Source organism: Ammospiza nelsoni, chromosome 7, assembly GCF_027579445.1.
Source record: "Ammospiza nelsoni isolate bAmmNel1 chromosome 7, bAmmNel1.pri, whole genome shotgun sequence".
NCBI classification, from domain to species: Eukaryota; Metazoa; Chordata; class Aves; order Passeriformes; family Passerellidae; genus Ammospiza; species Ammospiza nelsoni.
In genome coordinates this window covers 14,055,397-14,197,945 of record NC_080639.1, presented here as the reverse complement: position 1 = coordinate 14,197,945, position 142,549 = coordinate 14,055,397, and the positions used below count along the sequence as shown (strand labels likewise).

Below are 142,549 nucleotides of genomic sequence, written 5' to 3'. Positions count from 1 at the left end.
GTGCCAGACACCTGCTTACCATTTTTTGCAGACTTGTTCCTAACACGCATTTGCTGCTTCAGCCTAGGTCGGGTGTCTCCCACAGATGCACAGCAGAAACCTCCACTCCTGGCCTTGATTTTCCCTCTGCATAGGTTCTCATCTCCCTGGGAAAGAGATGGTGTCTTTCACATCTCTACAGATCAGGACCAGCATATGATTAATAATGGAAAACAACACCATGACCATTCCTTGGATGTCACTTACCCTGACATGGGAAGAACATGAGGGCTGCGAATCAGCAGCACTTGCTGTGGAGAGTGCTCCTTCAATACATTGATTTCGTGTTGCACAGCTCCCTAAAGAGTGTGTGGGGTTTGCTCACAAAGCTTTGATTTGGCTAATCAACAGGATTATCTGCTGTGGCGTGTCTCGGGGCTCTTGGAAATTAAAGGAATTATAAAAGTATATTAATATATATTACAACCTCTACTTGCCAGTGGCTCTTGCCCAGCACAGGCCCTGGCACCCGCCACAGGGGAAGCTGGCAGAGCTCCCAGCACTTCCAGCATCTCCCTCCTTCCCTGAAAAGTCCCTGTCCACACTCTGCCCTGGGGTGAGACTGCTGCTGTAATTCCATTTATTGTCATTCTAAGTGCTACCTGCAGTGTTTCTCTTCCCAGCTATAGGAGGAAGGAATGTCCCTTCCTTGAAGGGCCTGGTGTCAATGCCAGCAAACAATAGGATAATCCAGGTAATGAGAAGGAATATCCAGAATTCTGGTTCTGTTGTTTTGGTTTTGGTTTTTTTTATGTGACTTGAACTTCTGCAGCACCCCAATAGGGCACATCAGAATGCCACCATCCCAGTTTGCATGACACTGACATCAATGTGTTTTCCCTGTCCAGCTGATAATCACTATCAGCCAGTGTTCTTTTTAAAGGAAGCTCCAGTCTGGGCTCCAGCACATGGTTTAATGCATTTTAAATTGTCTGGTACTTGCAGCTGGTGTCTGTGTCCTCCAGCCAGAAGGTTTCCAGAGCACATGTCACCCACTGAAGCAACGTGTCTTTTCTACCCCAATGTGTGGCTCTGGTGTTGTGGAGTAACTAATCCCTTCCCCAAGGAGTCAAATGGCTCTTGAGGCAAAGCACACATGACATGGTTTCTGTATGATTTTTAAAACCTGCTTGTGGAAACCTTGAATTTCTACTAGACCAAGATGCTCTGGAGGGGAGCTGCATGGCAATTAAAATGCTACCGTTGTTCTGTTTCAATTAGAGGTCCTATTAATTGCCAAGTCTTCAAGGTTTTTCAAGTAGCCTCTGGTGAAAGGCTGCAGCAGCGTGTGGAGATAGATTGTGCTCACATGTCATCTCACGCCAGCAGCCATCACAACAGCTACTCCACTGCAACCACACTGGGCTATCACGGCTTGCTTCTTTATTTCTTTTGTCACTGCTGTTCATTACCAAAGAGCTCGGCTGCTGTTCAACAAAGCACTTAAGGCCTTGCTTCATTTGCAGTGAAGTCAATTCCCTTTTGCGGTGCTGCAGCATGTCCACATTGAGGGTTAGTGTGGAAAGAACACCAGATTGCTGCTCTGTCACTGCTGCCAGTCTGGGAGTGATGCCTCACCTCACAGACAGTGGGACTGCCTAAGAAAAAGTGTGTGTATTCCACACATATTCTCCAAAATACACCTGTTTATTTGAATTTGTTCCTATTCAGAATTAAGATGAAGGTTTCCATACAGATTCTCCTGTTAAATTGACTCGGTAAGGAACAGTATTGTAGTCTCTTCCCAAAACTGTTGTCCTTCCTTTTTGGGCCATTCCCACTGCCCTCAGCATACCATTTCTAAAGGGACATGCATCTTCAAGGGATGCACTGTGGGATGAAAAGGAGCTGGACTGCCATGTCTGATTAGAGGAAAATTGTTTCCATGTGCACAGAGGTTACTGCTTGCCTGGGAAGGGGATATGGAAAGGAATCAGCGCAGAGATCCTTAAAGCTTACGGCACGCAGAGGGAAACAGTGTGGGAGGAAGAGGAAGGAAGTTTGCAGAGATGAATTTGGGGAGGCTGATTTAAATAAATCCCACAGAAGGGTTTTCTCACAGGAAATATATTTATTGGATCAAGAAGGCAATAAACCAAGCAGATGATCCTTACTGAGGCTTCTGTGCTGGGGGAGCGGGGCCAAAGGCAGCCATGACGATAACAGGGATGACCTCAGTGACGATTTGCTGTGAGTGACACGCTGAAGTTTTACACGCTTCTCAGAAGCCCTGTCATTCAGCCACTCTCCTTGCTATAAAAAAGGTTAATTGATGCAAACCACATTTTTTCCACCAGCATGTGCCAAAGCAGCCAGTGAATTGTACACACACAAAACAACAACCAGGCTTTCACATGGCTTGAATTAGATGGATGACAAGAGCTACCAGGGGGAGTCAATTAAGCCGCAACCTTGGAGTCAAACTTGCAGATTTTATAACAGTGCCTAGTAAATAATGGGTACTTGCACATCTCCTTTCACTAAGAGGCACTAGCATATGTCTTTGAATATGTTCTCCTGGTAATTGCACAGGGAGCATACACATTTGGTCCTGTTGTCTACCATGAATAATGCATAGCAAAGAGGGGGGAGCCGAAAGTGCCGAGCTGCTCGGTTTTAGATAGACTTTTTTATCATTGTTATTTAGATGTCACAGCCGTTCTCCTAAAAAATTGCTTGCCTCCTTTGTCACTGCAAAAGTGGGCTTATTTAGGGGAGAAACAAAAAAATGAACCACGGACTAAAGCTAATCTGAGATTATCCATGCAAATTGGCAGCTGAGATTCAGATGTGAAAATCTACTCCTGATAAAAATGACTAAGAGGATTTCTGCTGAATTTTGTTTTTCTCCTGACTCACTAATCCATGCTGGGGGGAAATCCTCCTGACCAGTCTTGTTTAGGTTAAATCATATTAATAATGTTGAGCTGAGGACGGCAGGTATCGGGATCCATTTTAAGTGCATGCTGCACTGCTGTTGTGCTGCTCACAAAGCACAGGCTTTGCTTCTCCCCTCAGTATTCCCCACATTTGCCTTAAATCAAAAAGGTTAGTCAGCACAGCCAGCTCCTTTGCTTTCAACCTGCTGGGGTTTTTTTTTCTTAAAACTCCCACTCAAAAGGCAGAGTCAATTCAAAACCCAGGAAGCCTAAGGGCTAAGCAAGCTGCCCGGGGAAAATAGAAAGAGTGTGTGTTTGCAGGCTGAGGTTTGAATATCTTGTAGGAGCCAGAGCTCCAGCTGTGTCTGGGTTGTACCTTCGCAGTGTTAGCACACATCGGGAGCATCTTTTGGAGACGTTGCCATGCTGGCTCTGCCTGGCGCCGGTAGCCACGGCAGCGAGGAAGCAGCAATGCTCCCAGCCATGCAGGCAGCTTGGGTTGCCATTTCCAAGGAAAATTTGTTTAAAATCCAGCTTGCCAGTGAGGTATTTACTGCACAGCAGTTTTCATCGTTCACAATGCAGTGTGAGAGCTGCCTCCTGCAGCGGTGGCCAAACCTGTGCGAGCGCATTTCCAGCAGCCAAGGTGGCGGCTGCACGTGCTGACACTGCTGCCTGCAGCCTGGGATTGCTCGTCCTTTGTAAGCACCTTTAGCTGCTTTGTTACAGCACATGCCGTACAAATTGCTTGCTTCACTTCAGTTAAGCCAGACTGTTACTTATTAATATCAAGAGCTGTGTTTTTTCCCTGTGACAAACATGCCTGAAGCCCTCTGGGGATCCTGAGCAGCGTGCACTGAGGTGCAGCTCCCGCTGGGGTTTCACTCAGGGCTTAGGATAAATACACACCAGCAGCTGCAACTCCTGAAATGTTGCTTAAGCCAGCTCAGCACACAGGGGTGCTGGACATTCTCTTGGAACACAATTGAGGATGCCATGCAGTTCTTGGTGTGGGCAGGACTGTCACATAAATCTAGTACAGTCCTTATCCCAGGACCTGGTGGCAGAGCATGGAGGGAGGGGAAGATGCTCTCACCAAACACCACAATATCACCCAGGTAGGGTGGCCATGCAATGCCATGGCTCCAGAATAGCTTGGGGCTGTGAACAAGGGCCAGGGCAGCTTCCCTAGATCACCACCAAACCTCCCTGGATATCCATCCCAGCCTTATGGTATGGGGGCTGGAGAGGAAGGAAACAGAAATTTGTGTACAGTTTGTTGCATTTTTGAAGGGATTTTGGGTCCGCTTGCTTTTAATTTCATTAAAATCCCAGATATTTGGACGCGTTCCATGGCTGACTGAAAAATGAGGGGGCTGGAAAGGATTATGTGAAAAAGTTGTCAACATATTCCTCTTCCCACACTCTACGCTTCCCCAAAGTGCCCCAAAAACTCCAGAAATGTCAATCAATAATAATTAGCCCATCAGACACGAGTGAGAAATGCAGGCCTGTGCGCCGGCACGTCCCCTCCCCGCGAGCGGGTACCGTGCCAGCCTCGCAGCCTCGCCGGGGGCGTGGGAGGATTTGGACGCGGCTGCAGCCTTCGTGCCAGCTCCGGGCACCAGCAGCTCTGGCAGTGACAGCCATTGCTTCAGATTCAGGGATGCGGAGGCTGCAGGGCACACAGAGCCGGCCCCAGGGACCCTCTCCGGGGGACAGACAGGAGTGGCCTTGAGGCTGGAGCGGGTGACAGCTCCCCAGCCCGCAGCTCGTCCCCGGCGTGCCTGGGGGATGCGGGGATGCGGCCGGGCAGGCAGCGTTAGCATCCCGGCAAACCTCCAGTCAGGAACTGTCCTGCCTGGATAACCTGGAAATGTCACTGCTGTGTCTCACCTGCTCCCGTGAGCAGAGCTAGTGATGCAGCAGCATTGCTTGATCCCACAAGTGAGCTACATTTCAGGAAAAGCTTAGAAAGAGCTGCTGAGGCTTGTGCCAAAGACATTTGGGGAGATTTCTATCCCCCATGCTCGCCTGCTCAGCTGACGAGCACAGACCCCACCCCTTGCTATTAATCACACGTTGGTAGCACCTGGCTCCAGTACAGGGCTTTTTAGTCTAAAGAAATTCCTCTGAGCTAATGAATGCCATTTAGCTAGAGCGTGTCAGAGGCCTGAATTCGCCCAGGGTTCAGGGTTCAAAGTGTGCTTGATGTGTTTTAACCCTTAGATGCCTGGAAAAGGTCTGTGTCTTCTGTAGGGAAACTGCCATCACTAGCTTTATGAACACATAAAAATAGACCCATGTTACAAGTTCAGCTCTTAGAATGGTCACTTTTAACCTGGCAGTAAAATGCCTTCAGCCTTCCTCTGTCATGGGGGGATTTCACTTTGTGCTCCCACAGTGACTCTGTTCAGGTCGGGTGGGGGCTTTACTTGGCTGCACTTGCTTTACTTGGGGACCCAGAGCTTGCAGTTTCTGGTGGATGTTAGCAGCTAAAACCGCCCTGTTTGCCATCCAAAAGCTGGCATGCCACACACATGAGCACATCCCCACACTGCACGCAGCCACGCTGCAAATGATGCAACCATGGCTGGAAATGCATCAGGGCCCAGGAGGGAGCCACTGGTGCTCCTGGAGGCTGTCAGCTCCTGCTCTCCACAGCAGCGAGAAACTGTGGTCAGATCACCATGTGTGGGGGATGTCACAAAATCAGGACAAGCAGCGTAGCTAGTGGAAAACCGATATATTTCACTTTGAAGACTCAGAGAAGGTTTTTATGAGATTTTAATTACCCCGTGTTTTAATTATTGATTGATTGGTCCCCCAGTGAAGTGAGATTGCCAAAAAGGAGGCTTCAGGACAGAGCAAAGCCCATCTGTGTCTCTCTGGGTGTTAGTTGCTCGAGGCACATTAGCAGGGCTGTTCTCTGTGCGCTAAAATACAGGCAGAATGGAAGGAGCCTGGCTCTCCACTAAATACACTGCAGGCATCAGTCCCTCAGGAGTGGTGCCTTTAGCGTTCAGCCCGTTTTCCATCACGACAGAGGCTGCTGCTGCTGACCCACGGCCGGCAGTGCCCTCCCCTTGGAGAGCTCGCCCTGAGCCCCAGCGCACACGGACGCACAGGAACAGCATCCCAAAATCTGTGTCCTGCAGCCGTAGATGCAGCGGGAGGGCTTGTGCTCTGGCAAGGGAAAGAGTGTTCCTATAACAGCCCTTTTTGGCCATCTTGTGGAAAGGTGGGAGGCGCTGGTTAATTTATTCGCAATGCCCTCCCACAGCCCCAGCCCTCCCTGCCCTGGGGGCAGCAGTGCCCAGCAGAGTCTGTGCCAGGCTGTGCCCGTGCCCTGAGGGTGCTGGGCCACCCCCTGCCCTGCAGCTCCCCCCTGCACACAGGGAGGCATGTGCTTCATTTTAGTGGCATCAGGAGTCCCACAGGGGCTAATTATAACTCCTAGGATTTTATCAACAATTAGCTCAGCACGGATGGTCACATATCTGCACAGTGCCAGCTGTTATTATCGGCTGGGCTGGTAGTAATGCTGGCTCCTCATTTTCCCAAGTATTCCCCATCTTGAAGCCTTGCTTTTGGTTACTCACAAGGCTGCTGAACTCTTAACCATTTAGACAGACATTCTCCATCCCAAGAATCTGCCTACAAGGAGGTTTTATTTATGTCTGGAAAGATTCAGGCTAAGACAAAGAAATGGCTTTGCTCATGGAAAGCACTTTCTAGTTTTAGGTAGCTCTGGGCTTTCCCTGCTTTGGCAATTGGATACTTTGCAAATGTGATTTTTGGAGTACATAGCCCATGTAACTCACTGCTGAGCAATCTCAGGAGTCAGAGGAACTTTGTGACAGGGCAGGAGGTAGTCACAGCATCGTGGCTTGCTGCTTCTCTGTGAAGCCACCAGCACTGGAGGTTTGCTGCCATTAATCTCTAATGTCTGGCTGCTTTTTTACCCAGCCCAGTCTATACTGAGAGAAACCCAGCCCGGCAGTTCAGTGTTCATCTCTGGGGGGTCTCATGCAGGAGGAAATGCTGGCAAGGAGGCAGTGGCATGGGTACCACAGGAGATGTGCTGCAAAGCCCAGTGCTGCTGGGGCAGAGTGGCTCCAACTGAGGGTCTGCAGTGATCCCTGGGTGATGGGACTGGACAGACCGTGAGGATGAGGGGAGCTTGAGCAGGGATGGCAGATTGAGTATCCCTAGGGAAACTGCCTCCCCTGAAAGGTGTCAGGAGTATTTGGACTGAGCAGAGATGAAGGGCAGCACATTTCTTGGCACTACATCACTACAAGCACCTCCAGGGAGCAAAGGGGTGAAGATGCAGAGAAAATTGGGAAAGAAAGGGGAAGAACTGGTGGGGAGGGCTAGCAAGGAATGAAAGGACAGGGTGGAGACATAGGGCTGGCAGGATGATTAGCACCAGATGGCAGGTATCAATTATTTACCATTTATGTACAATAAAAAAATACAATTTGACGATGGGAAGAGCATGAAACAAGCTCAATAGCAATTCAAAAGCATATGGAAATAAAATGCAGCAAATTAAGGGGTTGTAATAAATGTGCATCGCTGTTTGTAATGCCCCTGAAAGAATTATAAATGTGAAGCCGTTGTGAATAACACTTAAAAATAAATGTAACATAAAAAAGAAATTAGGTACACAAATAACTTTACATTCAGGCATTTATAAAATAAAATCTGTTTGCAGCAGCTAATTAAGAAAAGGGCTCTAATGAGCCTCACTATTCTTTACCTTAGAGACAAGGCTGAAATGTTAAAAGTGGATATAGGTATGGTGGGTGCCATTAAAAACTCAACTTCCCTAACTTTCCAGCCATTTCAGAGATGAGATATTTCCTTTCCAAAGACAGGAGCTGGAATTGCAGTGCCGTTAAGCCTCCGCCGTGCCTGGAGATGCCATCTGCACCTCCCTGCAGATGCCCCGATGCTGGCACCGCCCTCCTTCCCTATTGCCACTATTACTCAGTTGCTGGATCAATAAATTAACATTGACTAGTGGGAAAAGACATGACTACGCTGAGCTTGAAATGTGCAACTCCCAGAGAAGATGCTGTGTTGCTGTGATTGGTATTTTCTTGTTTAGCACAGGATGGTACTGCTGGAGCTGGCAGAATAATCTTAGCACAGTGAGCAGGGCCAGTGCCACCTGAGCCACACACCTTGTGTAAAACACTATGTCACACACAAAACAAGGTCAAAGCAGATTACTTCTTTCTAGTAGATTAGAAATCTTCCATCAAAATATCATTAAGCTGATCACTTCCCACAGAGCATTTGCTTTGTACCAGTAAGTGCTTTCCAACAGCTGTACAATGAAGGAAAATCAGCAGTGTTCTTTGCTTTTGCTCCCCTCCCACCCCAAATTATTGGCAACCACTTTAAAGTTCTCCAAATAATGTTTCACTGGGCAGAAGCCTGGAGAAGGTTTGTTCAGCACTTAAATTGCATTTTTCATCTTTCTTTTCTAAAGAGCACTGGTAGCAAAGGAAGCAGCTGCCAAAAGGGGCCGGCTGCATGTCCTGAAGTGTTTGGTGTGGAAAATCATTTGGAGAGAGGGGTTGTCCCACAGAGGCTGTGGGCAGCGATGCTGATGGGCAGGATGAGGGGCAGAGTGGCTGCTCCCAGCCTGGAGAAGCCTTGCCAGGTGAGATGGCAGCAGCTGGGCTGCAGGACAATGGCACGGGCCGCGACCCATCCACGTGGATGGAACAGAGAGATACCACTTGCCCTGAAGTTCTTGCATTCGCCTCACACAACAGCATCGCTTCCATATTTTTAAATATTTAATCTATGCAGCCTGGTTGCCATGGGAACCCTCATGTAGAAATCTGGACTTTGGGTTAATCAGAAGGATCCTTCCCATGGCTGGGCAGGAGCTGGGCTTCCCCGCCGTGCAGTGCCAGCACCGTTCCCTTCAAAGGGGTTTGCTCTGTCCTGCCAGAGGGTGTTTTAGTGTCTGACTCTAATACACTGCCACCTAAGCTTTGGGAAATCCTCTCCCCAGCACTCAGGCGATTCCTACTGGAAGTCCTGGGCTGCCCCAGAGTATGCCTTGTGGAGAAAGCTCTTTTCCACAAGCAATCTAGGAAATGTCTGTGCCACCTGGTCAGACACCACAGGGCGCCTCTGGTTCCCACTGCACACAGTGCCAAGCAAGAGAACAGAGACCATGAGCAGCCTGCTGGGAGAAAAGGGCTCTGAATTCTCATGATGGGCTGAAGACAATCATTCCCTTGCTCATTTCAACACCTCTGTAAGAAGCAGGGACTTGGGCTGAGGACACAGAGTAAAGCACACAGGTTATCAGCAGAGCTCAGCCTCTCCAATTTGGCCAATATACACCAGTGTGTGTAAAGGACAAGCCCACTTAGGAATTTCATAATCCTTTCACAGACCACCTTTTTGTCTTTATGTTCTGGTTTGTGAAGTGCTCAGCGTGCTGCACAGCACAAGCAGCACAATGGCAATGAGATGCTTCCCTCAACTTGGCCCCCTCCAAGCAGCAGACTCCTGCTCCCACATGACTCCCACAGTTCATCCTCCAGCCGAGCTACTGGGAACCACAGTCTGACCGAAGTACAGACTTCTCATCCCATGCCATTGTCCCAGCTACCCCCCAAAAGGTCCATCAGTCACAGGAGGTGTCCAAGAGTAGGAGATGCTGGTGGAAGCCCAGCACTGACCATGGCCACAGTGCCTGGGCACAGAGTTTCACAGAACAGAAACCAGTGGTACACAGTGCTTTACTGCTCATGATGACCGGGATGTGTTAGCCAGCTCATCCTTACGACCTCATCCAAAGCTTTTCATCTGGCATGGAGGATTTTACATTACTAACCTTTAAGTGGGAGCAAACTGGTGGGTCTTGGTCTGTTTTCCTGGCCACTTTTCCCTTGTGTCACCCAGGGAAGACAAGGTGTGACTGGTCACCCCTGTGCCCAACCCCTGACAGAGGTGAGGAGGAGAGGGGTCCCTCTGCACAACCAGCACTTCTCTTCCTTCCTTTTCATTTTTAGATGTCTCCTCCCACTCTTGTTTAAATATATCACCTAGATCCCTAATATTTGCCAGCTGGGGGTAGTAACACTGGCTCCCAAGGTGCCTGCGGCATTTACATGAAATTAGGCAATGGAAGAAAACTGTCTCAGCAATTACGTGAGAGATGATGGTGAGCCAAAAAGAAAAATGTATGCAAAAGGTGTGTTCTCCTGCCAACAAATTAGGGTTAAATTACAGACCTCAAGAGCCTTCAAATAACTTAAACATTGTATTACAAATTTAGTTTCAATTAACGAATTGAATGGGAAAACGAGATTATTGCCTAGCAGCTACCATAGGAGGTAAACAGCAATGACCTTCTCTGCTGTCACCAAATGACTCAGTTAATAAAACACCCAAATTAAGACAATTTCCTCCGTGCTTGCCCTCTGCAGCCCTCCTCCCCTCCGAATCCGCCCGGGGGCTGGGGCCGGCCAGGTGGGTGGGTGCGCACCAGCCTCTCCCGGCTCCTCTGCAGCCCTGCCTGAGCTTGGCACAGGCTGTGGTTATTCTGTAACCTCTGTGCCCCCCGAGCAGGGCCCAGACCCGGCCGTGCTCAGCTCTGCTGCGGCCGCTTGCCAGCCCCGTGGGTGTAGGGGCCCAGAGCATCCCCCAGCGTGGGTGCTGTGAGCAGCGGGAGCAGGTCTGCCCCACCGCATCCCCTACGACAGTGTCTCAGCAAACAACTCGCTGCCGACTGCCCTTTTTTATTACATTACAGCACAGTTTTTCCTCAAATTTTATGGCATTTCATTAGAGCCGCCAGAAGGTGATACTGCCCCCTTTCCAGAAGTGAAATAAATTCAAGTTTTATCGCTTCTGGAAATGCTGGAACAGCTGTCAGGACGTTTGATGGATTTTCTCAATTACAGGACTTGTGGAGCATTTTATACTTACATCCGCACCCAAGTCTAATATACTGTACTAGATGTTTGCTCCCCCCGTTATCTCTTTGCATCTCCCTCCCTAATAATGGTCAACTTATTATTTTCCCTTAATTATTTTTTTACTGTAACCTTTTTTTTCTCCACAGTAATCATTGAGGTTGTCCTTCTCTACTTCCCATAACGTGTAAGTGCTCCATGCAAGCAGGCAGTGACCCCGCAGCTGGCGAGTGTCCCTGTGGCAGCTGAATCCAAGAGCACTTCCCCCGTCCCGGCAGCTTTTGGGCTGGATGTCATGGGGACAGACTGAGCAAGGAGGACTGACTCCTCTGTGCTGCCCTGTGCCTTCTGGGCACAATTTCCTTGGAAATAAAGCCCCTCTACCTCCTCACTGATTTTGGAGCTTCCCAGTGCAGGCAACGCCCCACACGCAGGGACCCATCACCATTCCCGTGCCTGGGCCAGGGAGCACAGGAGGAGGCCCAGAGCCATCTCCACCTCCTGAAGACATCCCTGACAGATGAACACTCATTTCCCAGTGCTCCCAAGGGAGCCCTTCTCATCTGGGCTGCTCCAGGGACTGTTTTCCAAGTGATCTATAAGAAATAATTTCTCAGGCTCTTCTCCACCCTGTCATGTACCTGACAGGCTGTATCAGCTCACACGCCACCATGATCAGATCCCGTACTGATGGAGGCATTATCTCCTTGTTGCATCTTTCAGTGAGGATACCTCACCTAGGTCTAGGGATTGATGGAGATATGTTTTTTTGTCAGGGTAAAATTAGCTCACCAATGAAATGCACAAGGATGCCAGGTTACACGTTTCCCTTTTTTCTATCTGTGATCCAAAGGGGAGCGACAGCTCAAGGTCTGCAGGTTCCCGAGGCAATGAGCAGCACAGGGTTTGGACAGGAACATCCCCTAGGAGCATCCTTACTCCAAAATGAGGAGAGCGTTGGGGGCAACAGAGCTAAGCACTGTTGAAAAGGCCACTACTGCTTGTGTCACTTTATAAGCACTTTATATCCATGCCTTCCTCTGAGGCACAGAGAGAGGAAATCCTGCAGAAACGAGTGCCCCAGCACTGCACATACTGCTGGAAGAAACTGCAACAGTAAAAAAGCCCGTGTATTTTGAGGTTTGCCTAATTTAACCCAAAACTTCATCTCTTTGAGAAGATGGGGGCGGCCAGGGAGCAGGATGAGGTCTCACTCGCTGTAGGAGCAGGAGTGAAATAGGGTTGAGATGAAGATGTAGCCCAGCCTAGAGGAGCACTTGTACCCTCTCATTGCCAAGATCAGGCATCACCTGAGTTCTCCACCTTCCCTCCATCCTCAAGAGAACTGACAGAGAAGTATGAAGGAGTGGCTCCATACAGAACACTGTAGATCTGCAGCAAATTTCCACAAGCCAAGGTGTGATCCCAGATTTATTCAAATTAGAACAATTAAGGCAATTAAAGGCAAAGAAGTGCTTGGGGAAGGGGGGAATCTACTACCAAACAGACTTGCTATTACAGTCTATCAAATTGACACAAAAAGATTAAAAAGCTGATTTACATTAAAAAAAAAGGAATAACAAAAAGACTAACATTCCCTAAAATAGATAACACATCCTGCTGAGAAAATCACTCCACACATAAAAGAGAAGCAAAGGTGATTACATATAACAAAACTAATCTTCTCTATTGCTTTAATCACCTCAGACCATTTCACCTGCTTATTTGGAAACTGTTAACCCAAGGAAAAAATTATTGTGAGGACGTCCTCATTTCCAGAGCTATGCTCGAATGGGCTTGTTTTCCTAGACATCCATCCCCAGTGTCTTTAACAACAGCCTTTGCTCCGCAAGATAAACGTTTGCCTAAGACTATTCTGTAGTTAATACATATATTCATGACTCAAGCATAATGCAGCAAGGAGAGAGGGTACCAGGAAGCTGTGAATGACCCAGCAGGGTCATGGCAGGAGTCTGTCTGTCCTACTACTGCACGGCCAGCAGTAAATTTTGCCCAAATTTGATGGATGTGTAGTGTGGGGGCCTGAAGAGTGGCCTGGGCAAAGGGTGCACAACAGTAGCTTTGTGTGTTTTCTTCCTAAAATCCTGAGTGGCAAGGTCAGGACAGAGCTTACCTGAGGCTGTTCACAGAGCTAGTGACATGAGTGTCTGTGGGATGAGCAAGGTGAGGGATAATCACCTCTCCTTCCATGGGGTGCCTTCCACCCCAGCAGCTCCAGGGCCTCCTTGCGTGCCAAAATCATCATTGCTGGGACCCACAGCTGTCAGCAGCTCATCCTCACACCTGTCACAGCACAAGAGAGGGAGAGCACTGCATGTGGTGAGCAGGAAGAGAGGTTTTCCATTGGCAGTGTGCATTTACTGTGCCAGTGCTGCCAGCTGTGGTCAGTTTGGAGCAGCAGTGCTTGTGTGCACCCGTGGGCACACGTGTAGGGGTGTGGGGCACACAGCAGTGCCCAGGTGAGTGCAGAGCCCATGGTTGGCCCCTGCCCTGCACACCACACCAGCCCACAGCCTGCAAGCAGCTGTGGCACAGCTGGTGCTGACCTGGTGGCTGGGAGCCAGGGGCTCGCTGCTGCTCTCCAGGGGCAGGAAATTGCAGTGGCCAGCAGGGGCACAGGGCAAGAGGTGATGTCAAAGCAAATGGATTTCATACAGTGATGCTCTGGACTCTAGTTGGGGTGAGCTGCAAAGAGCCCCAGCTTTCAGATGCATGTGGTGTTTCACAGCTTTGATCCCACTGAAGCCCATGGAAACTCACCAGTGTGGCAGGATTTGTGTCAGAGCTCAGAGAGTAAATAAACACGCAGAGGAGGCTCCCAGCAGCAGTGGCCTGGCGTGGCTCTGGGTGCTGCTGCTGTCACTGGCAGCTCCGTGCTGTGGCAGTAAATTCTTGCAGGTCTCCATAACTCACCCCAAACACCTCATTCATTTTTCTTACAAATGCAGTTTCGCCATAATCTCCAAATTCAGGACTGGCATGAGTGATACGTGTTATCCTGGGATGTCAGCGAGGACAGGTAAAAAAATTCTCTCTCCCAGTTTCTGCTTTAACAATCAGTTCAGGCTGGACGCACATGCACTGCCCTTTCAGACACTCATTACCTCCAAAAGCCAGGATATTCAGAAGAGGAGAAGGCATCAAGCCTGGGTGCATGGAGGGAATGGGGGAACAGAAACATCCTCCTCCCAGCCATAAATCACAGAAATCGAATAAAATCATGTCAAATTGAGGGACAAAAAGCCAGTTATAGATCCATTTTGCTATGCCAGCCGACATGGCTTCCATTTGTGACTCGTTGAGTGACATTACTTATCCTGAGTGCTCCTCTGACAATATAAGCTCTTAATGTGAAGACATCTGTAAAATTACAGTAAAATGAATGAAACCCAGAAAATTATGTAAAGTTTACAGAGTTGCTATTTTTTTCTTTTTTTCTTTTCTTTTTTTTCCCTTCCTTTTCTGAGGCCTCCTCTCAATTTCTGCCTTCTAAATGAGGATTTGGGCAATGCTTCAGCTGACAGTGCCTGCCTGGAGCAACGGACTCTTCTGCTTTTGATGCATCTGAGCAACCTGAAACTAATACCAGCATGCACTGTACAGTGAATAGACCTTCATGTTGATGAGGCAAATCCTGCAGCACTTAAAAGCAATCTGTGCTGAAGTGTCCCATGTATCTTCGTCTTCAAAGTGCAACACACTTATGAAAATTGCAGATGCTGCAGTGCTATTTGTCTGGAAGGAGACATTACAGGTGACATATGAACCTGATTTCTCAAACAGATGAGGTCTGTGAGAGGATTAAGGAAACATCAATAAATTAAGATGTAGAATAAAGCTCCTGCTGTTTTCCTTGGCCTCTCTCTTGCTGGCTTGACAGTCAAGTGCTCACGACTGCAAACTTGGCAGAGCACCAGGCATCCCTTCTCTGCCTACTGCTGGAATATAAGCAGATCTTATGCTGTGATTGCCCCTTGGCAGAGAAGGCAAAGCCCCAGTCCCCAGTTCCCCTGGCAGTGCCCCCTCCCCAGGCACCTGCCTCCAGCCCCTCGGCCAGCAGCCCTGTGGGCATGCAAGGCACCCAGCAGGCACATGCAGATTTGTCTGGATTTTCTTTTCTTCTTTTTCTAGCTGTGCACTGCAAACCCACGTGGTGCTCTCAGTGACCCCAGGAACAATGTCATTAAACCCATATCACAGCCCCATTTGCAGCAGGTCTGCGCTGCGCTTCCCAAGGAGACAAAATACAGGAAGAGAAACCAAATTCCTGCTGCCATCTTCAGCTCTGCCCTGATAATGCACTGCAGCAGGGCTGTGCAGGGGCAGCACACTGGGCAACCCACAGCCCCCCAGGCTCCCACAGGCAGACAGATCCCTGTCCTGGCTGCTCATGGGAAGAGCACTTGGTGCTGCCAGGAGTGGGTGCTGGCTGCACTGCATGGACACCACCCCAAAATCAACGCTCCATAGATAAATCATCTGAAATCCCAAGAAGTGTATCCTTCATAAAGCATTCACAGTGACAGAGCAAGGCATCAAAATATTTTGCTTTTTCTTTAAAACAGATTTTTTTTTTTTGCTGTTGCATTGGATAGAAATGGATTTTTTTAGAAAGGGTGAAATAACGCCATGAGAGTCTGTACCAGCTAAACAATCTAGACTGATCTGAACTACATCTTTTTCCTGATTTGGTTAGAAATTGTGTGACTCCCCAGACTGCATGGAAAAAAAACACACAGTGAGAAATTACTGTTTTCTTTATGAGCACAAATCCAGGTGGAGAAGGTCAAAGATAGGAAGGCAGATAAAGGGAACAGATATGACCTTGTCTGACCAAGGTTACAGCAGATGCCTTCACCAGCACCCACATTCGGTTGAAGCAGCTGGCCAGTGTTATCCCCTTGGGACAGGATTGTTCACACAAGGAATTAGGAAGGACCAAGGGGTGAAGGAGCTTGGCTCTGTCTTTCCCACCTGCAATGGGAGCAGGGCAGCAGAATGCAGGCCCCAGAGAGCAGTCGGGGAACGTGCAGGCTGCACTAGCAGCAGGACTCCCACACTGAAGACGGCTGCCAGCCATTCTCCTTTTTGTCAGCACAGTCTGCTTCACGGGAACAAGGGAAATCTCCAAACCTGGGACATAAAAAAGGCATCAAGCAAAGACACAGAAGTCTTTCCATTGTTTCATTGCAGATAATGGGTGGCAGCTACCACTCTGAGATCAAGTCTTCCACTGCTGAAGACCTCCAGCTGAAACATCACCAGTCATTTACAACCTGCCATTAAACATATATGGTTATTATATCTCCTTTCTCTGCTATTTGCAGCCTCCGGACTTTTTGCTCAGGCTGCACATAAGTTCTTGTGCAGAAAGATTTAAAAGGAGAAAAAAAAATAACAATCTTGATCTCCCAGAAGCTGTCTCAGGCTGGGGAGAGAAATCATGCTGTTGTCCCAGCAGGGTGGCACACTCAAAGAGAATTATCAGAGTAACTCAAGGTACACATATAGCTTCTCATGGTGTGTTCCAAACCCCAGATACTTATATTATCCTACATACTTCTGGGCATGGCACTCCAATATTTCTTGCATTAAGCCCATCTTAAACAGGACTCCAAGAGTTTGATTTTAGTTGCAGGTAGTCACAGGAAAATCTAATGATTAACCAAACCTTTTTCTTCCCTGTAGCAGTAACACCTGTGTCTCTGTAGCTATTAAATGTGTAATCCCAGAGGCACTACCAGCCTTTGCTGATGGGTTCAGCTTTGGGCAGAGGCACAGCCATCATAAAACCAGCTGGTATTGTCTCCATCAGACCCAAGGGAAGCTTCTGGCAGCTTCCCAGAGAAGTCACCCTTGTATCCCCTTGCTACCAAGACTTTGCCACACAAACCCTGTCTTCCATCCCCAAAGCAAGACCAGATCTGCAGGGAAAGGTGATATCCTCTGTTAAACCCTCTGCTGTGGCAAAAGCTGATGGAGGAGTTTTGGAACCGCTGGTATCCCACAGACCACTTGGCAGCCACCCCTGCACAGCAGCATGGAGGAAAGCCTCACCAAAATCTGCCCAAGAATTCTTTGTTCAGATCAGAAAGACCACCTCTTCCTACAAACCTTCCATCACCTGAGATACCTCCCCAAAGAGATGACATGAGAGAAATGATGGGAAAAGGAATGATCAAAGAACACTCTTATCAGGATTTTTGGCAGCTTGCTATCATTCCAAATGTAGGCATGGCAGGTACTGCTCTGGAGCACTGATGGACCCATGGCTGCACAGCTGTCCATACTAAGGGAGATGTCCTTAACAAGCAGGAATCCTGCACAAAGAAATCAGTGCTGGGAAAAACCAGACTTCCTCCCCAGAGGTGTCTGACCTGGGGTAGTTCACGTGAGCATGCCTAACAGAGCAGACACCATCACCCAAATTTAACTTGTTCAAGTAACTGGCACCCAGCCCACTGCTCTCTGCAATGAAGCCAACCCCAGGTTATCTGGCCTGTGCAGCTGTTCAACCTGAGGTTATTCCTCATGGACTGTGGTTGGCACTCTCTAATGCAGCTTTGGCATTGTGCTTACAGAAACAGCTTGTTTCTGTTCACTAGGAGTCAGTGCTGTAGTTTGATGCTTTCTCTTGCATTTTCAGGTTCCCATGGCTCCCACATTCTGCCTTGCTGTGATGTTTGTGTCAGCCAGCTCATGGAAATTTGGCACTGAAATGGTGCAGAGTTGCATTGTTTTCTCACTCTGCAGTTCATGATCCCTCCCGTTCCTCTCAAATCACAGTTACAATGAGGGTGGCCAAGCCTCAAAGACAAAAGCATCTCTGGGATGTTTATCCCACCTTCCTCTTGGACACATAGTTCATGTAGACATGACCAAAGTGACAGTGACGGCAAGCCCAGAGAATGAGAGGAGGGTGAAATTCAGAGCTTAGAAACACAAAAACTGCTGTAACTCAGGGCAGGTCTCATGTCCACCACGGGAATCAGTGGTGGGAGACATCAGGAGCAAGAGCAGACCTGACTACAGCTTTGCAAACTACAAAGCTCTTACTGCATTTCCCTTTTGCAGAAATCAAGACTCATCCAGATGAGGTTCAGCAGAAACTCCAAACTGAAACCTGGACAGGTAGCATCCAGTTTGTTCCTCCTCTGCTAAAAGCATCCATAAATTAAAACGAACTGGATCTTTCAATTGGTTTTGCTTGTGTATTTATGTTCCAAAAAGAGCTAAATGTGTTTGGCAGATTGAGACAGGTATGATGGGCATAGGGCTAGAGATCACCCATGCCCCAGAGCTAAATAAAAGTGAGGAAATATTCTCTGCTAAGGAACATCAGCTCTCCATGTGCTGCATCCAGATACAGCAGCATCTTTCCCACTTTTCTTTTTACTCTCTTCCTACTGGTAGAAATGGTCAGGAGAGCTCCTCTCCCAGAATGACTTACTCTTCATTCAGAGCAGAATCTTTCCAAGGTGAAGCTATTCAAATTAAACCACAAATCTTCTCACCTAGAGATAACACTGCTGCCTTCCCAAACCTGTTCTCATTTTCTTTTGCCATTTTGACACCATTAGCCCTCCACAAGCACTAGCACACACAGAGATAATTCTGTTAATTTTATCATGCTTGGAAAGGCACAGAACAGCTTAAACTCAGCCAAATGCTTGGCTCTGCCTTTTCCCCACCGTATAATATCCTTTTGTATATAGCTCTGCATGGCAACTCATTTATATCAAACCTTACCAGTTAAGGGAGGAGGAAAGGGGGGCAATCAATAGTTATCTTGCCAAGGGGATCTGCAGTCAGTAGCCTCCACTTTTCCTGCAGGCAGAGCCAGCTCCCACTCGCTGCTCCCCAGCCAGGCTGGTGCTGTGAATCCCATGGCTGCACACCCACAGCTGGGCAGCAGGTACCAGCCATGGCTGGCCACCCATGGAGCTCATCACAGCCAGCCATTGGCTGTGGCTGGGGGCTTGGGAACACAAAACCTTTCTACCCTTGGGCTTTGGGGGAACTGCAGGACGTGAGGGAAACAAGCATTAACAAGAATTTCCACAGCTGTATGGTATGAACAGGGCCTGTCAAAAAAAAAAAAAAAAAAAACATGCTCTGCATATAAATTGAGGTGAGGAGCTGCTTTTGGGGTGCTGATTTCTGGTGCAGATTTTCAGGCAGACAGCCCAGGGCCGTCTCCCCGGCTCTCTCTGGGGCTGCCAGGGAGCAGCAGACAAGGCAGGTGCAGCATCAGGAACCCTGGGCAGAGCTGGAAATGCTGCTGAGTGTGCTCCCAGCAGTGGCATGTGAGGGTCACTTCAGTGGCACTGAGGGTCATCGTCTCAAAGAGGGGACACCAGGGCAGACAGGGTCTGGGGGAGGGCTAGAGCCCTCCACTTCCCAGCACAGCCCTCACCTACACCCAGGGAGATCACCCCCAGAGGGACAGACAGAGGGAGAAAGCAAACATTTGTACCCCAATTAACTGACTAAGATTTTCTAAATTAGTATATTCCTCTCTACACAGTTTTTGCTTCAAGCACAGAGTAGAAAAAAATCGATTTGCTTCTCTCAGCCCAATTCCCTTTTGTCTAATGGGGCTGTTGTAAATGCCAATTTTACTGTCATTTACACTGTGCCCATCTGAGCTATTTTATCAATACTTAAATAAGAATACTTTAAAGTAATGTGTATTTTTATTTGAATTCCAATTTATGTTCAGATGCTTTGACACAAATCTAGTAAGAAAGGCTCACTATTTTCATAGAACAAATTAAATTGTATGTTATATAGCCACACAAGTAAATATGTTATATCATTGGATAAATAAATACTTGTGATTAGATACAGTATCTCATTCTTACCTACACATAATAGGGAGGCTAATGGAAGTATTGTACAAATCACTGTGCTTTAATAGTTAGCAGTCCATAAAAATCAACCTGAAAGACAATAGGCAAGAATAAGCACACACACAAAAAAAGGCTAAACCCAGTTTTCTGGGCCAAGACTTCCTGCTTGCCTGTTTCTGACTCAAAGCAGCTTAGACTCATTTTCACTTAAGCCAGTGCCTCTGGGCGGAGAGGCAGAAGCGTAATTAGTTCTGCAGAAGATGTGGGAGGTGGATGAAAGGTGATGATGGACCCTGCTGGTGGGATGGATGATAGGGACGGACAATGGTGATGGGCTGCCAGAAACGGGGCAGAGTTAAAGCTGCAGAGCCAGAATCAGTATCTGGATAAACCAATAGCCCAAACTGCCCATTTGCAGGGAGTTTGGGGAGAGCATTGGTCTTGGTTCATGTTGTCAGACAACACTTTCCTTCTGACTATGGAAGAGAAAATCAGTTCTTTTTAAGCTGATAAACACATCCCAGATGGGACCCAATTTGTTGTTTGGATATTACAGGCTGAGAGACAGACTGGAGTCCTGGCACGTTTTAAAGAAATTGTGGCTCTCTCGTCAGCTAAATTAGTAATAGATAGCACACGCCTGTTATGGAAACCAAAGAGGGCTAATGGTAATCATTATTTTCTTCCACCCACCCTCTTTTTTGCCTGCATTTTGTTTCAGATCAACCTGCACTACTTTTTCAATGTTTCCACTATATTTTTCCTTTTTAAACAACCTCTCCCTCCTTTCTCTAAATCCTGCAACCCGAGTTTAAACTAATTGGACATGCTAAGAAATGGAGCTGCTGAATGTACATGGAATTTTGTGTAACCAAGACTGTGAGATAGTGATACTGAAACCAAACACTACACACCAGCTCTTTTCTTTCTTCCAGAACCACAATTATTCACCAAATTAGTGTTTGCTAGCTTCTTGAGGGGCACGATTTATTTTTTTCAAATTGTGCAGTCAGTCTAAGCAATATTTTCTATATGGTAGGAACAGGCTCAAAACCAGCAGGCTGTGCAGATGGAAATGGGGTATTTAACATCAGAGTGATATAGAATATACCAGTCTCAACATCCATCTCTGAGTTAAAATGTAGGCCAAAGCTGGGGGCAGCGTTTCCAGGAATTATTCCCTAATTTCCCCTTCTCTTCCTTTTTCACCCTGACAGAATTTACTGTGTTTGGTTTGGTTCTCATTTTGGCTTTCACTTCCACTGTGTCTCATCCAGCAGCTTTTTCTCCATGTGCAGTACATGAAATCCCATTCTTCTTTGAAAGGAAAAGCTTCCCATCTCCAACTGGTGTGTTACTGAGAAGCCCCAACTCCTTCTCCCTCGTGTGTAGGGCCAATGTGGCCTCATGACAGCAATTGCTTCATGGCATGCAGGGTCCCAGGCACACTGCAGTGCCAGGTCAGTAACCCATTCATGTTATATTTGCCATGCCTGGTACCTTATTGAGTGCTAATTATACCAACCATAGCTTTTTCCAGCTCTTGAAGCAATATAAAGTTTTTGAGCACACCCAGGCTCACCAGCCATGAAGTATGTGATAAAAGGGCTAAATAGACAAGAAAACAGTCACCATTGTTTGGAGAGGTACCAGGTATTTCCAGCATGTCTAAGCCCCTCCCTGGTCACCAATTCATTGCAGTTCTCCCTTCTGTGTGACAATCTGTCACAGGAAAACACAAGATGCTCTTTAAAGCTTATGTGACCTTTAGAGGTTGAGCCCAAAGCAGTTTTGCTGACATCTGGCACACGAGGGACTTGCCATAAGATGGGATAACAACAACAACCACGGCTCTGCAGGGCCAGCATCTGTCGGTCCCAAGGCACAGGGAAAGCAGCACAGAAGAGGGAGGCCAACAGTACCTGAGCTGGCCCTGCAGTGCTGAGCCTAAGTCACATCTTCCCTAAGTCAGAGGGGACAGAGATACCAGCAAAGGAGGCAGCCTGGTGACAAGGGGGTTTAGTGAGAGCACACATCATCATTTATCTTTGGATAAGGAGAGGGGGTCCTCAGAAGCCTGGGTCATATAAGCTAGCATGTCTCTGCAATAAGAAGACTGTGTGAAGAATCTGGTCTAAATTATCAGAACAAAGTAACCAAAATGAGAAATCGTTAAACAGGCCTCAAGCAAAGTGAGAAGAAATTCAGCTTAATGAGGAAGACAGAGAGAAGTGAATCTATAAGGGGAATAAAATATTCAGGTGGCATTTTTCATGGATTGAAGGGAGAGTCTAGACTTTTTCCTAATCTGCATGGAGTTCTGACAGTGGGTTGGGCTGGGCTTTCTGCAGTGTGCTCAAAAAGCCAGATTTATTTTTCTGGCTACCCTTAGAAACCACAGCACACTGTCAAAGTGTCAAAAAGCTGCTTGTGCTTATCTGTTCCCACACTCCTGCCCTTGAAACATTGCCTCTGCTTCTGGGAGCGGTGATATTTGATAATTCAGAAATGGGCTGTTATTTAGCACAAAATGTAACCAAAGCACTCAGAGCTCCCTAAGTAATGGCTGTGCTGGCCCTGCTGCAGCAGCCTAAGAGCTGGGCAGGTCCTCTGCTCCACACAAGGAGATGTGGTGGGGAACAGCTGAATCGCCCACTCAGAGCAGAGGATTTCCCCTCCCCAGCTGCTCCATCAGTGGAAGAGATGTGATGCTGCTCCAGCAGGATGGTGAAGCACGGGGACTCCATATTTCAAACAGCAGAGGTTAAGCAAAGTGACCAATTTCCTTGGGCTAATTGAGCATGCAATCTGCCTGCTTGTAAAGCCTGTATTTGGCCAGGAAGATTTATTACTATTAGTAATGATGAATGTCCTGGAGCAGTAAGGGCAGGCCTGAGCTGCAGATCGTTAACTTTAAGTGGTATGATGTTGACGAACCATTTCTATTATCGGTTACTTTGTTCTGAGTTAACTGTGAATTTAGACCTAGTTCTGTAATAAAGTGCTCAGGGAGTCCAGTGAGTCTTGTTCTCTGTGGCAGATACTAAACCTGTAGGGTTTTGTCCATATCCTGATGAGCAAGCAGTTCTAGCTCATCCTGAGAGGCTGTGAAATGATAGAAGACTGCTCTGTATGAGAGTTTGGAGTCAAGCCTCCATCTATCAGAAGCAGAGGCTGAAATGGAGGATTGGCATGCCTTTGTCATTGGATTTCAGAATAACACCTCTTTATTATCTTCATTGTCCTCAGAAAGTCAGCACCAGTTCAGAAGTTTTGTCTGTGCTACAGAATGGTCATGTCCATCACAGGGGTGTGGATGTAGCCCTGCCTTCTCTTACATCTGCTTTAAAATCAGTTGGTCAGTTTGTATAGGCTGGAAATTGCAATGTAATGGTCTCTGCAGTGAAAAGTGCTGGATGTTTTACTGCCTAGTGTAATATCTGTCACCCTCCACATTCATTTTTTGCAAATACTCTCCATTTCCTTGGGTGAATATCCATTAGTGTATACAGCTGCAAAGCCCCAGAGCACATCTCACCTTCTCTGCCTTCTTTCCTCCCCAGCACTACTTGTGCTTAATGTCATATTTGTACAAAACACTCTCTGTTTCTGCACTGGCAGAGCACAGTGGTCCTCTAGAAATTGTCAGTGAGTGCTTGATACCAAGAGCTTATTTTGTTATAAATCACTCTCAAAGATCCCTGTGACCTGCAAAAAATACTTTTGTGTTGCTGTCTTTACAGCTGTATGTAGACTAAAACCAGATGTGCTTCTGTGTTTCCACAGTAATTATTGTCTTTCGTGCTGCCAGTGCAGCAGCACTGACTGCTCCAGACGACATCGTGTGCATTGTGACTGGCACACCACAGAGCCAAGCACAAACCTTTCTGGATCTCCATGTCACTCGTTGGCCTCTGTGGACCCTGGGCCATGGGCCCTCAATTGCAATGCTGCAAGGAGTGCAAGGAGTCTGCTGCCCAGGGTAACCAACCTGGAAGCTGAAAACTAATGAATTTGCCTCTGAGGCCTAATTGTAAGAAAAGTAATTAATCTTGCTGGGTTTCACTCATCGTCGAGCAAACTTTTGCTGATGAAGAAGAAAACTGCTGAGCATTCCAATTCACTCTCCAAGTCAGCCTCTCCCTGTTGGACTCTGTAGGTAATTGGCACATCGTTCCTATCCTATTTTCTGCACATTCCCCAGGAGGCATCCCTGAAAGGAAGGCGTCAATGTCAGTGAGAGAGGGGCTTTTGCAACTCAGACTTTTGTTCCCTCTCCCAAAGAAGTTCCAAGTTTGCTTAGTGCCCCGATTTTGCTCAGAAGGAAAGGAGGAATGTGCAAAACAGCTGTGAGAAGGCTCCACAGCAGCTGTGTGTGAGATCACACAGCCCTGCCACTGAGCCAGTATGAAGCAAGCATGAATCCAGCTCACATCCATCCATGGTTTAAGCCTCTGTGACGGTGCAAGAGATGGAGATACAAAACACTGGGTGTAACCCTAACACCCTTCAGGCATCCGGCCTATCGGAGGCATTTGTTTTAGTTAGACTCAACTGCTCTGTCGAGCTGTTCTATGGGGAGCCTACACTGGCTGGCAGAGACGTAGCCACTGCTCAAGATGCCCTGTGCAAACTCCTCCGTGAGCTGGCAGACTCTCAGGAGAGTGCAGAGGAGCTGCCAGGGGGCTGTGAGAGCAGGACTGGCAGAGTCAGCAGGGTGTCAAAGGGGCAGCAGGATCAGGGGCACTCAAGGAGCTGTGCAGCTGCACAAAGGCAGCCCTGCCTGGTCTGGAGGAACACCAGCAGCACTCCCATCGCTCAGGCTGGAAGTGTTGCCCAGGTTTTATGGGAGCCTTACGCTGAGATCTGGTTATTTCACTTTATTCGCCTTTATACACTTTATTCTGACCTTTCAAGGACCAGAATTTATTCACTTAAATTCCGATCACTGTGATTCTTTAGGCTTGCTGCACAGGGGCAAGCAATTCAGTTTCTGGGGAACATGTATGGGTGGTACATGTACATGATTTTTGCCAATCGTGTGAGAAAAAAAACCTGATAAAATACAAACATTAACATAAAGGGCAAAGAGAAGGATGAGAAAACAGAGAAATCCATGAGTCAAACAAGAGACACTCAGATGGCTACATTTGTTCTGCTCATAATAAATATTTTCTCACACAAAGTACTTTATTACTAAAAAGAACACAAAGGCTGAATCCTTATGCTTTGATCTTGGAACCACTTCTGGAAATGCAGAAGTTCTAGCAACATGTAAAAATGTTCATGTTTTAGACAAATTAAAACAGATTTTTAATTACCTAGTTTAATTTACATGTGTACATGATAACAAAATGCAGAGAAGATACTTTATTAAACACATTAAAATACTAAAACTGAACAATGGGGCTAGAGTTCAAATGTCAAAACACTCAAAAAGAACCCTCTGCCTCGGTATCCTGTGAAATGAGAAGGATGTGATGGTAAGACAAGCCTTTTTCACCTCTACTGGTGCTTCGGAGCATTTCCATTCACTGCCAATGAATGGACCAAATCAAGACCATTGAGATTAGATTTCTTGCTTGTCTCAAAAGCTTTAAGTGGAAGAAACATTCTGCTCCCAAAAGGAGTTGTAAAAGACCTATTTAGTGCATGGAGATTTTCATATCTTAGCAGACTCTAAAAAGGAAAAATAATTTTCAAAAGTTATGTCAGCCATACACTGCAGACAGGAACGGGTATGAGCCAAAGGCACGGCAGAGATTCACAACAACTGGAGCAAAAACTGGTGACAGCCAAGGCTACACTGTCCTGCAACCTTGGAGCTGCTGTCCGCAGGCAGGGCAGAGGGAAAAAGTGCAGCAGAAACAGAAAATGACCTGTGGCCCAAGCCATGGTACGTGTTTGCAATGAAACAATGTTTTAGCGGTTTAACCTGAGATGCCTTTTTTTGTTTTTAAATATCAACGGTTTATTTTAGAGTAACTGTAATCAACAAAATCTAAGGCAAAGTACAGCTGTTATCGCTACTTGCACCATCTCTTGCAATTTTAGGGGGAATTAGATGGAACTCAGCATAAGTAAAATCAGTTCAACCTTTTAGAGAAAACAAGACTGGAGATGAGCTGAACTAAATGGCACAGCAATGCCATGTCACACGGTGCACCTGGCAGCGGTGTCGTGCTGGGCCAGCTGCAAAAATGAACCGGCTTTGGAGCTTCAAATCTTGTTATGTAGTGCCATCTTGAGGTCTCGGGAAAGGAAAAGCAGCTTTTCTGAGTACAGACAGTTTTTATCTGGTTGTAGTTGGAGCAGTCCATTCTTCAGGGTGTATGATTGAGCACATTCAGATGGATTTGTGAACAGAAGACAGGAACTCACCTGGCTGGAGCACCACTGGCTCTTTCCCTGCTCCCTGGTGGCAGCAGCTCTTTGAAACACCTTTCCCAGAAACATTTCACCTATCCAGTATTTAAAACCCCCAGTGACAGACATCACACTGTGACTGCAGGTGTGATTGAGGACCACAGCACATGGCTGCTCCTCTTTGGCAAGGCACAAACACGCAGCTGCTCCTCTGCCGTGTGCAGCCAACTTCTGTCCCTCCTGGGAGAGAGCTGGCAATGCAGGGAGCTGGAGCCATGTGTGCAAACCCCACTTGCCCCCAGTTACTGTAAACATAGTGGTTTGACAGCTTGGGTGCCTGGTGGCCACACCTCAGCCACTTCCAGCACCAGTGGCTCAGGGCTGGGGTTTTCCATGGGGATATTGTGTCATGGTGGAGCGGCAGTCACCCTGTGCCTGGCTTTGGGTGCAAGGGCTGGCCACAGGGCCAGAGGGCAGCAGGATGGGAGTCACAGGCTGGAGTAAGAACAAGGCAGCAGAGGAAAGTTTAGAGGAATAACCTGAAGGGCCACACGGGGAGGGCACAGTAGGGACATCAGGAAGCCAAGGTGCATTGAAGGGCAGCATAGCTTGGCTATGGCACCTCACCTGCCAGATGGTGCCTGAAAAGGGAGGGGGTGGTTGGGTCTTGGGGTGGCACTGTTGGAAAAGAAATGAAATTTAGCAAAATGTTTAATTATAGTGAGTTGTGTGTGAACTGGTTTGTTAAAAGGTAGTTTTGTAGCTGTTGAAAGTATGTTGGGTTTTGTGTGTAACTTAGCAGGTGGTCTTAGGGATTTAATAAATATTTAAACTAGTGCAAGAAAGTAAGAATGCTAAACTGTCTGGAGGCAGCATACAATGCTCTTAGAATAAGATAAGCAGAAGATTAATGATCTTGTTTGTGAACCAAGGAATGTATCACAAGGGGTCTGTGACTAGGCAAGGGGAAGGGGGAACTGTTTCTTGGAGACTTTGTTGTGAATCGCATGTATAAGAGGGAAGCACCCATACGTGAATTTGGGGGCTCAGGTTTTTGGGACGTGAGTCCCCCAACTCCCCGGGCCCTTAATAAAGCACCCACAAAACTTATCCGAGTTTTGTGTCATTTATCAATCGGGCAACAGCACTGGGGGCTGAAGAAGGGGGTCTGGGCAGTGGCCCCAGCAGTGGGGCACAAAGGGAGGGGGTGCCCATGGAGGGATACAGTCCTACAGAGCTGGGGGTAGCATTCCCCCCATGGCACCAATGTGTGTGTGGGGACATGCCTGGTCCTTTGACACCATCTCCCATGGCATACTCCTGGAAGAGGTGGCAGCCCATGATGGGGACAGGTGCATTCCTCTCTGGGCTAACAACTGGCTGGATGGGTGGGCCCAGAGTGGTGGTGAACGGTGCTGCATGCTCCTGGGATCCAGTCACCAGTGGTGTCCCCCAAGGATAGAATAGGCCCCAGTTCAATTCAGTATCCCTACTGATGATCTGAGTGAGGGCTTGAGTCTACCATCAGCAAATTAGCAGACAACACCAAGCTGGGTGAGAGTGCTGATCTGCTGAAGTGCTGGAAGGCTTTGCAGAGTGATCTGGGCAGGGTGAAACAGTGGTGACAAGTGGCATGAGGTTCAACAAGACCAAGTGCCAGGTCCTACACTTGGGTCACAACAAAGCCATGCAGCTCTACGCGCTGGGGCAGAGTGGCCGGAAAGCAGCTCAGCACAAAAGTACCCGGGACACTGGTTGACAGCAGCTGAGCATGAGCCAGAGTGTCCCCAGGTGACCAGAGAGGCCAGTGGCATCCTGGCCTGTATCTGGAATTGTGTGCCCAGCAGGACCAGGACAGAATGTCCCCCTGTACTTGGCACAGATAAGGCCACTCCTTGAAAGCTGTGTCCGGTTCTGGGCCCTTCTGCTCGGGAAAGGCTTTGAGGTGCTGGAGTGTCCAGAGAAGGGCAATGGAGCTGGTGGAGAGGCTGGAGCACCATTCCTGTGAAGAGGGGCTGAGGGAGGGGGGTCTAGCCTGGAGAGAAGGAGGCTCGGGGGGACCTTCCCGCTCTCAGCACAGCCTGAACGGAGCGTGTAGCCACAGGAGGGTCAGTTTCTTTCCCAGGAAAGCAACCAGCAACAGGACAAGGGGACACAGTCTTAAGCTGAGCCCGGGGAGGTTTAGGCTGGACATCAGGGAGTAGTTTCTCAGAGAGAGATTAGATACTGAAATGGGCTGCCCAGGGGGGTGGTGGAGCCGCCGTTCCGGGAGGTGTTCAAGAACTTAAACATTCAGTGCCATGATCTAGTTGGCACGGTGCTGTTCAGTCACAGGCGAGACCCGACGATCTCGCAGGTCCGTTCCAGCCCGATGGATTCGGTGACTCCGCGCTGAGGCTGAGGCCTCCGCCGCCCTCGGCGGCTTCCGTGAGCGCTCGCGAGTTTCCGGCCGCCTCGGCCGCGCGCACGGCGGGGCGGGGGTAGCGGGGGGGTGAGCGCGCGCTCCCCCTCCCCCCCGGCAGCCCCGCTCGGTGCTTCCCGCGCGGGCCGCCCCGGGGCGGAAACGCCGCTCGCGCCTTCCCGCCGCCCGCTCGGCTCTTTCCGCCTCCCCCTCCGGGGCGCTTCGTTCGTTTCCGCGGTCGCTCGGCTCTTTCCGCGGGGGCCGGCGGCGCGCTCGGCCGTTCCCGCCGCCTGGCGGGCGCTCGGCGCTTTCCGTGAGTGCTCGGCGGTTTCCGTGCGGGGCCGGGCGCGCTCGGCGCTTGCTCCCTGGCTGGCGCTCCTCAGTCGGCCGCTGCCTGCCTGTCGCCGGGCTGGGAGCGCCTGTGTGTGTGAGTGACGCGGCGGAGGTGTAGTTTGACGCGGTGTGTTACGTGGGGGAGAGAATAAAACTGCGGCGAGATCCCAGGCGCGAACGAAAGCAGTGACGGAGCAGCCTGGTAACCGGTAAGAGGAGGACGGCGCCCAGCAAACAGGGGCGGGGGGGAGGGAAGGAAATGGAGCCCGGCGGGGACCAGGGGAGCCGCCGGGCGGCAGGACGCGGGCGCCCGGCCGCGCACCGCCCGCGGGAGGGGCGCCCGCCTTAAAGATGGAGCCGAGCCCTGCAACATCCCCGCCGCCGCCGCGCCGCGAACAAAGGATAATGGCGGATGGGAGCCGGCCCGGCGGCGGCCGCCACGGCCGGGCGGCGGCGGCTCTGTCGGCAGCCAGCGGCGGCGCTCAGCGCGGCGGGGAAGGGGCGCCGCGCCCCCCGGCCCCGGGAGGAGGCGGCGGAGGACGACGACGAGGGGGAGCGGCGGCGGCGGGGGGCGGCCGCGCTCCCGCCCGCGCCCCCTCCCCGCCGTGTGCGCTCCGGCTCTCGCTCCCCCGCTGCCGCCCCCGGCCCCGCCGGGCTCCCGGGTCCCTCCCGCGGGGCCGCCGCGGCCCCCGCGCCCGCCGGAGTTCCGCTTCCCCGGCGCCCCGAGCGCGCCGCACGGATAAACAAACAGACTCCCGCCGTGATGGACACGAGTGCGTGGGGCGCTCCCCGGCTCTGTAACGAGAAGCTTTTAATAAAATCTGTGCTCGGAAGCCGGGGCAGCGCTCGGTCCGGCGGCTCGCTGTTACTCCGTCTCCGGGAGGCCGCGCCGGGCAGAGGTGCCGGTCACCCAACACCGCGCTCCGGGCGGCACCGCGGGCGCAGCCCGAGCCGGCGCGCAGGTCACGTAACAGGGATACGGTTCCCTCCTGCCGCGCTGCTGCTCCCCGGTAGTATTTTTAACCCAAAGTGAACTTGAGCCAGGCTGCGGCTGGTAAATCTCGGTTTGGGATTTGCTTTTGCCAGTTTTCCACAGACCTGGGTGCTGCACAGCGAACAGGATTTGACCTCTCTCCCAGCTTTAGTAGCAAATGTCAGCTCAAATGCCTTTTTCCACTTTACACCAGCCTTGCCTTGCTGCAGCTGGGGGGCTTTTTTCTCTCTTTTTTTGCTAGAATAGAAGACAGTGTTTTGACTTTTTTCTACTTTCAAATCCTGGATATCTGCAGTTTTTTTGTTTTACAGTATTAAGCAAAAACAACCTGGCAGACTTTTTAAGCAAAGGTTGTTACACCTCTTAAATGTATACAGGGATAAAAAGTTTTAAATGGTCATATGATTTTTTTTTTCCATGAAACATTTTTAAAATTTTTGTTTCTTTCTCTTGAATATTGGAATGCTGGCTCACAGTCTGCTTCTGGAATAACACCTGTCTTTTTCTTTTCTTTTTTTTTTTCTTTTTTCCCCCCTGGGGTTAGAAACATGTTTCCTATTTCTTAAATAAAAGACCAGAGACTTCTTAGAAATATCATGTATCCCTGTTTAGTCCCATGCTGACCACCACTAAACACGATTTTAGAATACAGGAATTTTGAGACTCTGCTTGCATCCTTTCTTGCTTGTATCAACAAATGTGGATTTATACAGTAAAATATGAAGTCACTGAAATAGGTTTTGTTCAAAATGAATTTTTGTAATTCTCACGTATACTTCCTTGTATGTGAATTTCTGTTTTCTCTCACTTCCACCACCTCTTTTGAAATGAAGGCCAAAGATGCTCTACATCACTTCACTGTGTAATACCAACATGAGAAGAGAGTTTATAAACTTTAAAGTGGTTAATAGACGTCTGAGGACTTCAGTAAGCAATGTAGCTGTCGATAGTGATTAAAGAGAGTGTAATTGTTGGTGTATTTCATTCATTCTTGGTTTGATGGAATACGCACTACATTGTAAATACAGAAATGGGACAGAAAATCCTTGCTTGTTGTTTTTTGTAGTTTTAGAAAAACATTTAATTTTATTCTATTTCATAATAGAGTGGAGGACTCTCAGATCCATGTTTTCAAACACAGATCTCTCACCAGCTTTGTCCCCTCACAGGTCAGGGAGGAAAGGGAACAGGGAGGTGGTTGTGTATTTGCTAAGCATCACTTACATGTGACCTAAAATGAAATTGTTGCATGTAGTAAAGAAGAGTGTAATCATTTTTAATGCTTTAATTGAGAGAACACCAGTATTCAGATTGGTGCTCTCAATATGGTCTTTGGATCTGCACTGAACAGTCTGCATCTAATTTATTTTTTTCTCATAGGTTTGGTGATATGTGTGTCTACTACTCTGGGTAAAAATAGTAAAAAACCAGTCAAACAAAAAGTCCAACACAAAAAACACTCCAAAGGTCTGAAAAGGGTAGACGGGTTTGCTGATACAGAACATTTAGAAACATCTCATTTAGACTGTCACATCATTTCCCTGTCTGTTTCTTGGAAACCTGCACCAGCACAGCGCTTGCTGTACAAACTGTCCTGTAGATGTTACTCTGCAGAGCAGCTGTTCTGCTGCAGTGAGAAGCAGCCTCTTCTTGCCTAAGTGCAGCTACAGCTCTGTAGGTGCATATTTTGATAGGAGACAAGGCCCCAACTGGGAATTTCTGTTGGCACCGTTTTGTAACAAATGGGATATTCACACTTCACCTCTATTTTTGGATCTCTGGAAGCAAGGGGAGATCAGTTACTCATGTCACACCTCTCAAGGCTTTTGTGCAGTGAGAAGGCCGTGTTAGCTTTCTGCCACTAATCTGACTAAAGTTAGTTTTATGGGACGTGACAGCAATCCTCATCTACAGAAACAACCCTGCCCAATTTCCTTTGAGCTCTCTCTGCTTCCTACCTGCATACAGCTGAAGTTCGTGAAAAAGCAGTGATTTTTATTTTACTGAACCAAAAATTGTGTTGCCTCATCTGCAGTCTGAGGTCATATTTCATAGTGATTGTGAAAACCTGAGCAGCCTGCCATTAATCATCTATGTACATCTCCCAGATTGAAGGCATTGATACCTATTTTGTTCTTCAAAGCTTTTAGATCACTGCAATTAAAAGAGGTGAGTGAGAACAAATACAACACCTTCCAGCTTTCCGTATTTTTGAAACAGCCTTGTCAGCTGCACAGGAGGTGAAAATGTGCCAAGCTCTAGTTGGCTTTCAGGTAAAAGGAGCACTCAAAAACAGCCAAGAATTCTCTGCTGGTGTTTTTGTCTGGCAGTGATGGATTTATAGTATTAGGTGTCAAGTGGAAAGAATAGAAAACTCAGTGTTGGAAGAGCCACTTTAAAGTGACAGGATAAAGAATTTAGAGGATGCATCCAAACATCCTGTTCCTGTTTGGATGCATGTATGTGTTTACCTACCATGTACATACACACAAGTTTAAAGCAGCACTGATACTTGTTAGTTACTTGCAGTGATTCTTGAGTACAGTGCAGAGAGGTACAGGATATTATCCTAAGATAATAAGCAATCCTATTTTTGTCCTAAGAATATTGTGAGAGTTGATATTTTGTTAAAAAAAAAGACCATTAGGTGAAAGATGGAAAAATAGTTCTGAAGATAGGAGTGTCCTGCCAATTGCTTTTCTAGATTTTGTTACATTTCAGTTGTTCTCTGACAGACTACACTGGCTACTTGGGACACAGTTGCAGGAAGCCTTACAGTGAACTATTTTGAATTCACCTTGGTTCAGGAAACTAGAATAAAAATCTCTGGTTTTGATGCTTTCACACTTTTTGGAGGGCAGAGTTAAAGTGATTTGTAAAAATCTCTGATCTTCTAAGTGTTCAGTGATAGCCTGTTAGTCAGTGAGGTTATCATGAAAACTCCTTTTCCCTGCACATGGCAGAACTAAAGCTGGGTTGTATTTTCCTCTTTAGGCAGAAACTTTTTCAGATAGATTCCGAAACTTACAAAAGAGCAGATAGCCTAAGAAATGTGGGAATTCTTGGAGCTTATCTCCTGGCTGATGAACTGAAACCATAGTTCCTCATAGCATTTTTTGGTAATGATACTGGCCAAAGCATCTTCCATGTCTTTTCCATTGCACTCTCACAAATCCTTGGGCTACTGCGTGGGGAAATGGTTCAGCTGTTTGAGAGGTGTGGATCCATTTTCACCTGGATCATCCCTTCCCCTGGCTGCTGCATGGCTGCACAGGAGCGGTACCAGCATAATCAGGGGAAGGGATGGGGCTGGAATGAGCAGGGAGATAAGGGCAGCTCAGTCAGCTCTGCTGCTAAAGGAGAAAATGCAGCCTTTGTAAAAATTTTTAAATTATCGCTGTGTTTATAACTAAGCTGGATGACACAGATCCTGCTGGGGTTCTTGCCACAGAGCTAGATCATTCAGCTAAGTTATTACATGTGCTAACCATGAGCAAATGAACGTGGGCAACAGCTGTTCCCAAACTTCAATATCATGTATTAAACTCATTTGTTCTGCTGCTTATTTACTTGTCTGAAACACCTTTTGTGTGTGTGTTTTTTAGCAAGTTCTCTGTGCACTTCCTTTACTTCCTTTTTTATTCTTCACATTATAAGTTCACCTGTTGCTGTTCACTGCAGCTTTTTGCTGCAATATTTTAATCATCTCTTCAGAAACTTCACAACCTCCTGTGACATTTTGGGCCCAGTATTACATGCACTTTTTCTCATAGGTGCTACCCTAAATTTCTCATTCTCTATGCCATTCCAGTGTCAATTGGATTTTACTTCCCCTTGCACCTTTTCTTGGGCTTGAATGTTAAAATCTCTTCTCATCTGTAAAATCTCTCTCATCATCTTTTACACCCCATTAAATAATGGATGGGAAGCATTGTTTTCTTGCCTTTTTTTCCCTGATGACACAGCATCTGGCTGTGTGTAGCTGGCCTGGTCGCAAAATCCACTGCTGCCTGTCCATTTCTGCAAGTAGCATACAGTATGAGCAGGCTTTGTAAATTTACACCTTTCTGAATTGTAGAGAGCTTTTCTTCTCTTGAAAAAAAAAAAAGCCCAGTGCGTTACTGTAGGTGTAGGACGCCTGCCCTCTTTGTGAAACTCATCCAGTTTTTCCCTTTGCACTGATAGGAAAATTCTGGGAGATAAAAGACAGGGAAGGTGTGAGAAAGGGTACTAATGCCACAGTATAACCAACAAAAGTAATGTGTTGCTGTGGTGTTGTCTGAGCTGATACAACTTTATGTGGCTCTCAGGAGACCGTCCTGCTCTTCCTCCTGCTCCTGGCTGTGTGGTGTTGGACCATCCCTTTACATTGTCCGTAGCGTTGATTGTATACAAAACCTAATAACCCAGTTCAGATCACTAACCCAGGAGAGAACTGTGCTTTCTTAGTAGGTAATTTTCTCCTGCATGAGTGAGCTGAATTGGTTTGTGATTGAGATCTGTTTGTGCTGGTAGCACAAACACCAGTGCAGGTTTGCAGTGGCGGTAGGGGAAAGAAGGAAGGAAGGAAGGGTACACAGCAGCTGAAAGCTGTGCCAGCAGACCCATCTTGGGGAATGGCAGCATATCCATGACTTGGAGAAAAGAAGGAAGAGTTGCACTCTGTCCTCAGTGATCAGAGCCGCATGAGTTTGTCTTTGCAGCTAGGAAAACTAAGAACACAGTAAGCTGAAAAATAAACAGCAACAACAAAAAGAACCAAAGGAGGAAAGTTTCCTTGTTTTAAAAGCTTGGTGATACCTGTGTGATTGAATTAACTGCTCCTTATCAGAGGCAGATTTCAGTCTTCTCAAGAGGTTAGATCAGTGTACCTCTTAGGTACTTCTCATTATGAGAAGCCCATTCAGCAGGGGAGAATTATGTGTAACGCCTCTGTAGTGAAGCCTAAGTTGAGATGCAAAGCTCCAGAAGGGTCCAGGTCCAGCCCTTGGGTGCACATCCTGTCAGTGGGCCCAAGGCACTTGGCAGAGAGCTCTCTGTAGTGCCACTGCTGCTACAAACTGATAACTGCCTTGGCCTGTCTTCCAGATTGTAAAACAATTCATGGTGACTGAAACTACTGGCCTGGAAGTTGTAGTGTAAAGTTAATGTGGATGTGTAACCAGTGCACATTACCCTGGACTGGGGAGAGGAAGAAGTGTGTTACCTGCTGCAAATAGCTGCTTTGTCAGCAGCATGGCTGTTTGAAAAATGCATCTCTGCCCAATCCTCACAAAGCTAATGTTGATTATATAAAAAATACTGATCCTGTTTCCAGCCTCCCACTCCTAACCAGAGTCATCACAACAGTAATCAAGTTATAGAATAGAGGTATTTTTTTCAGCATCTTTGTTGGCTTCCCACAATCTTGTGACACCTATACCCATGACTTGATTTCCTTTGCTTTCATGGACAGGCCTGGTAGCAGCAGGGTAGAGTTGGCTCCACCTTCCCCGTTCCTGCTTCTGTTCCCAGTATGACTGCCTGTGAACTGGATCAGAGAACTGGTCCAGACTAGGAATTAGTTGTGTTTCCTTGTCTGTAGTGCAAATTGGTTGCCTTGTCCCATTTACTAGACAGCTTCACAGACAAGTGTAAAGGTGTAAATAAGAAAGAATTTAGAGGAAACCAGAGCCTGAGCTGGCCGTGCTGCCAGCAGAAGTGCTTGCAAAACTGGAGTTGCAGAAAGCAAAATGGAGATTTTCTTTTGTGTGCAACACATTGATGTGAAACATGGATTATCTTTCTTTCTCTTGTCTTTTCTGGTTCATCAGTGGCTCCCATTGCTTATCAGGGTCATTGCAGACCTTCAGCATTACCAGCAAATCACACCCCTGTTCTGTGGGGACAGTCATGTTGCTCACAGGTAATGGAGGTCTTAAACTCCAGTAAAGTATTTCAAAAACATTATTCTTTCTTTGGAGATGGTGCTTTTGCAGAGTAGATCTGCCTGGCAGGCATGTGAGTGATCTTTCTCCTTTGAAAGGCTCTCCTGCACTGCCCAGGCAAATTTTAGAGATACATGAAAAATAAACTAGAATCCACTTGCTTGATAATGTTAGTCAGAATTATTTTACTACAGAGTTTGATCACTGTTGCATTTCAGTTGGATTTTAGGGAGAGGCTGGGTCATAGATTTAATTTTGGTGCATTAAGCAACATAGTCTGATGATCCTTCAAGCAACAATGTTTTCAATAAAACTAGTAAAGCCAGAGCAATTTTAGGATTTAAAAGCATTTCCAAGTCTAAGCTGTGGTTTAAGATGTAGATGTTTTGTTTTAATGTTGCAGTTAATTTTGTGACTAGGATGCATTCAGAAATTTGACAAGGGCAAGGTTTGTAAGGAAGTGCTGTTTTTCTTGTATATACTGGGGCATACTGTAATCTAGCACTCCAACCTCAGAAAGAATGCAAGGGTTTTCACTTCCTGGAGGGCATTAAAGCAAAAAACATTCTATACTGCCTGTTAAAAATTAAACAAAGGTATTTAATAATAATAATAATGATAATAAAAAACAAATAACGTTGCTTTGCAGGGTTTTTTGTTGTTTTTTTTTTTCAGAGACTTGATATTTGGTAATTATCAGTGTTGTGTGAATAACTCAGTCTTACTTTCAGGTGACCGATTCTAAAGATACTTATTAATAAAACTGTTAAAGCATTGGTCTGAAACATCCATTTTGTTGTGTTTTCTTTCTGAACTCATAAGAAGCGTTCTTTTTTTTTAAACAAGACTTTCCAATATTTACCAAGTTATAAAATTTCATGGTTTTATACTATAGGTTGAACTCTAGAAATACTACATACATTCCAAGCATCAATCAGAATGAGTACTGTTTGTTTATATAGTTCATGTCTGTCAAGCTTGCAGTGTAAATATCTCAGGTGATATTTTTTATGAATTGATGCTTTAGCCACTGACATTCAGGAGTGGGTTAGAAACATTAGCCATGGAGCTGTCCCTTCTCACCAGCAGACAAAATCTCAACGGACACAACAAATTCTACCTGAAATCCTCATGTCGAGTTTAAGTGTGCAGCTTATAAATACCTGAAACTCCATGCTTGCCCTAAGTTCCCCAACTGATTTGATAGTCCTCTGCAACAGAAGAATGATGTGAAAGGAAGTGTGATATGTGTCACTTTGGGATTCCGGTGTCTGACCCTTTTCAGTGTACAGTATTTTGCTGAAGTGACCTATGCTATTTGTACCTCAGGCTTATTGTTATTATCATTACTAGATTATTGCAAATGGATGATAGAATTCAGGTCACTAATTTAACATTTGAGATGATAAAAAAATCTTTAAATACTGAGAGTTGCTCTCCTTCATTATAGGGTGGAAAAGGAAACATTTACTTTATTCATGGGAAAGTCCCCTGAATGTCTGGGACTTCCCAGAAGATTTGGTTTCAGAATATACATTTACATTCATATTACTTTAGCATGTCATATTTATTCAGTGTAATCTTTTAAGAGATTTTTAATCAGTGTAATCTCTTAAGAACCTTCGGACCAGTCTTACAGTACTCTATTCTGATAAATTACATGTGTCTATTAATATTTTCACACTGTAAAAGTAACAGAGATTCTGAAAACATGTATTTGGAATAGAAAGATTTCAGGTAATAATAAACATGTTTATTGGTTCTCTGGCTCTATCACATTACTCCATTAAATCATACCTGATATGTAATTTAAATTAATAGAATTAAGGAAAGACTTATATAGATGTGATTCCTTTTTCTGTTACAGGTCTGAGATTACTACATGTTGTGTTTTTGTCCCTTGGGCTTGGAGCACTCAGGTTAACCATGGGTGTATGCCTTTGTAATGCTCTGGTTTTTATTTGTATCTTTCTATAAGTTGTTCCTGATCTGCTCTGAGCACCAGAAGAGAGCTGGGTCATCTGTATGGATTCAAAGTAGCTTTAGCTTTGCTCACATAAGCATTTGTCACAGACCCAGGGACTGAGCCTGTGGATTTCCCTAGCACCTCTACGGAGTGCAGCCTGTGCAGGAGGCAGTCATATATTAAATATCCTTGTCCTAACAACATTTAGTTCTTCACTTCAGGAGGGTGACTCTGCTGAGCAGTCACTCCTCGCTCCTGTAGTTGTTGGCTGAGAAGTTTCAGTAGCTCCCTCACCTCAGAGATAACCCTTTATTTGATAAAAATTTTTAGAGGCTCTCCCTACAGAGTTTCAGGCTGCCCCAGGCTTGGAATTGCAACAGTTCTTCCAGCCAGTGCCTCAGACCTGGAATGCGTAATGGTTGCTTGGCAAGTGGACAAAGATCCTTACAACATATCACAAGGTTGTCAAAATATGTCATGCAGCATTTAGGTGGTTCTTACTCTGCCAGAATGAATGGCGAGGCAGTAAAAGACCATAAAACATAGAAGTGCATATGGAGGAGAACAAATGTAATATTCATCTGAATTACTCTGGCAGGTCAGGTGGAAATCTCAAGTTCTGACAGCTCTACTCAGTGGAAGAAAGGAACACATGCACCTTCTTTTAGATGCATCTTAGCCTTGCTAACTTGGCATCATTTTCTGCTCTGAATACTCCTTTAATTATTGTAGTGACAGTCCTCTTTTCTCCCTTTCAGTGGGAAAGGAGACGGTCTCTGACCCTTGCAGAATTGTCTCTCCTTTCTGTCACTGGGCTGCCTTGGCTCTTCTGCTGGAACACCTCCACGTGTCAGTGTTTGAGGGGAAAGGAAGTGGCTCAAAATGTTCTGCTGGTTGACCAGTACAGCAGGGTGAATGATTTATTTGGCATATCTAGATATCTGGCTGGTAGGAGAGAACTGTTTCTGAACTCTCACTCCAGGAAGAGCCTGCCTGCTCACGAGGGCTGGTGGAGCTGCTCCGGTGGGCGCTGAGCCCAGGCCAGCTGAGAGCAGGGTGTTCCACCCGGGCACAGGGCCTCCTTAGCAGAAAGGGGTTACTTTATTGTACCCATCTCTACTCGCCTTGCCTGGGGTCAGGCTGCATTGACAGGCTCTTAGATGGCTGCTGTTTGCATCCAGCAAGCTTTCCCCCTGGCTGGGCAGAACTCCCTCGCTTGTCGTGGTACAGATGTAATCATGTTATCCTTTTAACATTGCCTGATGTGCTGTCACAGTTCAACTCTGCAGTGAGAAGAGCAAATAAGAGAAGTGGCTGTCTTCAGGTAGCTGCCCCCATCTGGGCTGAGGTCAGCTTCAATCCCATGGAATCATGGATCCCTCACTTCCCTACCCACAGTTGTTTCAGTCAAAGGTAAAATGAGAATTTGATTAGGCCAGAAATTAAAGCTCACCACAAGTGGCTGTGCTGATTATTGACTTGCTGGGCCTGTACCAATTGCAGAGCCTGTTCCTGGAGTTGAGGTGTATTCAGCAGGAGCCTTAGCTCTCCAACAGCATGATAAAAAATCATTTGGTGCCTATGTTTTATATTGCACTAAAGATACCTGCCAACAAAGGATACCATTCAGATACAATGTTGTGATGGATTTTATTAAGTAGCCAGCAGCTACATGTGGTGAGGTGAGCCACAGTACTTTCAGCAGTCCCAGGGAGAAAAGAGGCATGTATTTTGGCAATTTCATATGGTTTCATTTTTGAGAAAAGAAAGTTTCTACACTTGGTAACAATTGCAAGAAATCTGCCTAGATTGAAAATTAGGTGAGTTTTATGCCCTAAAAATAATGTCAGAGAACAGATGGTAAACTGTAGTAAAGTGCAGTCAGTAACTGAAATGCATAAATATGATATTGGCAATGAATGTGTTAAGAACGACAAAATGGGCAGAGTTCTTAGAAGTGTCTCTGAATAGATTGGATATGTTGGCCAGAACATTCTTGAAAATGTCTTGGTTCTCTAAAATTAAGTTTGCAGATCTCTTCTGGTGGGTTTTGGTTATTTTTACTGTGCTAATAAAGGTGTTTAGAAATAGTTACCACAGTTCTGTTCTGCATGTTGAGGACCACAGACTTAAAGCATGTGAATTAGTATTTTAATACCCTAAGTGTCTTCAATAGGAGCACAGAGCATTTATAAATAGAACATATTTATGGATTATGTTTTCAATAATAATGTTACCTAATGCCTTTGTAACCTTCCTGGAATTTGTTTTGACATTTTGTTTCGTCTGAGTGAACTCTGGCAGTATTTTGGGGGCATTTTGGAAAGGGGAGGGAATAAGACAGTGGAGAGTCATTTGTTTGCTTTTCACTGTTAATGCCTTGGGAAATGCTTGCTCTGGTGTCTCCCCTTGGCTGCTTTACTGGGCTCTGCTCATGTATTCACATAAGGCCTAGCCCAGCTATTAGATAAGATTGGTAAAAAGAGGTGGCTGGTTTGTTTATTTCTTATTTATTTATATTGAACAAAAAAAGGCAGTATAGGTTAAACTTGAATTAAATTTTGTGTACCAAATACTTGCTGTATGCTTTTGTATTTATTAGTGTAATTTGTGGTACAGGAACTAATTGCAGTTAATAGCTGTCAGAGCCTTTTTTCCTTTGAAAAAGCTTGAAGGCAGAAATACTAGATACTAGTACAATGCCAGGAGTATGGAGTCAGATCAGGAGGACAGAGCAGTGGAGAGGGTTCAAGCAACTTTCACTCATACACCTTAACTGTGCCTACTGATTCACCATCTGCCTGGTAAATATCAGCTTGCTTGAGCTATGCCAACAGAGAACAAAATCTAGAGGAGATTGCTGGTGTGGGTGCTCACCACTGTAGCTCTGAGATTACATTTTTGGTCTTCTGCCCTTGTTTTAAAATCTGCCATGGCATTTTCTTTAGTAAAACAGAAGTTGAGTGTGCAACACAAATAATTTCCAATGCTTTCATCGCTCATATATTTAAATCTGGTGTGAGAAATTTTCACTGACTGTAGTAGTGTAAGTTTTGTTGAAAAAGTCATGATCCAGAAAAGTTGGTTAATTTTAATTAAGGGTCCTGGTTGCATTTCTTCTGTGTCCCGTATGAATATATTACCTTGTTCCCATCTCTTACAGTGGCTGTTACAGGCTGCATTCAGTCAGCAGAGAGTTTTTAGACACTGCTCTCAATGTCACATTGATGGAGACAGAGGGTGGAACTACAGATATCACATTCTGGTGATGGAATGATTCTGCTTTGTGTGAGATATTTTTACAGTGAGATTAAATTTTTCTTGTATGTTCAAGATGAAATATTTTAACTTCAGTGACAAGAAGAATTTTTCCAGCTTTTTATTCTTCAGTTTGCCTGGCAGATCGCTTTATTGCAGATTATTTGCAGAACACAATCTGAAGACTGTTCTTCATTTCTGGCGTTTTTAGTGGCATTGGTTGTTGCACCCATTCTTTTATTTGCACTTCCTCTTGGTTTTCCTGACCTCTGGGCTTCCCTCACCCAGAAGCTGATGTGATCATTGAATGGCTTTGTGGAGAACCCATTCTGTGGAGTGCTAAAAGGTGGATTTCAGATGAAGCAGCAAACATAGGTTGTGTTCACAGTGTGACACACAGACTGCTCACCCAAGGCAGAGGACACAAGGAGCAAATACCCAGGAGCAATGGCAGTGCCAGCTTGGGATGACAAAGAAGCTGTGGTATAAATTGCAATTCTTGTGCCAAGCCACTTTGTCATTAGTGACAAAGAGAGATAATTATGGGCCCATCTTGTCCTGTTAAGCATTTATTACTGGTTATTTGAAGTCCCATGTGTTAGCTGTAAATAAAATTATTTTTCTCTGAACATTTTCAGTCTGGCAGCCACTGAATGGAGTTCATAAAGTGGCTGTTGAGCTGTGGCTAAAAGAGCTGCTGCTCTGCAAGGTGACAGTGGAAATGTTTGCAGATTGCAGGTCAGGGTTCTCAGTGCTTTGTGCTGGAACCATGAAAACAGTTGTGTACCAGAGTGGTGTTTGATGGTCTTCTCAGTGCTTTCATGGTGGATCTGTGGCTTTATAAAGCCACATGCATTAAATACAGAATGAGTCAAATTCCTCAGCTTTGGGTACCGGAGCTGTGCTTGCTTCTTGAACAACTGTGCTGGCACACCTGCTGTGAATACAGGGCTTGAGAAACGGGCATTGCCTCAATTCCCTTCCCTCAGCTGCTCTGGTCCTTCACTGCCAGGAGCAGCTGGGTGAGTGGATATTGCCCTGGATCGGGAGCCTCATGTGGCGGTAGAGTGACCTGAAGGTGATGGGTGAGCAGATGAGAGGGTGTGGTACAAGTCAGGCTCAGAATGGGCATGAGTCTCTTGGGTCTCTGCTCTGCACTGTTTCTGGAGACTTGTTTTTCTTCCTAATCTGTGTGTATACTTGAATAAAATAAATGTAGAAGTCAGAGCAGGACTCTTCCCAGCGTGTCCCTTGGTGAAGCTGTGCTCGCTGGGCAGCAGGTGGGACAGTGCCTCCCAGTGTTTCCTGGAGGTGCAGTAATGTCAGCTGGGCACTAACTTCAGTGTAAGCTTGAGCTTCTGGCAGTGAATTGCCACCACAGTGCTAATAAAGAGAGAAAATAAAGGCTTGCAGGGAAAAATGCTCTGTTTTACTGTGCCAGCTGTCCACTGAAAAACATAGAAAGCTTTGGGGTATTAAGGACTTTTGCTTATGAAAGTGGATGGGAAGTTTTATCTGCGCTAACAGCCACAATGTGGTTTGATTCTTGGATTTGATGGTGTTTGGGAAAGGATCTCCACCTTTCTTTTCTCCAGTCTGCCTTGGGAGGTGAAAAGCAGCCTGTCTGCAGAGCAGGAAAGCTCCACGGCTTGTGTGAGCAAGGGGAAACCAAGGAGCAGAGCCTGATCTTTAGGACACATGCTAAAATTCATGGGGGTAAATCAGACAGGAGATAAAAGACGATGTAGGGAAGCAAAATAGAGCAGACAGACCAGACATCCCAAGAGAAGGATACTGAAGAGTGAAGAAGATGAGATGAGAGCTGTTGGAAGACAATTGTATTTTATCCTGACTCGAGGCAGGTAGGAGAGGAGGTAACTAACAGCTCATGCTCTGGATGCACAGCATTGATGGTCACTTTAATTAACTGGGATTACAGGAGTTAGCATTACCTGTAGCACCCTGGTCAGCATCCTGTCTCCAAGATAGTGAAGATCAGTAGGTACCTCAAAAGACTACTACAACCTGCAAAAATTACTTGGGATGTAATCTTCCCCACTCGTAAAAGCATTTATTTGAATTTTTAAAGATTAGAAATCAATTTAAATCCTGACTCATTAGGTTTTTATCTTCCTTTTGGTTCAGCACTTTTTTTGGCATGAAAAAAAGTACTAATTCAACATATTCTTGATTATTCTTTTTACCCAAGTGCCTAACTCATGTTTAAGCCTTAATAAATTTCTTATCAGTAGCTTCATTGCTCCATTTATGCAGTACATGAAGTATCCATTTTCATAATTTTAATAAGTTTTTTATTTCTCATTTTTATACATTAAAATTTGGCATCTTTAAGCTTTGCTGGTTTTATAATCAGGCAATGCATGTTTCTAATTTACTTACTCTGTTAATAGTTTAAATATATATATTTTCTGGATGATTCTGAAACATTTTTCTCCTTTCTGGGATAAATAGTAAAAATCCATCTAGTCTCTTCACAAAACAGGTTTTCATTGCCTTGTTTTCTCTGAATACCCAAATTTCACAGAACCCATTTTTGATACAGGCTCCCAGTCTCTGCATTGTAATCCAGGTGATGTGTAGGGTCCAGCTACACAAATATAGTAGTTCAAGATTACCCTGTTTTTTATTATTGGTGCAGTCTGACTGTATCTTTTCTCATAAATGCACATCAAGGGGAAATCTGAAGTGATCTCTCTGCAGCAGTCCTTAGCTAAGTGCCCCTTCCAGCCTTGTGCAACTAAGGAGACAGGTTTATTTGGATTTTTCTGCAGTGTGTGTAGTTCAGTTGCATTCTGCAACTGTTTGTTTTAGTAAAATCTGTCTTCTTTGGTCATGGTGTAAATTCAGCTGGGACAGTTAGTTCTGCTCTGCTGAACTCCTTTCTCCCAGTCTTGGTTTAGCTAAAATAAATCCCCATCTTCAGCTGAATGTTTCACTGTTTGGCTCTTTGCTTCCAGAGTTTGAGATCATTAGTAAGTAAGTTATTAGGAAAAAACATTAGTAAATATAATACTGCTGCCACTTTTAAACTAAAGAAGAAAGCTGTGCACTGCAAAAGTCATGAGTTAACCATCTCTAACCAGGTAGTCTCCTCAGCTTTCTGGTGTTCAGAATTCATACCCAAGATGTTTTAGGCAGGCAGTCTCTGTTTTTCCAACTCTGGTTGTTAATAGCTATTATTTTCAGTTAGTTTCATTTAGAATACTTGGTGCAATACTGCAGTTACTAATGTTTCCTCAAAGTATGTGCATGTGGGTGTCTTCTCCTGACAATCTGGAAAGTAGCCTGGAAGCAAGGAAAAATGAGAAGTGTACTCCCTTGGCTCCCGTATCTGTCCCTGCCTGGAGATTTGTCCCCACTAGGACACTTTTCAGATCCCTCTCTTCATTTGAGAAGTGCTGGTGTGCCTGCCAGGGAAATCAGTGCCAGGGAGCAGGGTGGGCCTCTGTGAACAGAGGAATAAAAGGAGGAGGTGGCACCCATAAGAACAGAAAGATGCTGGGATACATGTCAGCAAAGCTTGTCTAGACTAGGGGTTTGAAAGCTCAGAAAGATGTACAGATTGGCATTCATTTATATGTGTTGGGAGGTTAAGTTTTCAAACCAAGCATATTTTCACTGTAAATTGCAAGAATAGGAATTGGCAACCTTAATTTCTGCTGTCCTGACCTTACCCATACATGCAACTTAGTAAGTGTTTGTGTTCTGTGTGCATGGTCCTAGTCGTCTGGGCAATCTGGATCATACCCAAACATGGAGCAATGCAGTGGCCAGTATCTCTGGAATATGATGCCTTAATGCTCAAAAATCTGATTCCTCTTTTTTCCCACAAATTAATGTAAAAGATAGTAGTAAAGCTGTTAGAATTCAAATACTGTGATGTATAAGTACAAGTTAAATTGAACCAGAGTCCTTAGAATCTGTAAACAACATGAGACTGAGAGCTTGTCAAATGCTGCAGGTTGTTGGAAACTCACTTCAGCTGCATGTGTCAATATGTAAATCTTGCAGCTAGCTTCCTGCACTGCTTGGTTCTTACATTGCAAAATGAGGAAGTTCCTCTTAGGTGTTTGCAATTCGTGTTAATAATTTGATTTCTGAAATGTTGGTGTTGCAGAACAGGGAGTATCTCAAACAGTTAATCCTTTTGCTGATTACATATGCAAAAGATGATGCAAGTGGAAGCCAAGCCTGTAAAGACAGAGGACCTTTGCTGAATGGTGTATGAGAGGATTGGAAATTCTTCCTAGGAAAACATTGCATTTATCAGCAGGAATTTGGCAACACATTTACCTCTGTGATCATTGCTAAACACCTGATACTTGCACATTTCATCCATTTCTAATCCAAATTCACTCCATGCTGGAGTCACAATTTCTGTCAGCAAACAAAAGCATTATTAGTTTTGCAATATACTTGGATTTGTAGCTGGAAAGTTGTGTTCAAAAGTTCTTTGGAGAGACTTGGCTGGGAGATGTTGCTGATGTGAAAGATCTGCTTCTGAAATGGTTCCAGTGAGGTAGTCCTTTGACTGGAGTCACCATGATACATGCATGGAATTGGGGAAGAGTTGTTGATTTGCTTACTTGGAGAAATATTTAAAATAATGGTAAAAATCAAAGGGAAACCTATGGTAATCTGTTTTGTAGTTTTCAAAATACAGAATACTCAAAAGAAAAATGGGCACATAGCATGGAGGTCTAAGTGTTAAAATGTGACTTGTGTGTTAAAGTTGGGATAGAAAACCATGTAAACTGTTGTAATTAAGTCTTTAAAAGCTGTTTGGATAAATGTGTTGCAGATACTAATAGTGCATGGGTTTTCTTGTGTGCTTTTTGAAATATGAAATGCAACGTGGGAAAGACTTGGTTTGTCGTACAGAAATCTTGGCTAGAGAGAGAGGCATAACAAAATTCCACTGCTTAGAATAGTTTAATTTGCTTTTTAAAAAAAATTCTATATTTTCTTTTATTGTTAATTTTCAAGGAAAATCAGGTTTAATTCTTTTTCTCCTTTACTGATGTTAGAACTAAATATTGGATACTTTACATTTCAGTGTTGACACACACACAAGCTCATTTGAATGGTCACTTTCAATAGTAAATATACAGATTTTGATTTATATACACTGACTTGGTTTCTTTCGATGTAGGATGCAGTTACTATTGTGAAAAGCTGGTTTATCTTTCTTGATGATCAATTGCTTACTGTAAGACATTGCATATTCAGGGTTGAAGTGTGACTCTGCTATTTTAGGCAGCATAAAAGGTATTCTCTTTCCTGTAACACTGAGGTATAGTTTGCATTGAAATGGAAGCTTCCCTGACTTTGTGTTTAAAATGGAATGTCTGGAGTGTGGATGTGGTACCACCACCTGTCTTAATGCTTCTAAATCTTTTCCTCAGGGGGCCAGGGAAGGAGAGGGGCTGTTTTGCATCTTTCCACCTTTCTTCTGCTCTGAGCATCCTCTGCCTCCAGGCCCCTTCCCAAAGCAGAAATGCTCTAATGGTTGTTTTGGACCAGCTCTGAAGAGAGGTGTGGTGCCCTGGGGTAGCCAGAGGCCAGAATAGATTGGGCAGCACGAGGTGGTACACAGAATAAGTGTTGTAGCTATGGAGGTAATATCCATTCTTAATATTAATTCTTAATATTTGGTATTTGGAGTTCTGTATAATACAGTAGCATTGCTATATAATTTCCTTGTATTTTGAAGTTCTTTTTAATATCAAGTATTTTCATATCAGTACTTAGAGAAGAACTGAAAAGTGATTTTCTCAGATTGGTGCAGAATTTAACAGGCATTGCACTCTGCCTACGTGCATGGGTTTGGAAGTTATGCAACCTCTTTTTATAGAGTTGTATGTTCTGGTGATCTAGGTTTGCTCAGTTAGTGTTTAGAAATATTAGTGTATTAGGAGCTGTATATCATAAAATCTTAAGTTATGGCAAACTAATGTGTACCTCTAAATATAAAAACATTTGTGGTAAGGTTCAAGTAGAAATGGCTTCCATCATTTTGTATACTGGCTTTAAACTCACTGGGTGGAAGAGGCCAAGTTGCTGTGATGTAGAGCCACACCCAGCATGGGGATGGAAAGAACTTGCATGGAGATGTTGCATATTTAGTTGAGGCAGAGACAACTGAGAACTGAGTGCCCAGCACAGGAACAACTGCTGTTGGATATCTGCAGCTGGGGGGAGAGGGAGGGGTGTAACAGGGCATGTTGTCACCTTGGCACTGAGGGAGTGCCCTTCCTGACATACTGACAGGTCTTTATTCCAAATTGCAGAGGTACTAGGTAATCAGAGTGCAATTGCTCAGGTTTTTTAGGATGAGCAAAATGCATTTTTTCCTGTTCTCATTGTTGGAGGAGACTGGACTTGTTTTTCAGAAACATTACATGCAGAAAAATCAACCTGAGGCAAACACCTGGCATGAAGAGAATTTGCCTGAATACTAATAATTTGGCAACATTTAATAAGCAAATTAAAACAGTATGTAGTAATGGGAATGCAGCTGCAGTGATTACTGCCAGATTCGCCAAGAGTAATGGACTTGCATACCAACCCAGACTTACAACAAATATTGTGATTGTAGGTAACTAAATGACCATGGAATCTGGAGCAGAGAACCAGCAGAGTGGAGATGCAGCCGGTACAGAGGCAGAAACCCAACAGATGACAGTACAGGCACAACCACAGATTGCAACGTTAGCCCAGGTATAAAAATCATATGGTGTAATAGTTTTACTTATGGTTAATATTTTTAAGAGGGATAATGTCTGCTCACGGGGCTGAGAGAAGATTTTGTTGATAACATTCTGAAACACGTGATGTATAGTTCTTATCATATTTGTCTTCACATTTTTAAAGCAGTACAGTAGAGTAGTAGGCTGTGTTAGTTCTGGAGAACTGTATGTGTGTAAATTGTGTAATGTTAACACAGTAATGAATAAAAATATTTCTAGCATTCTTTACCACAACCATACCACTGAAAGGTATTCATTTCAATACGTGTAATCTACTGTCTTGCTGTTGTGTTTTCTGTTAAAAACTTGTCTGTAGTAGTCAGTTTAATTCTGAAGAAAGCAAACCTAATATGCAGATAAATAATGCTGCAAATAAAATATTTTATCATATGGGATTAATGTTATGAGCATTACAATCAAGTGGAACAATCTGGCACTTGACAGCTCGTTACCCTGTTGTCTCCAGAGTTTCACAGAATTTTTGGCAAGTTAGAGAGACAGAAGTAGATAATTTGTTTTCCCCAAATTATTTTGGAGAGACAAGAAACACAATCCCAGCTCTATCTCTGATTTTGGGATTGGGTTTCATTTTTTAATACACTGATGGTTGGCAGAAGCAACTCCATTGTATGAATATGTTTAGCTCTCTTCTGTAACCATTTAATTTGAAAACTAATTGTAGTCTGCAAAGACCAAACAGGTGATTTTGATCTCATAGTTTATGGAATTGAGTGTCTTTTAAGTGGCACAGTTAAATCACTTAGTTTCTATAAATGATTAGTGTCTTTTTAAAGTCATTGCACCTTTTGGTACTCCAGAGACTACCAAACAAGGACAAACATGTCCTGCCTTCTGTAGTTGGTACATTTCCATTCAGTGATAGTGTAGGGATTGTAGCTGTTTAAATGCATGGGATGATTTTGTTGGGTGAAGCTCTAGTGTGAATTTACAAGCCACCAGCTGCCCTGCACCAGCTTGCCTCTTTGGGCAGTTTTCTCACTGTCTAACTTAGGCACAGGATGTAGGTGGTGTGAATAACACTTCAATGTGAACTGAGTGGAAGTAGTTTATTTCTCCTGCAAAACCAGCTAACTGCTGCTCACTTGATCTGCTTTGAGGTTTAGTCCAGAGAATCAAGAGTGTTTTACATTTATGTGTTAACATACTAACCTCCAGGGAGCTGAACTTAAAAGTATGTAGTGGGTAGCATGCACTTTACTTGGACATAATTGCCCCAGTGCTTGAATGAGACTTATTTTCCAAGTAAGAAAACACTATACAAGTATGGTTAAAATCCACATGAACCACCATGTTGTCATTCACTATATTATCTGCACCTTGGCTTTTCCCCAGCCTGTGCAGAGTTTGTGGAGTTGATAAAACAGTCTAAACATAATTCCTTGTGTTGTTCACATCAGTGTGATGTTACTATGATATTTTTAATAAGTGAAGTGGCAGTAATTGGCATTAGGGAGTGCCCTCAGAGGCCTAGCCAAATCTAAATAACTAATTATACCAATTTAATTCTTCCATTATCTCTTGTAAGGTCACCCCTCTTGCAAGCTTAGTTTAATTGCTGATTTTTTAGTGAGTTCAGGGTAGCTTTCAGAGGCAAAAGGAAACTCGTCCCAGTTCCACAAGGTATGAGTCAGAGACATGTGCGGAAGTTACACTCTGCTGTGGGCTTAATCCAGCCACAGTGGCCTCCAGTTGATCAGCTTTGCTGTCATTGCCAAGGACTGTTTAGTCAGACATGCATTATTGAGAAAGGTCACTTGGCAAAGGAATATAATTTGTCAGAGGAAAGGGCTCTCATGTTAATCTCAGCCCAGTTTCTCTCAGATGCAAGTTAAGTAGCACCATGTAATGCTGCATCTGCTTTCCTGAAAAAGGAAGGTAAAAGCAAATGCAGATTGGTGGATTAGGGAGAGACAGCTGTGGAGGAGAGAGGTCTGCATGTAATTCCCTTTAATTTTGTTGTTAAACAAGATTTCATTGTAAGTGATGGATGTTTATGAAAATTCAGAGATGAGCTATTGCAGCTTTTTGAGAATCACGTGTTCACAGGGACAGCAGAGGATTTCTTTCTGCATCCTGTGCATAGCAGGAAACTTTGAGATGAGGTGGGACAGCAGTGCAGCCCTTTCTTGCACTGCAGCTATGTGGATTGAATATTTTTTAAATGCTCTTGAACCCTGGAGCATTGTTAGGTTTTCCAGACTTGGGTGACCAGAAGAGAGCTGGCGAGTCAGCGAGCCATGGCCTGGCTGAGGTCTGCCAGAGCAGCTCAGGCTTGCCTGCAGTCCTTCCCTGAGGCCAGGGGGTGTGGGAGGGACACTCGCTGGGGCAGGGTGTGCTGCACCCTGCAGCCCCTCAGGAGCCCCCAGCCCCTAAGCCAGGCATCCTGTCAGCAGACAGCTGGAAGTTCTGGGTGTGCTGGGTGTGTGCCCAGCCATGGAGCAGCCTTGGTGCATGGCATTCAGCTACCCAGAGTAGTTCCTGTGGCCTGCCAGGGTGAGACTGTGGCCTGAGCAGCTGTGTGTGGCTACTGCTGTCCCCAGAGCCCGAGCCACAATGTGCCATGCTGAGCTCATCAGCGTATCCCTGCTGGCATGGCCGTGCCTGCAGGTCTGCCTGGGGAAACAGTTGGGTTTAAAACATGGGCAATTGTTCCTCATAGAAATAACTCTTGAAAGTAGAGTTTGTGTTGACCTGTTACACAATAATCACAGTGACTGCCTGCAAAATACTTATTTCCGCTGCAAACTCATGGGGTTTTTCTGTGTGAACACATGGTCAGTTTTCCTCATTTACATGCACTTTGCCAGCTACTCATATGGCTTTATCTGTAGAAAGTGAAAGGTATGATTCCCTAAAAATGTTAAGTTCTTACATCTGGCAAATTCTTTGCATTTTCCTGAGTGAGAACAAAAATAGCTCCACTGCCATATGTTTCTGCCTCTGACTCAGCAGTGTCTGTAGGAGTACACCCGAGTCTGAGCAGTATCCAAGTGAAGTAAGTGAAAGGTAATGATGTATTTGTATCAGGTTACCTCAAAATAGAGGCAGTTGTGTTTTTCTTCTTCTTGTCAGTGATTTTACAAATTATGTTTGAGCCTGCAGAAATTCTGCATTAGATTATTTTGTGAAGTAGGTCAGGTGTTGGGCTCAGGCAGTTCAGGGGGTTTTATATGATGCTGAAACATTTGGGTCATCTGACTGGGGTCTAGAAAAGGCATAGTTCTTTCACAAAAACAAACACTGAACTAAGGAGATTTTGCAATAACCTAATTTATGCTCACTGTCTCTTCTTTGCAGGTATCTATGCCAGCAGCTCATGCAACATCTTCTGCCCCCACGGTGACCTTAGTTCAGCTGCCCAATGGGCAGACGGTTCAAGTGCATGGAGTGATTCAGGCTGCCCAGCCATCAGTTATTCAGTCTCCACAGGTCCAGACAGTTCAGGTACTGACTGAAGAAATTCCTAAAATGTAAATTGGGCCTTTGAAATAGGCCTGTTGTTGCACTGTATTTGTGTCCTGGGTTGTGTTTTTGCAAATTTGTACAGTATTTGCTACTCTGACTTTTTTTCTTTTCTGGCTTAACCACTTTTCATTTTCAAACATTGCTGAGTTTCATTTCCCTCTAGAATTTGTTTGGTGAGTTTAGCAGCTTTATGGTTTTTCCTACAGTATTACTCTGCTTTTTCTCTATCCTGTATTTCCATATATTTTTATTGAGTAAGAGTTCATACTATTCTCAAGTGAACAAAAAGATGATTTTTTTTTAATACTGTAATTTTCATAATTAACAAGACCACTATCCTAGAATGAGAGCCTTTGCTCAGTAAGAAATATTTGCATTGGTTTACAATAAAGGTCTCTGTATGTTACTGGTTCTTTTAAATAAAACTAACAGTCCTTACATAGAAATAGTTTTAAAATGTGCAGGTTGAGTGTTGTGTGCTTTGTGAAGCCTTAGCATTTTCTCTTCTCTGAAGCAAGACAGGTAATGCAATATGGTGAGGTAGCCTGAAGATAGGAGACAAGTAGTCTGAAATCTGTACAACTTCTAACTTGCTTTTTATCCACTTGAAGTTCGGTGTTACTGAATGCAGAAATTCTTTGGTGTACAGCAGCTACACCACAGGACAAGGACTGCACATTATTCATTTGCTGTTAGAACAATTAGCTCAAAAATGTTTCATTTCAAAAAGTAGGTAATGTGACTTTTTGATAGAGATATTCAGCTGGGCATTATTTTTAAAAATAAGGCATGTGTAAATTAAAACTAGACCATTGTGATAATAATCATTATTTTTTCCTTCTCAGCTTCAGTGCTGAGTTTGTGGCTGGCTCTACCATCCTCAGCCATTGCAGTCAAAAGTTCAGAGTTTTAATCTATCAGAGGTGAGCAGTTTTGAGATGAGTGCACAAGTTGCTACCCTGGAGGTAGAAGATAAGGGACTGACAATGAAGCCATTCTTGGAATTCACCTGGTTCAGTGCAGATCCATCATGTTTTGATATTCAGAGCCCAGTAGTTCACAGTCAGCCTTGGACTTATTCAGGCCCTCTATCTGACAGTTATGAGATGTGGGTGCCAGAAAGATTTTTGAGCCTTTAAGAATCTTCTCTACGGTGCATAAATTATCAGGATATGAGCTCTGTTTCTCACATAAACATAATTAGCTTTTATATATTTTGTCATGCACATTTTGAATTTAAAATAATATTAAAATAATTTCAATCATTTTATTTTAGCTTTCCTGCATAAACATTCTGCTTTTTTAGCACAGATACCCAGAATTACAGCACTGCATTATTTTTTAATATCTTCATGTATGACATTTTCCTGGCAATTTCCCCCATAAAAGACAATGTCTCTTTAACAAATCTACCTCATTATTTATAAATTGATGTTTTTTCACTATTATATTGTTTGTTTCCAAATGTTTCTGCTACCTTAATTTCGTTTACTTATTCTCTCCCTAAATTTTACTAAAAAAATCTTTATTTCCTTGCAATGGATGAGAACAAAACATCACAGAAGGCAAAAACTGTATGATATTAATGTTTAGGTTTTCTTACTGGAGTATTGAAATTGTAAAGATCATTCTGATGGGTAGATCACTGACTGTGGTCATTCTTTGTGGATCTATTACTAGGCAGTAACTTTCTGTTCATTATCTAGATAGAGCACTTGCATTGTAGTGTTTTTCACAGGATATCAACATTTCCTTAAAATGAAGGCATTGGAAGTGTCTTGTTAAATTTGACTGCTGTTCTTATTTACAGATCTCCACTATAGCAGAAAGTGAAGATTCACAGGAATCAGTAGACAGTGTCACAGACTCACAGAAACGAAGAGAAATCCTGTCCAGACGACCCTCCTACAGGTATGGAGCTTAAAGCAGAAGCATTTCTTGATGGATGGGTGTGTTGACATGGAGATACAAGCAGTGGGATTGTATTTTTATTATTTTTAGATTTACCATTTAACTGAAATCTCTCTTCTATCGTGTCTTGCAATTTTAGTATAGAAAATATCTGTGGAATAGGATGCAAAGAGATAAGCAGGAGAAGGAAGAAAATTCAGCAGTTACACTCAATTGAAGTGTAACTGAGAAGTGAGCTGAGAATATGCTAATTTCCACATTTCAGAAAATTGAGATATCATTGTGATAGATGCCTTAGAAATAGCTTTAATGAATACTTAATATACAAAATACACTGAATCTTTGCAAAAAGGGACTTCTGTGTAATCTGTAGTCTACAAAAAATCAACTCTACTGGTTTTCATTATTGCTGAAATGCTAGCAGCAATCAAACTTAATTCCTTTCTCCCATGAGACTTAAGGAAGCTGTGATGTTCCATAGCTCAGAGAAAATTTCTGCTTGAGCAAAATAGTTTGTGTTTAAAGTTAAGTCAGTATATGAGTAGAATATAGTGAAAGGTATCTAGTGTCTCTTTCTCATGGCAAAACCAGCTGAGGTTCTCCTTCACGTGGTGTGTCATGTTACTTTATTCATTAAGCTTTTGTACAGCTTTTTGTGTCTGTAATAAATCCCACTTTCTTTCTTAAAATACGCTAAATAGCATTAAGGAACAGCTCTGGAGTTCAGTAGGTTTTAAATGACCTGTGAGTTGCTGGTGCTTTAGAAAATTCAGATGCTCCTTTTTTCTTTTCTTGGAAATAGAAGTTGGGCTGTGGGCCTGAGCATATCTCAACCATGGTACTTTTTTAGCACTTGGGAGATTGTCTGCCTTGTCCAGCAGCCTTCAAGGCTGTTCTGCCAAAGATAGTGAAAATCATTGCTGAAGATTTCTAGCCATAATAGATCTGGAAAAATATTTTTATTTGTGAGTAGCAGTGTTAACTCCAAGGCTGCCACAGATTCCCTTCAGTCTGCTTCTGCAGCAAGACACTTGATTTTACTATATATGGAAGAGTGGCTGTATATGGTGAGAAAACAGAGCTAAGTAAACAAGCAGCAGAACTGAGAAGAGGGTGCTTGTGCATGCTGACTTCTCATTGAGATGGACTCTCTTGCATGCACTGGTGCCACAGCACAGCCTCTGTCTTCAAACCAGATCCTGGTGACACAGCAACATTTGTTAGCTGCAGAACTTGTATATGCAGCTCAGACTCCAGGCTGGTGGTGGTTAGTTCAGAAAGGCTGAGCCAGACCACTGCTGTCTTTAGAGACTTCCCATCTGGCATTACTCAACCTGCTGTAACTGGCCCAAAACAAGATAGGGGCAGAAATGTCCACAGCATTGAAAGCCATACCTCTTCCACAAAAACTCCTCTGTGATTCTGCCACTCAAGTACATCATGTATTCCATCAGTTCATAGCTCCTGTATTTGTAAAGCTGCCACCTTATCCTTTACCTTAAATCCATTTTTATGATGGCAAAGGTAGGTTTTAACCATGATTTAATAATGACATGAGGTTAAAAGTGATTTTTTTTAATCTCCTTGGATTTTGTTGTTCATCATCCCAGCTGTCTCCATATTTTTTCATCTGTTTCATTCACTAGTTTCTGATCTAACACCTAGACTGCAAACTCTTTGGATGGAAATTTTTTATTTGTGCAAGTGGTTATTCATACAGTGTTGCCCAGTGCTGGGGTTTCTTGCATGCACACAAAGTCAAAACAGCAACAGCAAAGCTCTGTTTGTCAGGTGCTGAGCAGAATGAGTGCTCTTCCCCCCACATAGCTTCATACAGTTGTTCTGGCCCACACAGCATTAGGAGGCTTGTCTGAGTTATGTTGTCTTGGAACTTGGGGTCTACAGCTGTGTTTGCTTTGCCACCGAGTTCCTTTGCCAGTCCACTGGAAAACATAGGAGGAGAGTTACAAAAAATATTGCCCTTTACCTAAGGGCATTTACTGCATTTTGCTGTGACATAATAGAATATGCCAGCAGTGAAAGGAGCCTGACAGTCCTCTGAGGAAGGACATGTTTGATCTCAGTGATGCAAATTGCAGTGACTGCTGTGGTCAGTCTACAGTCATGTTCAGTAGGACCTGTAGCAGTGATGTTTTAAAAGTTTTGACTTTGGATAATTAGCTCATGGAAATAATGAAACAGTCTGTTCTTTCCTTTACCCATGAACTTTCTCAGGCAGAGCACCTGTGAACATAACTGTGAGACTGTTCTCAAGCACTGGGTATTGTCTCCCAGGCAGGTGTTAAATTATGAACTGCTGGCTGTCTGCAAGTATTCCTGCTAACTCCTTTGGTACTCAGCTCTCTGGCTGAGGTGTTTATAGTCTTTGAAATGGAGCAGTTCACCCAGTGTAAGTGAGGAGACAGGTTCTGACTTATTTTTTCCAAATATTTATATATCTGAAAGCAGGAAACAAATAAAAATGGATGAGAGAAACATGCTCTGAAGAGAAAGGAAGGGTTGTAATAGCTGTATCATGGGTTTTGACAAGCACAGCTGTTCTGTGCTGGCTCCCTTGCTCATCAGTGCTTGGCATTTTGAGCAATCCTCTCCAATAAGAGTTTGGAGATAGTCTGTGGTTTTCATTCTCCACTCATATTTTCCTTGCTGGCTTGCTGCACTTCACAGTTTTCCCCAGCCTTGTGTATCAGATAGACTATTTTTCTCCCCCAATTTTTATTAAAATCTCTACAACACACTGTCTTTGCCAGAAAAATTTTGAATGACTTGTCCTCAGACGCCCCAGGAGTGCCAAGGATCGAAGAAGAAAAGTCAGAAGAGGAAACAGCAGCACCTGCCATCGCCACTGTCACGGTGCCAACTCCCATTTACCAAACCAGCAGTGGGCAGTACAGTATGTAGTCTGCATTTCTCAGTGGTGCTAGTAAGCGGGGATGAGAAGATGAAGAGCTATTATTTCTGTAACTGTTGTTTGGACTAGGACAAAGCAGGAGGTGAAAAAAAGATCACTTTATTTTGACTGTTAACCAGGCCTTTTGAACACATTTCTATTGTAAGTGTTTGAAAGGCTCCATTAACATTCTGGGACTGCTTGCCCCTTGGTGCAGCTCATGCATCCTGAGGGAAAACAGGAACTAACTATAATGCTATTATAAACTTCTTCACTTCCGGAACTAGATGGGGGAATTCAGAAGTTTCTTTTTTTTTCTTGGTGGATCATTAACACTTGTTCACAAAGCTGTAACCTCATCCTTAGAAAAAAACATTATGGTCTGCAGTTACATTTTTAGAAAAAAACAATCTTAATATATGTCATAAGTATATATTTCTGTGTTTTCTGTGTTAGATACAGTGTTTTGACTTGAAGAATGATTGAGAATATGGCCTTAGAGATAAGACACATGCTGTCTCACACTAACCATAGAGCAGGAGACATACAACACAGACAAAAGGGAAAAAGAACTACTTGTTTATATCTGTCTCTTAAAATCTCCGTAAAATTTTGTATCTCTGTTTACTCCTTAACCCCTTTGCTTTGTACCCTGCTTAATTTTATTGAAATGGATGTGGTTAATTCTGATTCCTGTTATAACTGTACAGTAACTGTGTGTGCAGACACTTGAGGTTTTGGTGTGTCTGTATATAGGAACATAGTGGAACTCTGTGACTCAAAAGGGGTGATGTCCCAGTATACCTGCATGACAGGACTGGGGGAAAGAAACGAAAAAAACCAGCAAAGTTAAGACTGCCTGCACCAAACTGTACCTTTATGAATGATAAAACAGCTAGTAAGGGTCTGAAGAAGTTGTGGAGAAGGGGGGACACAATCAGAAGGGAAAAAAAAGCCAAATTAAAAAAGAAAGTGAAGCACAAGATGGATAGCACTAGCAGCAGAGGAGACTGAAGGGCATAAAGTGCAGAAGATGAGAGGAATTTCAGATGACAAGAAAAACTAAGGACTGAGAAAAATACCTAAACCAACCAAGAAGAAAATCTTAAATTAAAAAGTATTCCCTGGGGGTGGGTTGTAGCTCTTCCATGTAATTCTGTTTTATTAGAGAAACTAATCTGTATTTTAGCTGTGGGTTTTGGCCCTCACAAACATTTGAAAACTTACCTTTCAAAGGATGATTTCTTTCACGTACATTGAAGCCATGTGTCTGATTTGGGGGTGTGTAAGGGTTCAAAGGATTTAGCTTAGATCAGTATTCTTCCATACCTAGGTTTAATACTATAAGTTAATGAGTGAATTAGTGTCTTAAATGCTGGGTTGATTTTTTTGGTCTGCAGTTGCCATCACCCAAGGAGGAGCAATCCAGTTGTCTAACAATGGCACAGATGGAGTACAAGGTCTCCAGACATTGACAATGACCAATGCAGCTGCAACCCAGCCTGGCACCACCATTTTACAATATGCACAGACCACAGACGGACAGCAGATACTTGTACCCAGCAACCAAGTTGTTGTACAAGGTGAGAAACCTCACAGCCACTCATTCTGTGTAACATTTTCTCTGTGCAGGTATAAGTTGCCAGCCTGACTCCTTCAAATGTGTCTGGAAACAGAATTAACAGCTTTGGCATAGATAAATCCATAAAATTACTGAAATTCTGGACAAAGCTGTTTGTCATATATTTTTGAGCCTTTCCCTTTAGATTGGTAAAACTGTGGATATTTGAGGTTTAATATATTTATTTTTGCTTTTCCATGCCTGCATTTTGTCCATGCATTTTTTTTTATTTTCTTTTTATTTATATTTATATATATATATATATATATATATTTATATAATTTATTTATTTTCTGCAAAAACTAATACCACTTTAGAGTTCTGAGTTCTCCCATATGCGTAACAATAGGAAATCTCAAGCAAACATTAAAGACAGGAGAGAAGGATGTTTGATTGTTTCTAAAGGGACACTTTAATTTATTAGTAATTTTCCCCTTTTTTCATAATTTCTTCCTACTGTGACTTTTGTAAGTAGTCATTGAGTGAGTGACTCAATCAGTGAGTCTTGGAATCGCAGAACAATTTAGGAGAGTGCCTTAAGTGATCGTTTGGTCTAGCCCGCAACTTGGCAGAGCTACTTGCACTTAGAGTAAGTTATGGGGACCTGTTGTATCAAAATACATACTTTGGTTTATTAAAAATTGAGGATTATTACAAAATTTTCATTGAAAATAGCAAAAGTGCACCCCTGCTTCTGTGACTGTGAAGTAGTTGATTTGAAAGCTATCCAGTGAAGAGTTTACCAGGCATCAGTAAAAATGCATAGCAGAGAAGGGTACTGTTGTTGAATTGATCTTTGGGTTTTTGTGGTCTTAAGGACATATGATTTCTTTAGGTGGTATTGTGGTTTTTTGTGAGCTCAGGCAAAATTAACACATTCCTAAGATTAAAATTAATAAAGTAAAAAAAAAGCCAAGGCCTTGCTCATTCTAGAGAAGCAACAGAGTGCACTGTTCATCGCTTGTGGGAGTACATGCTGCATTTTTACACCTTTTTTTTATGTTAGATACTTACACCTGCAGTTCTTCCTTTTCCAGGCAGATGTTTGGAGCATAGCTAGAAATAGTGACCCCCATCCTTCTCTAGAAAAATGCTAGAATTGCCCAAAAACCAGGGCAGTACAAAAAATGTAATAAGGGAGAAAGAAGCACAGCTAAACTGCAAGACTAATCAAGTTACCAAGCACAAGTGAAGACTTCTCCAGCAGGAATGCCCAAAACCTTGCATATATGAATAAAGGGAGCCTGAGGTGGCAGTGGTGACCCAGATGATGGCTGTCCCTGCTGAGCTGTGGCCTAGGCTGCATGCTTAGAGAGATGGCTGGGTCGCAGAGGGATGGCTGTGTCAGGGAGAGGACAGGCTAGAGAGGTGAGTAGATGCTCTCCACAGCATGCGTGACAGTGCTGTCACCACACTGATGTCCCATTCCTGTGTGTCCCTGCAGCTGCCTCAGGAGACGTGCAGACCTACCAGATCCGCACGGCCCCGACCAGCACCATCGCTCCAGGAGTGGTCATGGCGTCCTCGCCCGCGCTGCCCACCCAGCCGGCAGAGGAGGCCGCGCGCAAGAGGGAAGTGCGTCTGATGAAGAACAGGCACGTACCTTCACAGCTCTGCGCTGGCCTAGAGTGTCGAGTGCTGGTCTTTCTTAGCCATGCTATGAAATGCTTTATGAAGAATTTGCCTTTTTTAAAAAATGCAAAGCAGAAATGCACATCTACTAATGCTGTGTGTTGCGACTGTGAAACCTTGAGTGAAGTGTCAGACTCGTTCTGTGAGGTGTGTGAATTTGGTTGTTGCGGTAAGGAGAAAAGCACTCAGTGAGATACTTGTATGACTGCAGATATATTCTTACAAACGCTAAGATGAGTTGCTTTTTTTGAGTTACTACATTCATGTGGTTACTTTGCTGGATTCTCTCCCTTAGCCTTGCTGCTGGCCCACGTGTGCTCCTTGTGAGTACTTTCTTGATTGTCTCACTTGTTCTTTTAGCCGCTTTGAGTTTTCTCCTCCAGGGGCTGAAAGGCTCAAGCAAAGGCTAAATGAGCAGCTATTCCCTTTGATTGAAGTCCTGTGGAGCCAGTAGTGGCAGCAGAGGGGCTAAAAGAAAGGTAAAGACTTGGTCCTGTAGGATCCAGTGTAAGCTTAGAGGTGGGAGTGGGTGAAGGCAGCAAAGGAAGGGAGCTGTAGGGAGAAGTTGAGCTCCTGAAGTCTGTTGCTGTGGGAATGGGAAGGGGTGTGCCTGAACTGGCCCATCACACCAAGCTTGAACTCTTACATGGGCCACAGATTGCAGCCTGTGTGTTCCATTGTGACACTGAGAACCCAGTGCTTCCCGCCCTTCTGAGCAGGGGAAGCCCCCTGAAAACCTTATTAACTTCATCTGTCAGTCTGAAAAAACTGATGTTGTGCAGGTTCATTCCTCTTCTGTAGGTTGCTGTGCTGTGAACATAATGAAAACCTATTTGAGCAGACGCAGTGCTTATACAAGGGGTTTTAATGAAATAAATAATGCTGAACAGCAGAGGTCACTTTTTTAAAAGGTTTTTGTACAGAATGTCACCCATCTCCCTTTTTATATCGTTTTCTCATACCAGTGAATAGTGGATATCACTCTTTCAGGCTCTGCATTTGAAAAAAAAATTAATTAGAATCACAGAATACCCTCATTTAGTCATCAGTCTTATTTCAGTAAAAGAAAGCTTTTGTGTTTGTGAAAGCCAAGAAAAACAATGGGGAATTACCCCACTTGAGTTAAATTGACAGCTTTTGCAACAGTATCATGTTGCATGTGGTGCTTTTAGCCTGTCTGCTTAATAGATATTTGCAAATCTAAGCTCCATAGCAAAGTGGGGAAAAAAGGATAGCGAGGCAGATGGTAAGGTGGTACTTACTGGAGGATTATAGTGTAAATATTCATAGATATTATTGTGCAAATTTTCTGTATAAATTTTACATTTTTAAAGCTGTGTTGTAATTCAGTAAAATTCTGGCTGTTCATAATAAACAACTAGCACACACAGACTTGAGGTGGCTTAATATGCACAGCCTAAAGGGGAAAAAAATCACAGAAAGAAAATGTTGTCACTCAAGGAGACTTGTTAGTAGTTTGCACTGGGAGGCACTTCCTGATCCCCTAGTACTTAATCTTTTGCTAACAGCCCAAAATTACTTAAATTCTAAATGTTACGCATGGTTTACTGAAGCACTGCAGGCATGTGAAATTGTATTTGTGGGAGTGACAAATGGATACCTGAGTCCTTCCAGGGCTTACAGGCTATGTTTTCTTCATCCTGTCTCATTTGTGGAGCTGAATTTCAGAAGTTACTTTTAGAGGCTTCTTATCAGTTAGGTCCTGGAATGCATTCTGTTTTTACAGCTCCTATTTATCTAATAAGGGAGGGAACTGGGTTCTGATTTGTCCTCTCATTTCCCAGAACACTGACTGTCTCACCAGTCTGTGCAGTATTTGCAATGAAGGGGCACACAGACTCTTCTTTTTGGAGCTGTTGTGCTTTGCACCTAAAGGTTCAGGGCAAATAAGTGTTTATTTCCCTATGTCTGCAGAGTGCTGCTTGGACAAGGGGCACTGCAGGAGCAGAGCCCTCTGCCTGGGCTCCCATCTGCCCATGGCATTTAGCCTTGTGCTTGCTTTGCACATTGGTGCCATTATATTTCTGTGTAGGGTAGTTCCTGCCTTGCTGTTCCTGCTTCAGGATGCTCAGCAGCACATTAATACCTTCTGGTATTTTTCACTGGTGGTCTTGGTATGTTACCAAGTTACCTACAGGCAGCTCACTCTTTACAAGCAAGACTTAGAAGTTTGACTGTCTTGAGGTCTGTTTTTGGCATAGCTGACAGGGACTAAAGAATGATTTTTTTTTTTTTGTTTTTTATTTGAGTCATTAATAGTATCATTGCAGTGATGCAGACATAATTATTAAAATAAAAGCATTGCTCAAGAGAAAATACATGAATGCTCTAAATACAGCACTTTTTTACACGAGTTGATCCATCTTGTTGGACTGCTCACAGGGAAAAGTTAAAGACTGTAAAAGAATAATAGATTATAATAAAGTCAAATTATTGCAGCAGCATTTTACTCAGCCTAAAAGTTCCAATATGAATCCTGCATGCAAAAGTTTATCCCTGATTAGGATCCTATGCTAATAATAATAATAGTTATTAATATTATTATTATCTTACTGGTGCTGTCTTACTGGGATCTGTGTGTTGAAATGATGTGTGGATCTTGTGTGTGTGTGATTTGTGAGGAGAAGTTCCTATGAACTCAGTGTTTTTTCCTCACTTGCATTTCTTAGCAATACCTCCATATTCTGAAAATGGCAGTACTAGTAAAGGTTTGCCTGAAAGCAGTTAGGTAGCCCATGTGTGCAGTTGATTGTTCTGGATTTGAATGGACTTTTTTGCTTTGCAGAGAGGCAGCACGTGAATGTCGCAGGAAGAAAAAGGAGTATGTGAAATGTCTAGAAAATCGAGTGGCTGTGCTTGAAAACCAAAACAAGACACTGATTGAGGAGTTGAAAGCACTTAAGGACCTTTACTGCCACAAATCAGATTAATTTTGGATTCTCATTTTCACTTGTCCAGGTGGGATAGAGACTGGTTCTGGTTATACCCAGAAGGACAAAGTAAACTTTTTATTTTCTAAACATTTCTTTTTTTCTATGCGCAAAACTGCCTGAAGCAACTACAGGATATACTTCATCTGTGCTTTGCATCAAACTGTGAATGTTCAAGTACTTGCCTCCACTTCTCCCCTTACAAGATGAATTTCATCATCAGTCTCAGCATGAAGAAGAACAGGCTTCTCTCTCGTCTCCCAGTCCTCTTCAAGGAATAACAATGGTCACTTGGGAAGTTACTGTGGGGAGGGTCCTTTTGTAAAATGTCAAGGATTTGTGCTGAGCTCTTTCCATTGCCTTAGAGACAGAGCCACCCCAGCCTCTTGGTCCAGAGAGCAGTGGCCACACAGGTGGAGCATGCCTGGTGCAATGAAGAAGCAGTGGTTGCCACACTGGTTTGACACGTTCCTGCTGAGCTGTACCAATACACGGCTGAGCAGCACGCCAGACCAAGGGCACCTCACTGCCACGTTCTTGGTGTGGAGAGAACACACCTTCTTCAGACTAGCCCAGGAGGGGCTTTGATCTGCAATTATTATCTGTATTAAGCCCTCCTGGACTAGTAAAACATTCTCCATACTTGAGAAACAAATGCATTGAGAAATGAGCTTCACTGGTCAGTTGTTGATTCTCATAGCTTATGTGTGCAAGTGCGTTCAGCATTCTGAATGCACGGAAAACAGACACCAACTTCATAGGATATGGGTTGGGGAATTATATTTGGATGGGAAAGAAAATTTTAAAAAAGATGCAGTTGTGATGTTCTGTAAACAGGGGTAGCACATTACAGCACTACCTATTTGTATGCACAACAACTAAGCAGTTGAAGCATAGCCAACTCCACTTAAGTACTCCCTGAAGACAGTATGGTCTGTGTCCCAAGTCCTCTCAAGCAATGAGGTTGTCTTTATTTCCCTACCACTGTCTTATGCAATGGAAATTATTGTGCTCAATAGAAATATCAGCCTGGTTTGCTAAATTCTTTTTTGAACTTTGAGGCTGCCTTCTATACATAAATTAAATTTCAGTATAACTACTAGGACAACCTCAAATATTCAAGAGGACTTCAAACACGAATATTCCAACTCCTGCTTTGAAAGGGAAAATACTGATTATTTGAACCTGGCCAGATTAGCTAAACTTTTAATTTGTTTGGGATATTTTTTCATGGAAAGGGTCAGATTTACTGAGTAATCTATTCCTGCCACTGAAATTACTTACATGCCTCAGATGTTTGCAAGATCAGGTTTTTTTTCTGTGCACTGAGGAACTGTGGTCTTTCCCACATTTATGGTGTTAAAAAAGGTAGTTCATATTTAAAAAAACCTCTGTACTAAGCATTAGGACTTCAAAAGAATCATGCTCAAAAAGAACCAAAAAAGATCATCAAGAAGTTGTCAAAAAGAATGTGTCCGAAAGAATCATGTGCTGTTTGTGTACTGGCCCTCTGAAGCCAGTCTCTCACTGTGTTAACTCGGGTCATTTGATGGAGTAAGTTTACTTTGTGCTTCTGGTCAAACTTCTATGTATAGAAACGTATGGATGAGGCTCTGGTCTATACCAATGCCTTGCCTAGCAGAGTATTAGCTAATATTTTTTCCCACTCACTCTATATCTATTTAAGATAAATTTCATACACAGGCTTCTAAAAGGTTGTACAATCAGTGTGACGTTATAAGGAAAATACTTGGAAGACTCTGGGCAGTTGAGTCTCAAACACCTAAGCAGTATTAAAAGTTCTAGATTTCTCATTTGAGGGGCATTCAGTTTCCAAGAGACTTAATTTAAAAGGGGCAGGGTTAAACTTACAGCATTATTGTTACATCTAGAGTTATCAAGAATTTCAAATTACACTTGCATTTCAAGAAAAAAATGTAAGCATCAGAAATATGAAATATTCACTTTCACAAGTTTTGTGGGTGTTTATAAATGGTCTATTTTTATCTGGCATAGAGAGTTGATTTTTTTTGTTTTTATTTAATGGGAGATGAATCTGTTAGTTTAGCAGTGCAAATTTAAAGAAGACCCTAAGTTCTCAGCAGTGCTTTTATAAAAAACTGTTTCTTAAAATCAGTGAATACAAATACATAAAACAGTTACATTTTCCACAGCGAGTACTGAAGTAGAAATGGTTGTAATACAGGAGTCATTCTTGTAAAGCATGAAGCTCATGGTGGCCTCATTTGCAGTTACATGGAATGGTTCCTGCAGCTTTGAGGAACACAGAAAAAGCTGTATATGCCCACATTAAGGCTGTTCTGTTTGCAAAAACTGTGAGGTTTTGCTCTGAGAGCTGTGTCTAGTGGGTAATGAACGCTGTTCAGAGCTTGCTGGTAATCACTGGGCACAAAGCCTGGGGGCTGGATGGGCATGGGAGCCTAAAACAGTGCCCAGGTGGGGTTCTCCTAACACACAGTTTGTGCAAACGTGTGTGTCAGCGAGAGGAGAACTGTGTTACCCGTTTGTCTGTGTGTGGTCTGCAAGTGGCCTGTCGTGGTTTTAGCCTAGACTTCATTAGCAAGTAAAGTTCCACTGAGAAAAGGAATGTAATTCAAAGTAAATAGGGGTCTGCAAGAATCTTTATTTTTATTTATGCTGCACTGAGGATTATGGGACACAAATTTATTTAATGAAAATTATAGATTACAATAATAAAAAATGTATTAGACCAGTACAGGGCTGGCTAGGCTACCCATACATGCTTTACTATTCATATTGACCCAAAAAGGGAAAGAATATGACACAGGAATCAGTTCCTATGTTATTTACCAAGTAGTGAGGTTGGGGTGATAAGCTTCTATAGACTAAGGCTGTTTGGAAGTAGGATGGAAATGATGCTGACAAGGGGGAGGGAGGATTAGTTTTATATCTCACGGTTGTGAGTTTTCAAGAACTGATAGACTCTTTTACCTGAAGAGAGGGTTAGAAAGGGCTAGATCCGTTACGTTCATAATAAACTAGAATTGGTTTGAAATATAATTTTTGTAATGTCATTATTTTGCAAAACAACAGCACCAATCAGGCAGTTAAGATATTGTCAAAGGTGCTCTTTTAATTTAGATATTCTTGGAAAATACATATGTATAATATATGTACATATATATATATACACACAGTATATAATCTACAGCTCTGAGAGCTTTTAAGTCAGGAATGCTGAGTATTATAGTATATGGAGGTCAGAAAAAGAATTTTTACTTTTCTGTGTGTCTGGGTGTGTGTGGATGTGCGTGTGTGTGTGAAAGCTTCCCCTCACCCCAGTAGCTCTGGGCTGCGTTATTCTAGCTCTTAATTACTGATTTGTTTTGTGCTGTCTCTCAGTTACCCATTTTCAATAATTTTATTTCATCTTTTGTGGCTTTTGTGAAGTTTGTTTTTTATTGATGAAGATTTTTGAAATTATGTAAACAGTTTGTTTTACAACCACCACCACCCAGAGTAATTCACTTCTGTGCTTTTTTTCTCTTTGGCAGCTATATATCAAAGGCAAAACATTTGGAAAGGTTGTTAAGGTGTTATTTTCTAAAGGAACCACTGGTAAGACTTCTGTTTTCCTCCTGAGGTAGTGGTGATGCATTCTTCCTTAGGCAGCAATTTCACCAGCACTGGGTAGTTGCCGGCACCGTTGCTTGTATTTGAAAGCACAATTTTTGCCTGTTGTGCTCGTCAGGACTGCTCAGACACCTGTAGTTCTGGCTAGCCTGGAGCTGGCATTTGCATTGGAGATCACTGTCTTCTCTGGTACTTGTACATTGGTCAGAAAATTGGTGGGGTGTTTGGAATCATTAAGAGGCTCAGGAAAAAAAAAAGATTTAATAAGGAAAAACAGCCCTGATAGTTTCTGACCTAAATTTGTACCACAGGTTGCTTTTTTTAAATCTGGGCTTCCAGTAAACTGCAGCAGCAACTAGTCATCTGTTAGTGAAAACTGGCACCTGCTTTTTTATTTTGTTTTTTCATTTATGGCAGACAGTGCTTTTTGTGGTTTAAAGACAAATCCACCCATCAAAGCAAGTTCGATATCAGTGGTTGCAAATCTATGATAGTTCATAGAGGATTTAATTGATTTTCTAAGACCTTGTTTTTATTGTAATTTTTTTACCCTGAAGCCTAGTTAGTGATGTAACATTTGCCAATGATCCAACCAAAAGGTCATGTATTTATTTTTGTTACACTATGTTCTTTGTAAATGTTTAATTAAAATGTGCACTTTTAAAGAAAAAAAAAAAAAAAAAAACAACAAACAAAACACAGAGAAAGAAAAATTAGGGTAAATTTGGTTTGCCTGAGAAGATTTCTGGCATAATTGTTGTGATCCTGCTGCCTGCACACAATTCACTCCTCCACAGCAGTTGGCTCCTTGGCTAATTGAAGTTGCAGATCAGCACCTGGTGCCCAGCAGGCATTGCTGCTGAAGGGCAGGAGAGCAGAGGGGCAGGAATCAGGCGTGTGGTGTCTGGAGCAGTATGTAGAGGATGGATGTGAAATTATTTTTAGAGTAGAACTAGTTCAGTGATCCCATATGGGAAAGGGAGGTTAATTTGGAAGGAAAGCTGAATTATTTTTCAGCCACTTTATTCCCCTTTTCTTAATTTGAGATTTGTCTGCGGATTTTACAAGCTGCATTCCAAGAAAATAAATCGAAAGGCTTTCCAGTAATTTAACACCAGGAAGTAAAGGTACATTGACAATGTGTCACCTTGCTTGAAAAGAAAAGCACAGCACAACCAGCTTTCTTTAGCAGGAATGATCATAATTTAACCCTGAAGTCTGTCATTGTGAGCAGGTTTTAAAAAGCATACAGTACATCGATGGTTCTCTGTTGTCTGCTGGGAACTCTTTTGTCTGAGCTAATTTGCAAGCTGATTTTACAAAAGCCTGAATGTATCCTGAAGCTCAGTTGGTCTGGAAGGAGCCAGACCGGTAAAGAGAGGGTGCTGAAATCCACCTTCTGTGTGCTTGTGGCAGGTTCAGGTCTGTGGACAGATAGACTTAAGTGTGTGAATCTTTGGGGAAAAGGGACCAGATCCAGGTGGTGTAAAGAGGGTTTGCACTTCAAGTGTTTTGCCTTGGAATGTGTTTTTAAAATGTATTTAAGCTGTGGCCTGCAGAGAGATGTGCTTGGGCTAGCTGGCATAGCACAAATTGAAGGGAGTGACCTGTTTGCTTTCTGGCCCTGCAGTGTAGGTTTGTGGCTTGCTCTGTGCTGAGTTCAGCAGGAGGAGCAGGAGCAGGCAGCTGTCCTCGGGAGCTGTGTGCTGGCAGGGAAAGGGCCAGGGGCAGGCTGGAATGACCCATGGCTGGCACAGTCCATAAGTTGAGCATTCACTGCACTCAGGACTCGAGCAGTTCACTCAGCCTCAGCTGCATATTCCTCTAAATTAGGGGATAGCTGAGAGAGAGCATGGGGATGGCAGGCCTTGAGCCAGTTGCTTATCTGGAAATGGCCACTCTTAACAACTAAGGATGTTTGGGTGCTCTCCACAAGTTGTGTTTTATCCAGGTGCCACTCCATTTTTTGTGTGTTGAATTACATTTATTTATATTAAAACTTTTATTTTAAAATGTTCTACAACTTCAAGTTTAAATGAGATTTGAAACTGTGCTGCTTATAATGGACTTCTTGGGATGGGAACAGGACAAGAAGAGGTGCTAGTTGGCAGCCAGCCCCTCCACAGACTTTTTTCCACAGATTGGTTGTTCACTTCAGAAATTAGTTGTTTCTACTCTGGATTTATAATTTGAAATTGTTTTGAAACAATGTTTTTCAGGGAAGCTTCCAGAGCGAGGGTATTATTCTCCCTTTGTAGTGTAAGCTGGAAAGAGTATGTTCACCTCATCTGCATTTCTGATTCTTTACCCAAACCATGTCAGCACAGAACAGGGTATTTGAGCTTGACTCCCACATACTTGTGGAAGTTAAAAAGACTAAATGAAAATCCATCACTGGGGGAAAATAAAGGCTTTTTTACATCTCCCCAAAAATCTAGAAACATCCCTGTTGTGTTTTTTTTTTTGGTTTTTTGTTTGTTTTTTTTTTTGGTTTTTTTTTTTTTTTGCTTTATCTGTGTTTAAAAGGAATTGTACTGGGTTATAATGCATTTTATTAACACTATGTACATATTAGCTGCTTTGTGTTTCAGAATGGTAGTAATTGCTTTGTATATTAAAGTGATTCTTGTGAATTTGTGAATTATTGTCATAAAGAAGTGCTTTTTCTTACTGTAACCTTTGTGGTATAAACTGTCATAACTCCCTTTTTACACAAACATTTATGTGCAGTCACATAAACATGCTTTAAAAAACTCTACAAAGTCTCTTTTTTGAGCAGGGTGTTCCATTTACACTAATTTAATTTAGTGTAATGCAGCTAGAAGAATATGGGAAAAGGTATTTTGAGCAGTCTGTGGTATCATCTCAATCTGTGCTCTGCCCTAAGTATTCATAAAGTATTCTCCCCAAAGAGAAGGCTGTTTTTAATCTTAATTGAATTAGATTAGTTAGAGGTTAAGTCCTGAAAAACAAAGTTTCTCTTCCTCCTGATATTTTTAAACCTGTTTTCCAGTACCCATTCTGGTGGCAGTTCTGTTGTTTAACAATGTTTGAAAAGCTTATGCCTTTCACAGTTTAAATATGCTGCATGTCTCACTTTTAGGCATTCCTGTAAACCATGTACTACTGGTCTTCAGAACAGAACAGAAACAGAAGGCAGCAAACACTGCAAGGATCACAGCCCCATTATGTAATTGCTAGGCTGGATCCAAACACTGGGATGGAAGCCAGGAGAACAAATTCAGCACTGAGGTAAACACACCTCCAGTGAAGTCAAGGGGAAGCAGTAAGGTCAGCTCATTACAGCTGGGATTTCTAGTTTTTATAATGCCATTCACATTCTTGCTCAGAAAAACCTACAGTAATGAGAGAATCCCAAACAGGGTTAGTCCCTGAGATAAAAATGCTCTTTGGCTTGAATTTTGCACTGAAAAGAACTGGGTAACACAGATCCCTGTGTAGTCAGCTATGTATCTTAATATCAGTCAAACATTACCTTGGCTACAATGGCATTTCAGAAAAGCTTGTTCTCTTGCACATGTTTCAGGGATGGTTTCTCAGTGTCACAGCATGGTTGTGTCTTACTTGGTCACTCCCCTGTGGCTTGGACCCACTCCCTAGAGCGAGTGAATTTCTCAGGAGACTATTAGTGCATTGCCCCACTCCTCAGGGATGCATGCCAAACACATCCTTCTACAGATGAGCTCAGATCACCTGTTACAGAACAGGATCAGTGCAATGGAGCCACCCAAAGGAGTGGGATTCTCTAGTGCTGGGATGAACAGGGTGACCGAAAGTGCTTGGGCAGGGTGTTGGTATCATTGCCAAACAGCTGCTGGCAACAGCTGTGGTCACACATCATCTCATAGTAGAGCAGGAGCTCCCTGGGACCCGTGGGCTGGGAGTTTGCAGGTGTCACTGCCGCGGGCTGCTCCCTGTGCTCCTCACCAGCACTCACACTCTGCTGCTCGTCCTGCACGCCTGGCAACATTCACTTGCAGCCTGACTCACTGCTGACCTCTCCCTGAAGGTAAGTGGGTGGGAACACACAGCACTTGTGAAGCCAGCCTGGGACAACAGAAGGCAGCACTCCCTGCCTGGTGCACGTGGGTGTCAGCACTGCCCAGGAGGATGGACTGGGCTTTCAGCTGAGCTACATTCTCACTGCTGATGCCTGCCCCTAAACACTGTAGCTTTAAATGCAGCCACAACTGACATGTACGTGGCTGTGGCCTAACCGCAGTATTCCTGGCTCTGGTCTCCTAAGTCTAATAGGACGTGTGCCCCAGTGGCAGTCAGAGGAGAAGGTGTCCCCTTGAGGGATGTCACTTGCTGGGCTGGGGAGGGGTCACCAAGAGCTCTGCAGGTCAGGGGCAAGGTACTCACCTCAGCTGCCAGTGCCATCTCGTGCTTTTCCCCAGTTATTAATGGGCAGTAGCATCACTGCAGCCTTCAGACACCCTCCCTTGGGTGTGCATGCAGCCGCTGTGTAACAGCAGCACAGAGAAAGGAGCCAAGCCCAGTCTCCACTGGCACGTCCCTGCTCTGGCAGGATGGCTTTGGGCTGTAACACCACCAATGGGGTATCTGACACTGAAAACTTAACAATTACATTGAATTAATCTGCATTGGTTTAAAAGTACAAAACTGTTTCCATCGCCAAAGCAAGGCCTGGGGCAAAACCCCCTTCTTAGAAGTGTGCAGATTGCTGCACCAGCCTTTATTCTGTGCTTTATTCTGTGCTATTTAAGCAGAATTTTTAGCATGTTCCTGCTATGGCAACAGTGCAAGCTGCTATGGCTGTCAGTGCTGCAAGCTCCAGCCTCTTGCAAGGGCCCAGCACTGCCAGGCTCTTCCCACAGGAAAGTTCCCCCGGGCACTCACGAGCCCAGGCACCAGCACGCTGCTTTCTGCCAGCTCCAGCCCAAGGGGAGCCTGAGCCACACATGAGCCTAATGGCTACTCCCAGGTGAGTCTGGAGACAAGGCTACACCAGTGGGGAGGAAAAAGAAAAGGAGAGGTCAGAACTTGCAGCCACACTTCCAAAACTAGAGCCGGAGAGAGGGAGGAGAGCTCATAATTCTTTTCAATCACTGCTCACCCAGCTGAGAGGACAGAAGGAGCTACACCTGAGAGTGAGAGCTCATCTCATGACCTCTTTTCAATTAAAGGTGCTGTCTTCCTTCCCCCAAACTGATTCCAACTCCAGTTTCAGGCTGCGAATTCCCAGCCAGCTGCCTAAGCACTGTTTTAGTGACACCATGTGGCTTCTGAGGATACTGTTACAGCAAGTGTTCAGAACAGCAACTCCAGACGGGTCTGAAGCCAAGCAAGGAACTTCGCTGAAAACATGCAAGAGACGTGCCAGAGATAAAACTCAAACCTTAACGACAAATGTGTCATTTCCACATTACAGTCAGCACAGCACTTCTGGACCACCGACCAGGAAGTATGGTGGAAGCAAAAGTGACAAAAACTTCCAAAATGCCCATGGTCCAAAGCTGCTTTGCTCTGCTGAGCCGTTTGCTGTTGCCAGTGTCAAATACCTACACATGCTCAAAGTCTGAGCCTGAACTGAGGCTTTTTGAGTTTAAGTTTAAAGCAAAAAAAGTTCCACATCCACACCCACAAAAAAGGGTACTAAAGCAATTCCTGCATTTAGAGCTGTAGCTGTTTTCTGTTAGCCATTGTTTTCATCAATTTCATTCTTCCACCACTAGAAAGAGAAGGAAGTCTGCTGCTGGTGCAAGATGCATTCCCAGATCTTGTGGGATAAACACACAGATGTGTTTTACAAGCTCAAGGTATGAAATCTGTTACTTGGAGCAGTGTCTTAACTACCACTGTGCACTGAAAGCACTCTGAAACCTAGACACTGCCCCAAGGTCCCAAGTAATTCAAGAGTAAGTACTTCCCCTGCTGCAAAGACTTTACAGAGCACCCTCCTGCCCTAAGTAACAGCCCTCAGAAACAGAGGGAGCACAAACAAAGGCACAAAGTAGAACATTACCTAGTGGTACTTTGAGAGTCAAGGGCTGATTTGATATTTTAAGAACAGCTTCAGTTTCCTCGTTGCACTTTCCCAGCAGCACACGTGCACATGTATATCCTCCAAGGAGCCTTGATCTGTATGAGGCAGACTTGTTATGGACAACTCAGAAACCACAACTGCTTCAGTACTGCAGGTGTAGCCCACTCACTTGCAAATCAGGTAAAAATAACACTGATTTTTAAGCTGGCTTACTTGGCAACCCCTGTTCCCGGTGCCCCTCCGGATTTTGTTCTTTGTTTCACTGTGCCTCCTCAACGCAGTAGTGACAGCAATAAAACAACTTTATAGCATCTGCCTTTGGTTCTTTTCTGCCTTTTAAGTGGTTTCTTTTACCACAACTTCTAAGATGCACAAGTCCTGAAGAGTTAAAGCATTTAGAGCTGGAGCATTAGCTTTTATTTCATACTACTTTTATTTCATCCTACTCTCCTACTTTTCTAGAGTTAAGGCAGCAATCAGGGAAAAAACCCCATTGTAATCTCTTTAAGTTTCCCCCAGAAGTTAAATGTGGTTTGGTTTCAGACAACATACCTTTTGATATAACAATTTTGATGTTGGATATGACTCTATTCAGATATGAAGCAGAGGTTCAATATGCAGAACAGAAGTACAATCCTTGCTGTATCAGACCCAGTGATCAGACAAGATCATCAGAACAAGAAGCCAGTGAAATAACACAACTGCAATTTCATGCTCAGGAACAAGTGTATTGAGTAGAAACAAAGGGGAGAATTGAACAGCATCAGTGGCTTATTAACAAAGCAGAGAGTCACAAGTCATCCTTGCGACTACCCCGCTGTGCTTTGTAGATATGAACATCCTTGCTGGAGTCATAGTGGACCTCAGACACAGAGAAACGCTCTCTCAGCATCCTCAAGAACTTGAGGTCGCGCTCGTAGCGGATGCGGCAGGAGAGGAGAATCACTGTCCGCTCTGAGCACAGGTGCTCCAGCGTCTGCAGCAGTTCTGCAAATGTTTCTTCCAGATAAACGATGTCTGCACCCAGGATTAAGTCAAATGCTCCTGGAGAGAAGTTATCCAGGTCTTTTCCCCACGTCAGCTCCTTCACCACTGCTCTGGGATGGAGTTCAGGGGGTAAGTTCGCCTGCACGTTTGACTCCAGGAGCTCCAGTGCAGCTGCTCTGTCTGTGATGGTAGCTCGGGCACCTAAGGGGACAGGAGGGCATGGCTCACACTCACAATCCACATCCCTCAATGCAGCATGTGGAATACAATGCTTAACTCCAGCAGACTCCTTAGGTCCTGTTAAACATTAACAGCTCCTCTGAGCTGCCTGATTGAAAACAAACAAATAGAAGAACAAAATAAGCAAAAACCCCCTGTCTAGAGACATCCTACCCTCCATCAGTCACTTAAGAATATTAAGTGTATGAAGATTAAGCTGGGTAGGGAAAAAACCAAATTTTCTGGTGCTTTTTCTTAATGCATGAAAGTCAAGGAGTTACTTTTGGCCTTTCTATATGTGACAAAAGAATAAATTACAGGGGATGTTACAATTAACCTGCTCCAATTCCATATTTTTCCATAGGAGAGAGGCAGCTACAGAGCGTCTTTCACAGGTCAGACAAAAGTTATGCTTGTATGATTTTTCATGGCTTGACTGTATTTTGTCAAACTGTTTTGTTCCTATGATTTCAATAGGCACCTTTCACAGCCACTAGAACATTGAATTACAAAGTTAACCTGGGAAAGATTGCACAAATTTAACATAGTACCCAGTTCCTGCTTCATCCACAGACAGATCAGCAGCAAATCACTTCATTTCTCCATGCCCTCTGTGCAAGCCAGGCTAATGAAAGGCTTTTGCAAGCTCAGAGAGTGGTTTCTGTCTGTAGCTTTATCTGCATGGGAGGACAAGGGGAAGAGGGGAAGCACAGCTCTTGTCCCTGGGGGGAATAGCTGCAGAGCTGAATGCTGCTGAGCTGCCTGCCATGGCAACAGGCAGCAGCCTCAACAGGGTCCTGCCACAGAGTAAACTGCAGGGGCACCATGGCTGCAACAAATACCCAGCGGGCTCTGAGTCTACCCAGGAAGGAAGATGACCCACAGAACCATCACAGCTCACACGCGCAGCTTTGGTGCTCACTTCTACACCAGGCATGTACACGTTAAAGAGCGAGTTTTACTACACTTGTGATTTGCTTTAAACCAGACAACAAAAAAGCCCTTACCTAGTAATGTGACCACTATTCCCAGCAATCCAGTTCCAGCTCCCAGCTCAATCACAGACCGATCCCTGAGATCAATGCCTTCCATCTCCAGATAAGCACACAGAACAACAGCCTAAGCCAAGAGAGAAGGACGATTAGGCACAGGGTTTCAGTCATACTGAACACAGGCTTTCTGGTTTAACCTGAGGGAGAAGGTTATAGGAAGGGTCAGGTGCTTCAGGTCTGCAGCAAACTTTGTTCAGCACTTCTCCACCTCCTGTGTGCACCTGTAGTCTTTTTATGCTTTATGGAAATTTTTATAGAGTTTTATGGAAGACTCCTACTGGCAAAAGGAAAAAAGAACCACAGAGGTTACAACTTAGATGTGGTAACTGCTCCATGAATCCCCAAACATTAGCAGGAGGTAGAAAGAGTTGTATTTGGAAAGGAAAAGTTGTATTGGAAAGGAAATACAATAATTGTACCTGGAAAAAATTTCCTCAAAGGAAGTTTGAGGGGTTGTCAAATACTAGCAAATGAACCCAGTACTGCAAAAGTCCAGAATAAGGTTTCATAGTATCTTGTATGATATTTCAAAAGGTTTCTGCACAACACTGGTATGCCCTCAGGAAGGACACAGGGAAAGTAAGCTAATGACACTTCTAGCTGGTTGTATATAGCATGTTATATGTTATATAGATCTTGAGAAGGACCTCTCCCGCAGCAAGTTCTGTCAAAGCTGATGTCCAGAAAGATCGGCAACCCTGTACACCAATTCATTTGGGAAGTTTGCTGAAAATGCTATACTTCTTCTTTTAAAAAGGTAAAAGTGCAATCTGTGTGTGGACTGAAATCCACCCCGATGGGAAGCCCTTGGATTCCTGCAGTGATGCTGTGAGCAACTGCGCTGTGGCCTTGGACCCATCGCAAACCTCTCTGTTTTGGACTGTTCCTATCCCCAAGATAAAGGCTATCGGCAGTCCTGCTTGGATCTGTGCTGTGCTCTGAAAGGTGCCAAGCTAACATCACCAGCCACTGTAAAGAAAGAGGTGAGAGTTATCCGGGATATTTTCTGTATTGGGCACTGGCTATGCAGGGTTTGGATGGTGCATCTCTCTTGCATTCCTGCAGGATCTCTTATGGGGGAAGAGGGAAAAGTAAAGCATAGTTTAACATATTCTTTCCTAACATGAAAAAAAAAATTAAAAGCCTTCCCTTTACAATTCTACGGTAATTAATTTCCTACGGTGAATCTGAAAGCTCGGCAAGAGCCACGGGAAGCCACCGAGTGCGGAAAGGCTGCGCTTGCCATGAACACCTACCGCGTCCCAGACCACGGCCGCCACCCCCAGGCGCCGCCAGTCCTGCTGGAGGCGGATGGTGCGGCTGGCGAAGTGGAAGGTGGCCCAAGGGCTGTGCAGCTGCCGCGCTGTCCAGCCGCCTCCCTCCTCGTAGGGCACCAAGGCCATCCCGCCGCCGGCTCAGCACGGCCCGGGCCGCCGGGCAGGCCCTGCCCGAGCCCCGCGCAGGAGATCTCCGGGGCCGCCGCGGGGACAGGCCCGGCCCCGCCCGCCTGCTCCGCCCGCGCCGCGGCCCCGCTACCGCCTCTGCGCAGCGCCCGAGCGGGAGCGGCAGCGCTCAGCCGCCGAGGCAGGGCGGTCACTGCTCGGGTACGCGGGGCTGGGCTGGGCTGGAAGCGCCCCGGAGCGGTGCTGCCCCCGGCCGCGGCGGGAGCGGGGGCCAAGGCGGCGGGGAGGCTGTGCCGGGGCCCGCGGCGCGGGGAGGCCCCGGGGCGGCCCGAGGGGAGCAGCGCCGCGCTGCCTGCAGAGGGAGGCTGGGCCCGCAGGGGCTCCTCGCCTGCTCACGGCCGCTGCCACGCGGAAAGGTCCGGGGGAAAGGCCCCATGGCCGTGGGACATTATCAGCTGTCCCCACTGCCTCCCTGCCGTTCCAGCCTTGGGCTTTTGCTTCGGGGGTTGGAAGGCAGTGCCCGGGAAAGGCATTTGTGCATCGCAGCAAGCCCCGTCCTCCATTGCCGGCACGGTATCTCGGCAGGGACTCGTCCCAGCCTGGGAGCGCTCCCTCAGGCGCTGGGTACCCAGCCCAGGCACAGCAGTGCTGATCTCAGTCGAGCTCCGACCAAGGCAGCACAGCCAGGGCTGCTCTCGGCTGGCCGTGTGGCTTAAGCGCTCCCCGGCGCTGTTTGTGCAGCTGTGTTTCTTCACCTTTGGCTCCATTTAATCTCTTGTTTGGCAAAACAACACAGTGCTCCTCTCTTGTGTTACTTGAACTAGCTCCAAAGACCGCTAAAGGCCCTGGGAGAGCCGGGGAAGTGTCCTGGCAGCTCTCATGCTCCGGCTGCCTGGAGGCACAGCCCCACAAAAAGGCGCAGTGCCTGCAGCCGCCTCCTGAGCCCCGAGAGGAGCACAGGGCGGCAGAGGCAGGGGACAAAGCTTCCCTGCCCCATCTCCAGTGGCTCTGTGCCCTGACAGCTCCCGGTAACAGCACCCATGAGGCAAGGCCGGCCCCTCAAAGGTGGGGACTGTAACCAGCTCCAGAAAACATCTCCTCTTTCCCACAGGGACCAGCAAATCTGTCTAGGAGTCAAAGGCAAATGTGGTTACATCTAAAAACTGTCGAGTGGCTCATGAAAACCTCTGTGGAGAATCATTGCAGGTAGCACAGGGGTAACAGTGAGTAAAGCCTGTTTTAGGGTTCTGCTCCTGTAGGAGAATGGAACCCAAAATTTCACTTGCCCCAAACCAGTCCATACTTGTCTTACGGCAACTCAGACTTCTCCCTATAAACATGCCAGAACAGGTGTGATGATTCAGTTTTCTGTGGTTTTATGTCCTAAAGTGCTGGTCCCTTTCCACTATTCCTGCTTTTGAGAGTTTGAAATTGCTTGTGCTATTATCTTGATTATTTTTTTAAATTATTTATATAGGCAGTGTGGGAAAAAAAGCAACGAGAGTCATTACATTTGAAACAAGAACTCTGAATGACTTTTTGTGTCACCTACATTCTGCCTAAACTACATCAGCAGGCAAATAGAAGGAAACTCCCAAATGGCACAAAGCTTCCACCTCCTGCACCATATGCCAGCCCTGGGATCTCCAACCAGAATATGAGGAGTGAGGCAGGGCTCCAGTGCTCCCACTGCCTCCTTTCTGTCCCCAGATGAGTTTTCTTCACCTGCAGTATTTCATAAGAGCAAGTGTCTAGCTGAATAGCAACTAGAGTAAAAAAAGGCTGCATGTGAAAATGTATTGTTCCCAAAGATGACAATGCAGTGAGTGCTTTTATCCCAATAATGTGATTTTATCAGTCAGATATCCCTGAATATCTCAGGAGCGCAGCAGGTTCTCTACCAATCCTGCCCTGCTTCCCAGAAATATTTCCCCTTCTTCCCTACAATGTTGCTCTGCCACTGACTTCCATGAGCCTTAGACAGAAGATCAGAAATTACTTTCCAGATCATAACTGAGTAGTGAAGCTATTAAGAGTCCACTAGAAGTTCGGTAAGGGCCCTGATTTCCCATATTCATTCTGAGCCTATGTTTACCTTCTCTTCATTTTACCACATCCATTTTCTAATAAAATGGAGTACTGGGTGTTATGGTGACAGAGAGACACACTTGGTTTCTTCTACCTTTCCTGACAGTAAAAGGATAAGAAGAACACAGCAACACAGAATTGTGGCTAAAACAGATATCCAGAGCTGGAATGGCTTTCTCCCAGCAGGGCTAAAGCTCAGCACAGCAGTGCAGTGGTGAGAACGTAGCCTGGTTTGGCTTTTGAGCACTGCAGAGGGCTGTAAGGACACCTAAGCTGCAGGTAATCTTGTGAAGTAGGAAACAGCTGATTTTAAGGTAAGCAAGAATGATTTAAAGTATGAAGAAACACCGATTCAAGTCCATTCTCACCTCATTCAACCACTTGATAAAGCAGGCATAATGTAGCCAATTATGAGTAAATCCCACCACCTCGGATTTGGGTAAGCTGCTTGGGGTGATTAAGAAAAAGTGTTTAAGCGCAGTGGTCCTTGAAATACTTAAAAGATCAAAGAACATAGTAAGTAAGATAGAAATGAGTACAAATTATTTAGAATCTATACTAATATAACTCTTACTGCAATCTTCTCTTTGCTGCTTAGTATGTAAAATCCTCTCTGAGAAAAGAATGTGCCAGTTCTTGTGGTAGCTCTGCAGACACTGGGTGCACTGCATGTCTGCGCATGGATTTTGGAGACATCCATGATGGGAAAATACTGCATCCCTCACACAGTCTCTGGTTACCAAGGCAAAGGCAGATATAAATAGAAACAATCTGATTTTTTTTAAACTCTAAGTAGAAACCTGTGTTGTTGATAACCCTGTGACAGCAACGCTTTATTCCAAATGGTTCTGTTCTGCATTTGTGTGGAAACTTCTGGCTTAATCCTTTCCTCCCGAAATAAACAGCAGCTACTTCTGGTTGTCATTCCACTGAAATATGAAAATTGTCTTGGAAGTAAAGTTTGTGAAAATATCTGTTTTGCTAAGAGCTTTCATCAACCAAGTGAACAAGAGCTAGCACAAAGCATGGAGAACCCAGAAAAGAAAGCTGTCTTTCTCTTTCTTCTATGTATCACTGTAAGGAGCCATTCAAATGACTAGCACTGAAATGGTTTAACAAGTTTTACATTTTCATCTTCACCAGTAGAAGAATCTTCCAGATTCTCCACATCAGTAAAATAGATGGGGTGGTGAATCACTTGCTGTTAAATACAAAGGGAATAAAGCAGAGATTAATTTGGTTGATGACAGCTTGCGGTTGCAGAATCGAGACAGCCTCAGCTTGAAGTGATTTGGACCATCTTTGAAACTGATGGGGTGAATTAAAAATGAAAACTTTTTTTTTCTGCAGAAACTGGTGGGTTATCAGTAGACCTTAGAACCCGATGCTTCTGCAAGATCCTTGCAAAAAAAGTGAAATCTTGAAATAAATGTACAATCCAATCTAGCATTTAATTTCCTTTACACACAGAATTTATTTAAACAGTGGAAGTAATGATCAAAAATATGAAGATATGTAATTTCATAAGTGCTTGAGCTGAAACACAGGAAGTTTCTGGAACCTCTGAAGAGGGAATTGTTCCTATCAGTAATAGTACATTTATGCCTTCAACCTTGCCTCTTGATAAACTGCCATATATAATCACCACGTTTATTTAAATGTCTTGTTGCAGAAGGATCACTTAGCTTTTATTAGAATTATGTGAGTGAGCTCTCGAAGGTCTTGCAGGTCTGAAAGCAGACATTGTTCTGAAGTTTCAGTTAAGGAACAAAAAGCAAACTGAGAAAGCTCTTCTTCATGACTAACCACTGGATTTCCAATTGCACTTCATTTGCTGGAAACCTCCCCCCACTTTCAGATGTTCACAGACCTACAGCCTTACCCACATCTCCAGCTGCTGAACCTCCAGGCCACGAGATGCCAGTGCTGGGTCTTGGGACAGGAGAGTCCATAACCATGGAGCAAGACTGACACGTGAGCAGACATGGGAAAGGCTGCTCCAGCAGCACTCCAGGGGCACAGGGCTGTGGTGGGGAAATGGAACAGACATGGAGCAGGGAAAATGCTACAAAAACCTTCCTTTTGTGGAGTCTGAGAATGGATCTAGAAGCTTAACATTAGGTGGAGAAATTTATAATATATTCTATAGGTGCAGTGTTTTGCAATTTGAGATGAAATTATAGTGCAAGCAATGCACTGTATTAATTTAAAACTAGTTAACAACTAATTTTAAACAATTTTAAAACAATTATACGAACACACAGACAACAGCTATAGCATTCATATAGATGCAAAAGCATTTCCCTCAGTGCAGCTGTTACCCTTTTAAAAGAAGGAAGAATCCAAGTATATGAAAGATGTGGGGGATTTAGTGTCATTTCTAATGGTATTGTCAGTGTTTCTCTTCTTGAGTCCTTAGAAAGAAAATCCATCAGACGATAAAGAAGATGGAAGAGTTGAGTCTAAACAATTTCAGGTACCTTAAAACTAACAAGGAGGGTCCCTTAGCACCGCTGTCCAGGCTTTGGTGGCCCAGAGTTGGAATTAGAACTGCAGAATGTTACCCTAAATAAGCTTGCTGCAGGACTTACACAAGCACAGTTAGACTTTTCTGAGAAAAGCTATTCATGTTAAAGTTTGTGTTAAAATACTGAAAAGCATTTTCCTTTTCCACAGAAGAAATCTGTCTCCCTGACCTGCAGCAACAGCTATTTCTAATACTTGATAAATCAGAGTGGTGGTTCTGCCAGCCCAAAGTACAGCTTTGCAGGCCTCCATCTTGCCTCCAGCTCATCTCAAATTTTCTTCTCAGGTTCTAAGCCTCCATTATCATGAACTTAGTCTTTGGTAACTGTCAAGCTGGTTTTATTTTACCTGAAGACAAAACAAAGGCAGGAGCAGAAGAGAGAAGCTAAGATAAAGACAGGTTTACTCCCACATGCCTGTGCTGTTGGTATCCCTGCAGCGATCCAGATGCTCGCATGCCAGCCAAGCAGCTTCTGCATTGCCTGTAATGACATCTTAGATTGCAGCAAAGGCAAAAGGAGGGATTTAATCAATGACAGCAGCACTGCAGTCTGTCCTTATGCTATCAAACATAGCTCCCCATCCCTGGTTTGCTTGTATTCACTGCAAGCCAAGGTAGTACAGGAGATTTAATAGTGCGTGAAACATTAGGGCTACTAAAAATCCACCTTGGGTGTTCTGAATAACCTCCCTGGTTACTTTTTTCCCCCAAACATTGGAATATTCTATTTCCCTATCTACTGTTTTGCTCAGGGATTTTTCCCTTAAGTGGCTGTAGTCTTAGGTTACTTGTCAGCTTCAAAAGACATCACATGTGCAACATTTTTGTCCTGTCAGCTGGTAGTGGTTTTCAAAACAGGATGCCTATTTTTCCCCCGATTATTTCCAAGTGAGACACAGAAGTCTGAGCTTTTGTTTTCAGTTGGTTATACAGGTTCAACCTGGTGATTCATTCTTCCTGCAGTTACATTTCCAGGAAAAGACAAAGCCCTGGCTCTTCTCCAAGTTATCCAAGTAAGATCAGAAAGCTCTCCTCCTCCAGCTGTGACACTTTCTAAGAAGGGAGAAATTGAACAAAACCCATCCCAGAGTTGGTGTCATCACCCTGCAGACAGGCAAGGAGGTGCATGACCTTGGAAAGGCATGTGCAGTACCAAGTCAGGGTGAAGATAACAACAGAGTTTACTGGATTTAAGATTCTCGGCCCTGTGAAGCACAACCAAGTGTGTGCAACGAGCCGTTCTCCATTTCTGAGACTGATGGTGACTGTGAAGCTAGATAGTTTACAGGAAATTCTGCAATTTCATTTCAAGCCTTTTAGAAGACTTTCATCTTCTTGTTGCAGTTGGTGTGGACAAGAACATATGCTTGGAGTTGGGAATTTTTCAAGAGTTATTACTCATAAAGAAGCTGGTAACTTTGGCTTCAGACATCTCCTCTTAGGGATACTGCTGCTTGCAGATGAAGGGTAGCCTGGTTTTGCATAATGAGGCAAAGGACAACTGCTTGTGTGGTTGTGAATGCAAGTGCTGAGATTTCAGAGAGGGACTTAAAAACCTGCACCAATCTGCCTACAAGGAACCATCGCAAGAAATGTAAAGACTTGTCTGAGAAGTGCAAGCAGACAGCAGCTCCCATGTACTCAGCAAATGGGCCAAGTAAAGAGACAGAATTACCTCCCCCTGCAAGTCCACAAGCCAAAACACAGCTGGTAGCACTAATATTAATCGTGTCAAGCCTGGTAGTCTTCATTTATTATGCATCCTGCAAATAATTATACATATAGTTAAGTTTATAGCTCAGAAGCTGCATTTAGTGGTTGGCAGGGTGTGCTCCTCACTTGGAGTAGTTGGCAGGGTATTGCTCCTCTAACCTCATTAGACTAACATGAGGAGCAAGTCTGGTCCTTTGTATATTCAGAATAAACCACAGGTCTTTCTAATCTCTGCATATTAGTAGCAGAGGTCACTACTGCTTTGGCTGCCATCACAATCTGATTTAGGGTTTGTTTCAAGGTGCTGTCTGGCCTTCCTTAAAGGCTGTGTGGAGCTCTCCTGAAGTTTGCAGCAACTTCCTGAGAGGGCTTAAATTAGGATTAATTTCTCACATTTTTGAAAGTTACTTTCCTTTCCTTTTTGTGAAAATTGAAGCACAGGAGGGTTGCTGCCCAGTGGGTGCCCTGCTCAGAGACAAGGGGTGGTAATTGAGAGTCCCATGGCACACGCATCTCTTTCTGGGGCAGGAGGAGAAGAGGTTGAATCCAGACAGTCCATAGTAAGCTATTTTCAGCTCAGGCATTCAGTATTGACACGATCCGCCATCCAAAATGCCTGCTTATGCAAAATGTGGATCTGCCCATTGAACATCAAAGTAACTGATTTTTTTTAATAATGGAAACTGTCTGATGATTCACTGGGGTAAATCAAGCAAAACAGTAGAAAGATGAGACAGAAAATAGGAAGAGAACCAGGACCAGTATCAAGTCATAATAAAGGGTATTCAGCGTATTGCTATAGCAGTAAGTCAATAGAATGTTAAGTAAAAGATAATGTCTTTCATTTCTGCAGGGCATTGTTCAGACTACACCTATTAACAGGATCACCTGGTTCTGCAGAAAATACACACAGCAACAGGTTTTGTCATATTATCCTGGTAAGTCAGATCTGAATTAAGACTTTAAGAGTTACTTTGCCAAAATGGAGCAGGAAATGAATATTCCTCATCACTGCAGCTAAATGAAAACATGCACAGATATGGAAAATTACTCTTTACTGGTGTACTGAGGTATGTGGAAGCGGAAGCTTAACTTCTGGAATGACAAGGAGGTGGAACAGTTTGCTGTTTCTGTGACTTCCAGGGATTAAATTCAGCTTCCTCTTCTTAAGACCTACATGAATAAGTCCTCACAGGGAAACAGACTACTGATTTCTTTCCTCCCTCTGCAGGTTTGTATAAATCCTGATACTCCACAACAGCAGTAGCGCAGGGGAAGAGCAGACTTCGTCTCTCCCCCTTTGCAGAATTACACACTGAGAACAAGTATGAAACCCACAGGAAACTTCAGCCTCTGTGAGGCAGAGGAACCAAAACCTTCACACCCAAGTAGCAGTGAGGCACATCACACACTCCGGCCACTCTTGAGTTCCCAGAATTTTTCACCTATAGGCACAAGTACGTGGGGTTTTGGCTCCTGGCCCCAAAGGCTGGGTCCTGGTGCTCAGCTGCCCAGTGAGCCACTCCTGCTCACTTCCTCACCCTTGAACAAGGATTTTCCACTGCCCAAACCGCAGCTTTGGCAAAGGATTTCCTCGAGGCTGCTCCAAAGCTGAGGGTCAGCAGAGGTCCCAGCTTGCTGCTGGGATGCCCCGAGGCACTTGCTCAGCTGCAGCGCCCTTTGCTGAAGCCAGGCAGCCCCACAGCCCACGGCTGCAGGAGCAGACAGACTGGCTTTGGGCACGGACCCTGGGCATGGCTGCTGTCCTGCTGAGGTGAGCAGGTTTGCCTGTGCCTCTTAGCACTGCTCTGCATGGAGCAGCTCACCTCCAGCGGCATGGAGCCCCTGGAAGGGGCCCAGCAGTGCAGCAGGAGTGCAGCTTGCTCAGCCTCTCCAGAAAATAGTCAGCCAGGTGCAAAGAGTGAGGGAAGGTATTGCTCTTCTCATGCAAGAGGAAATTAGGCCAGTTTTCATATTAAAGAGTGCAGATGCAAGCCAACTCTTATTCTTGCTTGAGAATTAATTACTTCAATAAGTCACAGCAACCCTCTAGCTTCTTCTTTTTCCCACCATGCTCACAAAAAAACAGTGAGTGCAATGCCAGAGGGAAGAAAATACCAATCTCTCAATGGCTATTTTGCATTAAAACCCTTTTTCTCTCCCTGGCCCAGGTCTGTCTCCTGTTCCACCCTAGCCCTACCTAGAACTGGGAGCAGGACTGGCTGGCCTACAGCTTTCCAAGCAGAGTGCAGAGGCTGCAGAAGGACTTCAGTTGGCCTGAAGTGGTTCAGGAAGAGCTGAAAGCAAATCTTCCCCAAGGCCCTGGTGTAATCCACAGCAAGGTCAGATTCCTCTGGAGTAACAAGGCTTTGCAAACTGTCAGTAGCATGCAGACAGGCTTAGCTAACACAGTTTAGAGAAATTGCTGGTAAGTGAAAAGGTATCATTCATCAGTCTGAGGGAATAATCCTCATATAAGACTATAAATCATTTGGTCTGTCATTTTATTGTGCCTGGGATTAAGTTGTACAAATTCTGGAAACACAGCATCTCTGACTTCCTCTCTTCAACGAAACTACACATGGTTTGCCCAAAAACTCCCGTGTTTGTCATCACATGGGAGAGCCAACATGGGGATTTTTCCTACAAAATGGAGTAAAACCCTGAGCCTGCTTATCTTTGGAATAACTGCCAGCATGATAGCAGAGTTTTGTAATACTTTTGTGTGTTCCTAAGTCTTCTGCAGAGCCATTCTTCTTATCGGGGGCCAGAGTTAAATTTTTGTAGCGATAGTGGGTTGTTTCATTGCAGAACAACGCATGTTTGCCTTTATCAGGGCCTCTGACTGCTGTAGGTATCTCGCCCTCTAATCCATCTTCCCTGGAGTGTATTTGAACATTCCAGTCCTCTGAGGAGCTCTCAGGTAGCTGAAACTCAGCAAGCGAATCCGCAGCTGCTGGGGACTTTGAGTGCTCCCTGGGGATGCGGGCGGCCCCGTGCAGTGTGGCATTCCCGGACCGATACCGCGCACGGCAAGAGCGGCTGCCCCGGCCCGGGAGCCCTTCAGCCCCTTAGAGGGAGGGGAGAGGCCGGCCACGGGCTGCTGCAGCTCGCGGGCCTGCGCCGGGGCAGCGCGGGCGTTGTGGCTCGTGCTCCTGCGAGTGGCTGTCCCCTGCCTGTCTCCCGCCTGTCCCCGGGCTGTCCCCCTCGCTGTCCCCCATTCCCGCATTCCCGCACGGCCGTTCCCGGCGCGCCCGCGGCACGTGCACGCCGGGCCAACGCGAGCCCCCCGGGGGCGGGAGCGAGCGCGCGGCGCCGAGCGGGCGTGGCCACGGGGGCGCGTCTGAGGCCTCGCGGCCGGCGGTGCGTGCGCGCGTGCGCGTGGGGAAGGCGCGGGGAGGGGAGGGCGGAGACGCGGGCCGGGGGAGGGCGCGGCCGCGGCCGCGTGACGAGCCCCGCGCCCATTGGCGGAGCGGCCGTCACGCGGCGCCGCGGCGGGAGGCGATTGGGTGGCGGCGGGGCGGGGCCCGGGCTCCCTCCGGCGGGCGCTCGCGCGAGGCCTGTGCTCGCCGCGTGCAGGAGGCGGCGGGGCGGTCGCGCGGCCGTGGGGGCGGGCGGGGCCGCGCGCGGCCGGGGCGGGGGCGGAGGCGCTGAGCCCGCCCCGCGCTCCGACCCGCCCTGCGCCCGCCTCCCCTCCCCCGGCCCAGCCCGGAGCCGCGCAGCCGGGGCCCGGCGGGGGAGCTCCGAGCTCCATGGGCAACACCGTCACCTGCTGCGTATCCCCGGACGCCAGCCCCAAGCTCAGCCGGGCTCGCGGCGGCGGCGGCGGGGCAGCGCCGGGGCCCGATCGCTGGGCGGACGCGTACCAGGCGGCGGCAGCGGGCGGCGGCGGCGGCGGCTCGGGGTCGGCGGAGGCCGAGTCGGGGGACTCGGATCCCGGCGGCGGCGGCGGCGGCGGCCCCCACCTCCAGCACATCAGTGACCGGGAGTTCCCGGATGGTGAGCGGCGGGCGGGCGAGGAGCGCCGGGCACCGCATCCCTGTGCCCTCGGTGCCGCCGCTCCGCCCGGGCGGGCACCCGGGGGGCACCGGCGGCCCGAGGCGCGGCCCCTTTGTCCGGCGGCGGGGGCAGCGCGGTCCCGCCGGCCCCGCGGGGCTCGGCCCGCTCCGCGCCCCAGCCAAAGTTCCCCGCGGCTGTCACGGCGCCGGCACTGCCCCGGCGGGTCCGGCTGCGGGCCGGGACCTCCGTCCGCGGGACGAGCCTGGGGCCGCTCGGCGAGTCCCCGCCCGGGCCGGGAGCGCCTCCCCTGCCGGGCAGCGCCCGGCCCTGCCCGGATCCCGCAGAGGGGGTCGGGGAGCAAGAGGAGAACGTGGCAGAGCCCCCGGGTGCTCCTGGCTGAGGCGGAGAAGTCTTGCTGCTCCTTTCTCCTTAACTATGGATTCGTGACTCGGCCGTAGTGTTAGGGCAGATGGCAAAAGCTGCTGCATTTCCAGTCTCTGTTGAACAGGAGGAAGGAAGAGGGTGTGTGGGGAGTAAGGGAATTAAGAATTACAAAGATTGTGTGCATATGACATCACCGTGCTGGACGTGAGTAATTTATACTCTGGCTGTGCGGGGTTGTAACTGTGGACTCATGACACCGGCGCTCCTTGTCGCGTAGCTCTCGGTGTTCCCAGCTTGCTTTCCTTGGACTCATGGGAAGGTACGTGCGTGCTGCTCAGATGGCTCGCAGTGACACCCGGAGCGCTGGTACCTCACAGAGCCGCTCTGTGGGCATCTCCTGCCGGGCCGGGAGAGCCGCGGGGCCGTGCTGCCCGAGGGGCTCCCCACGCGTGTAACAGGTTCGGGGTGCTCCTGCTGCTGCCGCAGCCGCGCGGTGCAGTCTAGCACCTCATGATATTCAAAACTTAGTTTAATTAACAAACATCTTGCTTTTCCTCTTTGCAATTATAACCACACCTCTGCGAAAACGATTCGCTTGGAAAAAGATAGTCTGCCTGACATCTTTAATGTACGGTGCGTACAATAACAATAATCACTAATCCGTGTAATCCGTGCTCTTCTTGAACTTAAAAAAAATTTTGCTATCAAGACTCGTTGCAGAAGAGTGTGAGGAGACCTTCAGAAATGGAGTTATTCAACTTGCAGGGTTCTGCACAGCACCATATGGTGCAGCTGTTCCAGAAATGAGATGGAACAGTCAGCCCCTTGGACCTCCTCTGAGACAGCTGTGCAATAGTAGAAATTATGTTTGCTGCCTAGGAGAAATAAACCTTCATTTTTGCAGGAAGATTATTACAGAACTCTCTCAACTCATTAGGGGAGGAGGAGCTAAACTCTCTAGAGATTCTAATAAGTCAAGCAAAAATGCCTAAGCTGAACAAATCTCCTCAGGAATAAGGGTTGTATTTGTTTGAATCTTTAGTACGTGATCATGTCAGCTGTGCTAAGTAACAGATTTAATTGTGAATTCATCCATGTTTCAGGACTGGCCTTGAAGTAGAGATGTATTAATTTTTTTTTAATTTGCAAGCCTGAATAAGGGTGTATTGTCCAAGAATAAAATACTAGCTGTCTATCACAAATTTTACTTTTGTGGCTATAGAAACTTGAGTCTTCAGGCGGGAGATAATCCTAGAATTAGAACTGCATAAGTGGTATATGTTTAAGATGATTTTAAAGACTACTTTTACAGTGGTATGTGGTTCACTGTTGCCATCCAAAGTTGATCTGCTGCAAGTGATAGATGATATTTGAAGTTTTCTGATTGATACAACTCTTTAGGGGTGCAGAAAATATCAAAGTTTGATACCTTTATTAAAATAAAATTCAGGATGGTCAATTTTAAAAGTAAAACTTCTTGTATTGATTTTTGAATGTTACAAAGCAGTCCCTGGATAGAGTTGAAGAAGTTAAGTTCAAAATGTAAAGCACTACTTATGAAGTCTGAAATCAAGTGTTATGATCCAGACTTTATGACAAAGTTAGAAGTGAGACAGCTATTTGTTTAATTTAATACCTCCTATGAAAGAATAAATCTGTAATAGACCAGATAGCAATGCTTATTCCTTTTAAACTGTAGGATGTAAAAGCTGTTGGCATACCCAGACCATGCAGACAGCCTGCATGTTTCTGTGCTCTTGACTACTAGAAAGTGTTGTTTTCATTTGGGGGATAAAATGTATTTCTGTAGTTGATTATTGCATAAGATCATAGGCTAAGATGCAAACCTAGTCTATAATGGGAGGATGAGAACCTACTGACTGCCCTTGTCTTGAATCCTTTGGCAGGGAGAAAAGAGAAAGCTGCAAGGAAAAAAAGTCAAGATCATTTTGGCTATTTTTGTTCCATGCTGCTCACTTCTAGGAGTTTCTAAGAAAACAGCTAAATATATCTGAAAGCTAGCATCCCAATGGGATGGAGATGCTTCATTCCTTAAGTTTCTACCTCTATGTTGTTTGTTGTTCTAAAGTCTGTCTTAAGTACTTTTGCACTTGCTTTGCTAAAATTGAATGTTTTGGTTGTATCAGGAATGCAGAAGTTACCATCTGAGCTTTGGCCTTTTTGTTTTGTGTTGTTTTATAGCTTTGTGTTGCTCTTCCATAGCGAGTGGAATGTAATCCTCACTAAGAGCACAGACCTGTGAGGAAGAATCTGTTGCTTCTCCAGCACTCTGTCCTTAACAGGCACTACTTTCCAGTCAGCACTGCTTGAATTGTCTGTATCAGATCAGAAGGAAACAAGAAAATTCTCACTTTCTTAAAATGGACAAACTACAATGTGGTATTTATGTATGACAAAAAAGCAGTGGTAGGTGGAATGGAGGTAAAACACACAGTAAAACTGAAAGCCTCATGTTTCAGCAAAGGTTAGTTCAAACAGGAAAGGTTTGTCAGATCCTCTACTAAGAGAATTTAAAGCATGACCTTGTATTTTATGGCTCTCAAGATCCTGAGCCATAACCTATTTGGTGCATGCTTTCTCCAAACAAGAAATAAGCCTGTATTTGTGGCTTGACATGCTAAGGCAAGTTGGATTAAGTAAACAGGGAATAAACATAACTTTGAAAACAGAAATTTCTTCCAAATAGTTTCATGCCTACTGCTAATATTAAATATCAAAGTCTACCATGAATCTAAAGCAGCTAGCTGACTTTTCAGCTGAGCATTAAGTGTTCCTTAAATGAACAGTTCAACACAGTTTGCATTGACCAGAAAGGCTTTCCTATCTAGTTTTAGTAATGGTAGCTCTTTCATCTTAGTGTGCCCTTTAGTGGGCTGTGGTGATTGGTATGGTGTTTAGTTTGATTGTTTGGGTTTGTTCGGTTGTTTGGGTTTTCCCCTCCAAATGAGTGTCTGCTAATCTTTATTTTGGGCTTCTTTTTTTTTTTTTCCGTGAGATTTTTTTCTTGTTATGTAGGGGAAGAGCTTCTTACGGCTGACACTTTCTTGCTAGATTCCTATGTTTAAACATATATCTACTACTTCAAAAATTCTTTGATCCTTGGATAAAACTAGAACGAGACCTTGCTTGGCAGATGTTTCTCACTTGTACTTGAAATCGTCTCCCTGCCATGCTGCTGTTCACTGAGTTTGAGCAGAGGTTTGAGTGCCTTGAGCCAAGGGGAAGAGTGCTGCCCTGCTGAAGTGGTGGGACAAAGTGACCTGGTACCCTCACCTGAATAGCTGGAGATGGAGGCTGACAAGACAGTCATTCTCCATTCCCATTTTCTGGGAAAGGACAGTCAAGGATGAGAGGGAACAGCCGATGGGATCAGGAGAGGAGCTGAGTGGGATGTGATCATCACACACAGGTTAGATGGGAAAGCAAATGGAAGAGGACTTTGAAGAGGGGTGTAGTAAGTAAGGTTTACCTGGCTAGTGCCTTGAGTAACTCTTGAAAGCTTCAGGTTGTCTGCCTGCTGAAGTTATTAAACGGTGTTGAAGGTGAACAGATATTTGGATATATTGGTTGTCTGTGATCTGGTTGTCTATACCAGGTTGTCTGTAAATCTCCTTGCAGAAGGTCTAAATACTGTTCATTTGTTTCTCTTATATAATTTCATCTTATTTCAGGCATGTGAGTGGAGGTTTTTTCCTGGTTTATTTTTTTTTTTTTTTTTAGTTTGGGGTTGGTTTGTTGTTGGGGTTTTTTTTTAAATCCTAGTTAAAATGTTAGTTAAGTTAAAACATTTTGGTGCAAAGTATCAGCTTTTTAATGCCAGCAGTTTTGTCGCAGGGAAGACCTAACCATTTTATGTTGGATTTTGTACCTCTCTATTTGAAGATTTGTAGCTGCATAGGTTGACAAATACTGTTGTCTATTTGGACAAACATGAAGCCAGATCTAAAAACCAAATGATGCTCTGGTGCCTTTTCTTGGTATTCCCTCTCCTTTTTTCCTTGTAGTCACCGAGTTTTTCACCTAACTTAGACTCCCTCTTGGTTCCCCATAACTGTCAGTATCCCTTTCCAAAAACTGACTAGGCATTCATTACAGAGGTGTTTGTAGCAGTTGCAGATAGTCCAATACTTCATATTTGTCAAGATCACAGACTTTCTGTAAGCCTGAAACACCTTCCATGTTGTTACCTTACAAAGCTTGATGCCATGGCCTCTAGAAACAATCTGTGAAGTACCTGTAGTGGAAATCACTGAATCACAAAGTCATCAAGGAGCAGCAATGAAATTTACCTATAGGCTTGGGAATTTGAAATAAAATAATTCCTTGCTGCAGCATAATATTTGTATTTCTGTTTTTATGCTTGGATGCTGCTGGCAACTAAGGAATCCTCTATCCTTTTTTTCTCTTCAGTAAGTCTTGGAGACTTTTGCAGCAAGCAAGTAAACCTTAAGTTTTTAAGAATAGTTGGTATAGAACACGTGTACATGAAGCTCATGTGGAGGGAGACTGATTTGTGTTTCTGGTGTGTTTTTCAGGCTTTCAGCATAACAGGTATTGAAAGGAAATATATAATCAGAGGGGTTTGATGAGACTTGCAGAGCTAAGGAAACTGAATTAATTTTAATCTGAACTTTTTTCTTTTTCTTTTTTTTTTTAACTGATTCTGTGTGACTTACCTCTAGCATCCTTATTCTCTGCTGGTTTTCTTTAGGAGATTTGCTGCTTTCCCTCCTACCTGCAGGGCAGATGTAGAACTACAGAAGTTCAGTGGCTAGAAGTATGTGTTCTCTCAAGTGTCATCATTGTGGTGAGGTCATACCAAAAAGCTGACTAACAGGGAATGAACTCTTGCACAGCCAACAAAACACAAAACCCTTCTCCTCCCAGATTCATATTGCACATTAAATTACATTTCTAGCCGTGCTTCTTCCACATACAGGGAGAAGGAAGAAGTTACTGTGGGAGGCAGGAGGGAAATTCTACCAAACATGAAGAACCCAGACTTTGCATCTGTCTATCCTTGCCAGCAAGTTTATGTTGAGATTTTTAAACCTATCTGGGTTTTTTTTTTCACTACATCTGGAGTTTGAATGTGCACTTTTATTTCACTCACTAGAAAAATAATGTTTTCAGAAGAAAACTCTGAATGTTTTGATTACAAGAGATCAGTGAGGATGGTACTGACTTAAAGAAACTTGGTGCTACGTATTTAAATCTGTAGTAAAGCCAGGTGAATAAAATTGAAGATCTTCCTTGCAGGTGATATGAATATCAGGATTACCTTGACAGCTTACACAAAAATCCCCCTAACAGCCAAGCAGCATTCTACACTGTTTGACAAGCTGTGTGTGCATAGCACAGCTTTGCTTCTGTTTGTGGTTCTGGAAAGATCTCAAATCATTGCAGTAATCAAACATTGTTGATTTTTTTTCCAGTTTAGTGAAAACTAACACTGGCTAGTTATGAAATGTGTCAGTCAGGCTCAGATAATAAACTCCTGAATGCCAGTATATTTCAAAGACTAAAACAAGTTTTTCTGTAAAGCTCTTGGACATGTTTTGTTATGTGGGTAGTTATTTACAGAACAAACTGCAGGTAAGGTCCAGGCTTCATTTGAAGTTTGCAAATGCGAGCAATTGGAAGAGGTGAAAAATGTACCACATGCCAGTCCTTCAGGTGGCATGTGACACCAGCAAACACTGCAGTGTCCCTTGCTTTGGTCACCTGCAGACACAACCTGAGACTGGAATTTCTGGTACTCACCTGTTCTGCTTTCTGAACCATGGCTTGGAAGCGAGGCAGAGAACATGTGAGAGTGTTATGGGAAGGCTTTCCTTATGCCTGCTTGCCTGCTGCTGTCAGCATGGATCTAAGAGTCTAAAATTTGGTTGCTCTATAATGTATACCAAAATTTGGTTTGGTATGGTATGGTTTGGTGGTTTGGGGTTGTTTTTGGTTTTTTGTTTGGCTTGGTTTTTTGTTTTGGTTTGGTTTTGGGTTTTTTTTTTTTTTTTTTTTTTTTTTTTTTTGGCTTATCAGTTAGAAAATTAGAGCTGTGGACTTTGACTTTAACCTCTGGTGATAGAGAGTTGTGTTATGTGTGAAGGTCGGTGTGGGGAATAAAAAGTGACAGCATAGAACTAATTCTTTCTCTTTGTCCTTTAAATGGTCCTAAATTAAATGCAGTACAGGAACACATCCCTAACAAAACATTAGTTACTTCCACAATCTAGCTTATGAGCTACTGTTTTCCTTCTAGTTCAAAGGTAAAATCTTAGGGGCATCTTGTTTACCACTGTTTTAACTTGTTTTAACCTGCTTTTGCTGTGGAATTTGGGGCACTCCTGATACCCTGCCTTGGCTAAAATCTGTAGAAGTGCCTGTAACCCTGGCAGGTACATCAGGAAATATGTGGAAGCCTCCTGGCTCTGTTTGGTCCCAGAAAGGGAGGGTGTTGTGTTGTGTGGTGTTGTGTGGTGTTGTGTGGAACAGATCTCAGCCATGTTTCCCCAGCTGGGTCTGTGAACAGGGTGCAATAGGAACATTTTGGGATGCCCTGGGGAGGCTGTACACACTGGTGCGCATACTCCTGCACTTTGAGAAATGAAAGAACACATATTAATATGGTATTGATTTTTTTTAGTCCACAGAAATTAACAGATTACTTAAACTCTAGGTAGTCTCCATCCAGTGTTTAATATTTATCTTCACTTTTGCTATCTAAAGTCTTCTGATTTTAATAGCAATTTTGAAATGTTTACTCTGTCAGATTCTCCATTCCAGCTCTTGAGTGTGGTGTAAAAGAGCAAATAATTCCTTCCTAATTAAGAGTTTGTTTGTATTGTATATTGAAGTGATTTCTGCATCCTTCCAAAACAGCAGTGTATGCTTAGATATGTGCTGGGTATTGGTGATGATATTACTGCTTCTGTAGTAGTGCCATAAAAATTAACTGACATCTATTAAATAGCTATAAAGTGTCCTTCTGTGTCTATTGTGTAAATTCACAATATTTAGAAATAATCTTTTAACAATCTTTCAACAGGGAGAGTTGCAAATAGAAAGCAGGCTATGCATGCTGGCCTCTCTGGTGCATTTGGAGTGGCTGGGACAAAACAAAGCAGGTTAAATGTAGAAACCAGAGTTGTAACTTTTTCCTAAAAGGTTCTGGGAAAAAAAATAGAGTAACATAATTTGAAGGGGAAATAATTTTGTATAAAATTATTGTTAGGAATAACAGACTTTCTGAAATGGATTGGCAGATTTGCTCATCTAATTTGTTTTATTTTTTATATCTTTATTGGCAGTGTTAAGTGGCTTGCATCTTTATAGTATAAGGTAACGAAATATAGGGGGAACTCAAGCATTAGTCACAGCTAGTAAGTCATTGGGCAAGTGACAAAACACAATTTACAGCAAAGAATTTATTGTATTATTTAATGCTTTAAAGTTGTGCTGTATCAAAATGTTACTGCTGTCTAGCGAAGCAAAGGATGAGGCTAAAACTGTTAAAGGAAATGCAGTAATTTATTGTTCTGGAGTAGTGAAATTGTCAAAGGGCTGCTACTTATTGTCGTCTTTGACTGTCAGCTTTATTCAGGGGATAATACATGTAGCAGGATGCAATGTGTAAAATGTGTTTGTAATAATTAGAAGTCACCCGTGGATGTGTGTAAACCATAGATAAGTAGCTAGCATAATAAATTCCTAAAACCTACACACATTCTTACATGGCATGGATAAAGTCTTGATGTGGATTTTGTGTTATGGAAAGGATGCAAGATGCTGAGCTAGGGCAGAGGATTGCCTTGAAGTCGCTGTGTTGTGCCCTGTGGGGACTGTATGTGCACAGCAGCCGCAGCAGAGGTGGCTGGGACTGTCTGGAGTGCAGGCAGCTGCAAGGATTCCTCAGAGGGGGAACGGTGGCAGGGGGCAGCAGGCTCAGGGTGATCTGACCAGCCTGGTAGTACACATGAGTAAATGGCTCTGAGGCATGCAGGGAAATAAGGGGGAAGGTTGTTTTTAACACACTGTTCTCGGACAGGTGCAGGGCCCTTGTGTAGCAGCATTATTGTCCTGCTCTCATAGACCTAATTTCTGGTGGGAATCTTCCCTTCTCACCTCTTTATCAGTAAGTGTGAGGGTCTGATAGAAAGTGTTTTGATTTATATTGAGTTAATAGCCTCTAAAACAAAAATGTTCTGGGGCTGTTTTCTTGCTTTTTATATCATCCTTTCATTTCTCTTTCTTGTTTCTGCATGTTTTAATTCCCATTATTCCTGTTTACCCTGTGTCATACATGCTTTCTTTTTCTGTTAGCTTACTGTGAAGCTTGAGTTTTCTGTCATACAACTTCTGATGCAGCTCCTACTCGGGACTTACCCTTCCCTTCAGGGCTAGTATCTTGGCTTTGGACTCATAAGTGCTGCCAGGATGAAGTATTAGGAGATGTGCTTGGTTGTGAGTCAAATTGTTTGCAGACAGATTTATCTCTTCCTCTGCCTTTTCTTTTGCTGTTTCCCATTAAATTTTACCTCTGCTCATGCCCTTATCTGCCTCTTGCCTTATGTTTCCTTCAGCTGTATTGCTGTTGCTTTTTGGTACTTCATGAGCAACATTGGCAGTTCAGGACGAGCAAATCACATGCCTGCTTTTTCCATTGCTTAGGAAAAAGCATTGTCCAGGGAAAATGGCACAGGCAGGATGGTTAAAGTTCTCTGGCAGCTTCTAAGGGGAAAGCTGCAGGAAGGTGGTCTGTTAAATGCATCTTTCTTTGCAGTCTCTTGCCAGACCAAAGCAGGTACACTGTGTCTGCTCGGGCTGTGTTATCCTGGAATAACAAACCCAGCTACAGTTGGTCTTGATCATTTCTGCTGGGATTTCATACTGGGAGCTGTGTGATGTGTCTTGGACTATTAGTATCTTAACTCTGGTTGTGTAATCTGTGTTGTGGGTTTAATGTGCTGTGGCTGCCGACACACCTGCCTTCATCCAGCCGAAAGTGTCTGGCAGAGCCAGTATGGAACTGGAGCCAGTGAGGTCTGTGATCCTTTCAGTTCTGTTCCTCTCCTTAAATATGTGGGTCTCCTTGGCTCAGGGGGTTGACTCATGTGGCCTTGTCAATTTTGTGTCACTTGGTGCATGCTGCAGTGCTGTGGATCTTCTTGCCTGGAATGACAAGAGGACATTGCAGAGACATCTTGTCTGGGATGAAAGTTGGTTATGTTCATTCTTGTGCTTTTAGTACTAGACCTGATTTCTGGCATGTGAGGGGCATAGATATAGGGACTGGCAGAGCACAAAGAGAGGCAGAAGCAGTGTAAGAATTGAGCATTAACAAGTCACGTGGTTTCAAAGTAAATCAAAACCATGGGGAAGTCAAGATAGTAGTGTATTTCTTTAATGAGGCGAGGGAGGATGGGTGTTATCCTGTATTGTCTCTTCCCTGGGAAAAAAAACATCTGTCCTGCTTAATGTTTATCAGTGACCTGGAGGAGGTGATGGAGGATGCCCCGATTGCAGATGGCAGCCAACAGGCACTGTGCTGGAGGCTGCTTATTCAGAGGGACCTGGACACTGGGCCAGCACCAACCCTATGAAATTCACCAAGGAGAAACACAGGGTCCTGTGTTAGGAGTTACTGACTTCAGTGCCCTTTTCCTTCAGTTTTCCTGTGCTTTTTCCTCCCCAGTTTCCCTTGCTGCCTTTCCCTAAATATGGCCCAAGACTTGTACAGTCCTACAAGCTCTTCCCTCCCATTCCATAGTGAGTCTCATAGCCCTGTAGACATTAGTCCCCAAATGGGAAAGGTGATCTAGGCTCTGTAGACCCTCATTGGAAGTTTTCAAGGCTCAGCTCAGTAAAACCTTGAGCAGCCTCATGTTCTACCAAAAGCTGATTCTGTTCTCAGCAAGAGGTTGAACTGGAGACCTCTGAGAACCGTCCTAACCTGACTTACCCAGTTATTCTAAAAGTTGCTGCTGAACTGTAAATAAGTATGTTCTCAGTCATTTGCTCTGTTTGCATCATAACTTGCTGATAATAATCTGTATTTTAAGTCTGCATATTGCAGTCTTGATTGGCCTGTTGATGATACTTCAGTTGCTTACAGGCTGACAAAATACTTCCACTTCTGAATCACTGTTTGTGTTGAGGTTGTTAATGCAGTGCTAGCATTAGAAGCTGTATACTGTCTCTTAAATGTGATTTTGTTAAATCAATGTTAGAAACTTGTCAGACTTGTGGACAAGTTTTAAACAAGTTATACTATTTTGTTAAGATGCTACAAGTGGTACTTAAAATGTGGCAATATGGCATGCTATTGCATGCTGGGTTTTTTATTTCTTCAGAGAATCAACTGTGTATCACAAGTACTCGAGGTATGAGCTGTGAGGCAAATTCCACTCTAGGGCATCTAAGCCAGGACTTTTTACATTTTACTGCATGAATAAATTCAGGTATCTGTTCACTGTGTGCTGTGAATGAGCACACTACGGTGACAATGGAAATACTGGTTTTGTAAATTAACTTTTTAAAACTTTACAAGATGGTCTCCTTTCATGGCTGACTCTGGTCTTTTTGAGAGGAGAGGGGATTCCCTTTTGAACAGTCTTGGTTTGGTGTTCCTGAACAGATGTTGGCTACTTAAACAGTAGAGATCCAAAATTACTGTGGTCCACATCCTGGAGCAGTGCCAGAGCCAGAGGGCTGGACTAAGATCAGCAGTGTGGTAAAGCCCAGTGCCTGGAAAACATGGATGTGTGGACAGCAGTGTTGTGCATTCCCAGTGGGAATCTGGAAGGAGGAGTTTTGGGGACCCGTGCACTTGTGCAGTTACATTCCCTTGCTGGTGCACGGGGTCTGTGGCACAAACAGTCACACAGTTGAAAGCAGCACCCAGGCACTTTGTGGTTTGGCAGAGTTCTGTTGGTTGGGTGCAGGAAAGATTATGGGGTTTTTAAATTAAAAATTGATGGTGATTCTTAGCTGGCTTTTCTTTTTGGGGGTGTGGCAGATGTGTTGCTGTCCCAGCTTGAACACTTCAGAGTGCAATGCTCATGCAGGAGTGTGTGTGCTTGTATGGCTGGCATGGCCTAAGAGTGACAACTGTACATGGATGCCAAATTGCTCTTCCCAGGACTTGGAGCATCACAGTCCTGGATGATTCTGTTCATGTGTTCCATAAGTCACTGTGCCTGTAGCATGACTTCCTCAGAGCAGCTGTTTCTGCTGTCAAAGCTAAGGCAGCTCAGAATGTCATCATGATGCTCACAATTTCATCAACAAACTTTTGTGATCACTTCCATCTTAATCTAAGGGAGTATATACTAAAGCCATCACTGCTCTGTTGTGGCAAAGGATTAAAGCAGTCATTTGGTTCTTCAGTAACTCCCTTTTAGCTTTACATGGTTTTATTTGAAATTCCAAAAGAACTGAATAGTGTAAGCTCCATGTTTTGATATTTATCAGCACTGTAAATATTCGGTTCTTTTGTAACACCACAGAGATTGTTTCCTGCTGTATTTGGTACATAAAGCATAGAGGAAAGGACCACAGAGGGAAAGATCAGTAGTGATAATTTTTGTTGCTTTGGTATGATTTTTTAAAATTATTCTCTTGATAAAGTTCTAGCTTCCTGCTCACTACTGAGCACATGTCCCACAGCCAGCTACCCTAACATGCAGGGGCACAGATTGACTTTTGAAGATAAATGGATTTTTGAGATCTCCCTGTCCAGTTTTTTTTTTTTTTTTCTCAGAGGGAAAAATTTAAAATTTTTATTCATCTGGGCAAAAGTACAGTTCTGTTTCATGGAGACAGCTCAGTCTACATGGGTTTGATCATGTTTCCATCACTGTGCATGAGAACTTTGAGGATGGGTGAGAATTGTTGCAGTTATCTTTTATTAAAAACATCTCCCTTTTTTTTGTCCTTCCTATTTCAGATTTAGCCTTGGAATCTAATCCATCTGATCATCCCAGAGCAAGCACAATTTTCCTGAGCAAGTCACAAACAGATGGTAAGCTAAGTTTTTTTTCCAATTTAACGAAAAAAAGGAAAAAATTGGAAAAGTAACCAAAAGTAACAGCTCAAGAGCAGTGCTTCAATTCTTTCAAAGCATAGGGATTAGTAATTTATGTATTTACACAGAAACTTGTTTGTAGACCATTTTACTTAACACTTTAAATCACTTGATCTTTAAAATGCTTAAGTATCAGATTTCAGAGTGCAGTTCTTACTCATCTGAAGGAGCAAGGCTGTCTTCATTAGTGTAATTCAAGTTTCAAGCAATGGTGGGTTTTTTAATGACCAAGGACTGTTTCAAAAATTGTTTTAAAGTAAAAAAGTTGTAATTGAAAAAAATTAATTTTTCTGTAATAAGAAATAAGCCTAAGCCAGTAGTCTAGTTGCTTTTGAATATGTTGTTTTAAACTGTTTTAATAGTTTCAGAGGATAAATATTCTCCAATCCCAGTTTTAATTATATAGATGTATTGGGATTCTCAATTTCTTTGCAGATCATGTATTTAAGTAATAACTCAATTTTCAATTTCTTTGCAGATCCTGTGTTTATCTCATAACTCAGTTTTGAAACAATTGCTATAGCTTGTGCACTCCAAAGGCTGTTAAAAAGTGGAGGCATTTCTATACTGCACATATAAAAAGTCTTTTGTCAAATTCTGACAATAGGACATTTTGAAGTTGCAACTAAAACAAAGCTTAAGATATTTTTTAAATGCATCTGTTTCTTTTATGGTTGGTTCTTGTTTGAAGCACTGTTTTGCTAAGAAAGTGATGCACTTGAGGTTGCATGTGTTGGTGGAAAGCTGCAGTGTGTCTTTTAACTTGGCACAGCTTTGCCACAGAAAAGAATCATTTTGACAGGTCTGTCAGTTGCTGTCCTGCTTCATTCTTGTGGCAAGTGGTAGAGTTGTCAGTTGTATCACCTTTGCAGTGCTCAGATAATCTGTGAGCAGTGGGAACAAGCACTGGCCCGGTTCTCCAGAGGAGATGGTACCAAAGAGATGTACAGACCTCTTTTTGTGGGGCCTCTGAGGTGGGTGTTCAGACAGCCAGGGGGCCTGCCCTGCTCATTTCGGACACCTCTGAGATGAGCAGTGCTGGAGGTGCAGCTCACACTGCCAGAGCTCATGAGTAGTCACTGTGCAGCCTTCCTGCCCTGCTCTGAAATGCTCCAGCCATGTGAACAGCCTTCTTGGGGTAGTATTGCTTCTAAATCTCATCTGGATTTCTTCCAATGAAATGTATTGAATTGTGTAGATTTGTGTTCATGCAGAAAATGGGTCCTCTAGGTGAGGTGGTAACTATTAAACTATTCTCTGGAGTTTGTATTAAATTAATTAATTCTTATGGAGAAGTCAGGCAGAATAACTTATTTTCTAATGTCCCCTCATTCTACTTTAGTTGACCTTCCATAGAATAAGCAGAATTAATATCTGTAAGTTCTCTTTCAGTGAGATGTTATGAGGATTATGAGTTTTGATTTATGAAAAAAGACTTAAAAAATGTGGATACTCTTTTCCAATTGTCAGTTTTTCTAAAAGTGTAAGGGAATGTGTCCTGCTAAAAAGGAGTGATGATCTGAGGTTAGAACTGTGGAGAGGTGCCTGTCCATGCAGGTCACATTTGTATACTTTGTGCATGTGTGCAGCTCTCCCTGACACTCTGTTGTATTGCTGCTGTCACAGCTGCAAGTTTAACCTTGCAGTCTCTTTTGAAAGACTAACCCAGTTTAAAATGATCAAACGACAAGGTTGCAGTTGTATGATAAATAGGTGCACAGCTTCTGCCAGCATCTTCTGTACAGTGAAATACCCTTTTACCTTCTGCAATGGAGGGAGAGAGCTCCTAAATAGTGCTGGGCACCTCACTTCCTCCTTGTGTGCCTTTGGCAGGCTCAGGGTGGGCTGGTTTTGCTTCTGTTTGCTGTTGGATGTTGGACCTTGGCTGTTTGAACTGTCTGAAATCCTCCTGGTTTTCATGATCAACAGCATCTGTTCAAAGCAGAGATGTTTTTCCCCTTAGTGTGATGGGGAGTACTTGTTCCTAAATGTACATTCCTAAATGTCTGTGGGTAGACAGAAGGAGTATGTAGCTTACTAGCTTGATAAAACATGGTATCTTTTCCTCAAACTACTTTTCAAGACACCTAAAATAAAATTTGAAGCTTTTAATACTCCCATACTTTAGAAAACTAGATTAATAGAATTGCTTTATTGAATGTAAATTGGAAAACCTTTCAGTTCACATTATTTTTCCTTCTTTCTAGTGCGAGAGAAAAGGAAGAGTAACCATATAAATCATGTAAGTAAACTGGATTCTGTGGAAATAATATTAAGATATTGGGCCAAAGACAAATTCAAGGAAACAACTGTAGTAGTTCTAGGTATATAATCTTACACATGTTCCAAATCTTCCTTAGAAGGGTAAAACTGAATTATCTTTGCCTGCCTCTAAGCAATAAGCAAGCCCAATATCACAGAGCATAGAATGGCTGATTTCAAAAGAATAAAAATGAAATTTTTTTGGTCAGTTTTAAGTATTTCAGAACAGTAACAAAGAAAATATAAGCCAACCTGTCTGTATTTTTTTAAACAAAAAATAAAACTGCATTAATTTCTTAGCCAAGATGGCAAATCTTGAATGACTTGCTGCTTGAGTATTGCTACAGGACTTATTTTAAAAAGTGTATCCAGTGTGAAAAGAGAATAATGAGCAAATATCATCAGTATGATAAACAAGTGATTCTCCATTAGTTTTAAAATCTGAAATTATGCTCTGAGCTTCTTCCACAAATATTAGTTGGTTTGGAACTTCACTTACTAAAAAAACAGCCAAAACAAAAAAGATGTAATGTCATTAATAGGTGGATAAAAAAATAATTGACTAGTAAAGGTAAGAATGGAAGTTAGTAACAAAGCTTAAAAATATCAAAAGTGTCTACTGATAAAGTACTGGTAAGATAATGGTATTTCAAGTCTCTTATTTTGCATGATAATGCAAGGAGTGGGGGTTGATTCTTTTCCCTTTTCTTTCTCTGTCTTTAATATAATTCCAGCTTTGGTCTGCCAGTACCAAGGTGAAGTGTGATTGGAGTGTTTTTGCTGGCAAACTTCAGCTGGAATGGGAGATATTCCCAGGCAGCTGTTGAATTTTGAAGGGTGTCAGCATTTTCATATTGAAGACTTTCAAGTTTTAGACAAGGCATTTAAAAAAACTGTGGTGAAAACTAATGAATCTTGAATTGTTTGATTGAAATTCCTCCCTCAATTATGATGTCCTACCTCTAGTGCAAGGCATTCTCTGCAAATGCTCAGGGAAGCCTGGGTAGGGTTATATTGGAGGATTTCTTACAGTACAGAATGGTCAGGATTAGGATGGATGATGGAGCATATTACTAGCTCTAAATAGTAATGGTAAAAGTAAGGGTAATAGCAGTACTCTGCTTCCAGATTGCAGATGTTAAACAAGACATGTGTGAAGGGAGCCATGTCAGGAAAAGGTTTTTTTTCTTTGAAATGGTAACATGACAAACCCTCAAATGTTAAACTGGATAACCAGAAACTGGAAAGGTGTAGGGTGTAAAAGAAGGGAGAAGGTGGAGTCACAGGGAAATCTAATAGAGTACATCACAGAGGGAAGACTGGGACACTAACTGAGAAGAATGGAATGGGAGAGAACTGGAAATCAGGACTTGCTGCTTTAGCTCAGCTGTTTCTGCTGTAAATTATCTAAAATCATGTTGTGTATTACAAGGGATGGTTTATAAATTTATCTTAGACAAAGGAACTAGATGGCTGCAGGGTAGCTTACATTGCAGTAGCAACCACTTGAGGTGTAAAGCCAGAATGTAGTGTGCTAAACAAAAGCTTACAGAATCCCTCTTCTTGAATGTATTTCAGTTCTTGTTTTCATTTTTTCCCCCAAGGTTTCTCCTGGGCAGCTTACAAAAAAATACAGCTCATGCTCAACAATATTTATAGATGACAGCACCGTCAGCCAGCCTAACCTTAGAAGCACAATAAAGTGGTAAGGACCCTTCTCATCACCAAGGGCTTGTAAGAGTGGCATTGTAAGGGTTATTAGGGATTTTCTGGGGGTCTTGTCTGTTCCAAAGCCAACTGTACCCTTTAAATGAGAGAAGCACAGCACTGCTGCTGCAGGTTGGTCATGGAAAGGGTGTAGAGCTCTGGGTAATTGACTGCTGGAGGGAGCTCTTGTTTCAGTCACAGAGCTGTCCTGTTTCAAAGCTGTTCTCATTGTGCACTTGAGGCAGTGCAGAAGTGTGTCAGCACTGTGGCTGTGGGGGTCCCAGCTATGGGTTTCTCTGGGCCTGCATTGAAGGCACTGGAGACAGTAATTCATGTTGGGACTCAGGTGTTTATTATTTCTTATCAGTAAAGCTCTCACTACTGTGATCCGGCAGCTTTTCATTAGAAGGCACAAAATGGCCAACAATCTCTTTTTACAAGGTCTTTTAAGGCTAAATTATCCAATTAAGAACTGACACCTAGATTATTTTCCCTTTTAACCCAATAACTGATCCCAGAGAGCCCCCAGTGCAGACTTTTCTGCCCAATTACAAAATGCCACCCAAACCCATGAAGAAGAAGGAAGAAGAAGCATGAAAGAGAAACCCAGGACAACACCCTGTGCTCCCCATCTTGCTTCCATCCACAACATACTAAAAATCCCTAAACCTAAATTTCTCACCAAGTGATACACCTACACTACTTTCTGTAATCTATTTCACACTTTTGTGGATTCTAGTCTATCTTGAAGTCTAGGAAATTTTCTCCATGAATGAGGGTCAAAGGCAGTGCTCCCCTGGGGGTCAGGGCACCCCAAAGCAGACAGAGAAATATTCCCAGTGCCCTGGGTTTCCACATCTCCCCCCTCTCTTTGAATGAAAACCACTCCTTTGGCAGCCTCATCCATCATCCATTGGATACACTAAAGCAGACATGGCACAAATGTTAAAAGGACTGTGACACCAATCAGTACGTACACACCTTTCTTCAAAAATTCTCTCCATGCTGGTGCAAGATTAAATCAACTGAACACACCCCAGCCATGACCCATTCTCTTGGAGTTTGGCCACTCCATCTTCTAACTGTTGTGTGCTTTCCTGAATAGATTTTGAATGATAGACAAATTCATGCAACACATTGCTTCAAATTCCTCACATCCATGTCCATGCACTAACAAAAGATAATCAATTGCCACTCTGTTTTGCAGAGTCACCTGTCTCACACCTTGAACACCAGCTAATAAATTGCTCAGTGCCAGAGAGGTAGCACGAGAGTGCTTACTCAGTTAACACCCTGTTTGATCCAATTGCTTCAAGGCTGCTCCTGCAGCTGCCTGTGGCAGAAGCTGTTATAAATCTCTGGCTTTTTTTCCATGTATTAACATTGTCATCACAACTGGGGTCGTATCAACTGGCAGATATTTTCCCTCTACATCTTTGTTCCCTTATCATTGTCATGTTAGGTGTCAGTAAAGAAAGTCTCCCAATGGTGCATGGACCACCTAAGACATTGGATGGGCTGGCAGGCCAAATTTTGTCCCACAAATGAAAAAGACTCCTTGTGGTAACTGCAATGGAACCCTGTTGGATGGTGTGATCATCCTTGCTGTGAAATTGCACCAAGATGTCACGTTTCTATATATAATGTGATGTGGGGTCACATCTGTTATTTTGTCCTTATTTTGTTTTGACCTAGGAAGACTAAATACTATACAGAAATCCATCTTCACTGAGCCAAGAATTTCCAATTCTTGAGGTTCATAAAGAGCCTCAGGGAGAAATTTGGTCCAAACTCCCCTTGTTTCAACCATAAACACTGCATTGACAACTTTGTCAACCATCTGTCAGACACACATTTGACCACACCACCCCATATTTCACTTAAGTTATCATCTAACAAAAATTCTACAACATCACACCAATGAAGAAACCCAAAGTTCCACAATCTTCTGTGGGCAAAGCACAAGGGTTGGAATCTCTGTGCAGTCCACATCTTTGGTGTCTTCTTCCCTGCTTGTGGAGTGGTCAGCATTTTCTTGCACTTGATAGAGTTTCACATCCTTCACTGAAATCCACCTGGACTTTGTACCTGTTAAAACACAAACAAATCCATGTTCCTGCAGGGACTGGAGGATTTTCTCAAAATCCTGGAGGTGAAGAATGAGTCCTGATGTGAAAATAAAACATTGATCAATTCTGTTTTGCAAAATTGCAGAGAAATATAAGATACCAACAGAAGTTGCTATTACTAACATTCTTTGGTTATGAACAGGAGAAAACATTAAGAGCAAAACAATGCATGTAGTAAAGAAGAAACTCACAGCAATTAGGAATCAATTAGGTAATACACATAATCAATACCACAGGTGAAATCATAGTTACCAAGCACTTCAACAATGAACTGTCATCCCAGAGTCTGTGACAGCTGATAAACCTTAAAACAATAGAAAATTGGAGAAATCATGTCCAGATTCATGTTTCTCCAAACTCCCTCTGAAAATAGGCTCAGCTGTCATATATGGTCAAATTGCCAATTGTTTTGATGCAGAAAACATCTGGGTTGATTGTCAATCACTCCATCCAAGCAGAGCTAGAGCTTGGCCAGAGCCCGAACTCTAATTGGTGGGTATCAACACATTTTAAAACAAGACTCTTAAAAATAACAGTTATGAATAAGAAACCTTAGGGTTAAATACCAATCAAACCATCAAGTAATTGAATCCCTCCGAAGTTTCTGTCAGGATAGAGATGCCTCAAACAGAGCAAATCTCTTCTTCAGAGATCTGAATTTGGTCACAGTCGGGATTGTGAGCCTGGATCTGGACACTGAGAGTGGAGGAAGTGCAGCTGAATGAAAGACTGATTACATAGTACAAAATTAATACTCAAAAAAGAGAAGTTAATGTTACAACTGAACTCTCTGCTGGAGTATCTCTGTAATAATAACTGAAGAAAACCATGAAACTGGCAATCTGGATTAAAAAAACCCCAAACATATGAGTAGTTAAAACCAAGCCAAACACATGAGTAGTTAAGAAACAAAAAGTCAAGATCCTGAAGAGACATGTGTCTTGTAGATGATCACACAAAGAGATAGTAAAACACAAAATATGGCTGCAAATATTACAACAATACCTTAATAATAATTCTTAACACAAAAGTCTGAGTATAATCAACTTATCAACAGGAAGTGTTTGAAGGGGTTAAGACAACTTTTTTAAAGCATTCATATAACATTAACAACAATCCCTGTTTATCAGTATTACTTATAAAAACCAAAATAACAAAGGTTACAAACTCAGTACCAACAATCCCTAGAACTCTGAACCATTGGGGAGTCAGCTGATGACCCCACAGATAGGATCTGATTGACATTTCCCAAATGCTCTGTCTTCTGGGATTTTTTGGGTAATTGAATCATTACTAATATGTTTATCTTTACATGGTGGGAAGCATTTTTCACAATAGAAGATTTCCATCTATATCATATTTGGAATAACATTGATCTGCATAGTGTTCCCTTTTTTCTGCATCTTGGGCAAAGGCCTGGCACTTTGGCACTTTTCACTGGTTCTGGACACTTCTTTTTCATGTATCTCTATCTTCTGCATCTGAAGCATGGTCCTCAGGCAAATGCTGCTGCTGTCACTTCTGTGGAGCCAGCCTGTTGAAGAGCTGGGCGCAGCCCCGTGAGAGTTTTCGAGAATCCCTCGCGCTTCTCTCAAAGAATTTTTCCAACTGGTTCCATCCAAACACCCTGGGCTTCCACATGTGGGTTTGAAAGTGTTTTGAGATGGGGAGTTTAGGTCACACTGAAAGCCACATCAAGAAATTCTTGACCTGGGAAAACTTGAAATGGATTTTGTGTGGAGTTGCAGGAAAAGTTGTAGGGCTGTGTTTGGTACTTTGCAGTGATATTAGTCTGCCCTCTAGTTGTGGAAAACCAGCATGCTGCTGACTTAGGGTTTAGTTCTGGCCTTTCTGCCTTTTCTTCACGTTCTTGTTATTTTAGGTAGGTGATAATTATGTTCTGCAATGTAAATGGCTGCTGGAGCTATTTTTCTGGGTACCAGAAAGTCAATTATTTGCACTTAGATGATACCAGCTGAGAATTGAGAAGAGAGTTTTATCAAGTAGATTGAGGACCAGAAGGTTTTACAGATTTAATTGTGTAGTAGAGTTTGGAAATGTCTAAGTTGATTTGTTACTTTAAAATTTGGGTTCAGACAAAGTTATGCAGCATGTCACTTCTCTTTTCCTAGAGAAAAACAAAACAAAAGCCTGAAAGCTTATGCTTGTACCATTTTGAAGTGACAGTGTACATTTTGTACAGCTGACAGCAGATCAGAACTGTTCACGATAGGTTCCTGTGATGGCAATGTTCCTGTTACCACCACGAGTAAAGAAGCTGAAGTTTTCCACAGTAGAGGAGTGTTAATATATGAAACCTATTGCTTCACTTAGCAGAGACTGAAATCTGTTCTTAGCCACTTCTTGGATTCTGCTGGTATAATACCATCTTTATAATTCTCTTATTTTTAGACAGTTTCTAAGTTAGACAACTAGACAGGGTTAAAACATCTGCAGAATCTCTGCAATGGTATATGTAGCTCCAAGGAGAACTTACTCACATTTTAGTTGGGAATAGTCTGCATTTGCACTAATTATCACCTAATCAGGAAATGAAGGTACATGTTGAAAATGTCACTTAACACTTACTTTGTTGCACAGATATCTGTACAATGACTGTAAAAGTAGTTTGGCAGGCAGATTTGATTTGGCCAATTTCTGTCCAAACAGTTAAACATCAGAAATGAGATGTGTAGTGCATGAGGATGGGAGAGGAGGTCACTGCAAAATGGATTTGTAACATTCCACTGAATGACAGCTTTTGCAGTGGAATAGTGTGCATGGAAAATGCTTTGTTAAGTCTTCTTTTCTTTTCTTTTTTTTAGTGTAACATTAGCAATATTCTACCATATAAAGAACAGGTGAGTGAACTCTTCCTTTGCTGAAACAGAATGACTTTCTTTTGGAACCAGGCATAAAATCATAGAATCACTAAGACTAGGAAAAAACTCTCAAGATCATAGAGTCAAATATGGTCTTGGTCACTTCAGTGACAGCTGGTGAAACTTGAAGGAGGTGAAAACTCTGGCACTGTGTGTTGAATATGTTTTCTCTTTCTACCCCTTCTTAAGCAGCTGTGGAAAGGGTCAGTAATGCACCCATCCAATGGCACATAAAACTCCAAAACAGGGAGGGAGGAAAACACAGTTAACTCACCACAAAAAAATCAGCCTTTGGACTTTGTACAGCTTTTCCTGAGTACAGAGGTATGGATTAGTTTTGATGGGTGAAGGAACACTCTGTCCATGTGCAAATCACTCTTGCCATTACAGCTAGTTCCAGCATAGGCTTCTGAATTAGAGCTGACCTTTTGAAGTAATGCTATTAATGAGTTTCACCTAGTTCCACATTTTGGGGGGAACTTTAGTAAGTATAATACAAGAGCATGGAAAGCTATTCATTGTTTAGCATCTTAAATATTTAATTGTAAGGACTCATCATTAAATGCTTTGCAAAAATACAAGGTAGCTCCATTCCATATTATAGGAAAAGCTGAACTATGAAATATGTCCCTTGATCCTTTTTAATGAACAATGATTTTAGTAGAACATAGTATTACCAATTAAGTCTTATTGCTAAACCAGAGACTTTTGTTTTGTAGAGATTCTGACAGATCATTGGATATTTTTGATGAAAAATCTCACCCTCTCACAGTAAGTAATTTTTTTGTCCTCTGAGTGTATATCAGTAACATCTTGATTTATATGGTATAAGTCATAAAAATGTATTAGCACCAGGCCACAATCAAATTGATCTTAAATTATGTCTTTATACATAATACAAAGTGCAAACAGTGACTTTTGAGATCAGCTGGATCATGAATAGAGCCCACTCTAAATGTTACAAAGTATGTTGATTTTTATGCTTTGACTATAAACAATCATGTGCCCAGTTCTTTTGTATTCCATGTCTGAAGTTTCTTGTCTCTCTTCTCCCCCTCTTTAATAACTGCTTTATTAGAAGTGTTTTCTGTTTCTTTAGGAAGACCTGGTTAGTAGGTGTGTGCCTAACCTTTTACACGTCTGCTGACAGGAGAATATAGTACATGGAGCATCACACAAAGTAGGCAACAGTGAGCATGGCCCTTAAAAAACTGGAAAGGCAACATTTTAAGGCAAATGTGCTTGCAGTAACAGCAAGGAGCATTCAGGATGTGATTTTAATGTGACTGGTCCTGGTTCACCTTTTTAGACACTCCTAAAGATGCAAAACCTCATAGTACAGGGAAGCTCAAGAGTGGAGCGTGTGCTTTTCACATCTGGTTTGAGCACCCCTAGCTTAATGCCTATCCTACAGAACCACTTACTTTGTTTTTCATGTGAAATCAATTTAGCAAAGATCCAGCAGGTTTAAAAATTGAATTTGCTCTGGGACTTACTGAGTGAATGCAGGAGGACCTATTCTGTGGATCTCAATTGTTAATAAACAGATTTTAATAAACAAGTTAATATTTTAAGTTTGTTAAAGTTTCATCCTAAAATAGGACTGGCAGTACAAGGAATTGTACAGTGCAATATAAATAAACTCTTTATTCAATTTTTAAAAAAAAGAACTTCAGGACAAGAGCTATATTCAAGATTTCTTGTATGGATTGTAGCACTTCAGAGCAAAAAGTGTGGACCAAAACTATTTTAATGTTGTGGTTGATATGGTCACAATACAAAACACTCAATTTTCAGGAGCTTCAAATCCTTTTTTATTCTAGCATGCATGCTTTTTATACATTCTTAAAAAACTCCTAAGTTTACACTTTACTCATTGGTCAGAAGAGACAAACAGAGAACTTATTGGAATAGAGTTGCAGGTTGCTCTTACTTATCCTCCTCTCTTTCTTGGTTTCTGTGTCAATGACCTTGGTAGGAAATTCTTTCAGGGGTAAACATGGATCCTCTTATCAAACTTCTCTCTGGCTCAGAGAAGTCACTGGAAAACCTCTCCCACAATTTGAAATGCCTGAATCTGTTGTTTCGCATTCAAAATTATTTATGTAAGATGAGCTCCATCAGACAATTTCTTTATTTAACAACCTGACATCCTTTGATCCTTTCTTATAGCCTCCCTCCTATTAAATGAGAAGACAATCATTGTGTCCTCTGGGGAGCACTTAAAGGTCTCTTCTACCTTCCTGCAGCATACAGACAGAAATAGAGTTAGGGCTGATTGTCACACTTGTGAGGGAAAGGCACACATGGCTTGTTAGTTTCTATAGCAATGGTGTTTTGCCTGGGTACCTGCTGTTCCTTCAGGAAGGTTAATTAACAGAAGCAATCTCTGAACACCTTGTGTTCTAAAGATGCAGTCACAAGGAGTCCAAACCCAGCTCTGCTGACCCTAATGGGACCCAGGTACCAGTATCATGGATTTAGTCACAAATACCAGTCTTAGTGCTTCCTTTCTCACTTCCAGTGCCTTGGTTTGAGACAATTTAAAAGGAAAACACTCTGGAATAAGTTGCCTCTGTGTATAGGTTCAACCAATCCCTTTCCACCAATAAGGAATGAACACAAGTAGATGTAAGTGAAAAAATAACAGTTTACTAACAAACAAAACAGCAACAGACAAAGATTAACAGTAAATAACTGCTAAAAACCGAACTGCTGAATCTCACATCCTGGGGGACCAAGGAGAGACCCAAAATGCCAGAAATATCCTTCCCAAGATGAGAAAGCCACTAACAGCAGTCTCTCTGAGACCAGGGAAAAAAACACCAAAAAGAGAACCCAAAATGGGCAAATCCTGTGCTCAAGGCAAGACCAGGCAGCTGCAAAGCCAAGCCCACACAGCAGCAGGGCCCAGCTGCCTTCCAGAGCCAAGTCTAAAAGCACCTGGGACAGCATCCACCCATCCCCAGCTTCCCACAGCAGGTCCTTAAGACACAGTGAGATTTTGGGCACAGATGGATGAGGAATACAATACCATTTTGGGGTACCTCAGGACATCCAGTCAGCAAAAATGTACTTCAGATGTGCTTTTGTACCACGTGTAGCACAGGAATGAGCAGTGTTCCTGCTCATGCTGTTCCTCATGCTGCATGGCCCCCCTGCAGAGGTAACCTCTGTTGCTCAGTGGTGTATTAGAAGGCTGTGTGGGCAGCACTAAGTTAACTTACATCTGCACTTTACTTGACAATGCTCCCCAGCTTTTTCAAACTACAAAACCACAGGAAAATACTGCTTTGCTTACCTTTCAACTGCTAGCTTGGTGTCAAGCAGCTGTGCTGTTCTCAGCTGCTGTCCTGACCATACTGCAGGTCTAACTTGGACTGTAGACAGAAATCCATTCAGTATCAGTCTTGCAGAACCAGTGTGCAGAGCTGGAGCTCTTGAAGTTTCATCCCTCCAGAAAAAGTGCTAAGTATCAGAACATATCTCAAACACTTACTTTAGGATTGCTTTTATGGACTGTTTATTTCTGAGCTTCTCCCCTGTGTTTAGAAACAGTTTAGCACTGTGTCAGAGTTAAATCCAGTTGTTCATTAGTTTTGTTGTCTTTCTGGAGTCTCTCAAGAATGAGTCCTATGAAGGCAGTGTAAATTACCTTCTAGTGCTACCTGTGACAGAATTACTGCCATGTGTTCTTCAGTGCTTCCTCAGCTTGAAGAGGAATCTCTTGAAGTCTGTAAATTTTGCCTTTTGAAGAGCCATTGTTTCTCTGGTGTGCATATACCTGTGATTTTCTTGCAGGGAGGATTTTTTTTTTTTTTTTTTTACATCTCTTTCAGTCTGAAGAATGTTCCATGGACAATAGTTAGCACCTAGCAGTGATGATGGTAGTTCATGCTCTTTCCTGTTGGCCCTACAGATGAAACAAGTGGTCAGAAAAGAGAGACCAGCTAACCAGCTAAAGCTCCTGTGTTTTGTTTGGAATGTTTGCAATATTGCAAGGCTGCTTCTTTCAGGGTATAACTGTGTGACAGGAAATGGGTGTATACACCTCGGTGAGAAGAAATAAGCTGTTCTTTGCAGTCAGTGTTAAGTAGGCAGCTTTTCAGTAACTCCAAGAACTTTATTTCAGCGGGAGGAGGTCCCAGATGACTACTACAAGCACGACCCTGACCACAAGCACATCTACCGCTTTGTCCGGACGCTCTTCAGCGCGGCGCAGCTGACAGCAGAATGTGCAATAGTCACACTGGTAAGGGCACTGCCTCAGCTCCTGCTTCTGCAGGGCTTTCCCTCTCCTCCTGCAGAGACCTGGGCTGAACTGGCAGTGAAATAGGTCAGAGTATCTCGTGAAACCCTGTTAAAGACAGCACAGTACAAGTGAGTTCATTATAGATTTCTAAGTAGTCACCGAAGTGATTAAATAAAAGGGCAATTCTCTTTTCTGTATATAAATATGTAATGCTTAATTACTTGCCCAATAAAACCCTGTTGGTTTCATAATACATAACTCACTGAAGAAGCTTGAGAAGAGCTGAACAGTGGGATACTGTAAACTGGGGTGTGATTAGATCGTACCCAAAAACATTTTTTATTTCAGCTGTGTGCAGGGGAAGGTGTTAGTTTTGAGTTCATATTAACCACAAGAGTCTAAAGGGACCAAGAGTCAATCCTATAGGAACTCTAGGAGAGGATCTTTCTCATTATTATGTCCTTCAATCATTGCCATCTTTCTACCAAACTTTTTTTTTAATTAAGCCAAAGAGGCGGTAACTTTTTTCCCCAGGTGAGATGGAGGTGCTTAGAATTTAAGAACAATATTACATTACAGTTCGTTGTTTGATTTCAGAAAGCATGATGGATTTTAAAATTCATCAATTATTTTTTAAATTTATATATATATATATATATATATATATATATATATATATATATATATAGATATATATATTTGTGTATGTGTGCATATATGTATATGAAAGGAAGTTTAATTGCTACTTTAGACTCTCTCTCAAACTGCACTTTGTTGCACACTAAACTTCAGTCTTCATTGTGGATTCTTTCTGAAAAACAGTGGGAAAGGAGAACAGAATTGTCACCAAAAGACAGTATAGCAATTAAGCAAATTCAGCTTGAAAGACTCTCTTTAATAAGGAAATGAGTAATTAAAAAAGCCAAATATTTATGAGCTGTTGAAATTCTGACAGTAGTTGGAGGTTTTTGCTTTTTCAAAGACAGGCAAGCAATTTTGACAGAACAAGATGACAGCTAACCCTGGGCAAACTATGTGAAGTATTTACAAAAAATGGAGTTAGCTTTTAAAGTGAATTTTACCACTAGATGGCCCTGTTATTATAGGAACACCTTTAGGCTATTTGAAGGCTACAAGCCAAGGATGGGAAGAAAGCATGGAGAGAACTCAGTGACAAAGATCAATTCTTCCCTTAGACCTTAATAGGTGAAACTTCCCTTACCCACTAATTTAGCTGAAGCTACATTAGAAATTTGGATTTAGATGAGGGAATATAAAATTAAAAACAATTTCTATTCAAATTTGAAAGTGCGTATTTCTTAGTACATAGATCAGTTTTCAAGGAAGAGAGAGACTCAACATCCTGGAGCTGGTTTGAGATCTCATGGGAGGAAAAGACCAAGGCACATCTTTGGGCTTGTCTCACTGCCTAAGCTACAAGAGCTGAACCTTAGTGAGGATGAAAGGTTAATGTGGTGTGGAGTGATCTGCTCCCTGCCAGTGATGTGTGACTGGTGACAGAGCTGGAGCAGTGTCTCCCCAAAGCAGCAGTGCTCATTGCTCAGAACTCTCACCTCACTAGCTATTGTGTGCCCTGGTGGTCCAGCTCTTGGGGGAAAATAAAAAATGGAACCTGTAGCTCCTGAAAATTTGGATTCTTAAGTGTAAGTAGTAATGACTGATACTTACATTGACACACTTAACAGTAATAAATAGTCCTATTGGGCTGGCATGTTTGCTGCTCAGCTCTGCTCCAGGTCTTAATTACACACATATAATTGTGGGGTTTTGTTGTTTGGTTATTTTCCCTTTTTCTTTGTATAGGTTTATTTGGAAAGGCTTTTAACCTATGCAGAGATTGACATATGCCCTAGTAACTGGAAGAGGATAGTCCTAGGAGCTATTCTGCTGGCTTCTAAAGTCTGGGATGATCAAGCTGTGTGGAATGTGGATTATTGCCAAATATTGAAGGACATTACTGTTGAAGACATGTAAGTTGCAAGGTTTGGGTGGTCTGCAGTGGTGGGGTTTTGGGGTTTTTTTTTTGTATGTGATTTTTTTGTTGTTGTTTATTTATGGTTTTTTAAATAGCACGTGATCATGCTGAAAAAATCTCTCTCTGTTGCTATGATGTATATATATATCTAAGGTGTATATTTAGTGTCTGGCCTCATTCTCTTTTTTACCTCAAGAAACTTTGGATAATTACCCTACTTTGAGACAAATCTCTATTAATAATTTTAATGATTTATGTGAGTGACTGCCAAGTTAGTTTTCTTTACCTTCTTAATCTCAGTGATGAGCCATGGAAATAAACTGCCCAATTTATAGTCTTATCAAAAGGGTTTTTACAAGGAGAAAAAAAAAAAGTGAACTAAATTTGTCCCCTGCCTTTTCTGTTTTAGAGTTTGAAGAATTGCAAGGTAAACCATAACTTGGGACTTTAATGTGTGCTTGTGTGTCCAGTTAAGGCCTAAATATCTCAAGGTCTGAGCTCCAGTGCTGCTGCTGGCCAGCAGGTGTTGTGCAGGCCACAGCTACTGCTGCAGCTTATCCTCTCTGGGTCGGTTCTTAGTTGTCCTTAGAGTGCTGAAAACAAAGTCCTCAGTCTCATTACTGCTTGTTTTTGTAAGGCTGTTCCTTAGATGTATTTTTGTCTCAGACATCCATTTCAGTTTTTCAGAAATTTTGCATCTGCTGTCTTTTCTTGCTGCACTCAGCTTTAAGCCAGATTCTTCAGTATGGGAAGATACTCATCCTCATGGCTCCAGGCTCATACTTTGGGCTGGAGCTGTGTTTATGTGAACTGTAGTTAGAACATTAGGTTTTCTGTTAAATTCCTTCTCACAAAGTTCTATCTCAGAGCTTTGAAAGGTCAGTATTTTTGTTTTAAATCTGTTTGCTAGCTTGTTCTCCTATTTCTCTTATTATCACAGGTAGAAATTATACAAGTCCCGCTTAAACGACCAGGCATTCTGGCCTTGCTTTCATGAGATGCTTCGTGTGTGTTTGAGTTGAATCACAGGGCTGTGCCCTGCACGTGTGCAGGCCTGTGCAGTGACAGCCAGTTGTAGCACAGGAGCAGACTGAGCTGGCAGAGCTCTGCACACAGCACTGGGAGGCTGCCTCTGTCATGGGGCAGTGCTCTTGCCCCAGGCTCTCTTCCCTGGATTCAGCCCAAACTAGTGTTTCAAATACAGTAAGTAATTATTCATTTGGGACTCTTCAGGAGGAGGAATATCTACTTTCCTCCCTTTTAGGTAGGGGGCTGTATTTCTAGAAATGAGGGAATTTTCTGCACCAAAACAATTTTTATTATTCAAATTATTTCACATCTCAAACAGCAGCCACTGTTACTTGTTTTATACATACCCCTTGCCTGGGAGTCCTTTGTCTCAAAATGCAGGACACTGCCAGCTCTGCTTTCAGGAAAGCATAATTAGTGATTTTATACAATGTACATCTCCACTTAGCCTGGCCCTGAGTACTCATCTCTCTGAGGAACATACTTTAAGCATTGCTGCAAATAACTCTGAGATGGCTGAAGTGGGGTCAGCAAAGCCAGAAGTGCTGGAGTGTACATCTTGCTCTTTTTGATGTCTCTTCTTCTAACCCTATTTGGGACAAATCAAATTGATAGCACAGAAAATATCTTTAACAAGCAGGATATTTATCCTCTATTGCCAACGCTGGGTCTCTTGCAATTGTGAGTACTTGCATTTTCAAAGCAGTGATGGTGGTAAGGAAAATAGATGGAATTTTAGGCTTTTTTTCCCCCTCCAATTTGAGGATGGGATTTTTGTAATCCCATCTCATTTGAGATAATTTAGACCTTTGAATTTAGGTATGGGCAGACACTGTACTACCCCCTTCCTGACAGTGGCACAGGGTGTTCATCCCAGGCTCTGCAGCTGGGCAGACTTCAGCACTCCTTGGCTGGATAACATCACCATTTTAGGGACCTTGGAAAACTGCTTCAAATACTTGGCAGTATTTGTTTTAAGTTTACAAGCCTACCTTCAATTCATGGTTGGTACATAGTTACTGTGACTTTTAGTAGTTGCAGTATTTTTAAACCAGTCATTTGATAATGAGTATTCCAAATACAGATGTTAGTGAGAGAAAATAATAGGCAAAGGATTTCAGTCACAGTTGCATTCTAATGTTGGAGATGGCTGGTGATGCTGCCAAAAACTCCCCCCAAAATCCCAGCAGCTCTGCAGCTAAGGACAGCTTGGCAGGACTCTGCCAGGTATCACTCCCTGGGTGAGCGTCCCTGTGCAGGGACAGCCCATCTACAGGAGCTGGTGGCAGGTTCTGTTTGTGAGCTACTCTGAGCTCTCCTTTTGGCTCTCTCTGTCTAGAAGGATCTCACTAACCTGGCAGATGCTCTTGTTGAACCACTGCAAGCCAAGCACAGGGGCTGCACCACTCTGGAACTGCCTGAAGGTTTTATATCTGATTTAATTTACCCAGTTTGCAAATCTCTGTGTGTGTGTGCTTACAAGCCAGGCAGCCCTTTTGAAGGCAGCACGGCTGCACCTCCTCCCCACCAAACTCTGCCTCCACTGCTCAGAGTTGTGCTGGCAGTGCCCCCAACAGCTTTGGGGTTTTCAGGAGCTGGTTTTTAGGGCTCTTAGGTTCTGAAGGGATACAAGATCCAGGCCTGGCAACTGCCACATGTGGTCATTTGCCTTTGCCTCATCCTACTCAACACAGCTGAAGTGTTTATCTTAATTTTTCTATCACAAGCCCTTTTCTATTTGCCCAAGGAAAAGGTGGGTTTTTTAAATGAAAGACATTGTTCTTTTGGGTTTTGGGAGATAGTTTTTTGTATTGTTTTACTTATTTCTAATGAGGGAAAAAAATCAAAGGAAATTCAGTTGACATTTGGAAGTCATCCTTTTGCTCGCTTTGATGAGACCAAATCCATAATTGCTGAAAAATTAACAGTACAGCTACTAATCTTGCCATGATTGTTTGTAAGAGGACACATGCTGTTCATTCTTTAGGCTACATATATTTGTAAATAAGGCACAGAAAAAACATGGGCATTATCCTTTCCCAGGATTTAAACCACTGTTAATAGACCTGTTAATCCAATGAAGAATTGTATTTTTACAGAATTAAAATGTATTAGCCTAGTGAGTACAAAAGGGGCAGTGAAGAGCATTTACTCACAGGGTAAATCAACCTCTGATCAGCTGATCATCAAAACATTATCTGATTTACATTTCTATAGGCTTATGACCATATGAACAGGAAATTAATTTTGGCACTAGGTTCAATGATACTCAAGTCTGCTATGCTAGAAAGAAACACAAAGCTGCTATTCATACTGAGATCCACCACCCAATACAGGACAACACAGATGATTCCTTGATTTATTTGCCCCCGCACTGATAGGTAAAGCATCCATTTTAGAAGCTCCCAAAAAAGCAGTCACAACCTTGGCACTGACATGGTGCAGCTCATCCTCTGGAGTATTCACTGTTGGCCTGTACAGCTGCTAAATTCTGTTGGAACAGATTTGCTACCTGTAGGGGCTGTTGTTGAGTTGTTGTTGAACTGAATTGCTGGGTTTGAGTACCACCAGTTTCTTTTTAGGTTAATTTGTAAAACATTGTTTCTCCTCTGCTTTAGCTGACCACATTACAGTAGCTGAAGCAGTTTTTTTCATGTCATGGCACTCTCCACGCTTTCCTCCAAGTATTTTGCCCAGTGAAAACAGACAAGAGTAAAAACTGGACAATGCCCTTTGACATAGTACTTTGTTATCCTGCCTAATGCTATTGAGGAGAAAATTCCTTCTCCCACCTAATGCTGCTTATTTATTTATTTATTGGAGATGAATCCATGTTGCTTCAAGAGGCTTTTTTCTGTGAGATAATAGCAGCAGCTCTTCATAGATCCATTTGTTGCCGTGGTGATCTGCCTACTCCTTTTGTTAGTCCGCCTCTGCTTCAATAAACCCCCTTCCTGTTATCAGCCTGGTGAAAATGTCTGCAAGTTCTTCAGAGCTAATAAACAGCATACATCATTCCTTTCATCTGATCACTATAGCGTGGGGCCGTATGAGAGTGCGAATGGCGCATGAATTGTACAGCTGCACTAATGGAACTCGCAGGATGAAGCTCGCTCCGCCGGGCAGGTGCACGCAGGGCGCTGCCTTCCGAGCCCAGCCCGAGGTGCCAGCACTCAGAAGCTGCACCTTTTTTGGAGCACCAGGCAATGACCTGTCTCTCGAAACTAATAATGTACAGCTCTCCGTGACCTGTTTCAAAGTTGCTGGGTTTAAAACAAGCTTGAGGTCTCTTCAGTGTTTTCAGCCAGCTAAAACAATCTTTTTTTTTCCTTTGTCTCCTGTCCTTACGCCTCCTAGGAATGAGATGGAAAGACACTTCTTGGAGCTACTGCAGTTTAATATCAATGTTCCTGCCAGTGTTTACGCCAAATACTACTTTGATCTTCGCTCCCTAGCAGATGACAATAACCTGAGCTTTCTGCTGGAGCCTCTCAGTAAAGAGAGAGCACAGAAGCTGGAGGTAAATGGTCTGAGAGTGGCTGAGCTGGGGACTCCTCTCTCTTGTATGAGTAGTAAGAGCATCTGTTGCTAATCATGTTAAGTGGCAGTTAGAAAAACTAAAAAGCTTTTAGATTAGTGTATTACAGGGTAATTTAACCCTTTTATAAATACAGTTAGCACTTCTAAAACCATGCATAGGCTAAGCTAGAATTCTGAGGAAAGGAAGGGTTTTGGGAGCTATTAGAAAAGTCTAGCAGATAGCAGAATAAAATGGATGTTATTTTGGGAACCGTAGTTCAGCTAGGCTACTTAAGATTGAAAGGATTAGAGTCATACGTAATGGATTGTCTGTCCTTCCCTGGTCACAGTCTGTATTCCAAGCACCTAGAGACAGTCACACTCAGACCCTTCTAAATACTACCAGCTGAAGGTTTCCCACTGCATCCCACTGCACAGCTGCTTTTAGATTTAGAGGGAGCACTCTTACTGCTCTCATGCTTTAATAAACAATTTGTCTGGGGGCAGCTGTAGAAATAAGTTGTGGCTTCCCACCTTTACAAAGAAACGCTGCTTTAAGATAAACTTTTGGAATAGCCCCTTGTTGGGAACCCTTCAGAATGCCCCAAGGGGTGTAAATGCAGATTACTGTCCCTTTCTGCTCCATGGAAAGGCTGCCCTTGTGGGGAGGCCCCGCAGCCTTCCTGGCATGAAGGCTCGTTTTAAAAAGCTTTAACTTCTGCAGAGTCAGTATTCCTAGTTGCTGGAGATATGTAAGACTTTTTGAAAATATACAAATTACCTGGGTTCCCAGGGAAATTTCTTGTTGGATCAATGCAACCTTTCATCTGTCCAGGTTTAATTGATGACTCTGCATGTTGTTTTGTTGACCTTTCAACAAAAGCATTACCACAGGCCCTGTACACACTGGTACCACAGTCCCTTTCAGAGAGGGGTGTGCTGCAGATTCTTGGCTTATATTGTTCCATTGTCCACCCCCAATAATTCTGCCAAGGGCTAGGGATTTTATTTTGTCCCATAAGCGCCTGAAGTTCAGGAGTAAGTGGGATCCCTCCTGGTCCTTTGGAATGAGAAGTATGATATGCCTATGAATTCCTTTATTTAAAGTTAAGCAATGCAGCTCTTCTGCTTTGTCTCACCCTTGTTACTTGCACTTTAAGCTAACACTGTCACTAATTGTAAATGTGGTTGTAGGGCAGTTCATAGTCCACAGGAAATTGTTTACTGAACTGCTCAGTGCCAGGGCATAAGTGGATGATTTACAGATTGTGAGCCTGTTTTGTTTCTTCTTTCTTAGTATTTGGGGGCTTGGTATTTAAAACCAGAGTAATTTTAGACCACTTTGTAATTCGCTATCATGCACTTACTAATGCATGTATATTGGACATTTTGGGGTTTAATTCTAAAATGTGATAAATATTTAGACTATTTGCTAAAATTTTTAATTCTACTTTTCAGTTAGAGGCATATAAGCAGCTGATAGGAGCCTGTATAAAGCAGTGAATTAGTGAATTCCAGAAACTGAAAACTGATTTACACCATATGGGCAACTGGGGCTAAATATGTCAACACAGGTTGCTGTGTGATTGATGTGCTAGCATTAGAGCAGGATGGAGAGTCTGTCTGGTCTTGCACCAGGAGCTCATGCCGCCAGTGTCTCAAAGAATGCCACTCTTGAGCCAAATGCATGCCTCCAGAAGGTCGGCAGAAATAAATGTAAATAATTATTTTAAAATACACTTAGAACTTTATTCATGCTCAGAGTGCTTTTCACCTTTTGAACTTGCAGAACACTGGGCTGTGCTGAATGGGTGCTGGCTTAAAGGGAAGGTGCAGGCTTGTAGCTGATCACAGGACTCTGAAAGTTCATCTGGTGATAGGTGGTAAATTATTAATGGAAGTAAATGTTCAGGGCTGAAATTTAGTTTTGTTTTTTTTTTATTACAAGTATCCTTATTAATTTGCATTGATAATGCCTGAAGTCTCCAATCAGAAACAGGCCTTGCAGGGGAGGAGATGCAGTATTTTTTGACAATTGTCTTACTAGGATTTAAGTAACTAGTCTTGTTACTAGAACAGCTAGATAAGCAGGGCAAAGGCAAGCCAATAAATTCATGAAAAAGCAATTCAACACTGGATTGTCTACATGTGCTAATATTTAATTGCTATAGTAAAGTACCATGGCTGCCCTCCCATCTCAGATCGTGGGGGTGATCCTGGTAAGAGAGAAAATGTTGGGAGTGAGGGTGTAGAGAAGGTAAAGGCAAAACAGACACACTAGTAGAAATTAATTTCCTTGGCTTGCTTGCCCTGAGTGGCCAAGTGTAAGATGCCCAAGGGAGCACAGAATGCTTTTCAGTTTGAACCTTTTTTCTCAGAGAAATGCCTGTGTGCATTTCTGCAGTGTTGAAATAAAATTTTTGTGCTGCTGCATGCACCAGACCCAGCTACTGGGGTAATTTTCAACATAACTTCCACAAACTTAAGTCTGAACTGGATCCAAGTTTTTCATTAGATAGTGAGACTAGTGAAATAAAGAAGATACTTGCATGTGGAAACCACTCACCTTCTTTAGGTCTACTGTTCTGATGGCCCATGTTTACCTGGGGACAGACCCCATTACTGCTTTCCCTCCAGAGCAGTCCTTATCTATTGTCATTCTGGAGAAAAGCCAGAAGTGTCACCGCTGCAGAGCACCTGTGCTGGTGGAACTGCAGGTGTAAAACCTCCCTTGGAACGTTCAGACCTTCCTAATGCGGGTTTTGCATTTTGTGTGTGTGTGTGGTGTGCAGGCAATCTCCCGGCTGTGTGAAGACAAATACAAAGACTTGTCCAAAGCTGCTATGAGACGATCTTTCAGTGCTGATAACTTGGTTGGTATCCGCCGTTCTAATGCCATCCTCTCGTGAGGAGAGAGCGAGGAGCAGCACAGGAGCAGCACGCCAGGAGCCGCAGGAATCACCACTCCACGCACGCCAGCCAGCCCGGACGGTGGCTTCAGCAACGGGAGGCGAGAGGGAGCCAGCCAAGGGAGCCCAGCGCTTGAAGAACACACTTGGTGCAAAAGACAAGACCTTTGTCAAATCAACTCTCTCCTCCTTTTGATGTATCCAGAGGTGCAAAAACAAACTTATCTCCTTCTCTCCTCCACAGACGTTTGCTTACTATGTAGGCCTATAGCTGTGAACTCTTGAGGTTTTTAATAATAAGTAGTTTTAAATTTTAGAATTTAAACACTAACCACATGACTATAGTTACAATGTTCTTCCCTCCTCTCCCCTGTCATCCAGAGTCTTCGCTGCATTTGTATTTCAGGTCAATGCAGTGTTAACAAAAACAACACACGGGACTCTTAAAGTATAAAGCCGCTCTGGAGCTGAAAACAGTAGCATAGACACATGTTGATGGCTTTTCCCTGGTTTGGCTACTAAAAGCTGCTATTATTGGTGATGTGTTCATACCAAGAAGCTGCCCAGCAGGAAGGAATTCCGTCTCTGCACCCACAACTTCACTCCAGTAAAGATTGTCAAAAGACTTTGAATGTTTTGACTGGGGGCAGAGATACGGTTTTATGTATTGTTAAAATGTATAGGGTCCATGCTGCATTTCTTGTGAATTATGGTGCTTCTCCCATTTTCTAATACTTATGTTGCTCTGGAAGAGATGTAATCTGTGTATTTTTCTGAGGCATTGAATGAAAAAGTTGGTCTGGAAACATCATCACCATCCCAAACAGTGTAGCAATCCAGTGGTGAATGGCGTGTGTGCAGCACTGCTTCTCTGAGTTCTACTGCAGATCTCTTGTGCTATATACAGTGAGTTCCTAAAGCTGATATTGTGCATCCATCTGGCTCTCCTTGGGTTTCAGTTTCCTGGGAGGAAGTTACATTCATAATGAGACAATAATGAGTTTGAGAATCCTGGACTACCTATGAAGGTAGATGGAAAGATATTGTGTTCAACTGAGAATTATCAAAAAGCTTTCTATAAACCTTTTTTTTTCCCAAAGTGAATTTTATCTTGTGCAACTGCTCTAGAGGCTTGGGGTTTGCTCTTTCTGAGACTTTAGAACAGAGCTTACTTTCAAGCTCTGTAACTGAACTCTAAACAGGATAAGTATTATTGTAGACTCTTCCTGTTACAAGTCTTTGTAGTATCTTCCCTTCTTGGATCCAAATAGGTTCTAGGCAGTGTCCTAGGAGCAGATCTCCCTCCGAATGACACGGGTTTTGTGCACTTCCTCTTACGGCCAAGGCCCAGAAACTTACACTGAACAACAAGTCCATCTGCCTTTGGGAGTGGGGCTGTGTGAGTGCCATCATCAGTGTGGCTGCACTCAGCTGTTCAAGTGATGCATACAGCCTTTTGCAGTATGCAAATGTGCCAGCCCCTGGCTCCCAAACCACGGGACTTGGCACTTCAGGTATTGATCTCAATTCAATACTGAAAATAACACTACATCTTCAGGTGGTTTTCCTTTCTCATGTTTGTATTAAAAGAAAAGCTAATAAACTCTATTTTAATTAAAGTTAAAGGTGAAAGGTGTGTTCTGTACAGCTGTTGGATTCCACTGCCCCACAAAAAAGGAGGGAAAAAAAAACCCCAGTGGTGTGTGTGAAAGCCTCTCCATTGCCCCACCAGCCTATCATCTTCATTTGGTCCCCAGGGGCTGGCACTGTCTGGCAGCAGACTCCTGGGAAGGGTGCAGCCCTGCATGGCTGCCCAGATCTTCCCACATGCTCTTTGGATTTAGAACTTGACTGGGCTGCTCAAACAAAACCACTCACTGACAGTTTCTTTGCACTTCAGTGGGCTTTAAGTAGGGCCAGTCCCTCTGGAGGCGATTTGATGGTGTTTAAGTCCTCCCTTGAGGAGCACTAAATTGGAAGCTACAAGTGACCAGCTCCTGGATTGACTTGTGACCTAATTGCTAACGAGCTTTGCTTCCCTCAGCACGGCCAGGTGCCTTCAGCTGTGTGGGATCAGCCTGGTGCACTTTGCTGTGGGGCTGCTCCAAAAGCAGCCACTCACTGGGAGCTGCTCAGCAGAGACTGGGGCCACTCATTTCCCTTTTTTCCCTTTCTCCCTCCAAGAGATGGAGACTCTTCCTGCTCATCTGGATGGCAGGTGAATGACATCTCAAGCTGATGGCTGCTTCTGCAGTACATCCTGCAGGAGACAGCTGCTATGAACCTAATTTTGCTTTGACTGTTACGTGGCTTTAGTTTTACTGTAGCCCAAAGCACATTATCAATGGGATTTTGATCTATTCAGCAGATACGAAGCAGGTCTGAACTCCAGCTCAGCTTAAGAGAGAAAAATACCAATTCTGTGAAGGGGAAATACCCTCCAATTTGCACTACTCTGTATGCTGGCAACACTTTTCTCAAAGAGGCAAAAGAAAAATTACAGTCATGGTCCAAATACTGAAATTACAGAGACTGTTACCAATCTCTGCTCCTAGGGAAGAGAAACTGGCTATGGGATCAATATACTTTGTTTTTCTTAATCCAATAGCTGAATAATAATCTGTGTTGAGGTGACCTCTGCCTGCTTTGAGTTCCAGGGCAGCACTCCCCATCTGGCAGTAAATGCTGTTTGCAGAGACAATAGCTGTGTTATGGCCCAGCAAGAGTGATGTGAGCACCAGCCAGACTAGCAGGGGCAGCGTGTATTAGCAGGGCAGGAGGCCATGGAGGTGTTAGTGGGTACAACCCTAACCCTTCCCTTTGTGTACAGGGACTGTGTATTTGGTTTCCTAGGGAATTTTATGAGAACTACTTCAGTTTGGGTTTGGCAGTTAAGAGGACAGGCACTTGAGGATGGAATAAATGTCAAGACCACTGCTCCTGGATAAGAGTAGAGGTGTCAAGCATACCCTGAGCAAGCAGAATTGGACAAGAGCCATTGAGGCAAGAGCTTGCACAGGAGGTTGGCAGGAGTGCTCAGGGCAGGGTGAGCTGCTCGTTCACAGCTCAGCACTGGGCAGGCTGCAGCCCCCAGCCTGTCCTGGGATTTCCCACAGCACCACAGTGCAGGACTATGACATAGAACTGGTATTCCACATCATTACCTCGGAAAATATCCTTGCACCAAATAAGCTGTTTGCCAGCAGAGAGTGAGTTACAGGGTGCTGCCAAAGTGACTGTAGTGCCCTTACTAACACCCTCCCCCAGTGGACTGACAAAAGAGCACTTAAATGGCAGAGCATGGGCCTGTTTGTCTTAGCATGAGGAAAGTCTCAGGCTGCCTTCACAGACAAGGCATTTTCTAGGTCAAATAACCACTTTGGCTTCTGATCAGTATTAAAACCTATTTGAAGAGCCACATGGTCCCCATGCCATCAGACATCCCCATGCCATCAGACCCTGCCATTCCCCACACCACCCAGCCTGAACTTGTGCTGCATCTCCACCTTTCAGCCCCACGGAAGCCGGTGACTGCCTCGAGGGTGGCTTAAGTTGACCAAGTGGAACCTGGAGAGTCCAGGAGCACAGGCCAGCTGTGAGGGATGACGTGTGCTCAGTGTGTGCTTACGGGGACACAGTCCTGCAGGTGATTCACACACTGCCTGCAGGAGAGGCCCTTCCCTTGCTCGGAAACAGTGGCTGGAGGTAGGCGGTGGATGGCAGTGCTGCCAAACTCCTATTTACCGAGGAGCTGAGGGCACAGCAGCTTCCTGCAGGCAAGAATGGCAACAAGGCTGCCAGCAAGGTGCTGGAGTTACTTCCAGGAGCAGGCAGCAAGTGTCCACAGCTCCTTGAGAAGAACCTGATGCTGAAATGGTTCATGTTCCCTCCACACCCCAAAATTGCTGCCCTTTAAGCAATAGGATCAGTCTCAATTGTGTGTTTTGCCTGTACTTGAACATGGGGGGCAGATCCCTGCAGAATCAGGTGAGTCAGGCTATGGGACTGTCAGGCTTATCACTGGGTGCTGGAATGCTGCTTCCAGGTAAGAGATCCTATCTGGTGGGACCTGGTGTGTGCCTACACACCTAACTAGATAGCAGAGTCCTGCACCATTAGTCACCACGGAGCCAGCCTTAACCCCTTGCTGTCCCTCCCCAAGTGCTCCTCGCAGATGGAAGCACGGCCACCCAAAGGGGCCAGCGTGCAGCATCGTGCTTGGCTAGGAGCTGTCGTCTGCTTGGCCTTAGGAGTACCAAAGGGCACCTCTTCAGGGCCTGATCTCAGCACAGGGCAAGGGACAGTGCTGTGCACACCGCAGAACGCCAATAAAAGTTGATAGTTAACCCTCTTTTAGCAGCGAGGCGTGACCTTGGCCCGTCAGGGAAGGTGCTGTCAGCGCGGCCACGGGCACAGCCCCGAGCACAGAACCCGGCTCAGGGCAGAGCCTGGCACTGAGGGCACGGATGTGTGCCATCCTCCGTGCCAGGGGCAGCGCTGTGTGGGGTTCCTGCACATGGAACATGCCATTCCTGTGCCACGCAGTGCAGCTGCCTCACCAGTTCCCCACGATCCCCAGCGATAAGAGCCCAGCTCGGCCCTCCAGCACACGCCTCCCCCTCCCCCAGCAGGTAAGCTTTTAAGGTAATAAACACTCTAACAGAAGCAGAAGTAAAGAAGACAACACACACTATTTTTTTATCCTCATAAATAACTAATCTTGATACTTCTCTTTGAATAAAATTTCTTCAGCTTTTCACATAATATAGTACAGTTATTTAAGCAACATTGAACAGCATGGGTAATGGAAGAGGCAAAACCCAACATGTAAATTGGCTACAGCAGACAGGGCACACGGAAACGGCTCCTTCCCCCCTCCTGCCACTTGTTGCTGAGAAGCCAGGCTCAAACACGAGTTGATTGTATTACCCTACCATTACATCAAAGCTGAAAATGCTCTCGCATTTTTCAATAGGCAACGGTTTGTAGCTAATCTTAGATTTCTTTACACAGTCAGTTGCACTTTGGAAAAAAACAAAAACAGCAAAATACCACCTTTGACATGGTTTTGTTCATTGTATTGCATGATGTGTGTTTAGCTGTATCTACAAAAGGCACTATAGAGAGAGAGAGAAGAGTCCAGCAAGCAAGGTGTGGACTGGAGGAAATTGGAATCATTTAATGCCCTGGATTACAGCACGAGACTACCCACAGTGTCTCTGTGCCTGACCCGCCCCACTGCTGAGAACACACCTGTCCCTAGCCTGTATCAAAGGTCACTACATAAGGCTTCTTTATGTACAAGTTAGGCTATAATACAACTATTTACAGTGTGTAACACAACATGGTGCAATTCTGTCCACAATAAAGCACTCCAACATGCTGGAGGGGGTGAGCCCTATTGCAAGAGTGCAGATGGGTGCAGCTGAACAGTCCCTGGTGAGCCCTCACACCTCTGTCTCCTCTAACCAGGACTCCCCAGAGACACTCATGCAGTACCTTTATCCAGTGATAGGCCTCTTGAGCGTTCCCTCACTTCCCAGGTTTTGGTTTTAAAATGAGGTGGAAACCTTTTTGACTGAAGTGGTCCAAAGGTGTTAAGAACAACCTCAGATCCTTGCAGCCCTGCAGGAGCAAAGCCAGCAGTTGTTCTCCAGTGCTTGAACAGCTGGGTCACAGTGCCACGCTTGAAGGAGGGCAAAAAGGACTCCTGCAATGGCTGGGTAATTTCATACATCACCACTGCTTAGGGCAGGCAGAAAAAAAAAATTAAAACCCAGGTGCTTTCACAAGTGGCCAGAGGCAGCCAGCCTCATCCTGCACCACAGCTGGAGCCCCTTGCCCTGGCTGCATTTAGTGACTTTGACAACAGGCCCCCCCCACTATTATTCTACTTACTGAAACCCAGCTGTCACCACTGCTTAACGCCAGGCAGTGCTGCTCTGTCAGTGCTCAGCTGCTGTCTGATCCAAGGAAGTGAAAACAGCTTGGGAAGTTGGAGGAAAAGAGGTATGAGTGCTCAGCTAAGTTTTCCTAAATTAACTGCTCCCTCTCAAACCTGGTACTCTCTCTAGCAGAGGCAGAGCTTTGAGAAAAGCAGCAACAAGTACTGAAGCTGACTGACTGGAAAACCCAGCTGCTGCTCCGGAGAGACAGCCTGCCACCTGGCTGGGACACCCCCATGCAGTCACTGCTCACTGCAGGGGTGCAACCACCCTTTTAGGGTTGGTTGTGCCACGCTCAGCTGCTGTGCCACATGCCACAGCTGGTGGGCAGGACACAGGGCCTGCCTCCCTCGCCCCAGGTAACCCATAGGAAACAAGGGGGACCGAGGAACTCACCCCGCTGCAGAGGCGAGGGGCACGAGCGGCACCGACCCTTCCAGGGCACAGGGCCCTCGGGAGAGCCCGGCTGTCAGGGACAGAGCCCCTTGCCAACCCCGTGCTGGGCTGGCAGCCTCACACCCACAGGGCCCCTTGTGCAGCCCCCGGGTTCAGTGGCTCCGTGGGCAGTGCAGCTGGCTGCCCATGGCAGAGCAGGAGCCGCTGCCGCCCAGCTGAGCCAGCTCCCGCCCGGTCTGAGCCCCGACTGAAGGGAGCCAGCTGTGCTTGCCCAGGGCAGGAGGGACCGCAGGGGATCACCTGGTCCCTGCCTGCCCTGCAGACAGCTGGGACCCTGTCCCTGTGGCAGATCCTCTCCACGGCCCCTTCCTCCTGCACTGCCACCACCCATGAAGCCCCCGGCCCGCACAGCTCCTCCCCTCCTGCTCAGTGTGCTGCTGCCTGAGCAGGGCCAGCGGCTGCCTCACACCAGGGCCCCCAGGCTTCCCCTCCTCAATGTGTGGTGTGCCTGGGGGCACTGAGGACAGGCTCCTGCTCTGCCATGGGCACCCAGGGAAGCAGCACCCCCTGCCAGCTCTCCCTGACCCACTCTCTGGGCTTTAGTGAGGAGCCCAGTGGCAGTGCCACCTGGGGTTGGGGGCCACCATCTGCCCTGCCTGCTACAGCTCTGCCTTTCGCCCTGGCACCAGCAAGACCTGCCCAGAGGCTCGTTGAGGGACACAAATCAGTGCTTGAGGACCTACTGCCACCTGATTGGCCCACAGGCAGCAGCATCCCAGGACCCCAGCCAGGATGTGGGACCCCAAATGGGGCATACATGGCAGTGCCAGGCTCCAGACCACCCCGTCCTTCTGCCCCCACATAATTGGCAGCACCTCCTCCTGCCCTGCCTGGGGCTGCAGCTGCTCTGTGCCCGTGGTCCCAGGCAGCACCACCACGGTGGGGCTGAAGATGCCAGGAGTGGCCCAGCTGTCACCCCCTCTTCTGTGGCCCAGGGTCTTCGCAACCCTCTCCTTCCTGTGGCTGGGGTCACCGAGGCTCCCTCTGGTCACACATGGGACAGCGGGACCTGCTTGTGGTATGAGGCCATGCTGGGCAGCACCGTCCTGCCCACCAGCGCTGGGCTGGCCTCACCGTACACCGAGGCGCCCGCAGGCTTCCTGGCCCGGCAGCAGCGGGTGCTGAAGCGCCTCCAGGACTCCAGTGTCTTGCCAGACCAGATCCAAACGCCGGAGGTGATCCCCACCACAAGGCACATGAAGTACTTGAGCATGAAGACAGCATAGTCAGGCTTGGGGCGGTGAGAGTTCCCCGGGCAGGAGCAGTTCTGTGCCTGCTCCCAGGCCTCCCGGTTGTGCTGCTCGTAGATGTAGCAGGCGATGACGATGGTGGCAGGCACGGTGTAGAGCACGGTGAAGATACCGATGCGGATCATCAGCTTCTCCAGCTTGTCGGTTTTGGTGCCGCCCTGCTTGATCACGCTGCGGATGCGAAAGAGCGAGATGAAGCCAGCCAGCAGGAAAAGGCTGCCGGTGAAGAGATAAACCACTAGTGGTGCCAGCACAAAGCCACGCAGATTCTCCAGGCTCTGGTTGCCCACATAGCAAACCCCAGCCACCGGGTCACCGTCAACAGAGCTCAGTGCCAGTACAGCAATGGATTTGGCACTGGGGATGAGCCAGGCAGCCAGGTGGAAGTACTGCGAGTAGCTGGCAATGGCCTCATTGCCCCACTTCATGCCAGCAGCCAGGAACCAGGTGAGGGACAGGATGACCCACCAGATGGAGCTGGCCATGCCGAAGAAGTAAAGGAGAAGGAAAACTACGGTGCAGAGAGCAGGGCCTGTGGTTTCGTAATGGATGTGGTGGTGCTCTGGGTTGCAAGCCACATTGGCGTGCCCTGCCACCAGGCGCACGATGTAGCCCAGGGAGACGAAGAGGTAGCAGGCAGAGAGGAAGATGATGGGGCGCTCAGGGTACTTGAAGCGCTCCATGTCAATGAGGAAGGTGGCCACGGTGGTCAAGGTGGAGAGGAAGCAGAGGATGGACCAGAGGCCAATCCAGAAGGTAGCGAAGGTCTTCTCATCCTGGGTAAAGTAGGGCTGGTAGCAGGGGATGGCACAGTTGAGTACCTTCCCGGTCCTGATGCGGTTGTACAGCGGATGGGACTCCTTGGAGATGGGGATCAGGGGCGCTTTGCACTTGCAAGTCTGACCACAGTCCAGCCCTGAGAGGCGCTGCCCATCGAGCGGCGTCAGGTTTTTGGCCATGTCCTTGGCAGGGCGCGTGGGCTTCCCAAAGAAAGGCGGCAGGGTGGTGGCTTCCGTGTGGTTGTATCCCATGCAAAGCACCTCGGAGTCCCCCAGCACCGGCAGGTTGTCACAGCTCATCCTCTCGGGCCAGGCGAAGCCGTACTGCTGCATGATGGGCGAGCAGCCGGCCTTGGCCCGCTCGCAGACGGAGCGGCAGGGGGGCAGCGGCTTCGTGTAGTCGGACAGGCAGATGGGGGTGTACATGCTGCAGAGGAAGAAGCGCAGGTCCGGGGAGCACTGGATCTCCACCAGCGGCCAGAACTGGTGCACCTCCAGCCCAGCCTCGTCCTGCGTGTCGTGGTTGAACTGGTTGGGCATGTAGGTGAGGTTGTAGCCGATGCCCTTGCACATCGGCACCGTGATCTCCTGGCACACCAGCGCCTTGGAGGCGGCGCGCCCCGCCGCCGGCAGCCCCAGCAGCAGCGGCAGCCCCAGCAGCAGCAGCGGCACCGGCAGCCCCCGGCCGCCCATCGCCGCCGCGCGTCCTACCGCCGCCGCATGTCCCGGGCACCTGCCGCCTCCGCGCCGGGAGCGGGGCCCCGCCGGGAGCGAGAGCGGGATCCCGACCGCCGCCACCGCCGCCACCTGCGCTCTGGGGCGGGCGGACGCCCCCGCTCCGCGCCGTGCCCGCGCCCCGCCCCGGGACCGCCCCGGGACCGCCCCCGCCGCTGGCCCCGCCCCGCCGGGGCTCCCCGCGGCCGCCCCCGCGCCGGGCACGGAGCCCCGCTGGGCGGAACGCCGCGCTGCCCCGGCCCCGCTGCTGGACGCGTCCCGCTGGCTCCGTGCGCCGGCTCGGGGGCAGGCGGCCGAGTGAGAAGATGACGGTGCTGCCAAACCACGACTGCTCCGCATCTGTGCATCGCCTTCCCCTCTTGCCCGCCGGGCCCCTCCCGGTACCCGGCACCCTCCGCCCCCCCAGGGCCCCGACGGCCCGGCCCGGCGCGAAGAGCCAAGCGGCTGGAGGCGGAGGGCAGGCGGTGCCCGCGGCGCTGCTGCCGCTTCTCCCCTTCCTCCTCGGGCCCTTCAACCCCTCTTCGCGGGGAGGGGCCGGGGCTTCGCCCGCCGTAACGGGACTGGGACGAACGGGGGAAACCCTGGGTAGGGGAAGGGAAGACGTGAAGGGGTCCTGACCGGCTTTGCCTTGCTCCGGCCATGGCACATCAGCCCGGGTACAAGGGACACTGTGGCATCTACCGGCGCTGCCCACGCCCAGGGCAGCGCTCCTGACTGCCGGAACGCTGAGCCTCGGCGGGAAGGAAAGCCGCCCCTGCCCGCGTGCAGGCGGCTGCGCTACCACATTCCTGCCCCGGATTCCGGTCGCCATCCGCTCCGCCAGCCCTTTTCTTCCCGCCCAGGCGGGTGGCAGGCGCTGCAGCGCTGCGCGAACCAACGACGAGACCGCGCCGGGGCAGAGGGCTCTGCCCAGCGCCCTGGGACCGCGGGCTCCTGACCGCGTGGTGAGCGTGACCGAGGTGGTCACGCTCAGTTGCCAGGAATTCCAATTCTCCAGTCCATGCATTCGTAAACACCGAAATTGCCAGCCCGATTTTCAAGCGCTTCCCTGAAAGCCCTGAAGCCCACGGCATGTTCAGGGCGCAGAGGGGAACAGACCTGCTTCAGAAGCCAGATTCGGGGCTCCAGACTGCAGCTGCTATGGCAGAGCCTTATTCTGCCCCAGGCAGAAGGCCTTGCACAGGAGCTACTCACTCCACCTCAGTGGATGTGGATGGAAGGGCATTTTAGATCAGAGTACCTGAATCCAGCCCTGGATCTACTAGTCAAGACATTCCCACAGCACATCACAGATACAGACACCTTGCATTCAAGGTTTGGTGCTGGGGAACACCAGCACCCAAAACACCCCTAACTGCATTCAGAGCCACAAAGCAAATACTCAAATCATGACTTAGCTCCTGCCTTCCTCCCAGAAGCAAAACCTGGCTTGCTTATTGCTCTGAGGAGAGTGGCTGATGTACTTTCAGGCAGAGCACTGACTGCTGATGAGCAAAGCCATCAGTCATTTAAAGGCGAGAGACCTCATGACCACCTCTGAAATCCACATCCACCCAGACTAGGCATGCATATTACTTGGCACTGTCAACTTTGACTCTTAACTTTTTTTTTTAAAGGAAAAAAATAAATCTCACATCCCTATACCTCTTTACACTGTAAGTTTTCCCTGTAATAGAGCTATACAAAAGAAAACTATAAGTCACATGTTCCTTTGGAAGACAGTGGCATATCCTTGTAGCAGGAGTCATAACTTTTAATTCTTTTCCACAATGAGTTTCTGTGAACTAGCAGCCCAGCAGAAAGCAATCACAGACAGTTTCATTATGGCTGTCAGTTGATTATCCAAATTATAGCTGAGAGAAGAGGGCAGCCTTTTTATTATCATTGCTGTACAATTAGAAAATGCTGATGAAGCTCCATAAGAGCAGAAATTGTCTTTTTTTGTTGGCATTTTTCATTTTTATAAGCATTCTCTTGGGCAACATCTAAGTTTGATTTGACACACAATGGGGAATAGGTACATAAGTGGGAAGGGAGAAGATAAGAAGGGGAAAATGGGGCAGCTCTTCATTTCAGTTAATCTATCAACACTTGTAGCCTGGTTCAGGTTTTGCCACTCCTCCAGATGTATCTAATTCTTAGAGCCTGGCTGTAAATAATGCTGTATTTGCTACACTGGGGACACATAAAATCCAATTAAGAGCCAGGTAGACATCTGTTGGCTTGCTCTGTGCTTCTGTTTCCTTTTTGTTTTTTATGAATATGTAGCAGAACAACCAGAGCAGGATTAAATACAGGGTAAGTGCAAGTGCAGTTGATAGGTTTGTTACTCATCTCTTCAGTAAAGGATGAGAGTGCAGTGCATCCAGCACATAAAATGTGTCTGCACAAAATTTACTGTGTTAAACCCTGCAGACAAAAACTGAAGTGTTTCCTGGCCCTATGAAAATGCTTTTGTAGTTAAAAAACTTTTAAATTATTAAAAATCACTTTACCTTTTATCCATGTGCAGAAGTGTCCATGAAGCTCCACCGTGCTAGGCAGGTCTGCTTGGCAGTACATCTAACCCCTGCTCCTGGCTCCAGCCCAGAGGATTCAGGCAGGGACTGGCATTACATGTCCTCACAGACATACCTTCCACTCACTGACGAGTTTTCAGCTGGGATGCAGTGGTTCCTGGTAGAAGCAGAAAGTACAAAGGTGATAAATATTTCTGTATTTGGTTCTTTCACTGCTGATTGTCAGCATACACTGTTTACCTGGACAAATTGCTTTTGTGAAGGATACCATGACTTTTAAAAGACTTTAGAAAAGGACTAAGTGAGTTTCCTTTGTAAAGACTGGCTATTGCCCTTGCCCTTGTTAGAGGACTCGGCAGACTTTTGCAAAGAGCTTTTCAGCCCGGGCTTTGGGCAGGGACAAAGCCGGAGAGCACTGATCTCGCTCTTGGCTTTGCCGGCACCAAAGCAGGGCAGGAACCTCCTGCCCCTCTTGTCACAGGATCAGCACACCACCCCTTGGCCCTCGACCCTTCTTGCTTGAGGCAGCAAATGCTGGTTTTGTCTGCACTGCTGACAAGTCTCCAGCTCCCAGGAAGGGAGCGGTGGGGGCCCAGCGCAGGTGACTCCTGGTGCTGGTGGCAGCCTGCCAGTCACCCCAGCTGGAGGCTGTGCTGGCTCAGGCGCTGCTCAAATTAGCAGTGACCCCTGATAACAAACTGCTTGAGTGAGGAGGTGCTGGGGACCATAAGGTGGCTTGCAACAGCACAAGACTGTGCCTTACTGCCTGTCAGGAGTGCAGGAACAGACATCACTTCTGGTATCAGGGTGCAGCCCCCAGGCAGCACCAGCACAGCAGACCACTGTGCACTGGTACAAAAGGATATCAGTGTTTGCCCCACACTGAGGACACGGCTGCATGCTGCACCAAGGCAGGTGTGCTTCTGCTTCCACCCCTGGCAAGTGCTTGCCTTCCCACCTGAGAGCTGCAGTTGCTCCAGCAGAGCTGGAGCAACTGCTCCAGGCTGCCTGTGCTGCAAACCCCAGCACCAAGGCTGACCTCGTGCAACGGCACCTGGAGCAGGGGGCTCCTAAATTAGACCAAGGTTCTTGCTGCAGTGCAGGCAGGAGGGACCTGACAGGCAGGGAGACAGAGGGACTCTTGGCCCTTTGCAAGCAGGCACAGCAGAGTGAGAATCACTGCCAGCATTTGCAGAGGGACCCTGGCACCCAAATCCTACTCAAGTGCAACAGCAGCGGGGTGAACATTTCTCATGTGCCCAGAGGCTGTGGCTTGGGGACAGGAATTCAGATTTAAATCATTTGAATGCTTTTCACCATTCCCTTAAAAATCCTAACTTACATCAATACAATTTGGTTTTATATACACCTGTGCAATTACACACCTTAGCATATTGCAGGAAAACAAAACCATGCCAAACTGTAGCCATATCCAAAAAGTTACATGGAACTTGAAAACTTCTGAGTGAATTAATCCAAAACTTAATTTATAACAGTGACACAAGCTTCAGCAACACCTAACTAACACAAGTCCTGCAGTTTGAAAAATGCCACCAAGAATTTCAGGTAAGTAAGACCAAAGTAAAATCAGGGAGATTGCTGCACATAAAACTAATCTTGCCAACCTCATCACCTATTAATTAACTATACTTGTACATATAAATGCACATAAAATATATGCAATAAGCTTTCTTTGGTCTCCCCAGGCACTGGGAACCTTACCATAAGCCACAGCTGGAATATTGAAGGGATGCTCTTGTCCTGAGGTGCCGCTACCACAGCATGCAGAGGCAGGATCAGGGCCCTGGCCCAGAGCTGCAGGAGGGTTGGTGGTGATGAGGATGGGCCTCTGCCATGCCACAGCCATGGCTGGTTTCAAATCCCCTGCTGTGACTCACAACGCTGAGATAAAGAGGAAGCAGTGAAGTTCCTTACATCGAATTTTCTTGGGGGGTATAGTGCAGCCTGAAACATCTGAAACTTTTCAGATATGTAGTTTTTGAAACACAGCACATAATGCCTTTTTTTTTTTCTTTTCTTTTTCTCTCAAAAGAAAACAGTCCCCATAGTGAAGTTGACATGATAAATTAGTATAGCCCTGGCAAAGCCCTCACTCTTCATTTGGCAAATACTTATTTATGGTCTTTCAATTTGTGGCTTATGTAACAACAGGGTGAGTGACTTTCAAAAAAAGCTCCGCCATGTATTGACCTGATACAGCTTAATGGGTCCTTCAGAGCAATTAGGATTTATTGTGTTAGCGTCTATTGTGTATAGAGACCATTTTAAAAACATGTGTTATTTACCCAGAAAGCAGTAATGACTGTTTAAATACAGTGAGATTGTTTCTTAAACTCTTGCTGCTCTATACATTGCAAAGAAGTTACTCCAAATAATATTTCTCAGTTAAATACTTTGCTCCAGTGGGACTTCCAAGCTGGATTGTTGTATGGCAGATATATTTGTATGCCTATAGCTGTAAGTGAACTGAGCTCCCAGGAAAGCTGCAAAATGAGCAGCGTTGAAGCATGGAATCTGAGATTTTTTTCTCAACCAAGGGGCCAGAGCTTGCCACTCTAGTGGTCTGAGCAGCCCAGGCCTTTTCCTAACTTAGAGAGCAGAGCATTTCCCATGAACCAAACAAGTTTTTCCCTGTCTGTCTGAAAGTGACCATATGAGCCATGAAGCTGAGGTTTGCATCACAGCACATCTAACCCAACATGCACATGAGGTGGGGCCATCACCACTTCCCTGTAACCTTGTGGGGGCCAGCATGCAAGAACACAAGCACTGGTTTTTGAAGACCAATGCAGCTGTGAGAAGCCAAACCCCTGGCTAGGCCCCCCAGCAGGCCTGAAGGAGCCCAGCTTTGCAGCCCAGCAAAGATCAGCTCTGGCTTAACCAGCTCTGACCGACCACAGAGTAAAACAAACCCCAGCTCATCCATGGGAGCCATCAAGTGCCTCTATGAAACAAAAAAATATAGATTAATTACTGCTTGACTCTTCTTCAGACCAACGGTGTTTTAATCAGCACTATCTCAGTAATAATTCTTTCCTTTTCTGCCTTTCTCCTGCCCCCTCCTCTGCTGTGTGAAGCCTTCAGGGTGAAACTGCTCAAAGCAGTTCTTTGACAAAATGCTTTGCCTGCCCTGCTTCAGATCACAGCCTTTGGAGACTTATTTCTATCTGCTTGTTTTACACCAAAATTGACATATTATCTGTTACAGCTGCAGAGACAGAAGTACTAAGTTGTTTTTTTATTACAGCAAAAAGAGGGACAGGTTTTTGTCTGAAAAATTTCTGGCAAGTATTTCAGAGTTAGGATGCAAGTTTGTAATGGCCAATCCTCTGGAGAACAGTCAGGCAGCCTAGACTGAAGCTGGCTATAACTTATGATTTCTGTTTTGTGGAAAATTCCAACATTAAAAACCAATGTAAAACACACCAGTTTGTTCCAAACAGGGCAAGCTGCCCATACTTCTGAGCAATCCTGCAGCATCAGGAAAAGCTAGAAGGTTTCCTCTCAAAACATGGAGATTTCCTAGAAGCCCCCTGCCCAGGAAAGCCTTAGGAGCAAAGGATGAGGGAGGACCTGGAGTGGGGGACATGGAAATCCTGGAGAGATGGATCTTGCTGGCCAACTGGGCAGACTTCAGGCAGGAATGTGCCTGGTGAGCATTTGTCTCTTAGGTCCTGCCTGATTTTCAGAGAAAGTTGGTCAGTGAAAACAGAAACATTTCCAAGATATTTTCTGTCTCTGCCAAACTGACACTTTACAAAGAAACCGCTCTCAGCACAAGCATCTGCAGTTATGGGTGGTCTCTCCTGGCCTTAAAATTCTATTAATTGGTGCAAAACATGATAACAACGGTTGCTGTTAAAAGCAACTTCAGTCTGTGTTCAGAATAGTTCAAGTTCAGTCTGTCTTTTCCTGAAAACACAGAGTTTATTTAAAATAGATTTCAAACATGTAAGCCAGTTTGACTGCATTTCTTCACTAACAACTCAAGATGCTGTGATCAAGACCTTCCAGATGCAGTGATCGTGGACTCTCTTGAGGCAACCTTAAGGGATTAGGATTTCCAGAAACTGGACTCCTTTACAACATGCCATATTGCTCGCTTAAGATCAGAAGGAATCAAAAATTATGCATTTGAAAGATTTATCCTGTATGTGTACTTATGTACATTATACATTATCCTAGAAGGAGAACATTCACGTACATTTTGTGTTTCTATGAACCAGAAAGTATCAAAGCCAGAGACCTCCTGAAACAATGTCTTCTATCTGACCTTTTAGGCATTCTTGCTAAGATCAAGCACTTCAGATTTTCCCTATCTGCTTTTGACATCCTTGAAGTGCTTGACACAGAGCTAGAGGAATATTAGAACTAAGATTCAGCGAGTCATGTCATTCACATCACGTGAATGAAACTATGTTGAAATACAGATTTAAATCCCTGCATAATCAACATTTATTGGACACAATAAAAAGAGCCAGAAACAGATGAGAAGGCAATTAGCACTAGCTAGAACTATAGACATTTTGATTACTTCCTTCTGCAAGTCATTCATGGCATGCTATAATACACAGGTCAAGGTGATTTTGGAAAGGATGTTGCTAGCAAGTTTCCCATTCAGGTATTAGTCAGATGTGAAGGATTAGCACATGCAAGTGACCTTTATGAGCAGTAGTGGAATGGAAACGAAGCAGAGTCTGCAGCAGAAGCCAGAATGGTCTTTTTCCATCTCAAGCCTGAGTGGTTGATTTCCCATCTCTCTGTGGACATAAGGGCAGGGACTAATGTTAACAGAATTGAAGCAATCCAGGAAATTTGCTGGGCAAAAGAAGGAATCCATTCTCTAAATCCTGCACCTCACTGCCACATACAGCAACACTGAGCATACAATTATGCTATCCAGCTTGGGATATGACCTGGTGATGCAAGAAAGTACTCCAAAATATTCCACAAGTGCTAGCATAGAGTTGCCAAAAATGTTGATGACAAGGTTGTATAGTCCTCTTACGAGGCTTTTTTTTTTTAACCAAACTGATAGAATCAAACTGATTTTGTAAAAACAACAAGCTGATACAAAAGGCAGCACAATTGCTGCAAAGATGGGACTCATGTAGGTCAGCATCCTCCTTATGAAGGAAAGGCATGAAAACACTGAAGTAGCTTGGTTCAGCTTTTAGCTCAGAAAAGTCTGTCTGACTGCAGAAGAATTCATGTTGGATATGCTGGTGAATTAACTGTCCCACTATTTGTGACAAAGGAGAAGCTGAGCCCTTCTCCATGTTTCCTTCAGGCTGGCAGTGCAACCATTACACCATCACAAGGCAGACAGGATTCTACTGGTGCACTCACAGAAATCCCTGTGCAAGCTTCCACCTGTGCCAGGTGCTGACTGTACCTGCAGTTCAAACTGCTCTTGGGCTGAGCAGATAGGGAACACAAAAAACAGGAGAAAAGAAAGGTAATTCTCCTTGTTTTTGCAGACACAAAAGGCTTATGGCTTGTCTCTATGGCCAGAGAGAGCTGTGAAATCAACCCCACGGTGCTAAACTGGAAAAATTCCATTGTGGCTTCTGCTGCAGATGCTGTTCCCCTCTCTGTTCCACTAGAGCACACGAGACTGAGAACCTCTGCTCTCTGCTGCAGGGAGGACAAGGCCTCACCTCCCTCAGTCAGGGCCAGGCTTACAGTCCTGGAGACAAAATCCATCTTCTGGCAGATGAGCAGTCTGGCGGGAAACAAGGCAGATTCCTTACCTGGGCCAGCCAGCTGCATCCTGACAGGAGCAAACATCCCCCTTTCAGGGAGGAAGGGATAGAGCAAGGTGAGAAGACAGTTTAATCCTTTCAGCTGAGACTTTGCCAAGGATGTTGCTAATTAGCAGAGAGAGGATGTACTGTGGCTGGTGAGAGACAGACACGTTCTGTGTTGTGAGACAGTGCCTGCAACCAGCTCTATCTGTGAGACAGTGGGCTCCCTGATTGTGTTTGTACTGCAGGAGCCATCCCAGCAACACCAGCTGGGCCCTTGATGCCCGCTGTGCTATCCACAGCCTCATATGAAATCCTTGATGGGATTCCAGACAGACAAAAAGTCATAAATCTTATTTTCACTGTTCTAATACAACCAAACCTATTTTGTATAGACAGAGTGGCTGTGGCTTCCAGGCCATGGAAAAAGACTGGTACTGGAGCAGCATCTGTATTTCCTAGGCTTTCTTGGCTATCTAGGAGATAGGAGAGTGTTGTAACTACCAGAGGAAACAGGGAGGCATTTTCAATCTCTACCAGCACTGAGATGGTGGTCCAGAACTCTGTGTGTGTATCTCACACACTGCAGTTTGGAAACATTTCCAGCTGAGACTACTAAATTTGGTCAGCTGGTGTCTGGTCTAACCACACTGAGCTTAATCTGCAAGAGCCCAGTTTAAATTTGTGGGACTGTAAGTGGTTATGCTTGAGATTAGCACCTGTTCCAGCAGCCCTGTATTCAAGGATAGCTGAAATACACATCGTAAGAAAAGCCAACAAACTAACCATCAGACCCCACAGCTTCTTCCATAGATTACAAGTAGATTCCCTGACAATATAAAAGGAATTATTCTTAATTTTGTGCCTCTGTGTACTTTCCATGGGGGCTAAGATGCCCTGAATTTCTCCTCAATACTTAACCACATTTATTTATGTAGGGTCAAAGCTGCCTTGTGGCTCTTTTAATCTGGCATATTACCAAGACACAGCTAACTGTGTTAAACACAGGCTCCTGACTAAACCTAGCATAGTAAATTCAGGAGATGAGCTGAGACTGATAACAGCAGCAACCTGATCTCTACAGAAGCAGGGATTAAACACATTCAGCTGCACCCTAATGCAGCTGCCTAAAACAATCCCAAGGTGTGCTGGGCCAAAATGTTCTCTAAGAACTTCTGTATGTACTGATGAAGGCCTTGGTGGGACTGAGAGCTGGCATAGATATGAGAGATCTGAGGGGAGAGAGGTGGAGGCAGGTGCTGACTGCACTGGGCAGACTTCTGAAAGGATGGACAAGGTTTGGTCTTCAGCCTGAGCAGATTCCTCACCTTTAGTAAGCTCACTGAGGTGTTATCACGTCTTTCCCTAAACAGATCATAAAAACCCGCGCAGGTGATTATATTATGAACAAAGGGGAGCAACAACAGAAACAAAACAAGAGCGGTGGCCTGCAAGTCTCTACTGGGGAAAAAGAGACAGGCCACAGGCAAAGAGCCGAGCCTCAAGGTGTGTCGCTGTAGGCTGCAGGAAGGGACGGGGCTTTTTAAAGGTCCTTGACACGGGCACAGTGCTGACTCTGAAACCATCCCCCTGCCCTGGCTGCAAAGTACCTCCTGGAACTGGGTCTGAGCTTTAGAGAATGAAATCCAATTTACCTGCCACAAAGAAGAGCTTGGTGAGGCCTCCCCAAGCCGGTGGGTAAAGGAGGACTGCCAGTTCCCACCCCCCGCTGCCCCCTCCCAGGCAGAGCGGGGGGGAAGGGGCAGCCATGGCAGTAAGTGCAGGAACAATTCACTGGAGAGCCACGGTGCGCTTTGCAGTTTGCCCACTAATTACTATTAAGCCCCGGTTCCTTTTTGTGTTCCAAGGGGCGTCTTCAATGTGGCACTGCTTCTTGGGCCTTTCATGCGGCTGGGCTAACCCCTGAATAGCGGGCTCCCCCCGCCCCTCCTCGCTACCTCTCCCTTTTTCTTTCTCCCTTTTGCTTTTCTGATAGTATTTTCTGTCCATGTTGTGTAAGGCCCTAAATGAATCTTGACTGCCCCTACAGCCGACTGGAGACGCACAAAAGCGGCCCATTCCAGTGGCCACAGCGCCATTGTGTGCCCTAACAATGCACTAATTGGCGGCGACAATTGTGCGGCCGGGGAAGGAGAGGGGGCCGCGGGGGGGGTGGGTGGAACACGGGACATGGGTCCTTTCCAATCACCGAGGCGGGTCACGGAAAAAAGAGAAGTGTGAGGAGGAGAAACGCGCTCTGCCCCGCGTCTCTCCCGCGGGCACGTCCGTGCCCGTCCCGGGCAGCCTGCTCCAAGGGCCCCCCCGCATTCCTACGAGGACGTGTAAGGCGAAAAATTGTAACGCGTGGCTGTGCAGAGCAAGAGATGTGCAATCTAAAAGGGTCGTCACAATCACAAACCAGGCTGTCTCACCATGCCAGAGGCTGGAGAACTCATGTGATGAGGACACCACTGAGATATTCATGAGAAAAGGTCACATACAGAGCCAAGATGCTGATGCTGGGGCACTCTGCCCTGGCTACACGTGGGAGACTGCTCACCTCTTTCTAAACTGAGCTTAACATATCTGTGTTTTGCACCAGGACAGTGGGATGCAAGGATAGGGTGCCCTACAGCACTCTGCTGGGCTAGGTGCTGGTCCTGTGGAGTAGGAGCCTGTGGTGCTGTTGGAAGTAGGGAATGAATCTGGGCCACATCTCCAGCACCAGCAAAGCTGAGGGCTGGAGGGATGAAAGGGACAATAGGTGCCATGGGACTGAAGCTGCTTATTGCCACTGTGACACCACGCAGGACTCAGAAGGGACTAACTCAGTCTCACACTGAAATATGGCAGGAATGAGCCCATGGATTTTGAAAGCTGTCTCAGTATGAAGTTAGGCCTGGAGTTTTAAGGCTGCTGTGGCTGACAAGTGAGGGACAGATTTTAGCTCTATTCATTAGCTTTTAAGATAGAATATGAGACAGGAAATGGCATGGCCAATGCTTTTGAGAAAGAAGTACATAAGACTCACCCAGTTGCATCAGCTCAAAATTAATTCAGACAGTTGAGAGACATGGGGTCAGATGCTGAAGTGCTCAACACCTGCCCATCTGTTTTCCAAACAGCTCCTATCAGCTCCCTCAGAGAACAGTGAAGACCAGCAGGTGTGGAGCACTGTGGTTCCTGACAGAGAAAGCAAGGCTGGCAGCAATACTTAAGTTTATGAAGGGCTCTGAAATATCTTCTGGCAAAGGTGTTTCTCTTATTTGAAGCTGACTGACCTTTGAGAAGCATTGTCCACAGCAGGGTCAGGAAGCAGGTAATTCTCCTATCTCTCTCAGGAGAGGTATAGGACTGCTGTGGTGGGGGACACTTCTACTAGATGTTTTGATAAAGAATTACTTCCTGCATCTGGAAAGAAGCAAGAAAACACTGTCCCATACAGTGGCATCTAAACAGGGAACAACTCCATAGGAGACATCTCTAGTGGAAGAGCAATACTCTTCTATAGTAAGTCCCATGGTATCAGCATGGCTTGGAGAAGCAATCTTGCCATAACCTCATGAAGGGCAGGCACAACAAGCAGGGAGGGCAAACTGGAGCTACAGACCCATGGACAGGCAGCACTGTGCCTGGATCTAAACTCCCCAGTGCTCTGACTGATTGGGGCTGGCGTTTCAGTTTGGTCCACTACATATAAACACTAACTAAGATGAGAAGTCTGGTCCTGCAGCCAAAACGCTGAGGGGAAGCCCATGTGAGCCAGTGTGAGGAGCAGAGTTGCAACAGCCTAGAGCTGGAAGTGTGCAGAGTCCAGGGTATGCTGTGTAGAAACCCTGGGACACTGGACTCTTGCCCTTTTCACCCCATGGCAACATGGAGCACAGTAGTTCTCTTACTGTAATCTCTCAGATTTTATGGTACGGCATTTCTATGAAACACCAAAGGACATCCCTACTGCCAGGAGGAACCCTAATCTCTTCACTTGTTGCAAGGTGGATTCATAAGCTATTTTAGC

The 142,549-nt window shown here is 44.8% G+C and overlaps 4 protein-coding genes across 6 annotated transcripts; 2 read left to right on the top strand and 2 right to left on the bottom strand.

Annotated features, from left to right (window-relative positions):
- Window positions 1-28,836: 28,836 nt before the first annotated feature.
- On the top strand, window positions 28,837-68,650 carry CREB1 (cAMP responsive element binding protein 1). Of its 2 annotated transcripts, XM_059475538.1 has the most exons (8): window positions 28,854-29,055; window positions 47,611-47,732; window positions 51,080-51,226; window positions 53,058-53,158; window positions 55,930-56,072; window positions 57,470-57,652; window positions 59,135-59,285; window positions 62,129-68,650. In XM_059475538.1, the coding sequence occupies exons 2-8, from the start codon at window positions 47,619-47,621 to the stop codon at window positions 62,271-62,273; spliced, it is 984 nt and encodes a 327-aa protein (XP_059331521.1). In that variant the 5' UTR covers window positions 28,854-29,055; window positions 47,611-47,618; the 3' UTR covers window positions 62,274-68,650. The 2 variants fall into 2 exon arrangements, with proteins under 2 accessions (XP_059331522.1, XP_059331521.1); XM_059475539.1 differs by lacking the exon at window positions 47,611-47,732 and having other exon boundaries at window positions 28,837-29,055.
- Window positions 68,651-72,486: 3,836 nt separating this feature from the next.
- On the bottom strand, window positions 72,487-75,660 carry METTL21A (methyltransferase 21A, HSPA lysine). 2 transcript variants are annotated; one of them, XM_059476067.1, is made up of 3 exons: window positions 75,434-75,660; window positions 74,133-74,244; window positions 72,487-73,107 (listed from the first exon to the last, which is right to left on the bottom strand). In XM_059476067.1, exons 1-3 carry the CDS (start codon window positions 75,578-75,580, stop codon window positions 72,710-72,712), a joined length of 657 nt encoding a protein of 218 aa, XP_059332050.1. In that variant the 5' UTR covers window positions 75,581-75,660; the 3' UTR covers window positions 72,487-72,709. The 2 variants fall into 2 exon arrangements, with proteins under 2 accessions (XP_059332050.1, XP_059332051.1); XM_059476068.1 differs by having other exon boundaries at window positions 72,998-73,234.
- A 10,000-nt stretch (window positions 75,661-85,660) lies between these two features.
- On the top strand, window positions 85,661-122,698 carry CCNYL1 (cyclin Y like 1). Its single transcript, XM_059475985.1, has 10 exons — window positions 85,661-85,907; window positions 98,257-98,331; window positions 100,602-100,636; window positions 102,261-102,361; window positions 107,318-107,353; window positions 108,094-108,145; window positions 111,507-111,626; window positions 113,451-113,617; window positions 118,009-118,171; window positions 120,963-122,698. Exons 1-10 carry the CDS (start codon window positions 85,661-85,663, stop codon window positions 121,077-121,079), a joined length of 1,113 nt encoding a protein of 370 aa, XP_059331968.1. The 3' UTR covers window positions 121,080-122,698.
- Window positions 122,699-127,547: 4,849 nt separating this feature from the next.
- On the bottom strand, window positions 127,548-130,202 carry FZD5 (frizzled class receptor 5). Its single transcript, XM_059475920.1, has one exon. The coding sequence runs from the start codon at window positions 130,200-130,202 to the stop codon at window positions 128,469-128,471; it is 1,734 nt and encodes a 577-aa protein (XP_059331903.1). The 3' UTR covers window positions 127,548-128,468.
- Between the last annotated feature and the right edge of the window lie 12,347 nt (window positions 130,203-142,549).

Excerpts from the sequence above, each read along its gene's own strand:
- CREB1 (XM_059475538.1), top strand. The coding sequence starts at position 47,619 with ATGACCATGGAATCTGGAGCAGAGAACCAGCAGAGTGGAGATGCAGCC. Across the intron at positions 51,227-53,057 it reads CACAGGTCCAGACAGTTCAG|ATCTCCACTATAGCAGAAAG; the intron begins GTACTGACTGAA and ends TCTTATTTACAG. Across the intron at positions 57,653-59,134 it reads CAACCAAGTTGTTGTACAAG|CTGCCTCAGGAGACGTGCAG; the intron begins GTGAGAAACCTC and ends GTGTCCCTGCAG.
- METTL21A (XM_059476067.1), bottom strand. The coding sequence starts at position 75,580 with ATGGCCTTGGTGCCCTACGAGGAGGGAGGCGGCTGGACAGCGCGGCAG. Across the intron at positions 74,245-75,433 it reads CGGCCGTGGTCTGGGACGCG|GCTGTTGTTCTGTGTGCTTA; the intron begins GTAGGTGTTCAT and ends CTCTTGGCTTAG. Across the intron at positions 73,108-74,132 it reads AATAGTGGTCACATTACTAG|GTGCCCGAGCTACCATCACA; the intron begins GTAAGGGCTTTT and ends CTGTCCCCTTAG.
- CCNYL1 (XM_059475985.1), top strand. The coding sequence starts at position 85,661 with ATGGGCAACACCGTCACCTGCTGCGTATCCCCGGACGCCAGCCCCAAG. Across the intron at positions 107,354-108,093 it reads TTCTACCATATAAAGAACAG|AGATTCTGACAGATCATTGG; the intron begins GTGAGTGAACTC and ends TTTGTTTTGTAG. Across the intron at positions 113,618-118,008 it reads GACATTACTGTTGAAGACAT|GAATGAGATGGAAAGACACT; the intron begins GTAAGTTGCAAG and ends TACGCCTCCTAG.
- FZD5 (XM_059475920.1), bottom strand. The coding sequence starts at position 130,202 with ATGGGCGGCCGGGGGCTGCCGGTGCCGCTGCTGCTGCTGGGGCTGCCG.